This window comes from Notechis scutatus, chromosome 1 (assembly GCF_049901735.1).
Source record: "Notechis scutatus isolate UNSWTSFEM ecotype Mainland chromosome 1, rNotScu1.2, whole genome shotgun sequence".
Lineage (NCBI taxonomy): Eukaryota > Metazoa > Chordata > Lepidosauria > Squamata > Elapidae > Notechis > Notechis scutatus.
This window is the reverse complement of record NC_142009.1, coordinates 311,552,406-311,696,584: the sequence shown is the minus strand read 5'-3', so window position 1 is coordinate 311,696,584 and position 144,179 is coordinate 311,552,406. Positions and strand designations below refer to the sequence as shown.

Below are 144,179 nucleotides of genomic sequence, written 5' to 3'. Positions count from 1 at the left end.
TTCCGGCTTCCAGAGAGCCTACAGAGCCTGGGGAGGACGTTTTTGCCCTCCTGGAGGCTCAAGGAAAGCCCCCGAAGCCCAGGGAGGGCAAAAACATTCCCCACCCACCATGGTGCAGGAGACTGACTAGGCCAGAGGTCTCCAAACCTGGCCCCTTTAAGACTTGTGGACTTCAACTCCCAGAATTCTCCAGCCAGCAAATTCCATAATAGAAGGACCTATAATAACATAATAGAAGACTAGGCCACACCCACCATGGTCATGCCCACCCAGCAACCAGGCAGAGAACCCTTTGCTATAATTTTTGAAGGCTACCCCTGCGAGTTCCCCCTAACTGTTTGCTATATGGTTTAGCCTCCAGGTCCCTTATCATCTTTCTTGCTCTTCTCTGTACTCTTTCTAGGGTCTTGGCATCTCTTTTTTTTGTACCATGGTGCCCAGAATGGGATTCAGTCTTCCAAACGTGGCCTCACTAATGCAATATAAAGCATTTTATACCACTAGGAGGATCCAAGGTCCCACAATATAAGAGGAACTCTAAATAAATGTTAAGCAATGAGAAGCAAGTGCAGTTTACAGTGAATCTTTCTGCCAATAATATTGCAAACAGAAGAGGGCACTAGAGATAACAGAACTGGGGGGGAATCACTAAATACAGTAGGTCCTTCTATTATGGAATTTGTTCTATAGGGAAGCTAGGCAAATCCTTTAAAAGAACTGCTTGGAAATAGATAACAGTCCATAAGGGACATCTCCTCTCAGATTTCTAAAGCAGGCACACCGTTATCCGCATGAACGCAGCTGCTTCAGGAGCTCTCCCCATTGTCTCTGCATATGTGCACATGCCACGATTCTTGGAAAAGAAAAGAAAAAAACAAAGTGGCTTTGCATGCACAGAAGCAACAACTGAAGTTGCCTTGCAAAACATGTGGCTGTTCTAGCCACTCAAAAAGAGGTGCTTATAAAGGGCTCCTGCTACTTTTGAAACACCTATTTTGAAGGATTTTCACTGATTCCGTGATGTCTACCAAGCAGCCCTTTCACATTTGTAATGGCCTCATTGTGCACCAAGGAGAAGCAGATGGGAAATTAACATGGATTTCTGACTGGGATTATGTTATAGTACAACACACTTATATTAGGTCAGACTATTTAGTTGAAAATAATCTCCAATTGTGATTGGTAGTAATATTTCTCTCCAATTCAGCACAATTCCTGCAATGCAGTTATTACCTCTCTAATGAACAGGGTTGGATGTCCCCACCCACCTAAATCTTTTTATTTATATGTTTCCCCCCCCCCCTTCAAAATGCCATTACTCTGGAGGTGCTCAGCACTGCAACAATGCACAGGGGAAGAAAGATTGTAACATTATCAAACTTGCTGTAGAGAATCTGATCACCGCCTGTTTGTTGAATGACAACTGCTATTTGTGTCTTCTTACAGAGTTCTGCCATTTTTGCTGAAGAAAAGAAGGGAAACGTGAAAAAATAGACTGCACTCCGACTCACTGAAAAGAAGAGAACAGGAAGTAATCAAACAATCTTTCTTTTGTTTCTGTTTTAGATGCATAGGATAACTAAGTATTCAATTAGTAACTGGATTGGGAAATCTTGTGCACAATTGTAACTTTCAGGATGTCACCAGTTTATTGATTGCTTATCTTGAGATATATTTCCTTGCATTTCCTAAATATGCAAGAGTCACAATACTGTAGTAATATTGATAAATTAATGATAGGATGGTAAATATCCAATGCAAACCAAATTAGAAATTGCATCTCTTTGGGGCTTCATTCCATATGGTCAGGTATTCCGTTTTCCAAAACTGCTTGCCAGATTCTTTCATTCTCTAAAGGTGTGTGGGATGGAGATGGTAAGGAAGAAAATTAGGAGCTTGAGACCATTTTGTAATCACAAGCAATACAACCAATGGACCAACCTGAAAATGGTTTACAAACAATCTGTTACAAAAGAGAGGTAAAGAAAGCTCAGGCTTTAGCTCAATTTCTTTGAAGAAGTCACTGTTTCTCATTACTAACTTTGCTTGTATTTGCAGTAAAGTTTCATATCTACTTGAGTTCCTGTCTTCCCAAGAAAGAGCCAAGTTCCAGAGAAACAGTACCATAATTCCAGAGGGTGTCAGAAAAGGGAAGTAAGAGCAACATCTATCTTGTGTTTGGAGATGTAAAATGCTTTTAAATATGGAGATTCTATTCTGCTATTTTGGCTGGCATATGCAGTTTCCAAGCATGGAATTACAATGGAACTAGTAGGAAGAAGCAGCTGGGTAGAAACAGCCTAGAAACTCTGGTGGGAAGATTCAGTCAAATGCCAGGTCTTGCAGATCCACTTTAATGGGTATCTCCTGCCATTTGTTTCTTAAGACAAAAATCACACAACTTTTCCCATACTGAGTTGCTAGGCAAAAAGTAATCCAATGAACAACAATAGTAATAAATGGAGGGTGTGCTGTGCCTTATACTCATGACCATGTTTGAATATGGATATGCACTTGCTCATGTACAGCTGCAAAAATCCTCTGCTCTTTCCCACATTTGATCAGCCGGCTAAAATGAATGACATGGACTGCTGTGAGAAACTTCAACTCTTCACATTGTTTGCGTGCCTATAGCTCAGACAGATCTATCAGCCCGCAGATTCCAAGCCAGCTACAAGACCCATTTTTCTTTCCTGTATGTGCACAAAATACATGTAATGTTTATTACTACAGAGGCTTTGTCTTGTGGATCACCCTACAAGCTTTCATAAACTCTGCAACCAGAATACTGTCAGCTTAATCTGGGTAGGTGCCAAACAGTGTAGAAGACTATTGAAGAAACAGATGCTTAAGATACAGGAATGGACACATTCTGTACATTCATTTGTGTGCCATTCAGTATTGGAATTTTTCTATTTCACTGTGATGTGTTGGAGGTTTTTTTTAATGCAACTGTAATATAATGACCTTGAGGCTGGGTTGCTGGTATCCATTTCAGATGATGGGAGAGAATGGATCTGTCTACCAAAGCATTTTATACTTATTACTTATTGTTATTATGTCTCTGTAATATTTTTCTTCCAGTTTTATTGGAATAACATCCAGTAAAAATGCATAGCACAAGTGTTAAAAATAGGTGGATTTTTTTAAACCAAGTAGCTTATCCTTTGGGCTAGACAACACTAAAATAGTGTTGTGTATCAAGAGGAGAAAAATATTTCAGAGATGAGATTTAATATCAGGTAAACTTTATTCAGCTTCCTTAGTTCCTTGTTAGTGTGACTGAATTATGGGGAATGCAATCCACTAAATATGTAGGAAATCAAATTGTAGAAATCTGTTTTTCCTGTCCTAACTTGCTTCCTCAATTAGCTCCACAGATTAACCATACCCCACCTTATAAAAATAGAATAGCACCAGTCCTATTCATATTTAATCAGAAAAAACATGGGTTCTTCTCTAATAGGAGGGAATCTGAAACTGCAGTTTCCTCTTAATTTTTTTTAACAAAACCTGCTTGAATAAGAAATAATCTAAAGTGATATTTTAAAAACTAATACATTGTAAGTTGCTTTTCTGTTTGAAATGGGGAAATAAAAGCTTGTAACTCCAGAACCTGATATGATTCTGCCTAGGGATCCTCCAGAAACTGCCATGTTAGAAAATTGAATATAGCATAAGGTGGAAAGGTGAATAAATATGTGGCAATTATTAACTGCATTTTAATTTAATTAAATCAGTGCTCCCCATGTCACTCAAAGGCTAAAAGTGCCCTGTTTTAAGAACACAGCCTAGATGTGATTGAAAAGGATATAAACGATGAATCATTACTAAAATTTACAAGAGGAAAAATTGTAATTGCTGCTAGGGTGATATTTCTAACAAATAACTCAGATAACAGATAATCAGAGTTGGAAGGGACCTTATAGGTCATCTAGTCCAACCCCCTGCCCAAGCAGGAGATCCTACACCATTTCTGATAAATGGCAGTCCAATCTCTTCTTGAAGATTTCAAGTGATGGTGCTCCCACAACTTCTGAGGACAAAGTGTTCCATTGGTTGATTGTTCTCACTGTCAGAAAGTTTCTCCTTATTTCCAGATTAAATCTCTCCTTGTTCAGTTTCCATCCATTATTCCTTGTCTGGCCTACAGATGCTTTGGAAAATAGCTTGACCCCTTCCTCTCTGGGGCAGCCCCTCAAATATTGGAAGACTGCTATCATGTCTCCCCTGATCCTTCTCTTCACTAGACTAGCCATGCCCAGTTCCTGTAACCATTCTTCGTATGTTTTAGTCTCCAGTCCCCTAATCATCCTGGTTGCTTTTCTCTGTACTTTTTCTAGAATCTCAACATCTTTTTTATAATGTGGTAACCAAAACTGAATGCAGTACTCTAGGTGTGGTCTTACTAAGGCTTTATAGAGTGGTATTAGTACCTCACTTGATCTTTATTGTATCCCTCTGTTAATGCAACTTAGGATTGCATTAGCTTTTTCGGCTGCTGCTGCACACTGCTGGCTCGTATTTAGCTGGTTGTCCACTAAGACTCCCAGATCCCTCTCACAGTTACTACTATTGAGCCTGGTTTCACCCAGTCTATATGTGTACTTTTGCTTTTTAAACTAAAACATGCCTTAAATGAAGTAATGTTTTATGAAAAGCAAAGGATTACCGTATTAAAAACAGCAAAAATCCTACTGATTTTTTTTTTTAAAAAAAACATGTATGTCACTGATATAATGCCAAAGGAAAAGCTAAGCTAAGCTAAACTGAGGCTCCTGGTAGTGTCTGTATTGCAACAGAAATAAGTCATGCAGATAAAAATGCAGATAATGGGTTTCCAATATGGGAAACATTCTTGGAGTGAAACATTGTTTAGAACCCAAGTATGGTTTAGAATGCCAGCAGCCAAGACCTAAAATTCTTTGTGTAGGAATTATAACAACAGGAAACTCAAACAATGGTTCTGAAACAAGAACATTTCCTAGCACTTTGGGGATGGTCGCTCCTGCTTCTTAAAGTGGAATCACGCTATGGGACAACTAAAAGAGTTTTTCAGAACTTTGACAATTGGGCTGCTTTACTCTTGAGAAAACGCTCCAAGTAATTTCTATATTGTTAGGAGATTGACCGCGTCCATATTTTCTGAGCATGTACATTCTCTTGGAAATCAAGATTGGCTTGAGCTGCTTTGATCACCTTCTGACCTCTTCTCCTGATGCTTCTGCCATCAGAGCTGAGGACATATGGCATGTCCCTGCTGGAAAGCTGTCTATACTTCCTTTGTAAACTTTAAGCACTGGGCAATGTTTTTCTTCTACTTCTATTCTAGTCAGAAATTTCTAGAGAGTTTGTTGGCATTTTTTGAGAATTTTGCTACATTTTGTGATTTGCCTGCTTCTGTTTAGGGTTTGAGAAATATATTTTCTATTATTACTACTTTTGCATGTTTGCATTGTGAATTATTTTGTAATTACGATAAAGGATTGTATAGGAATATTTTGAATAACCAACTAACCATCTAACATACATACATACATACATACATACATACATACATACATACGGAAGGAAGGAATTGAGGCTAATTTTAATATCCAGTGCAACATCTTAAACAACATAGCTTGTTCGAAAGTTAAATTAATTTGCTCCCAGAATGGATTGAAGACAAGATATTTCTGTGCTTCCGGATGTATAATCTCTAGATCTTTCCCTAGAACAAATATCTTTGAGTCCCCAGAAAATAATATCTGCATAAAGTTTGTCTTAGTTTTCTCTGCCCGATGTCTGACTTATCTCCAAAATATTCAATGACTGATTTTATATATATTTTGAGGCCATTCTTGGATAGTCTCTGAATAAAGGAGGGAATGGTACTTCAGTATAGGTACAGTTGAAAATGTCTTGTGCATGCTTGACTCATAGGTACGGGACAACAGGAAGGCAATGCTACAGTGGATAAAAGATGTTTCAAGCCAAGCTTTTGGCATGGTTAAGGCAAGTGAAGGAAATACATTGTGACTGCTTTTCACAGGGATGGAGAGCAATGGGCTGAAACTGATCCCTGTCTTTGTACAACTGCAGCTTGTGTGCCAGAATGGCTTTGGGTTTGGGATTCTTTGGTCTATGGAGAATTACATATTTGGTCTTAGATGTCTTAGGTGACACTGCCCTAGCCAGGCACAGTATGTAATGTGTAGTGTGTAATGTGTGGGTTCTCCTGTACTAATGACTTCTGCTCAAGGAACAGATGGCAGTCATGGCCAGGAGGGTCTTTGTACAACTGCAGCTTGTGTGCCAGTTATGCCCTTTCTTGGACCACCAATCCTTGCTCAAAGTTAGTCATGCCCTAATTGCCTCCTGTCTTGGCTATTGCAACATGCTCTATATGAAGCTGCCCTTGAAAAGCATCTGGAAGCTTCAATTGGTTCAAAACATAGCTGCCCACATGGTTTTGTGCAGGCCTAGGTGTGCACATGTGTCATCTACCCCGCAAGAGCTTTGTTCACTGCTGATTTGCTTTTGGGTCTTAATTCAAAGTGTCATCTTTAAAGCCCTTTAAAGACCAGGTTACTTAAGGACTTTTTTCTCCTGGTCACATCTACCTGACCAGTGGTGGGATTCAAATAATTAACAACCGGCTCTCTGCCCTAATGATTTCTTCCAACAACCAGTTCACCAAACTGCTCAGAAAGTTAACAACCAGTTATCCCAAACTGGTGTGAACTGGCTGAATCCCACCACTGTACCTGACCTAGCAGAGTGGGAAGGCAAAGAATGTGGTGAATCCCCTCTCCTAAGGCGGTACATCTAGTGAAAAACCAAGAAGAAGGGCCTTCTTTGAGGTAGCTCCCTCCCTGCAGAATATCCTCTTCACAAAAATAATATTGACCTCCATTTTGACACTCTTTTGCAAGGCCCTGGAGATCTGTTTTTTGCCAATGGGCCTGGGGAACCTAGAGCGGGATGGGTTTGACTGATGATTGACTGATGGTTGTCACCAGGTGTGTATTGATTTTTATTGTTTTCCTATTTTCATAAGCCACCCAAAATCACTGAGAATGAGAACGAGATGGACAGATATATAAATTTTCTTAAATAAATAAATAAAAATAAATAAATAAAATCATGCTCAAACTAAATAGAATTGTTTTTCAAACTGAGGAAAAAAATAAGCCATGACTTCTTCCAGTCATTGCTTGGTGAATAAGTCCGATTCTGGATCCTTCATTCATAAGAAGCCAGAATGAAACAAATCACATTACCGTATGCTTGGTTTGATGAATTAACTCAGCTTAAAGTACCGTTAACAAAATAAAACTGAAGAACAGAGAGGAAAACAAACATCACTGCTTAAAGTTGCAAAATTCATATTTAGAGTAGCACAGGACATGGTGAATGGAGTGGAAATGGAATCCTCTTTCAAGCCATCATGTTGTAATAAGTGACATTTGAACATGGTTTGCTAAATCTTGTCGAGGTCTGTCTGGTCCACATGGCACTAGTGCTGTGACTTTCCTTCTCTGTACATAACGCAATTTGTGTAACTAGCTTCAGAACAGCGTGCAGATGTATTAGGCATGATTTGAACTTCCTGAAAACCTTGACACTAAGTAGTGTTAAGAAGTATGTGTTTACTGAGAAGAGTCTATCAGACTGATATGGACATCAAAAATAATAACTTCTTCTGCACAATCAGGAAAACAATTTAACCCCAAAAAGCAGTCAGAAAGAACATCTCATTCTGAACTGGATGCTCCTGATCAAGTCAGGTGACAAAATGATGGAAATAATGTAATGTGCAGGTCTGAACTACCAGGAAGTTGTCGCCACGTTACTGTGAGTCTATGGTTGCTGGCATATTTCTGAAGGAAGGCTGAATGGAGAAAAAGGCAGTACAACGTGGTATGTAAAAAGAATTTTTTCTTTGGAATTTTATTCTTCCTGCAGGTAGCATTGGCATTGTGTGAGATAAGCTAAGAAGGAGAAGCTGTTCTTTGCAGGGAGATCAGAAATCCACTTGAGTCTTCTCAGGACCCCATCTGATGATCTGTAATATCTCTCCCATCCATCACTCTGAATAAAATATGGCCCTGGCATGAGCAAAAAAGGGGTAGTGCGATGGCTTAGTGGTTAAGATGCTGGGTTTGTCAGCTTGAAAGCCAACAGCCCAGGTTAGATACCTGACATCATGCAACAGGGTGAGCATTTATCTTTGCCTACCTCCTGCCCACCTATCAGTTCAAACACATGCAAATGTGAGTAGATAAATAGGTAGCGCTTCTGCCGGCCATATTACCACTGAAATGTCTTCGGACAGTGCTGGCCCAATGGCCTTGAAATGGAAATGAGCCCCGCCTCTATTGTCAGCCATGACTACCGGAGAAAAATCTGCAGGGACTCCTTTCTTTTCCTGGCATGACCAAAGAGAGGAGCAGCCTTCTTAAAGCCAGAGCACTCTGGTTGCTTTGAATTCCAACTTCCATTATATGAACTGCAGGGTTACGTTGAATTCCCAGTTGTGTGAACCAGCCCTCGTTCTCTCTTTGCTAGCTTGAGAAAGCTCCACTTTCTACACTCTCTCCCAGAGCCATATCAATTCAATCACAAATAGGAGCAAGGCTGAGGATGCTATTCATGAAATCATAATAGGTGGGCATTAACCTGATAAGTGGTATCAGCTTTCCCAGAAACCCAGCCTAACCTCATGAAACTGAAAAACAATAGATTTATTGAAGGCTTTTCTAAAATAGGAGGAAATTATTACTCATTTGAGTTCTGTTCGTGTTAAGGTCAATGGGCTTCCCTCCACCCCACAACTCTAATTGTTAATATTAGATGAAAGAACATTTCCTTTTACATTGTATTTGGCCCAGTAATAGCTCTAAGAAACAGAACGGACACATATATTACACCCCAAAAACATTTTTTGGACTTCACATTGTTTTCTGTTTAGGCTGTTAGTCATTTTCCTTTGACCTTTAAACTAATAATGCCAGACTCATGTAAATGCAAGCAACAAATGGAGGAACTGAGGCACAAGGCAATTGGGAATTGCTTCAAAATAATCACGTAGGAAACCATAAATGGAGTAAGGAAATATGGCACTAGCCAACAAAGTTACTGGTTTGATTAATTTAGCCCTTTCAAATTAATTTTGAGCATAGTGAAGAATATTTGATTTTAAAATGATGCTAGGTATAATATTGGGAGAGTAATACATCTACCTTTGAAAGATAATTTGAATATATGAACTCAACTCCGAACACCAATTGATTACCTTCAGAGGTAGTATTCAGCAGGTTCTGACCAGTTCTGGAGAACTGGTAGCGGACCTTTTGAGTAGTTCAGAGAACTGGCAAATACCACCTCTGACTGGCCCCACCCCCATCTATTCTCTGCCTCCCGAGTCCCAGCTGATTGGCTGGATCTTCTTCTGTTGCCCTGCACAGAAGAACAGAGCTGGAAAGCAGGTTAGTGGGGTGGGGAGGGAATGGGATTTTGCAGTAACCTTCCCCCTAGAGTGGGGAGGGAATGGAGATTTTACAGTATCCTTCCCCTGCCATGCCCACCAAGCCACACCCATCAAGACATGCCCAGGGAACTGGTAGTAAAAAAAATTGAATCCCACCACTGGTTACCTTCCTCAATCATGTGGGACAATGAATTACAACCTTTCTCCACATGAGTGTTTAAAATAATTGAGAGGTGGGTTGGGGGAGAATCAGATATAGAGACCTGCTAACACCTAGGTAAATAGTTACATATGTATCAGCCTTCCCAAATAGATCAGATAGGAAATATAATCAGATGAGCTAATTCTCCTTTATTGTAAGAATCTTATAAATCTGAAAGTGCACATTTCCACTGTCTCCTTTACAGTCTGAGAAGCTAGGGAGTGTCCCTTCTGAGCCTTTTTCTCCACCCATTATGCAACTGTGGGCAATGCCCTCTCTTATCTGACCATTCCCCAGGCAGCATTTCTTTGCCCCATTTCTCTAGGCATTTCTCACATAGTGTTGGAGTGTGTTAATGCTTTTAAATGGATGGATAGCCTATCCAAAGTCTGCAGGAAAGTTGAAAGAAAACCCAGCATTTATTTACAAACACTGGATATCCATTACTATCTTGAGCTTCTGGTTCAAGCCTTCCATCAGTTTTGGAAACTCAACAAGATGACTTTATGCCAGCAACTATTTCTGGTCCAACCTACCTCATAGGATTGTTGCATTGAAAAATGGGAGGAGCGTCTATTTTCTTTGCATGTTGCCTTAGCTCCTGAAAGAAAACTGGAATCTTTGGTTGGTTGGTTGGTTGGTTGGTTGATTGGTTGGTTGGTTGATTATGTGACATCAAATCGTTGTCAACTTTGACCACACAGATAGATTTTGCTCCATGACAATCTGTCCCTAACTTTGGTCCTTTAGATCTTTCAACACCCAAACCACCACCATTTAATTGAGTCCTTTTGCATTGCTGCTGCTAATCCTCTTCTTCACCGTTGTTCCACCTTTCCCTAAATCAATGCCTTAAACTAAGTTTTTTAAAAAGTAAGATACAAAATCAATGTTGCAGTTTAGAAAACAAAATTAGCCAGTTGGGGGAATTTATGTGGAAAAAATAGAATAAAATAGTAGAAAGCCTGAAAAACTATCATAAAAGAAAAAAGTATGTATAACCTTCTTAAACTACATAATGATTGCACTCATTTTCTTTATTTCAGTAACAATTATTTAAGCCTCCTTTAAAGTTCAGAAACACATTCAAGAACTGATAAAATCACCTCTGATAACTTCCAAGGATTTGCATTAACATGTTTTAATGTCTGCCTGAGGGACGTGTTCATCTGAATTAGCTATACTTTTATTTCCTTGACTCGTTTTCTGTAATGAAGAACTGCTCTGTCTTGTGTGCTTGCTCTAACAAAGGTGTCCACTAATCCTTTTATGAGAGCAGAGGGCCTTTTTAATTTTTATAAAAAAGAAAATCCTGGTACCTCTTTTGCATGCAGTCAATTTTGATTCTAATGTATTATATATTCTTAAATTTCCAGGAAGTATTTGGCTTGCGAGAGTCACTTTATCATTCTTTACCTTTCATGTTTTATTGATTTTATTATGACTTTTTTTGGTAGTGGTAAGCTGCCCAGGGTGACATACAAGTTTAATAAATAATTTAATAAATTATTATTAGTAATCTCCAGTAAATTCACAGTCTAAGACTGTTGAAAACTTAATAATTCAAGTCCTAGCCAAGTGCCTGAGGACACAGGCAATTCCAAGCAAGGTAGTTATTATTTTTATTATTGTTATAGTTCATCACATAGTCAGTCAGATGTTTAGATTGGATTTGTCATCAATAAAATCTACCCTGTGACCTACATTTTTGCTTTGTTTCATTTTCTTTGTTTTACGGTTCTGAATTTTATTCTCTAGGATATAACAATAAATTTAAATTTTTTAAAAATCTATTCTATGACCTACATTTTTGCTTTGTTTCATTTTCTTTGTTTTACGGTTCTGAATTTTATTCTCTAGGATAAAACGATAAATTTAAATTTTAAAAAAATCTGCTCTATGTCAGTGGATTTCTCTTCTAAACAGTGTAGTAGATTTTAAAAATGTAGCTGTAATACTGTATATTGGTAGTATCAAGGCTGAACCCAAAGGTGAAAGACTGGAGATTTCAAAACCATTCAGTGGTTATATACACAACATTGCTCGTTTGGAATTTGCTTCTGCCACTATTTTCTAAGGAGATGCCTCTACTTGGCATCTTTCCTACAACTCCAGTGTTTGACAAACAGAAATCCTAACCTTAACGTTCTCCCTTACTCATTGAGAAAAAATGATATAAAGAAATTCTATAACATATTGCTCGAAGCAGGGGAGTCTATAATAACAATACAATGAACTAATAATAATGCCCTGCCAATGGAACTCTTCTCACCTAGCAAAATCAAGCAACATATTTGTCAACAATTACTGTGTTATTCTGTACTGATGTTTTTTATTATACATTACTTAGGCATGGCTAAGAGTAGCATTACATAAATACCTGAGGAGCACCAAGTACTCCACAGTTCAACCCTGCTCTCTCTCGCTCTCTCTTCTTCCCTCCCTCTCTCACACACACACCTATCTGTCATCTTTTCCTCTATTGAAATATTAGCTTTCTTGCTCAATCAAATTAACACTAATATTTGTAACAGACCAAAGCTCAAAAAAGGCAACTTAAAGTAACATGGAATAATCATCTACTGTACAATTGAGCTCCAGCTTCTGTATAGCAAAGTATGTTTAAAAAAAACAACACAGAAGGAACTTCTAAAATAGGCATGTTGCTGCAAGTAGGCTTGTCTGGCTGGCCATATGTTTAACGTCTGCTTTCTTCTCAGCACATCACTCCCACTTCATCCTATCCAGTTCAAGTGGCAGGCACACGATGGTCTTAGCTACTGTATTGGCTAGGCTGTAAAAACTTGGGAGGGGAGGGGAGAGGGAAACGAGCGTCTCCATCACAAGCCACAAGAGAAGTTAGCCAATATTTTGGATCTAGAAACTTGAAACTAGACATTCTTGTTTCTAGCCTAGTTCACAGGTAGGCTGCTGTGGGTTTGCAGGGGTCGGGAGACCCCCTATCTAAGATTCTGTGCAGTTTGGAGAACCCCCAAATCCCACTCCTGGATGGCCCTGCCCATCGGTCCCCTCCCCTCCCAGGAGTCCCCACAAGGGCCATTTTGGATTCAGGTAATGTGCAGGGCACATGCAAAGGCTCAGGGAGGGTGAAAAATGCCCCCCCCCTGAAGTTTGGGAAGGATGGAAATGGGCCCATTTTCACCCTCCCAGAGGCTCAAGGAAAGCATCCAGAGCCCAAAGAAGGCAAAAATGCCCCTCCGCGGTAGTGCAGGAGGCCGACTAGGCCACACCCACCATGGCCACGCCCACCTAGCAACCAGGCAGAGAACCCTTTGCTAAAATTTTTGAAGTCCATCCCTGGCCTAGTTATATTGGCCATGCATCTTAGGGAACCTAAAATGGCTCTATGGAAATTCAATTGGACCCATTGATAGATTGTAAAATGAGAGCGGGGTTGGTGGTAGCTATTTGAATCCCATACATCCGTTGTGCAATTGGTTTGGTCCAAAACTGCTCAATTGCAGCCAGGCAAAATTGACCTCATTGCATCATTGTAGAATCTTAAGAAGGCCTTGGTTCTTCTTTTGTACTTTCGAAACAACATGGCTAGTTTACATAGCTGTAGTTTTCCATTTATTTATTTATTTATCAAATTTATACATCACCCATCTCACTATTTAAGTAACTCTGGGCAGTTTTCAGATAAAAATGACAAAACTGTGTAAAAAAAAAAGAGATTGTCTGTTTAGGTTGAGTTACAAACAGAGGTAAAAGCAAAGTTAGAAAAGCAGAGGGAACACCTAAGTGATGGGATTCAAATTTTTTTACTACCGGTTCTGTGGGCGTGGCTTGGTGGGCGTGGCAGGGGAAGGATACTGTAAAATCTCCAGTCAGAGGTGGTATTCACCGGTTCTCCGAAGTACTCAAAATTTTTGTAACCGGTTCTCCAGATCTGATCAGAACCTGCTGAATACCACCTCTGGAACACTTTCAAGCCACAACTACCCCCTGGGTTTCATGCCACTGATAGATCCCCATGCTTCACATTCTTCTGAAAGACCAGCCTCACCTCTGGAGGCAAGATGTCCCCTCGGCTTTTCTTAGACCTTTATTTTGAAAGACAACTCTTAGACATTTATGGCCAATTCGTTCAATTGTGTTATTTTTAATCCATGATTTGTATTTCTCCTCACTATTTGAAAAGGTAAGATTTGGCTTTTACCATAATAGACATACTTGTCTTTACAATAGCTTGCCAGAATTTTCAGTGCATGCCTCATGCCAGCTTGCATTTGGGGAGAGTTTTATTGCATCATCAGCATAAATCAAAATTGGGATTTTTCTATCAGAGAGTTTAGGAGCAAGAATACCTATTGAATGAAGGAATATTTAAACTGAATTTTTGAAAATTTGAAAACTTGAATAGCCAAATTTTATTTGGTGCTGGGAACAAAGCCCTCGGGAAGGCAACATTCACTGAGAACATTTAAAAACTACTATTTTCAACTTGAAATATTTGCCTGTCATTATCACACACCCACAAATTATTATTTTGATTTTGCACCCGGCCCAAGTAGATTTCATATTTCATTAGAGCTTGAAGATTCCTTTTTGAAACTTGTTTAAAATATCCTGCCCTTTAGCCCCTCTGCCCTTCCTCTTGTATGGTGACAGGCATAAAGAATTCATCAGAGTGATTTTTGCCTGGATCCAGTGAAGAGAATTGAAGGAGGGACAGCTGGATAAGTAGAGGGGAACATGGGGTCAGGTTGCATGCGTCTCATCAAAAAGAGCCACAGGTCTGACCTACTGGAATGAAAGAGACAGCTGAATGGGGAGGGGGAGAGTTATTTAAAGGGTAGAGAAACCATCAACTTCTCCAAAACGTTAAAACTAGGTTGGTATAGTGAACACAAGAAGACAAGAAGATTTATTTTTAATCTCTCAGACTTGGTTTTGATTTAGGTGATGGCCTAAAAAAGAAAGAAGGATCATAAAAAGAGCCATGTTGGATCAAAACGAGGGCCTCCCTAATCCAGTCTTCTTTTTTCATTGTCCCCCTTGAAGCACCACAGGCACCCAGGAGGGTTGGTTGTCTCTGTCCCTGGAAACAATGGAGCCATCTACCAATCATAAACTGTGGTGACTGAGACCTTTAGCCTCTGCAAGTTTTCCTATTTGTCTTGCACGTTCTTCTAAAATAGTATTCCCACATTACATGGCATGCTATTACAAGGGAAGAATGCCCAATCCTTCCGCTTGCACTGTGATGCCTTTTGGCTGATCCCATCTTCCCCTTTACGGGGTGGGGCTAGCATCTCTGCAACTACCTGGCATGCTGAATGCTGATAGAGTCTCCCTACGTTCCAGAAACTTACATGAGTACATTACAGAGTACACAGTTCAGGGAATATAATAATCTCTTCCTTCCTTCCTTCCTCCTTCCTTCCTTCCTTCCTTCCTTCCTTCCTTCCTTCCTTCCTTCTTTTTTCTTTCTTTCTTTTTCTTTCTTTTTCCTCTTTCTTTCTTTCCTTCCTTCTTTCTTTCTTTCTTAACATATAAAGCTTCTGAACTCAGAAATTTGCATATTTCTGATGCTCATTGAACTAAACTGCAGATACACTGGATAGGCAAGATGTTGTTGTTGTTTCTGTTCTTCAGAGAATCACTAATTCATTATTCATTTACTGCAATCCTTGTTTCTGATTACTTAATTTTCCTCAATCCAGTTCTCTCCACAGACATTGGAGTAACATGCATTTGGAGGAAGGAAGTAACATGCATTGGAGTAACATGCATTTGGAGGAAACCAAGTTGGGAAAGACTGATCTATAGGCTGACCCTACAATTTAGGAGAGGCTGAGTCAGTTCCTGCTTTTGCCACTGCCATTGTCATTTTTGTAAACACCCCCCCCCCCACCGCATACTGGTGTATACTGTGACTTTTTGCTCAAATTAAAGTGTTTTAAGTGCATTTTCATGGGATTCCTTTTAGCCAAAATCTGTATCAGAACTTTCAGAAGGAGTAAGCCTGGGAGAATCTGGGCCAATAAAATCAATATCAGGACAACCCGTGAAGATCAGCTTGTGTTACTCTACCAAGTCTTCCATGATAAGAGGAGTTCCCAAAGCTCTTTTCCACACACGAAAAAAATACTAGTAGGGGTTTTGAAAGGCATTGACTGTTGACCTCAGATAACATTTTACCTGGCCCACCATGGAGAACAGCTTCAAACCTCTCATTTCTTTAATAATGATTATACAAAAAGAAAGACAAGCGAAGACAAGCTTTGGAGATAGCTACGGGCAGGTTTCTTTCCATGCTGCCTTGAGATTCATCTTCCTGTTTCAAAGACATGTCATTAGAGTCTGTATTGCTGCAGGGTAGAACAAAGAATATAAGTTGTGGATAAATTCATGGTAAATTGCTCTACTCATGCAAAATAAATCCAAGATAGGGAATAGTTTGTGAGATCTGTGCCAGTGTTGTATAAGCAGCTGCAGGCAAGACTGAAGTTTGATCCACCTCTGATAAAAATCGGCTCCAATCGGGCATCACAGACTAAGATCCACTCCCTCTACTCCTTTTTAATCCTGCCCTTCTCTTGGTTTAGCACAGAGTCTAAAGCCTGGAAGTCAAGCTGTGGACTCTCCTAGCCCTGAATTGTTCTATCTGAATCCCAGCTTCAATGTACAAGCTCTCCCAATGCACAAGACAAACATACCTAGGCTACCACAGATAAGCTACTTCAATAATAATGTCTCCTTTCTAAGGAACTTCAAAAATATAGCACTGTGAGGAGAGACAGGGCTACAAAAGACCCAATAAAGAATGCTTAGCAATTTCAATGAACTATCAATCCCAAGTTCCTTTGTAGGAAGCCATAAGCATGTGGGGATACACACTGATGTTGATTATATGGTAGAAGAGTGGAATACAAGCACAATAAATCAACTTTTTAGTTTTGCCCTAGGCCTTGAAAAACCTCTGGGTGGTTCTGACAAAAGGATGTTTACAAAGGATTTCACTCCTTCATTCAGTCAGTGTGAGTCACCTTGTCCCAACTCATGAGTAATAAATTTCTTCCATATATCAACTCAGAAGAAAGGAAGAAAACATAAAAAGATCAGCCAGATGTCCAGCTCTCATTTTATGTAACTAAAGCAGCATGTAACTCCCTCAGTGTAACTGAAACTTCCTAATCAAATATACAAAACACCTCTCATGTCCCATTCAGCAGCTGTGCTTTAGTGGTGTTTGCAGGCTATAAAATTCCAACTGGGTGGACAATGCCAGATAACCTCAACCCTAGTTTCCATATTATAAGACAAGGTTTGAACCTAAGAACTTTCAAAGGTGCTGTTGACCTAAAAAGTTGCTTCTGGAAGCCCTGCCTCCTACTTTTTTTTTCTTTTTCTTTTTTCTTTTGCCAGCAGCTGGCATTCAGCTCTATACTGATCTGAAGATGGAGTTTTATATAATCATGCAATGAATTCATTGATAGTCCAGCCCTCAAGAATTTGTCTAGTCCTCCCACAAGCCATCTGAACTAAACTTGTGGCAGTGGCACTGAGTTATACAAGTTAATTATGCTTTGTATCAATAAATGCATTGTTTTGTTACTTGTTACACTTTTTATGGGAGCAAACATGTCTTTTTGTTGAAATTAGTTGACAACCAAGCTTCAATTGCAGCATTGAAAGAATTTAGTGGCACCAAATTTTTGTGGATATTAAACTGTACTTGGTACAAAATATGTTTTGAGATAATGTCCATAGCAAATGACATCCACTATTATTGGGGTGGGCGATATACAAAAATGGACAGTTATACTGAGTAAAAAGGGAGGGAGGGAGGGAAGGAAGGAAGGAGGGAAGGAAGGGAGGGAGGGAGGAAGGGAGGAAGGAAGGAAGGAAGGAAGGAAGGATACTTTATTTTGTATGTCCATCCAGTCATGTGCTTAATGTAGTTTAAACTTATAGTTTAACACAACTTGTTATTCAGGTACAGTAGCATCTAAATAGGTTTCAGCTCTTTTCCTTTTTTCTTTTCAGTTGCATTGTTAATATAAATTATGATTTACAAACTCATTTCAAACCATGTTTTCATATTTTAAGGCAGCAACTGGTCAAATCTCAGTTTGACCACGAGACAAGATACTGTTATGTTTCCACAATGAGATATGGTGGCTGACCAGCCTTAGCAACTGCCCTATATTTCAGAATAAGCTTTCTTCCCAGCAAGTAATGACAATTTTCAAAACAGGATCTTCCACAAAATTTTTAAAAAATGTATATTCTATCACTATTATCCAGATGATATTTTGTCCCATTTTAATTGTATTCTCTTAAGCATTATGGCAATGTTTTTCAAACTTGGCAACTTGAAGGAGGCATGGACTTCAATTCCCAGAATTCCCTAGCCACAGGGTGGGAAATTCTGGGAGCCAATATAGGTACAGAGCAATTTTCTCCACTTCCAGTTCTGAGGATATACAATTTAAAAGTATAGACCCTCTAATAACGGAGTAATATTTACATATTATTTAGTAATAGAAGTAACAGCCTTCACTCGTCTTTGCTCAACAAAATCAAAGTCCAGGAAAATCAATAGGAACTCAGCAATATGAGTTGGGAATTTTAAAAGCTAGCAGTAAAAAGTCTTTGACATGTAAATTGTAAAAGTTCTTTGGCTTGTAAAAGTTACCAATGAATAGATAAACCAAAAGGATATAAACTTCCACACCTATTTTTTTAATGCAGAATTTATATTTGCTGTGAAACTTTTTAAAATCAGGGCATATCTGTTTCCATTATGTGCTGTAGAATTGTGTGTATTTAATTAGAAAATAAATGAGTCAGGACATTAGTATCTTCTGTACAATATAAGTACATCCAAAGATGCAGAAATGTAGAAGTAGTTTAACATTTAACTCAGCACAATCTAACAGTGGGGGCTACCATGATTTTATCTATCATTGTTTCCTTGAACTTCCGCCATTAACTTATTACGCTATTAATTCATTCTATCCCCCCATCTCAGATTTAACACATAATCAGAGTTGGAAGGGACCTTGTAGGTCATCCAGGCCCACCCCCGCCCAAGCAGGAGACCCAACACTAATTCTGACAAATGGCAGTCCAATCTCTTCTTGAAAGTCTCAAGTGATGGCGCTCCCACAACTTCCAAGGGCAAGCTGTTCCATTGGTTGATTGTTCTCACTGTCAGACCACTTTCTCCTTATTTCCAAGTTAAATCTCTCCTTGTTCAGTTTCCATCCATTATTCCTTGTCTAGCCTACAGGCGCTTTAGAAAATAGCTTGACCCCTTCCTCTCTGTGGCAGCCCCTCAAATATTGGAAGACTGCTATCATGTCTCCCCTGGTCCTTCTCTTTACTAGACTAGCCAAACCCAGTTCCTGCAACTGTTCGTTGTATGCTTTAGCCTCCAGACCCCTAATCACCCTGGTTGCTCTTCTCTGTACTTTTTCTAGAGTCTCAACATCTTTTTTATAATGTGGTGAACAAAACTGGGTGCAGTACTCTAGGTGTGGTCTTACTAAGCCTTTATAGAGTGGTATTAGTACTTCCCTTGATCTTGATTGTATCCCTCTGTTAATACAATTTAGGATTGCATTAGCTTTTTTGGCAGCTGCTGTACACTGCTGGGTCATATTTAGCTGGTTGTCCACTAGGACTCCAAGATCCCTTTCAAAGTTACTGCTATTGAGCCTGGTTTCATCCAGTTAATAAGTGTACTTTTGGTTTTTCTTGCCTAAGTGTAGGATTTTTCTCTACAATGAATTTCATTTGTTAGATATGGCCTAGTGTTCTAGTCTGTCAAGATCCATCTGGATCTTGAGCCTATCTTCTTGGGTGTTAGCTATTCCTGCCAGCTTAGTATCATCTGCAAATTTGGTAAGTTCCCCTTCTATTCCCTCATCTAAGTCATTAATGAAGATATTGAAGAGTACGGGGCCTAAGACGGAACCTTGTGGCACCCCACTGCTTACTTCCCTCCATGTAGACTTAGACCCATTAAGGACTACTCATTGAGTACGGTTTGCCAGCCAGTTGCAAGTCCATCTAGTGGTGGTGCTATCTGTTCCACTTTTTTCTAGCTTACTAAAAAATAGGTTGTGGTCTACTTTGTCAAATGCCTTGCTGAAATCTAAATATATTATGTCCACAGTATTTTGCTGGTCTACTAATTTAGTCACTGTGTTGAACAATGAAATAAGATTGGTTTGGCATGATCTATTTTTAACAAACCCGTGCTGACTGCTAGTTATTACTTTACTTGTTTCTAGATGTTGGCAGATATGGTTTTTTATTATCTTTTCCAGTATCTTCCTGGGTATTGATGTTAGGCTGATTGGTCTATAGTTTCCCGGGTCTGTTTTTCCCCCTTTTTTGAAGATGGGAATCACACCAGCTCTTTTATAGTCCTCTGGTAGTTCCCCAGTGCTCCAGGATTTTTGAAAGATATGGTGCAGTGATTCTGAGATGACCTCTGCCAGCTCCTTTAAAACTCTGGGATGCAATCCATCAGGTCTGTCTTTTACAATTATGTTTTTGGTGGGTTGAGCTATAGTTTCTTTTTACATGAAGACGGATGCAAAGAATGAGTTAAGCAGTTCTGCGTTCTCCCTGTTACCTGTTACTTCCTTGCCATCTTCTCTCTTTAGTGAACCGACTGTTTCCTTGATTTTTTTCTTGTTATTTATATGTTGGAAGAAACTTTTTTTATTATCTTTGACTTTTGTTGCAAGTCTTTATTCGTTCTGAGCCTTTGCTATCCTGACTTTGTCTTTGCAGATTCTGGCTATCTGCTGATATTCTGCCTTAGTTGTATGTCCTTCTTTCCATTTTTTGTACTTTTTCTTTTTGGATTTCTTGTTTTTCTTTCTCAGTAGTATTGTGCTGGTCTGGACTTCTATGATCATACTTTTTACAGTTTCCCAAGATGCTTGAGTTGTTTTCCCCTTTAGGATTTTCATCCATGGAATCTTTCCCAAGTTCTCTCTGAGTTTATTGAAATCAGCTCTTTTAAAATCCAAGACTCTGGTGTCATTATGTTCTGTTGCTTGTGTTTGTGTTATGTTGAATTCTGGTATGACATGGTCACTCTCACCCAAGGTTCCTGCAGTTTCAACTCCCTCTATCACTTCTTCTCTGTTTGTAAGAATTAAGTCCAGTATGGCTGTCGCTCTAGTTTCACCCTCTACCTTTTGGACAATAAATTGGTGCAGAATTAGTTTTCCAATTGATATCAGGATGATTAAAGTCTCCCATTACTATTGTTGTGTGTTTCCTGCATATGTTTGTTAGTTGGTTGACAAAAAGGACATCTATATTTTCTGCTTGATTGGGTGGCCTATAATATACACCTATGGCCATGTCATTCTTTTTTTTTTCTTTTATATTGACCCATATGCATTCTAGGAGGTTTTCATCTTTGGTTTCATGCATTTCTGAAGCAATATAGTGGTCCTTTACATACAGTGCAACTCCACCTCCTCTTTTATGGGGTCTGGGTTTTTTTTTTGGTTTTTTTTTGAATAGTTTGTATCCTTCTACCAGTATGTTCCAGTCATGGGTTTCATCCCACCAAGTTTCTGTTATTCCAACTACCGTATTTGCCGGCGTATAAGACGACTGGGCGTATAAGACGAGCCCCCAACATTTCCACTCAAAATATAGTTTTGTTATATACTCGCCGTATAAGACGACCCCCCACTTGGAGGCATGCTTTTCAAGGCAAAAAGTCGTCTCATACGCCGGCAAATACGGTAAGTTGTAACACTTGGGGTATTCTGGATATAATTCTTGATTGACACCCCCAACCCCTTTCCCCCAAACTTACAAAGCCACCAAAATGCTTTAGAGAGGCAGCTTCGCCTTTCTCAGGCTGGCACTCAATTCCTCTCCCTTCTTTGTGACAGCCCCGCGTGCGTGCCATCGGGACTCCAAGGGTGGGGGATGGACAGCTGCCAACTCACTCACTCACTCTCTCTCTCTCTCTCTCTCTTGTGTGTGTGTGTGTGTGTGTGTGTGTGTGGTGTGGAGGGTAATTCCGGCTATCTCTGGCCTCCGCTCGGTTTTAAAGTCGCTTGGCCGGTTCCCAAGTCGCAAGCGCGCGCTGGCCGGGAGACGCGGCGCCCGGGTGGAAGCTCGGTGCAGGGGAGGCAGATCTTTCTCTCTTAAGCGGGGAGGGGAGGAGGGGACAAGAGGAGGGACGGGACGGGACAGGGGCGGGAGGAGGCGCTCGCCTTCTTCCACCGCCCACCGGACCCTTTTCTTCCCAAGGGGACCCTGGAAAGCAGCTCGGGAGCCGGGTGGCCCTGCCCAGCGGGGTCCCATCAGGAACTTCCTGAGGACATCCCCCCGCCCCAAGCACAGCCCTCCCGGTCTTTCAAAGAGGGAGGGAGAAGCGGGAGGAGCAAATTGCCGCCCCCGCCCCGCTGCCCAGAAGGAGGGGCACCACAGTCCACCCCACCACCTTCTCCCCCCACTCCCTGGGCCATTACGCGGCTCGGGGCTGGCTGGGCGAAGCGGCCCCGCCAGAGACCCTCCGCTCCACCCCCACCCCACCTCCAGATTGGCCTCCGCAAGCGCCCGAGCCGGGCGGAGGGTGGGTGGGTGGGTGGGAGGAGGAGGAAGAGAGACTCCGGCTGGGCTTGAAGGGGCTTCGCAAGTTGCGGAGCTCCGCCCCGTCGCTCTTGCACTGAGTGACAATGTATTTACCGGCGTATAAGACGACCCCCCACTTGGAGGCATGTTTTTAGGGCAAAAAGTCGTCTTATACGCGGGCAAATACGGTATATCATATTTACCTTCATGTATTCTTAGTTCGAGTTCACCCTGTTTGTTCCCCAAACTTTGTGCATTTGTATATAGGCACTTGAGATCTTTATGTCTGACACTGTGTTTACTCTCTACATAACTTGTGTTGTGCCTGCCTGCCCCTACTTTCTTGCCACCTGTTTGATTAGTGCACATGATATGGCACTCACTATTAAATGCTTGGTTTTGGTTGGCATCAAGGTTGATAATCTTACCTGCACAAGCATCTATTTTGCATGCACTGGTATCCTTATTAGTTTTAGGTTGTCTCTAACCTGTCTGAATCACTTTATTTTTACTCTCTAATTTGACTGATAAGATTTTTTTTCATAATGTTACAGAAGTTCTCAAATGTCTCATCCTGAAACCATTTAATTTGTTTTGTCTTGAATTTATCTAGAATGAAGCTTTTTAGAATGATGTAACCCTAGACATGTTGCAATCTTATGCAGAATGGAAAAACCGCATGCAATGAATAGGTTTAATTGATTAGATTTGAATTGACATAAGAACTTTAGCCTGAAATTTGTGACATTGTTAAAGAAGAAACAAACCAAAATATCCCTAAGTTTAAAAAAAAAATGAAATGGTTCTCATGAGGCACTAAAATAACTGACCGCTAACTCAATGAAGTAAAATCAGACAGAAGTACTAAAAATGAATCTAAACATTAAATATTGTGAATACACGATACAAAAGCAAGAATCACCTGATTCTTAGAAAAATGAAAGCAATTGAAGAAAAGGAATTGGAAAACAACATGGCAAGATAGTTTATTGATGATGCAAATGAGAGCTTAAAAGAACTCAAAGAATCAGTTAGCAATAGACATTCCGGGATATGAGGAGTCTGAAGCGATAGAATGATTTAAATAAGGACTTTTGAATATGATGGACAAAAATATCCCAGAACAAAGTAAATAACAAATCATTTATGTAATGCTAATAAGAAGAAAACTTCATGGATCCAGTCATGAATAGAGCTTCTTTATCTTTAACCCAACATAGATCTTCTTGTTTTCACCTGATATTTGGCTCTTAGTTGGTCAACAGTAATTTCTGAGCCTGTGTTCGCACACAGAGAAATTCCAAAATTATTCCTTTTTACAATTATTCTTTTATACATTTTTATTTTTCTCCTTGTCTCCACTCATCATGATCCTAAAGACATGGTCACTCAGGGAAAGGCCTCTATAAATATTGTCAGAAAACATTTAGTTTTCTATTAAGGCAATCATCTTTAGATACATCGTGCATTTAGTTCTGCCCAGTTGAATTGTATCAAGTCAGAACATAACCAACATTCTCAGTATGCTTACATTCCGTAACCACTGCAGATCTGGGAAGGGGAAGAGTTGATATGGAGATCATTTCTGAAAGACAGAAAGTTCATGTCCTAGATGCAAGCCCTGCCTGATGCTATCAATCAACAAGACTGCATCCAGGTAAATACTTTTTATTTGGCTCAGCATGTCTTCCCTTCTATTCTTATCCATTCTGCAAGTATTTTTTTTTCTCGTCAGGCAGATCATTTTCTCGTTCTTTTTTTTGTCAGAGTACAAATTTACAAAGCTTGTTTGCATGCTCCGTGCTGGATTTTAATCAAGTTCACAATGAAAGGAGATAATTGTTGAAGTGGGAGGGGGGACCCTCACAATTACTTTGCTGCTGACTTCATCACAAAAAAGAACTTTCCCCAATGGCAGATGATTGGTAGCACTTCTCAGTCCACAGCCCTCAGTGAGGCTGAATTAATCACAAGGAAGTGTATATACACTACTATCTTTGATTTGGGACATATCTTGTCAACGGTTATGTTTTATTCATCAAAGAAACCGGACCCAGCATTATTTTTTATTCAGTAGAAAGGTAGGAGAAAGGTACACTTCAATATGGACATTTTCTAGATGCTCTTCCAAGTTTACAGCCTAAGAAAGTAAAAGCAAAAATGGTTTGAGAAATAGTATTTGACAGTTGAAAGTTACAGATTAATTTTTAAGAGAGGTCTGACTCAGAAGAGGTTTACCAACCAAACTGATCAGAACAGCTGAATTTTTGTATAGCTGCAGCCACAGCTAACTGTAGCAGAATGATCAAGACAGCCTTGGATGGGGGCTATTTATAACTTGGAAAAATTCAGAAAAGATTTTTCTTGTAATTAGATATAGGCAAATCTATCCAGTTTCATCCAGTTCTTAAAATTAAGTTCGCTTCATCCTGTTTTTGCATCTGTTTGCAACTGTTTTTAAGACTGTGTGAAAATTTATATAAATTCTCATGCATATTTTTGAATGCACATTTCCAAATATACATGCTTATTACAACTTTATATACACTTTTTCTTCATATACATTAAAGCACAGTTGCTGAGTTACTCCATTACATCGTAGAACATGATTTTTAACTGTTCTGGCTTGCTATGCTCATGGTTTTAACAGTATGGATTAGGAATAGCACTTAGACTTATATACCATTTTACAGTGCTTTACAGCCCTTTCTAAGTAGTTTACAGAGTCAGCATATTATCCCCAACAATCTGAGACTTCATTTTACCAACCTCGGATTAATATCTTTCTCTCTTTTAATTGTAATATTATTTGAAGGTCTTTCACCAAAAGATGGCCAGAATTGTCAAGCTAAGTAGGAATTGCTGATTGCCTTTTCTGTTGGCTTTTGAATGAGGAAGTTGTTAGGTAAGTCTAGAGTAGTATTCATCCAATCTTAGTACTTAGTACAGGTAGTCTTCGACTTACGACCACAACTGAGCCCAAAATTTCTGTTGCTAAATGAAGCATTTGTTAAGTGAATTTTGCCCTATGTTATGACCTTTCTTGCCATAGTTAAGTGAATCACTGTATTTGTTAAGTTAGTAACATGGTTGTTAAATGGATCTGGTTTCCCCATTGACATTGCTTGTCAGAAAGTTGCCGAAGTTGATCATATGACCCCCAAGGCACTGCAACCGTCATAAATATGAGACAGTTGCCAAGCATTTGCATTGTGATCATGTGACCATGGGGGATGCTGCAATGGTTCATAAGTATGAAAAACGGTCATAGGTCACTTTTTTCAGTGCTGTTGTAACTTTGAACGGTCACTAAGTGAACTGCTGTAAGTTGAGGACTACCTGTACTCACACAACCACCACCAACAGTTCCAGCAGATGATTTGATTGTGCATTCAGATACAGGCAACCAGTAGAGCTTTCAAACTGCCTCCTCTAAGCCTTTGGGAAGATGCAACTACTCCAGTGCTTCAAGGAGTGTATTGTTAATGCCTCTTTTGCACAGTCTGATTTTATAGCAGATGAAGTTTCTGAGTTGCCCATTAAGACAGTCTCAAGCACCTCTCATTGCCTTACTCTAGTATATATGCAATATGTTCTTACTGGACAAAAGGGAGAATGTCTATGACATACAGCTCTTGGTTTGTTTAATGTATATCCCGCCTTTATTATTTTTTTATAAAGAACTCAAGGCAGAGAACATGCCTAATACTTCTTCCTTCTATTTTCCTCACAGCTACGACAATCCTGTGAGGTGGAGGGTCTGAGAGAGTGATTAGCCCAAGGTTATCCAGCTGGCTTTCATGCCTAAGGCAGAACTAGAACTCAGAGTCTCCTCGTTTCTAGTGTGGTGCATTAACCACTAGACCAAACTGACTCTCTTTCCTAGTACATGCTGATATATACCTTATATCATACTAGCTTGATACCCATGCTTCGTTACAAAGCTATGTGGTCAGGCTTAGTTTTTTGGGAGGACAATAAGGAAAAGAAAATTCTGCCTCGGCCTAACTGCATCCATCGGTATTCATCTGGCTAGCGTCCTGTCAGTGTATGAGAGAGTTGAGGGCTGTTTGGAAACTGTGAGCAAGAAGGAGACAGCAAGGAGCCTGGGCATGGCTTAGCTCAACTGTTTTGAACTAAAGCTGGTTGGTGCTGTGAAACTGAAACTGAAACTCCTCTCCTCTGCCTCTGTTTTGCATTTGGGACAGATTTCTTTTCAGGTAGGGAGTGGGAGTAGAACTCCTTAGCATCAGAGCATGTTAATAATAATATACAAAATAGTAATGCTCTAATGGTCATTTCAAAAAATCCTTTCTTAGTGAGCACCTGGAAGCCAAGAGGAATGTAAGTGCCAAATTTCAAGTTTGTAGGCTTTACGATTCTAGAGATTTTGTGATGATGCGTGAGTGGTATTTTGCTTTTATATATATAGTTAATAAGGTATATATTTATTTTCTGGTATATGCTGATGCAATGGTGTACCTATTTAAGTTAATCATATTGACCAAGGTCACCATTTCCACTCCTACTGAAAGCTTGGGCATTTAAGGTAAATATTTATTTGTTAAAAAAAATATTTCTCACTCTTCCTACCTTTCTTTTACAGCCTATCTTCTGTTGTAGGATATTTGCAGTGAGGAAGTACCGTGTTTCTCAGAAAATAAGGCCGGGCCTTATTTTCTTTTGACCCCTGAAAAAACGGCTAGGGCAAAGGTTTGGGCGGCTGGAGGAAGAGGATAGCGCCCGACCGTACAGGAGACGAGACCATGACCCGAAGCTCTGGGGCGGGAAGCAAAGTGAGGTGGGGGGGAGAGAAACGATGGCATCACCCTCCCGCTACCACTTCCACCCATCGAAGCCCGAAAGACTCACCGACTTGCAGGATGTTGTCAATGCAGCCGCCGTCAACCAAAGCAATGCCCCTGTGGGAAGGAAGGCGGTTCTCGTCGGCAGCAGGGTCTGTCCCGCTGCTACAGCCGCTGTTGTTGGAGATGGCAATGGCGAGAGAGGCACCAGCACCGGCGGGAACTGTGGAAGCTATGGAGGTGGCTCCCCCTCCCAAGAAGCGGCTGAAATGCTGCCGGTGGAGGAATGCGCAGCACTCCAAATGCAGCAGCGGCACGGGCAGAAGGGAAAGCAATGGTGGCGGAGGAAGCAGCAGCGACAGGTGCCGAAGTTCTTGCAATGTAAAATGCCCCACCGAGGCTGACATCCACACCACTGCTGTCCGCCTGCTGACCTGGCCTGCAGCTAGCACCATACCCAGGTCTGCAGCAAAGGCGCTTGGCGGGGGTAGGGAGCTCTTGGCGCTCCTCCATGATCGGCCATTAGGAGCGGCTGGTGGCGAGGCATGGCTGCCTGCGGGTCAGTCCTAATGGCAAGTTCCCCCCACCCTGCCCCACATTTTGTATGTTTTACAATAGGCCTAAATTTGGGTTTTTTTAACAAGAGACTGGACAGCTATTTGTCTGAAATGGTATAGAGTCTCCTGCTTGAGCAGGAAGTTGGACTAGAAGACCTCCAAGGTCCCTTCCAGCTCTATTCTTGTTGGTTGGTTGGTTGAAAAACAATGATTCATATTTGCTGCTAAAGTTAGTTCTTCCCATTTATAAACGGGGGGATATGCCCACGCCATAAAGCATTCAAGAAATTGGGCACTTGAAAAGTCTTTATTTATTTGAAGTGACAAATGTTCTCTAGTGCATAATTGATGTCCAACCAGGTACCTGCAAGATCATCAAGCACAAAAAAATGTGTGCTGTCACTGAAAACACAAAACAAACTGTTTCCCACACAACACAACAGCTTTGCTATTTGCCATTCATTAAATAAATGAAAAGAGTCAAACAGGTTCAGCAACCGTAGCTAGGAAATATATAGCTTTACTTTCCACTTACTTACATTTTGTAACCTCTTTTATTAAAATGTAAAGTTTAAAAGCAGCATTTATCCAGACTCTTCCAAGGGTTTCACACCTGCTCTTGTAGTCAAATAAGCATGGTTTCATTGCTTAGAAGTATATTATTTCTAGAAATGTGATCGCCTTCTTTCTTCTGCATTGTTGATCTAATTGTTGTTATGTTTTTGTTTTCTGCTTCACATAAAGCTGTATTTTGGAAAGCTATAAAGCTACAGGAAACATGCAAGGTATCCATTGAAGCAGGCTGCAGTAAAATTAAATTTGTCAGGTTTTTTAATTGTTCATTTAAAATGTTCTATAAAGCAAGCTTGTTTTGGAGATCACAGAGTTGGTTGCCAGGACAACTACTTGCATGGCAGGACAGATATTTTAGGACAATCTTGTCCAAATGGTGCCCTGCCGATGTATTAAGCTGCAATTTCAAAAATTACCAAACAATATGATTTGGTGAAATTGTAGAATAAAGGAAATGAATTGAGAGATATGGAGAAGTAAAATTTGATTCACAATGATAATTCTATAAAATCAGCAGGGTTGGGTTTCAAAAGGATTTTGCCATGCTGGAGTTTTAAAATAACAGAAACTCTAATCATTTTGAATGTGCATATTAATTTCTCAGAATTGAATTAAATGTAGAATCAACTTCTGTAAAATGTAAATCTTTTCATTTTAAGAATAATATGATCAATATGGATATATAAGGAATCAGAGCCTGTATATAGATATAGAAAAATAGGAAACTCTTCCATTTAACAGACTAATTGGGTATAAGGTTTTATAAAGCAGAAATGTCCGTTAAATCCAAATGAGCTTTACACATTATACATAAGCACAAAATAGCAAATGGGATTTTGTATCTGCACAGGAATATACAGTATAAGGACAATTTTGACTATTGCATCCAAATACTGCTAAACCAAAGTAAGTTTGTGTAGGATTGGTTGTACAATAATTATTCAAATTTAGGACTATAAGAGAAGATAACATAGAGCTAAAACTAATGGTCAGTAATTAATTTTACAAATAATTGTACAGATATTTATATAAGTGCAAAATTAAATAACACCCCCTCGCTCATTATAGATATTTTATTCAGGATACTGTAGTTGATAATGACATGAAAAGTGTTTTCTTTTGTTTCTTTTTCCACAAAGAACACCTCACATAGTGAAGCTATTTCTATCTTTAGGCCTTGTGCATTGTATTTCAACAAATGGTTTACCTTTCTTAGAACTGAATATTTAGAGAGCATTGCTCACTCCTAATTCCAGAAGCCATTTTCAGCTGCAGAATACAGATAATTCATATAGAAAGTAGAATCAGATTGAGTTAATTAGGACACAGATTTCTGTCTCATGCTCATAATATCCCTGTTGTTTCCTGTTTTTTACATTCTTTCAAAGATTCTTGATTCTGAACCTTATGCTCAAGTTCTTGGATCTCTGAACATGTGTGTGTTTCATTATATATAATGCCACTCCTGTCCTCTTTATGCCAGTGTTTTCTAGTTTTAAGTTTCATCCCATCAGTATCAATAATGCCTATTGAATCTAAATCTATACTCCATATCCTGAGCATTTGTAGAGTCACTGGAACCCTTCCTGCATCTATATATACTCATTATTCAATGCCCCCACATACTGGGTATCATCCATGGTCCTATATCCACTCACTCTAGCCGGGGGGGGGGGGTTTCTCCTCCATAGGATTCAGCACAGAGCCTTTGGATTGCCTTTTCAGGGTATCTTGCAAACAAATTCTTCCCAACTCTTTGAGGTACAATCTATCCAGAAGACCCTCATCAGAGATTGGCAGTATCAGCATATTCAGTTGTTCGCTTTAGTTTTTTTCTTTTCTTTTCCTGTGTCACATCCTTGACTGGAAGCAGTGAGAAAAAAACTCTTTGTGTCCCCCTCCTCCAGTTTCTTCATCCTTCTACCCAGTGCTTATAGTCCCAAGAATATGCTGTATTATTTGGCTTCATTTGTTCTTTAATTCCTCTTTTTCCCATCAAAGCTGGATAGCAATTCCTAGTTGCTTCAAGTAACCAGTTCACTATGGTAATATTTCTTAAATGTTTCAAATAATCAATGGGAGCCTGAGTGTTGATTAATACAGAATAAGTGACTGCAAGCATGGATAGAATTGTTAGCACTCATTTCTCTGAACCAAGAGGAAGCCTTTTGTGCTTTAAGAGCACAGCCCATCTACAGGCAAGGCACAAGTAAACAAGCCTTTGTAATACATAGACAAGGCCAGCCATAAAGCAAAATGGAAGTGATTTATGGAGATCAAAAAAGAAAAGAAAACTCAGTATAAAGGCAAGTTCCAACAGCTAAGGTTTCTGCTGGGAATTTGAATAGGCACCACTACTCTCTTAATGGTAATAAACTAGTCTGGATTGTAAATTCTTGGCCAGATTTTCAACTGATATAAATTGGCATCATACCTTTCTTTTAAATGAAGGTGTCCTCTTAGGCAATTATAGTTCTTGTTTTTTACATTCAGGAATATCATGTGGTAGATCCTTCTGGAGAGCAGAGAATTTCAGAATGAGGAAAGTGGGGTTGTATTAAGAATTAGAAAATCAGATAGTCAGGCCTATGTCTACAGCTATTTGTCTAGCTTTCCTCATGATGGGCAGCAAATGAATATAGCCTGCCATTTCCAATTGTCCATACAGTATTCCTCTTCCTCCTACTGAAAAGTGTCATTTGACAGCATTAATGGAATTCAAAATTGTTGTTGCTAAACAGCTTTCAGAAGCGCCCAGTAAGTCTACACCTGTGAGAGAAGAGAGACTATTGATACGGAAGGAAGCATTTTGATGTTCCCACCTCTTAACCTTGAATTATATTGAGAGGCTCCTGCTTGGGCAATACTTCTAAAAAAATTTCTGAGGCTCTTGATATGAAGAGTATAACATTTCTTGAAGTTATTTTCTCAATTACATTGCAGTTGTTTGCACAATGGCTATGATAAGCATGTATATAAGAAGATGAAATTCCAGTTAATTATTTCTTGTATGGTTCCATGGGAATGGTCATTCTTTCTTCTATTCCTGAAGTCCTTGGAAGTCTGCAAGAAAACAAATCCCTGGCCTATAACATTTGAACAATCTTGCATATTATGGTTGTGTTTGCAAATTCCATGACATTGGAAAAATCACCAGTCTGAGCATTTGGGATCACATATACCACCTATTTCAAGGCTTAAATGTTAGCTGTAAAGTATCATCTTTCATTTCGATACCTCAGCTTAATACCTAACAACTTCATGTATGTTTGCTCAAAAGTACATTTTACTGCATTTAATGGAACTAACTCAATTTAATTACAAGAATACACACACACACACACAGAGAGAGAGAGAGAGAGAGAGAGAGATCTACTGTATTGAAAATATTATTGGATTGCTTTGCTGAAAATTGATGGCAAATTTTATTTTTAATAAAAGTTAGAGTAGAAAGGGTTATATTAAGACTGTACAGTCCAAAGCTCATTCATTTCTAACTTAAAGTTCTCTGAAACAGCACCAAAATTTCATATGCGCATACTTACACATAGAAACAGCCTACAAGTAGGTGCAACTCCCACATTTTTCTAAACATCTAAACATTCCAGGTACATTCCTGGTGGTTGGCAGCAGAACTGATAAGAAATTCTACCAAGGTTTCTTTAACGCCACAATGCCTGTAATGCTACCTTCCTCTATCACCCAGTAGAGGTCACTACAGAATGAGCAATGAAAGTGAAATTCCTTGAATGAAACATTTAGGATGCAGGTCTTGTGGTTTTGTTGTAGCCTCGTTCAGAAGCTCATTAATTAAACATCAGTTCCAATGATGCTGGTAACACAGTGACTATTACAACCAATGAATCATTTGATCTTGTGTGATTAAAAATAAAATAGATTAAATTTGTGTTAATCACTGTACACTTTTTCCCAGAAGTTATATATTTTGTGGACTGCGTAATAGGTATTAACTGTTACCAAAGAAATTATTCAGTGTATATGATATATATTGTGTGAGCTCATATCAGGTTAGGAATCAAGACACAGTGAGATTTAGCCCTGCGTTAGGCATAAAGCCAACTAGGTAATTTTGGGCAGGCTCTCTCTTTCAGCTCTAAGAAAAAGAAGGCAATGACAAACCACTTCTGAAAAATGTTACCAAGGAGCTGCATCAACTTGTCCATGTAGTTGCCAGAAGTCAAGGCTGACTTGAAGGCACAAAGTATGCTACATATAACATAATGTAATGTAATAACGTATGTATTATAATATAAATAACAATATAAAACTATCTCCAGTGTCTCTTCTGTTTCGAATAATAAATATGAGCCAAGTCCAGCACAATCTGAGCCAAGAATAGTTTAGAGACAGGAAGGTGTGTGTGTGGAAGGATAGAGTACCTGGCAAATGAAACAAGATAATATCTATTTTCAGCAGGAACTACCCAGCAAATCTGGTGGGTCACCCAATGTCTTTTCTCCCCAGCATCAGCACCGTGTATGTCCTTCATTTAACATCCTTCATGAAACTCCAACATAGGACTGCTCATGGACGTTGTAGGAAAATAAAAGCTGGTGGAGAGCTTGCAGCCATGTGCCCCAAGAAGAACAAAAGCACTGAAGATGTCCAAGAATGCCAGAAACTGTGTCAGCCATGGCCTATAATTAGTTATACCTAGTGATTAGAATTAGAATTCTTTATTGGCCAAGTGTGATTGGACACACAAGGAATTTGTCTTGGTGCATATGCTCTCAGTGTACATAAAAGAAAAGATACATTCACCAAGAGTCAAGAATCATAAGATACAACACTTAATAATAGTCATAAGGTACAATAAGCAATCAAATCATACTCGGAAACAGTTAATAAAAATCGTTAGGATACAAGCAACAAGGTTAAAGTCATACAGTCATAAGTGGGAGGAGATGGGTGATAAGGAACGATGAGAGGATTGATAGTAATAGTAATGCAGACTTAATAAATAGTTGGACAGTGTTGAGGGAATTATTTGTTCAGCAGAGTGATGGCATTCGGGGGAAAACTGTCCTTGTGTCTAGTTGTTCTGGTTTCATTCTTCTCTTCACCTAAGGTAACTTCAACTGAGTCAACTTAGAACTCAACTTTCATTTTAATTCTTAAAATATAGGCTGTGATTTTTTTTCTTAATGTTTTGATTACTGTTTAATTGAATCCAAGGGACTTAATCTCAAGGCCACACTCGAGCTTACCTGCAAATATTAGTATTTAAGTACCAACCACGACTATTTCTTGGCAGAAACAACCCTGTTCAGACAATATTCTCGCTATTGCCTTTTTGGGGAAGGGAGAGTCCCTATGCTTTTGGAGTCTATTGCGTACTTGGAAAGAATTATCTTGATTCCATGCTTGCCCTTTGATTAAAAAAAAAAAAAAAAGCTTACAAGCTACAAAGCAAAGGAATTTTTTTTTAATATTACATTTGTTTGGAAGCATGCTTACCTGGCCAGAAAAAAGAAAAGGAAAACATCCTGCAGGGGAGTAAATGAAAAAAATTGGCAGCTGCTGTTCAATTGTCATGTTCACCTGTGACAGCCATATTGTAAAGAGATAACTCCCTTGGCAACCATTTTCAAATGTGCCTTCATCATGTTTTCAAAATTACCAGGTTACCTGCAAGATCCAAAAGGTTAAGATTCATACTACAGAGGGTGAGGAAGAAGTACTGATAGGTTGCAATAGAAACATCTGCTCATCATGTCAACTTCACTTCTGCTTTTGATGCAGTATATATTAAGCTACAGTATATGCTTGGGATGCCTGGTATGAGTGGTTTAGAAATAAAAAGAAAATAAAATGGCAATTAGGAAAAGAATGAGGGAATATGTAAATATAAATATACCATAGAGAAGATTGATGTGTAAGGATAAAAGATATTGATTTGTAGCAAGAGTAAGATGCAATGGTAAAGGAATAAGTAAATACATATACTGAAAAATTTAAGGTGTTACAAAAGATGTCTTGATGTTGATAACAATGTATAAAGTTTTATTTTATGTTTTTTACCATTTGAAAACTTAATAAAATTTATTAAAAAAAATAAACTACAGTATATACTATATGCCATTTCGTCTAAACGTTTGCTCTCATTTACAGGTTTTGGGATCTAAGAAATGGACAGATTATTGTAGCTGTTTGGTCTATCACATACTTTAACTTAGATTTAACATGGAATAACAGGGTTAGAAGAGACCTTGGAGGTCTTCTAGTCCAAACCCCTGCTGGAGTAGGAGACCTTATATCATGCCAGACAAAGGTTGTTCAAGCCAGGTTCGAGGTTTGCATTTAATGTATACCACCCGAAACAACTTGAGATCAGTTATGTTACAGCCTATATTCCTTATTTCACATCACTATGCTTATCTAGAGGGATCTAGTTTTTCCTGAGAGACTTTGCATTTAGAAGTTGTTCCAATGCTACAACAAAACAGTCATGAATATCTAGTTTTCCCATCACCTCTTTTCAGAATCTGTTCTATGCTTTAATCCCTCTTATCTGAATCATATTTGCTGTATAGAAATGTTGAACGCAGAACACTCCTCTGAGGGAATATTCATTGTATTATAGTAGAAAGAAACAATGCAGCTTTTAAAATAAGGCTTCTCTCACTCTATACATATTCTGTTTGTGGTTACAAAATATTTTCAGGACTATGAAATTGGGTCGTTTTACCTGTGTAACAAATAATGAGATAAAGATGAGGGAAAGGTTCTTCCTATGATGTTCCTGTCCATGTTTAGCACTTGGCTTGCAGTTGGTTAAAGTAACCTCTGTATTTAAGAGACAAACACATTTTTTCTTCATCAGAGTCTTTTCCTCTTTTCAAGAGATAACTTAGAAGTGACCCTTTTCTAGCTGTATTTTTAAATAAATTGAGTTATTTCAAATACAATGAATGCCTATTACCATTTACTGGCAGATGAACTAAGACCGTATTCTATATTTAAGACTATTAAATATTTTTGTTCTGAGCATTTTATTTTTAAATAGATGTCTTGCCATTTAATTATTCACTATTCTTTTAGCACTTTGCATAGGTCAAGAGCATACCCTTCAATAAGGACTACTATTAATTCAAATCTCCAACAATACCCGAAGAAGCCTAGGGCTGACTTTGGCCCCACTTACTGCTGTTGGTATTCCCTGCCATTTTCAATAGAGCTGTTTCAGGCAACTTAACCTGCATGACCAAGACTTGATAGTTCAAAATTATCCACCGCAGAGAAACCCTTACCAAATCTATTACAAAACCCCAAGGTATGTGTCTTAATCCAGTTTACCATCTTCCATTTTGAACCAACAAATAATGATCAACCTTTCTCAATCTGCTTCATAGAGATTTCTACAAGGTTGTATTCTTGGTTTTGCTGCAATTAGGTTTCTAATACTAACTGCGAAGAAAATACAAGGCAGCCTCCTTGCTCTCAAGCCACTTAGTTAAAATGAATATTGCCTTGGTGACAAAACAATGAACTAATTCTGTGTCTATGTAGACTGATTCTAAGCACTTGCCATTCCTTCCTTCCTTCCTCCTTTTTGAGGTATTTGGTGTTAAAATAGCTGATTGGTACTGAAATAAAATTTCTTGAGACATATGCTTTGAAAATATTTAAGTAATGTTAAATAACATTAACAGATAGAGATAAAACAAAACAAAAAAAAGCATGCTATCACTATTAGCCACATTAATAAACCACAAAATTAGAATGCCATTTTGGTGACAGTAGTCAGTGGGAGAAAAAAGAGAAAAGTTCAGGAGTCTAAATAGAGCATAATGCATTTTTAAAAAAAATCATCACCTGTCTACTGCAAATAGTTAAATTGTGCTCCTCCCAATACAGTAAAATCCCAGGCACATTGTGGAGTAAAAAGTGATCAGTGAAAATAATCAATCTTTTTTTCTAAACAGTGCCATTGGAATGATGCCATACCACGTGGGCACTGTGGGAAAACAAATGGCAGTCAACTACACTGACTCTATTTCTCTGACATTCTCCCCTCTCCTTCACCTATATCTATTGATGTTTTGAAATCAGTCCTGACTCCTGACAACTTCATGGACAACTTGGCATCTTTTTCAGAAGTGGCTGACCATTGCCTTTTTCCTAGGGGATGAAATTAGGGACAGATCATTGTGGAGAAAAACTGTCTCTGTGGTCACTAAGAATTGGCAGAGATTTGACAGCACATAATCAATCTATCATTGAATCTTCCTAGGGAAGAGATAAAATGATCAGCTTAAAGTTACACAGCTAGCTTCATGTCTAAGACAGTTCTCAAACACATAGTCTCTCTGCTTCTAGCCCAGCACCTTTAATCACAACACCAAATAGGCTTTCTATTGCTATCTCGAAACCTAAGTGCGTGTCTATATGCCTGCAATTTTATCCTTTCAAAATAAAATTAAAAAACCACCCACAATTATTTAGTTATAACTGGAATAGCAGTCTACTTAGTTCAAGCTCTCTCTCTTCTATTTAAACTCATTAAATCAAATTTGTTAAGGAGACATCTGCTAGATACCATTTATGTTAAGTTTGACTGGAGATTTCTGATGAAATTCAAATCAACTTTATAATCACTATATACTTATAACATGATTGACTGGTTGATTTTACAGAACTTATAGGCCACTTCAATCAGAACCAACTCTGAGTGGCAAGCAATTGTTCCTGAGTAAGTCCAGATAAAAATAACACAAAGGACAATATACAGCTACAACATAATAATTAATAAAATCATCTATAGAAGATCCAGGGATGAAATACAATTGGCACATTCCAGTTTCTCAACAGACAAAATTAACACCTTGCAAATGCTCAAGGGAAAACCAAACCATTCAGTCCCCAGGGCCTGTTTAAATAACCAGATCTTAATGGCCTTCCTAAAAGCCAGAAAGGGAAGGAGTGCATGAAATGTCTTGGGGAACAGGGAATTTCCATGAAGTAATATAATATTCTCAAAGGCCTGTTTCCTATGTGACAAGGACATTGTTGTGACCTTAGTAGAGTTTCAAATTCATGCACTTTAGAATTCAGTTCGCAAATCACAATGAAGCTATTGGAATTTCCAGGCTGGCATTTCATCTCAATGATACTACTGACGTGTAACTATATTTTCAGCACCCCAATCACAATATTTGGCTTTTGAGGCTTTCTGTGCTATAGACGTATACAAGCTTTTCTGGCTTATACTGCAGATTACATCCAAGTTGCAAGTTGATTTGCAGTATCTTAAAGATATTCTGTAGACATTATTCAGGTAAATGGTACTTTTTCTACTTGAATTGCTATGATAACAAGCTCTGCTAAGAGGCAGGTTAATTATTGATTAAATTAACAACTATGGAAACATGTAGTCCATGAGAACAAGTAACTGCCTTTTCCAAATGCATGTGTATGTCACTAACTACTTAGAGCTTTCGATTCAACTTCTACCCCACACAAAGAGGTTGCTAACAACATCTTATTTCCAATACCAGTGTATTCCAACGGCTTGTCTGCTGACTGCAAGCAAGTTATTTAGGAAGCCAAGTCTGGTTCATTAACCTTTAAAAAACATGGTTTTATGGCTGGATTGAGAGGGAGCTACATGTGGTAAAGATGTAGATGTAAATTTACTACACTGTTTAGTGGAAGAGATATTCTGAAAGTATGGAAGGCTGAAACAATTGTGTTTTCTTTTTCCCCCCAATAAAATGTCTCAAATATTTCCAAATGTGCCAGGATCTCCTCAGATGCAAACTTTACTTTGCTGAACCTGCTGAATTACTTGTGTAACCGGGCATGGCCCCATGGTCATTCCAATAATTGTGGTCAAGGAGCATCTTTCTGTGAAGAGCTCCACACTGCTGTTACACAAAGGAGTTTGCTTTGAAAAGAATAAAGGGGGGGGGGAACCTCTTGAGCTGGATTTTTGTGTGTGTGAGGGATGGGAATGGATGAACATTAACCAGACTTAATTCTTACAAGTGTTTGTCTTGCCATGGATCTGCTGGGAATGAAAATCCCAAATGTGTTTTAGTGATATATATTGCCAACATTCTTTTATATATAAAGTGAAGCAGTTGTCTCATGATTTCATGATTAAAATTCTAGATTAAAATTTTTAAAATCTATTAATTAATGAAAGAAAAGATATCTAATGTACTTCAAAACAAAACATATTTAGGACAAACAAATCTGAGGGTTTTTTTTTCCTTCCCAGGAATAAAATTAGAATAATAAGAACATTGAAATGTGAACCAAGTTGCAAATAAACTTGTTCTAAAAATGCTTGCCAAGTTTGCATTTTTTAAAATCTTATTCATACCACAGGTTGTTGTGAATATATTTGTATTGTGATCAATTCTGAATTTTTTTGAAAAATGACCTTATTTAGGAGAAAGAAAACTGATGACAGCACTGTTAACTTTCATGTAATAAAAGAGCTCCATAAAAATCGAGGCTTCCTGTTACAAAAAACTACTATGGATGAAAAGGGGAAATGGTGTAACTCAGAAAACAAAGCCTCTGACATCCGGTTGCCTTTATTTCAAGATTTAATGTGAATTCTGAGATGATTCAGACTCCGTGTAATAGACATTTACCCAATTGGTATTTTTAACATGTGTAAGTTTGTTTAAGTAATTAGTATTCTTTCAGTTAAAATCCTATTAAAGCTTGGAACAGATACTTAGAGGGTTAGATTTGATTCTGATATTCCATTCAGGACCGTCATTAATATTTGGGTACAATGAAGCAGATACCTCAAATAATGGATTAATTGAAATTGTTCCTCTGTCAGGAACAATTGCTTAAGTGTGTCTATTCCACTTTTCTTTCCTAGATGAGTCACTGTCTCAGTGTCCACTATATAAAAGCTCTCAGAATCACTGCTCAGGTAAGCTCTGCTCTACTAAGGCAGGTGAGTCCAGGAAGGACCATGCAAGAGGAGAGAGTAAGTAGCAAGAGGCAGCAGTGGCAGGAAGGGCAAAGGGGAGTTGGCAGATCCTTCTCCTATCTCAGGGGCTGCTCACACTCAAACTAAGTTCATCACTATAAAAAGGGGAAAGTGTGAGGGAAGGAGGGAAGGAAGGAGGAGGCTGAAATGGAAGACATGAAGGAAGATGAGGTATACTACATGGTACACTACAAACAGTGGTGGGCTGCAACCGGTTTAAAAACTGGTTCAGTGAGCGTGCGCTTCAACACACCTCTTCTTCCTCAGCCTGGCTCTTAACCATGGGGAATCAAATGTCTTCTACAATATTTCATGGTATGGCTTGTTCAGTTGGCTGTGAGGAAAATCCTCTGATTTTATTGACACTGAGTGATTCCCAATCTTTTTCCTTTGGGTCGCATGCTATCCATGTAATTAGCCCTCTGCCAAAAGTTTTTCTTGTTCTTTGGTGTTTTCTTATTTCTCTGCCTCTCCTGGAGAGCCTCAGCTATTCTGTATAGGAACCTCTATCTGTTTCCCTGGTCAGGCGAACATGCTTCCAAACAATGGTGATAATCTTTTCTTTTGAAGTCTTCTCACTTCTCCTCTAATAAGGAAACAAGCTTTCCCTTGAAGCAGGTGTAGTTTTGGCCTTGTTCAGGAAGGAAGATAAACATTGCACATAATTAGCAGATCATAATGATGCTTTCTTTCCTGTCCATGTTACTGGATTCTTGCCTGACATCTCCTCTATCTCATTCATTCTGTTTGCTCCCTGGATGATTGTTCTGCTTACAAATTCCCAGAAGATTTCTCTCAGGATGAGGATTAGCCTGCACTAAAAGAAGAAGGTGGAAAAAATGAAAAAGAAAGGAAAAACACTCCTCTCCCACAGAACTCCCTTGCCAAATTGTTTCCCCCCCCCTTCCATATTGACAATCAGTAGCAGTTATCAATCAGTCAACAAATCCAATCAGCAAAAAAGGAACCCTGGTGGCACAGTGGTTAGAGTACAGTACTGTAGGCACAGTGGTTAGAGTACAGTATTGTAGGCAAAGTCTACCACAGCCTGGAGTTCAATCCTGATGGGGCTCAAGGTTGATTCAATCTTCTTCATTTGGAGGGTAGTAAAACGAAGACCCAGATTGTTAGAGGCAATATGATGACATTGTAAACTGCACAGAGAGCATTGTAAAGCACTATGGGATGGTATATAAGTCTAAGTGCTGATGCCGTCTCTTCCTTATTGGGTCTTACTCTCTCATTGGTTTTCTCTTCTGTCCCATTTTTGCCAACCCCCTTGCCAAATTCGCTTTGCTCTCTCTGATCATTCAATCATATACAGTAGTAGCATGGTTTTGATAAGACTTTTGTCTTTGCCCTTGGATTTTCCCTGAACCTTTTCTGTAAGGCCAGCATTCCATGTAAAAATATTCAAGGTTCAGCTGGTACAAAATGCAGTACCATAGGCAGTTATGGATACTTGTTGTTCAGGACATGTAAAACTATTGCTGCACAAGCTGCACTGGTTACCAGTATTCTTCTGGATTCAAATCAAAGTGCTGGTGGCTACTTTCAATGCCCTTTGTGGCCTGGGACCAGGTTACTTATAGAACCACCTCTCCCTAGTGGTATCTATCCATCTGGTTAGATCCAGCAGGAAAGGCATGTTCCAGGTTCAGTTTGTCAGGAAGTGTTATCTGGCAGGACTCAGGAAGAGAGCCTTTTCTTTCATGGCACTGGTTTCCTCGAACATCATTCTCTCAAATACAAGTGGCCAGTTTTAAGTTTCTGGGTATTACCATAAAAAGGACCTGAGCTCCCATTGTAGCACTGGTCAAAAGGGCCCAGCAGAGATTATACTACCTGAGACTTCTCAGAAAACAACAACTGAATGAAAAACTGCTGGTGACCTTCTACCGCTGCACCATAGAGAGTATCTTAACTTACTGCACCTCTGTATGGTTTGCCCATTGCATAGTGGTAGATAGGGCAACACTCCAGAGGGTTAATGTCACTACCCAGAAGATCACTGGTTGCCTTCTCCCCTCTTTGGAAGAGTTTTATAGCTCCCGCTGCCTTAAGAAAGTTCAAAACATTCTCAAAGATCCATCTCATCCTGGACACTCTTTTTTTGAATTATTACCATCTGGCAAACGGTACAGAATAATAAAAACAAGGACAAATAGGCTGAAAAACAGCTTCTATCCCAGGGCAGTAGCTCTGTTGAATTCTACTGTATAGTGCAGTGTTGGTAGTTTTCAATTCAATGTGTGGAGTTTGAAGGATGTGTGTTTGTGTTTATTTTCATGGTCATGATGTGCACTGAAGATGGTGTTTGATTTCATTGTACAAGGTGCAATGACAATAAAGTAAAGTAAAGTAAACAACAAATAAATAAATTCCCATGTCAAGAAAATATATTTACCTAATCTGACAAGACAGTGGAGCGTAAGCAGGACACAGGATGAATTGGGAAAGGACTCTATCAATGTGCCCCCAAGCACCATGAAGACCAATACTGAATTAAATTTTAAATGTCTAAAAATATCCCAGTTGAAAGGTCAATGGGATGGAGAATCCAGCAAACACTGTCCTGTCCTACATTAAAGCAGTAAGTATAGCCCTATTTGCATGCCTTCTTGGTGTTGCAGTTTAGGTTGATATACCTTTCTGCCCACCAAAGAAGTACAGTAATGGTTCTCAATCTTGGCAACTTTAGGATGTGTGGACTTCAATTCCCAGCGGATCCAGGTGCTCATGAGATTGCAACAAAGCATTTGTTTTATTGTATCTTCTTTTATCTCTACTCACCTGAACTTTTGCAGCCCGGATCTGATGACCCTACATTTTATCACTCTCATTAAATTGTTTGAAATTGTAAACAATGATAGAATTATCAGAGGATAATTTGGATTTAATTTACAGTTATAAACATTGCATAGCTATACTTTATGATTGTTATAAGGAGAAGCTGATCAGAAATTCAGTAAAATATAGGAAAATTCAAGATTTTTAAAATAAACAGTTCAATAATTTCACAGCTTCCAACTACCCACAAACGAACATTTTTAAGAGGAGAGCATTTTAATAACAATAAGATTTCAATCTTATGGATTATTTTACTGTTTGGAGGGGAGCGATATTATGCTGTTTGAACTTTTACAAGGAGTAGAGATAAATACACAGCATATTTCTTCAAGTCAGCTTTCTCTACTGAGGCTGTTTGGGGGCAAACGACTGCTGGACACTCTTTTTTTGAATTATTACCATCTGGCAAACGGTACAGAATAATAAAAACAAGGACAAATAGGCTGAAAAACAGCTTCTATCCCAGGGCAGTAGCTCTGTTGAATTCTACTGTATAGTGCAGTGTTGGTAGTTTTCAATTCAATGTGTGGAGTTTGAAGGATGTGTGTTTGTGTTTATTTTCATGGTCATGCAATTTTGCAATTTTTGCAATTCACAAGGGGTTCTTGTGCCATCTGATAACAGATTTCAATAGCCATTTAGCTGCCACAGCTGGCCCTTATTTTTAAAGTTCAAAACTCTCAAATACCAAGTCTACAAGTTGAGGGCAGAATTACCTCTGATTATTCTTTATCTTGTATCTTTCTCTGCTGCTCTTAAATAGCATTGTTCTTTGTGCAAACTAGTTTAGACTTGGTGGGGAAGGGAAGGTCTACACACCAGGCTCCCTGGTGCCTGCTTCTCCCACCCTAGCCCTCAATGAAACTACATTTCAAAAGGAAATCTTGATATAACCTCCACAAAAACTGTGGCCAATAAAGTTCCCACCCAATGAACTAACACTGCAACTAGGAAAATATATTGTTTTAAAGAGGTCAATATATAAAACTCCATAGGGCTTTCTTTTATTTCACCCTCCCTCATCTACAAGATGCAACTAGATTTTATTGAAACAATCGGCAAACAATTCAGTCAACAATATTCTTATCCTAAACGGTAGTTATCAGCCGAGGCAGCTGTTACAATCTTTCATTAGAATACTTTAAAAAGCTCACAGTCCAATTCAATAACGTATTGTTTGGGTAGCCGTGTTTGTTTAGAAGTAAATCACTCATAAATGTGTAATTTCCTGCTGATACCTAATAGCGTTTGGTGACAGGAAGCCATTTAGAGCAGGCTGAAATGCCAAGATACGCCATTCTCAAAATTCACTCCAAAGTTTGACTTCAGCCTGAGTAGGACAGCCACACTTTCTTCAACCTAAAATTGATGTATAAAGGTAGCCCTTATTATAATGATTGTTTCTGATTTTCAGCACAGTATGAAATTAGAAATGTATCACATTCACCGTTTTTTTTGGTTGCATACAGTCTTCTTATCAATAACAAACTTATTTTTATTCAAGGTGCAAGCAGTAATAGGCTCATTCATATCCTGTCTGTCCATCTTCCTGGATATGCTGCAGATTAAAATGTTGGTTAAAATTTGAGCCATGTTGCTGGTGTGGCAGAGTCGCTGCTATGGAGAAGGTTGACAAAGACAGGAAAGCAACAACAGATTTGTCTTTGTAAAATCTGTGACCAAGAAGATCGCCTAATAAATTCCCTATGGCCTTAACAGGTAAGATGGGGGAATGTTCTTTGCATGGAGTTATGAGCCATCGTGGCATCAACAGCTGGCAGGCCAGACTTTGGCATCTTATCTGCATACAGTTTTTGAAGATTATTTTGTGAGCTCCAAAGAAGCCAAAATATAAGAAAGGGAATGGAGAAGAAAGCAGTGGAAGCAGAATTTTGCACACTTAAATTAAAAAGACTAGTCTTGTTATGAACTTTGTTCTCAAGTCCTGCACTGTTTTTTCCAAAACATCTGCCAGTAACTTCCAAAAATAAATATAGCCAAACACACAAATAACCTTCTGAGCATTCAGCTAAGCATCCTGAGTATTCAATTGAATAGAAAAGCAGGACATGGTCTGACTAAATTCATAAACTATTTCATCATGATCTATTTCATATGTTATTTATTTATGCATTACGCTGCCATCCTGCCTGTTTCCCCAGAAGCTCAAGGTGCAAGCATAGTATTTCCTTCCCCTGTCTCCATAATAACAATATGAGAGATGGGCGAAGAGGTATCACAAGAGCCAAAGCCTCACAGAGACTTCCCATCATTAAATACAGACCTGAATCCAAGTCCTTCAATCTTGATCCAACTATTACATTACAGTGGTTATAGCAGATTCTATAAACTGAATTGCTTTCTGCTGGTAACTATGAGGGCCACATGTAGTAGTTGGCAGAGAACAAGACTGACCACTCAGTCTGGTTTCGAGAAAAGGAACATAATAGAAGGAGCAGGAGCAGGTTCAAAGTTCTCATTAAAAGCGAGCACACTTTACATGGAGAAGGTGTCACATGGTCCAGAATCAGATAAATCATCTTAACTAGGATAAAAGGTCCTGCATTTCTTTGGAAATTAACGCAATAATTTCATTTTTTTTATTTTATATATACAAATATATCAGTTGGCATGTGCACATTTATGCAAATCTGTATCTTTTTTAAGGGGGTGTTATGATGCCTCAATGACCCCCTACTGATAACCTGACCAATACGATAAAAAGAAATAATCACTGTATGTATGCTTTTAGTTGTCTTTCTTCTCTTCAACAATCATGACATGAAATCCAAGGAAATGTGCAACGTGAATACCTGCTTTTTCCATGCCAGCTTTTAGAACTGTTTCCTTTTCATATTTCCTGAGTGGTTTAAATAAAAGACAGCCTGGCTATGGCTGTTTTTCAGATTTTTTTTTTCCAGGAAACTCCTGACAGTTAAAAGAAGAATAAAACATTCAAGGAATGTGCTTTAGAGCTACTTTAAGATCTTTAAAAACAAAGATGTAGCTATTTAAAATGTGCTATTTGACTAAACAATATCCAGATTTTTCGTAAAATTTGGAAAATATCCTTCCCTACGAGTCCTCTTAGTTGCTGGCTCAAACCAAGTTTCACAGTCTGCCTTTTGCACAACTTGGTGTCAAGTTGTGTTGCATTTCAACTTATAGAATCCCTAACCAGTTAATATAAACAAAGACTATTGGGGCCTTAAGGAAAGCAAAGCACAATGTGTGTGAAGATATTAGAGAAGTCTAAGGGTGAGTACCCTGTTTCTCCAACAATACGGCCTCCCCCAATAGGAAGTCCCAGCATGTTTTAGAGGCATGAAATGAAATTAAGCCCCTCCCCCCAAATTAAGGCCTATATTAAAACATGCGAAATGGGGGGAATGGGGGGGGCTTGCCGTTAGGAAGTACTTTTGTTGCACACCCGGATATGGTGCTGCCTGCATTGACCCCGATACAAAGTGCCAACGCCGAGGTCAACATCCAAGCTGTTGCCGCCCGCCCACCTGAAGATGCAAGGGAGGGGAAATTAAGTCACCTCCGAAAAAGACGGCCTAGCCATTTTTTCGGGGCTCAAAAAAAAAATAAGACCCGGCCTTATTATATGAGAAACACAGTAGTTATTGAAGTCCAAACATAAGAAATACAGCAGATGCCCTATTGCTGATACCCAAATTTGGGGAATGAGGGGTTTGTGATAGTGCCCTGTAACTGACTTGCATTTTTTAATTAACCCCTGACAGGGACAGCCAACTAAGATAGGCTCCTATTTACTTTCAAGAGCTACTGTATGAAGTAACAAACTTTCAGTTCTAATCCCAAGTACAGAATTATTTTCCTCTTTTGTCTTAGCAAGCACCTAAGACCTGCTAGAGACTTAATCTTCACTGTGTAACCCATCTTTGCTGGTGCCTACGCCAGGGTTCTGCAACCTTAAACACTCAAAGAGCCATTTGAACCCATTTCCCACAGAAAAGAAAACACTGGGAGCCACAAAATCCTGGCATGGGCGTGGCCAACTCAACGTCACTCCCACCCATGTCTACCCAAGTTAAGTGGCTCCTGGTGTTTTCTGTGAGAAATGAGTCTCTCTCTCTCTCTCTCCCCCCCTTCCCCGCTTTCTCTCATTTCTGTTTTTCCCTCTTTTTCCTCTCCCTTTCCCTTCTTTCTTTCTTTCTTTCTTTCTTTCTTTCTTTCTTTCTTTCTTTCTTTCTTTCTTTCTTTCTTTCTTTCTTTCTTTCTTTCTTTCTTTCTTTCTTTCTTTCTTTCTTTCTTTCCCTTCCTTTCCTTCCTTCCATTTCCCTCTTTCTTTTTTTTTCTCTCTCATTGAATATGATAGCAAATCAAAAATAAAGTTATTAATTGTGGGAAATTGTGGGACTTTTGAGTTTGACAATACACTATCCAAAATTATAAATAATCTTATTTTCAGATGCATTTTTTGCCACCTCTGTTATTTCCTTTTTAAAAAATCAGACTTGCTTCCAATTTGTGCCTTCTGGCAAACTGCAGTTTTCTTGGCAAGAGAGCTAGCTTGCCATTGCTTTCGTCATAGGTCTGAGAGAGTTCTTTCTTTCTTTTTCTTTGTCTTTCTTCCTTTCTCTCCCCCTTCTCTCTCATGTGTTTCCCTCTCTTTTCCAGCTCTCTCATTCTCTCCCTCCAGCTCTTTCTCATTTCTCTCTCCCTCTCCCTCTCTTCTGTCTGGCCATAGAAGTTACCCACCCAATGTTTACATTCTTTCAAGGTCTACTGGTGCCTTCCCCATGCGCAAGAGGTAAGAGGATTGGAAAGGCATTGTTTATCTGTTGAATCTCCCAGACTATGGATGGCCTTCCTGTCAAGGTTAGGCCAGCATGCTCACTGCTGGACTGGTAGAAATTCCTTAAATACTGAGATGCCCCAAAGGTGCTTTTCAAGAGGCAATTGGACTGTCTTTGTTTTTGTTTTTGAAGAATTGACTGCAAGGAATATAAATCCTTCCATTCCCCACCATTCCCTTCTCTCTCTATTTGTTTCTCTGTTTCCTCTCTCTCATTCTCTCCCTCTATCATTTGCTCATTTCTCTCTTTCACTCTTTTTCTCCCCTTTTCTCTCTCGCACTTCTCTCTCATGTGCATGCTCGTGTGCACAAACGGGATACCCTCTTGGGCCGGGATCATGGTAGCGGCGGCGGTGGCTCCTCTCACTGCTGCCACTGCGCACTCAAGTGGATAGTCAGCCGTGCTGCGCAGGAGAGCCGGAGCTCTTCCCTCCCTGCATCCAGTGTTGGTGGCAGCTGCTCCTCCCCATTCTCCTCTTTCCTGAACTGATATGAAGGGGACTGTGGCTGGCACTGACCTGCCCTTGAAGAATGTGGAATTGCAAAAAGCAGTCACAGGCAGGGTGGAGAAAACACTAGGGGCACTTCAACTGCGCTGCTGTGCAAAGAGGCTCACACCTTCTTGGGGTGGAGAGCAGGTCATGCGACTGGGTCGGGCCAGTGTCTCAGAATGGAGAGCAGGTCACATGACTGGGTCAGCAGGGACCCACAGGAGAGGGGTCAAAGAGCTGCAAGCAGCTCTGGAGCCACGCATTGCCAATACCCAGCTTAAGCCAAGCAACTGCAGGGGTAAATGAGGAGAGAGGCTACAACAGTTGCCTAATGAAAGCAAACCCTTGGTGAGTCATATCTATAGATTACCCCATCAATGTAACCCAGACTCATTGTGGTGCACCAAGGGGAGTAAATCTCTGATGCTGTAAGTATACAGACCATTTTAATAAGTCTTTATTAATTGTAAACATCCTGGAGCTAATGCTCATAATTTTTTTGTATCTGACTTTCAATTATTTCAACCAAAAACAGATAGTGACTCAAAGTCTGCTCTCCAGCTTCAAAAACACATATAGTTCATACAGAAACATAATATACTAGGAAGATCAATCTCCACTTGGCAGAAATAACAGAGGACAAGGTGAACATAATTCACTATCCTCCTGTGGAATCTCGCCCAGGAGATCACAGGTCCTAGGGAGTGCCGAGGAGTTGTTAGGAGACAATGTGTGTCAAAGGATTTGCCCTGCATCCTAACCACTAGTGTTGAAGAAACAGAAGTGAAAATCAGCTTGGTTCCTAAGATATATGATATTTCACCACAAATAGCAAAATCTCCTGGGATAGCTTTGGCAAATGGCAAGACACCAAATTAACTAAAAGAGAGCAATATATTTAAAATAATATATTAAGAGAGAGTGGACTTTTAAAGGGATGACATGTAACAGAAACTAATGGAAAGTTCTTCAGGGCACAAGTCTAACATGACAGACATCTGCCTTATTAATGTTATTTCTGAAAAAGACATTGAAAATCAACTGAATGCAAAATGAGTAAGAGTCAGCAGTGATGTGGCTGCAAAAAAAAAAAAAAAAAAGCAAATATATTATTAGTTTGTATTGACTGAAATATAGTTCCAAGTCACAGGAACTAATTTTTCTACATTTTTCTGCATTGGTAGGAATGCACCATATGAATTGCATCCAACCTGTGGTAGCACACACCAGAAGGATTCAGAAAAACTGGAACAAATTCAAAGTAAGGCAACCAGGATGAAAAATGGACTAGAAACTGTGTTCCATGAAGAGATGTTGAAGGAACACACTAGGTTTAGATTTCAGGAAAGATGCTAAGAGGAGAATACTATCACATTTTTCAAATGCCTCAAGGGATATCACACAGGAGGTCAAGACCTCTCATGTCTTTTTCCAGAGGACATGGGTGGAAGGATTTAAGTTACATGAAGGCAGATTCCAGGTGGAAAATCCTTCACAACACTGACCACATCATTCCCCAAATGCCTTCCCATTGTTTCTCAGTCTTAAGTGTCTATGGATCTTTGCGCCACTGGACTTCTTTTATTTTTTTCCTTGAAGATGTTTCATTTCTCATTCAAGGAACGTCTTCAGTTCTGACTGAATGGTGGGGAATGGAAGGATTTATATTCCTTGCAGTCAATTCTTCAAAAACAAAAACAAAGACAGTCCAATTGCCTCTTGAAAAGCACCTTTGGGGCATCTCAGTATTTAAGGAATTTCTACCAGTCCAGCAGTGAGCATGCTGGCCTAACCTTGACAGGGAGGCCATCCATAGTCTGGGAGATTCAACAGAAAAACAGTGCCTTTCCAATCCTCTTACCTCTTGCACATGGGGAAGGCACCAATAGACTTTGAGAGAATGTAAACATTGGGTGGGTTACTTCTATGGCCAGACAGAAGGCCTTCTGAGTTAGGTTTAGACATATTCAGCACCATCTTCAGTGGTAGTAATAGCACTTAGATTTAGTGCTTTACAGCCCTCTCTAAGCAGTTTACAGTTAGCATATTGCTGCCAAGAAACACAGCAGCAGTCAATTCATACATTCAACTGCCAATCTTTAAATTACAGGAAAACAAAATTATGCATATTTATGTAAGAATTGGCCAGTTAAATGAATGGATCTATGAATTCAAGAACCTTCTCTTTAAAAACAACATATCAATCATAATAATCTATGACAATGAATTTTGTATGCAAATAAGAGATGTGAAGTTGTTGCTTTGTTTTCCCTGTCAATCAAATATTTAGCTTTATGTTAAAATGGGTAAACAAAGGATGAAGCCAGTGACAGAATGAAAAAAGCCAAGGGTGTCTACGGAGGGGACTTTTTAAAAAATCAAGATGGCTGTCACAACCTTGAAATTGTGACTGCCATCATCACTTTTTGGATCCCTCGTCAGATGCCCCTTGAAGATAAATGACACACACAGTATGCAAAAGACTCTACACCACCCTGCATGCTGAGTTTGCTGGTCAAAACAAGTTAGCAGTTGGCAGTTGAATAAGTGCTAAGAAAAGTGCTAAAGCAGAGCTAGTCTCTACCAAGACAGGCTTGGAAAGATGAGAGCTTGGACGTAGACATCTGTTGCTAGTGTAAAATGGAGGTCATAAATTGCTAGATCAACACTAATAACTAGATCTGCTTTCCCAGCAGGCCCATTAAAGCAGCAGATCCACTATGTGCTCACTCCATCTAGGAAGGGAAGTTGATTGTTAGCTTCTGTTTCCATGGTGAATTGTATTTTGGGGTGTAGGCTGTTGAGGTGTGTGAGGTGTGTACAAAAAATTCAATGGCTCCCTAGGACACCTAGGACACAATATCTACCAGAAGAAAACACATACAAACCGCTATCTACACGCACTCTCACACCACCACCCAGCACAGATCAATTCCGTAGCTGAGACACTCATCTCCAGAACAAAATGCTTAGCCGACGAACAACACCTAAAAACCGAACTACACACTCTCAGCAATGTACTAACAGCCAATGGATTCCAAAGAAAGAAGTTTACCCACCTAATCCAAAAAGAAACCCCAACCAAAATCCAAGACAGAGAACAAGAGAACGGCAAAGCCCTCCTCCCATATATAAAAGGCACTACAGACAAAATCAGCAAGATCCTCCAAAAACACAACATTAAAACAGCATTCTGCACAAACAGAAAAATATCCACCATCCTAAGAAACCCTAAAGACAAAATCGAGTTAGAAAACCAAGGAGTATACGAAATCCCTTGCACTGCCTGTCCCACCACATACATCGGACAAACTAACAGAAGAATAAGTGCACGCATTGAAGAACATAAGAATTCAATCAAAAAAGAAGAACCGACCTCTTCCCTGGTCCAACACCTCAAAGCCACAGGACATGAGATTGACTTTAAAAATACCAGAACTATCGCCAAAACCGAACACTTCAACAACAGAATAATCAGAGAAGCCATAGAGATAGAAGAACGCCCACACAGCATGAATAAAAGAGATGACACCTCCCGCCTACCAGCCATTTGGAAACCCGCCCTCATGAACAGACGAGTACCTAACATGAAGAATGACACCAGACCCACACCCACGAGGGCCACACAAGATGCCACCACCACACTTCCACGTAAAAAGCAGACTCACACCCACACAGAAGATGAGACACGACCACGGACCAGAAGCTGCACTGCAGCTGCATCACTACCCACTTCAAACCCTTCCGAGCCATACATGAAGTGAACTGACCCCCACCATGAAGATGCAGCACGACCACGAACTCGAAGCCAAACAGCAAGATCACAGCTCACCAGCTCAAATCCCCCAGCAACTAAGACTAACCTGAGCACAACCAAGCCCCCACCTGAACAGAACACACCTCCAGCCAATCAGGACATGGCCAACCCCCCGACCAATGAGAACACACCCCCACCCAATCAGAACACAGCCAAGCCCCCACCCAATCAAGTCACACCCCCACTAGCAGTTAAAAGGAAGAAGCAGCTGCAAGCTCACATCACTCTGAGAAGCACAGAGCTGAAGACACAAGCCTGAAGATGATCAATGAGACTTCATCGAAATGTTGCCTAGATACTTCCAATCTTACGCGGGAGAAAACCCAAATAACCAAAGATAGATAGATAGATAGATAGATAGATAGATAGATAGATAGATAGATATAGATATAGATATAGATATAGATATAGATATAGATATAGATATAGATATAGATATAGATATAGATATAGATATAGATATAGATATAGATATAGATATAGATATAGATATAGATATAGATATGCTTCAATGTAACTTTTCACTGCTGTGTAATTTTGCCCTGCAGTATTTGTTTCCCCCTGATCAAGACAGTGGCACCCATAAGATGGAAGTTCAAACAGGCAGGAAGGTTGTAGCATTACAATCCAAGCCTCACTTCTGCATATGACATTGATGGACATATAACAAGGACAGGACTTGGATTATGATTCCCAAATCACATTACACCAATTTTGACTTCGATCAGCCTACCAAATTATGTTGAATCCTGTTAATATTATTGACTGCAAATCAGCTACGAATGTTCAGGCAAGGATGTTTCTACTAAATTTTCAGTTTGGAGCTGTACTGTCTGCTCCCAGTCCAATGTGCCACTTCGATGGGCAATCAGTACCATCCCATACATCTTGCTAGGGACATATTGGTCAAATATCTCCAGAATTATGTCAGCTGCTTCTCAACTAGCTCTGTCACATGAGAACTGGATGTTTGAGGTGCATGTTATTCTGTACTTTTACATCTTGCTGAATTTTCCTCCAGGTAACAGCTTATCAGTGTTCCTTATGTCTTGCTTCATTCTTCCCTCCCCTTTCATGTCCATTTTCTGGCTTATTTATCAAATTTAATTTATATAGTTGCCCAAGTTACCAAAAATGGCAATTTTCCCACCAAATAGGCTCCAACCTTTAAGTGCAACATTTCCCCCCATATGTTACCAATAGACTCTCCTAGTAAAATTTCTATTTGCAGAAAACCTCACACAAATTATATAAATAGGTGCAAATTTTATTCACAGAATTTAATAGGGAATTGTGTCACTGGCGGAGGAAATAACACCTCCTCCACTCCCTGCCAGAAAATCCAGATCCTTCCCTGTTATATTGCATATGGCATAATCATCCAATCTTTTTGATGACCTAATTTTTTAAAGTTGCCCAATATATCTATTCATCTATTCAGTTGGAGGAAGAGGAGACAGTTTATAGGTTCCTGTTTTAATTATGCTACTGCTAAAATTAAAAGAACAAAATTGTTTCATTATCCAGTGCTTTCAGTTGCACTCAGGTGCAACTCCTGTTCAAACAAAAGAATAATAATAAAAAAGGACATGACTAGTAGTCAACCTTGTCACTCAGGAGCAAATGAATAACTACAAAGCAATCTCTATTTCCTCAAGGACAAAAAGAAACATATGTCGTTCTGAAGGTAGCAAGAACTTTATTATGTTTTTTAAAAATCTTTTTCTTTTTAAAGAGAAGATAAGATGTAGAAGATACATAAAAACTAAAATGATGAATTCACATAAATGTTACAGTAACTGGGACACAATATTTATGTATTTATTTTGTGTGCATCTGCTATCAAAAAACCTCTCAGCAGTATGAAAACGTGTTTAATAAATACATAAACAAAAGTTATGGTTCAGTAAATTGCAGACAGAAAAAAAATATCAAAGATGTACTATAGAGTTCAAGATCTAACTTTCTAAAGATATCAGAAGGATCTTAATCAGGATTTGGGGACAAGAAGATCTAACAAGGGTGGGCAGCTGAATTCCCAAGGCTACTAATGACCTCTGAATCCCTTTGGAAGAGATTGCATAAAATGAGTAGTGTTTTTTGTTTTTGTTATTCAGAGGTTTGGGAAAATTTAATGCCAGGCCTAAAAGAGGATGTCTTAACACACACCCCCTCACCAAAACAAGAAAAAGCAAAAAAAAAAAAAAAAAAAGCAAAAAAACACTGTACTAAATAAGGGAGTGAGGTGGAGAAAAACTGACATTCAGATTCCATTTTAACTGTCAGTGTTAACTGAAGCAACATTTAAAGATTCACACGGAGGTTTCTCTTTTTAAGACTCAGTCAATGCTGTTTTTGGTCCCATGAGAGACATTCAACCAAAGTGTACAGCTCTTGCTTGCTGTTCCCAGGAAATATAAATGTATTTAAATTTTCATACACTGCATATAGCCCACAGCAGAGAAATAATTGAGGTAGGATCAAACAAGCATATAATGAAAATGCTTTAACTAATCTTAATTAGAAATGGAAATTTAATAAAACCCTTAAAATACTTTTTAAACAATAAATGCCTTAAAAGTCTATAAAGAGCTGTCAATACTAATAATTCCCTGATAAAAGGTTTTCCTTTTGCAAAGCCTCAACTTTGCTTCCAAGCTTCGGCACCAGAAGTGGCCTAGACACTGTCCAAGGTGATAACTCTGTTTTGATGTGCCAGACTGGCATCAGCTCTGAGGTTTGGGACAAAATATCCTATTGTGAGTCATTTAAGTCTTCTAGCAATATCTAGAGATAATGATAAGGAGGAGCAGAATTCCTGGGTGAGGGTACCACTCTTTTTTTTTTTTTTACTACGCCTGCCTATATTGGGGCATTGTAGGGAAATGGAAATGATGAGTCCCAAGTCCAACATGTTAAAAAAAAAATGGGAATAAAATAACATGATAGATACAAGAAAAATAGCCTTTTTTAACCCTTTGAAGTAACATTATCACCCCTCAATTTCATTACAAAACCTTCTGTGACCTCTTTTGTTTAGGTTGGCAATGCATCCTATCTTGCAGAGAGTAGTCCTGTTTGAAGTGCTGTCTGCTTGAAGATCAATCCAAACCAAATTAAATTCAAAAATAAAAAAAAATCAGAAAGGAGAACATAGCCTTGAAGTCATTCACTTGTGACAGGCATATATGTCACAAGGTCACAGCGACTATGGTGACTCTTGGTGACCAGGCTGGTCTTTTGGCAGGGTTCCCAGTTTGCCATTGCCTTCCTTTCAGATTTGTTCAACTTCCCAGTCAAGCAAATAGCTTGCTGGGAATTCAATAATCAACTGAGTAATCAATAATCTTAACTTTCAAGATTCAGGAAGTGCTAGAATGCTAAGTGTTTCCATCTGCCGAGTCTCAATCTTCTCGTTTAAATTGTAATAATTCCATATCTGTATCTGTACATATCTATAAGCCTTTATAAATTATATGCAGAATCATACTTTCTTTTTCCATTTTTTAGCATAAAGTTTCTTTGGGGAATGATGCACTATTGTTCAAGATGGTTCAAAAAGAATGATGGATTTGTTGAAATTTGTCAAAAGTATTCACTCATTCATTTATTCAAAAGTTTTACATCCCGATGGTTCTCAAGGTGGGGAATATAGAATTCCCTTTGCAGATTTTTAGTGCTTAATCTGATGGCTAACCAATCCGGCAGCCTTTTGAAAATCTGTACATGTGCCAATGACTGAAGTCTAACATGTAATTCAATACCTTAATTATTTTGTAAGTACAAGATCAAAGCAAATTTTATTACTGATATTCCAATGTATAAGTAAACTATTTAACATCATTTCTTGATAAACTATTTAATATCATTACTCTAAGCACTGAAGAGTACATTTCATTTCTGGAAATGTAAGTTAAAAGATATAATGTTGTGTCTGGTTAGATTGATGTTGTTTGCAATGATATTTATAATGGATACAATTAAAAAAAGCTAGTTCAACACCATTTCTTTCAAAGCCTGATAATTTTGGAGGAAGCATTGACAAAATCACTTTTGAAGAAATCCATACAGAACAATAACTTTGAAAAAGTACACCTAGCCTCTCTTTGGCCATTCTTGGGGCAAGTTTTACAGGCAATATTGTCTTCATGGATGCATTACTTTAAAAAATAAATTGAAGGAGGAAGTAATATAATCAGGGTAAAATTTATTATGCCCTGGATCATCTTTCTTGAATGCATAGTAGTGGGGGCCTGGCACCGCATTGGCAAGGCATTGAGATGGTTGTGTTCACCTTTTTTTAATCTCACTTGGTATGCTGCTCAATAGCCACATGAAAAGCTGGACTTACTCATCAAGCAGATGGCACAGAGTTCTACCTTTCTTTTCCATCTTCTAATCTTGAAAAACTTGAAAAATGTAACAAGCTATCTGTAGATAATTATAGGCTGAATAAATCAAAATTCTCCAGACAATGCAATTTGTATTTATGTGTAGAATTGGTGTGTGATTCAGCTGGACCTCTCCTACAGATCAAGGCATGAGTTTGGGAATTACTCCTTGACTGACTTTTATCTATGGAGATGAAGGTGTTACTAATAGCCAGACAAAGTATGCTTTTTGCCATATTTCCTTTGACAAATGAACCTTAAATTGATTTTGCCCCAGTGAAACATGGTTTAGTCATATTATGATTAAATTCTTGCAATATGTGCTATGCTGAGTTCCCCATAAGGTCTGGAAACATCAACTGCTGGAAAAAATATTATTTATAAAGTTTATAGAGGATAAGCCAGAAAACCTGTAAATATTAATATGTTACTCATATCTCCAAATAATCTGGCTATGTAGCTTAATGGTAGGACTCTGCCTTTGATGTAAGAGACCTGGGTTCAAATCTTGCTAGTTTCCCCTTACCAATAGGGGTCCTTAGATAAAGACTACCTAATTCTTTACCTGCCTATCTCAAAAATATGAGAATGACATGAACTAAGAGAATCATGCCAGTTCAGATATTGACTGAGTTAACCAGGTCCACATCAGATGTTGAGGAATCAGGACAATCTGATAAGTGGGCTCAATAGAGAAGTATCATCAGTTGGTATGCTAGAAGATGCCAGTAGAGCCCTCATAACAGTCCCTACTACCATGATAACTCAAACCAATGAATTGGTACACATTACAGCCACTATAATCTGGGATATGCTTGGATACATGGTCAAGAAGAGCAGCAGGACATAAACCACACTGGCAGGAAAATGAGATTAGAGGCTAAGATCAAGGCAACTCAAAGGGAGATTAGTCAACCTGTGGAATTACAGAAAGATGTGATGCTTAGGAATAAGACTTGGCTACTAAAAAAAAATACAAGTATCTGAGTTCACCTGTAGCTCTTGAAACTGCTGAACAAAGGGTCATGGCACTGGTTAACAGGCTAAGGAGACACACTAGAGAAGCAGAGGCCAAGAGTATAAATTTCCTGTCCTCCAAAGAACCATCCAAGATATATTCCCAGCAGTAACAACATAGCCACCACAGTAGAAAGTGAATAGTATTGGAAGAAAATATGGGAGAAAGAGAAGATGCAGAACACCAGTGCAAAATGGCGGCAGGGCCTAAGAGCAGACCACAGCAATCTCCCAGAACAGGAATCAGTCACTATCACAGCAGCAGACATCTAGCATCAAGAACAGGAAGAGCTGGACAACTGGCCTGGACATGACTCACACGTACTGACTAAAGAAACTAACGGTAATGCGTGAAATCTAGCAGCGCAGATGAATCATCTGCTAGCAGCAAGTTTCTGCCTAGACTGCCTAACACAAGGAAGGACAATGTTATTCATGAAAGACCCCCCACCAAGGGAATAGCATCATCCAACTACTAGTCAATAATTTTCCTCCAGAACATGAAAAGTCCTATCAGGCATTGTAGCCACCAAATTCCAGGACCATAGGGACCAGTATATAATCACAGCTCAGAAGGGCATTGGGAACAGCATCAGAGGCTCAAAGCACCAGTTGGTTATAGATAGAACAGTTGCCCAAGATCCAAGGTCTAAAGAGATCTGAGCACAGCCTGGATTGGCTAAAGGAAAACCATGGCACTGTGAATGCCTGGAGCTATACAAAGTCAACAGGACACTAAGAATCTTCCTCAAAAACTCAGTGGGACGGTGGAAATCAATAGGGGGAGTCAACTCAAGATAGCTCACACAAGTGGCTATCAAGTGTAGTCAAAGTAGTTAAGGCTGATAAGGTGGAATCACCAGCAGGCCACATAGCAGACATGGCGACCAGTTAAAAGTACCTTGGTATCCTACAGTCACATGGGAACTACAATGAAGAGGCAAGTAAGATAACAACATCCAAGTATCACTAAAGGATCAGACAAGTTCTAAAGAGCCAGCTCAATGGGAAGAACAAGATCCATATTATTAACACCCTGCCAGTAATACATATATAGTGGTATAGTGAGCTGGCCAAAGAAGGACATGGAAGTTGCTGATGTGAAGACCCAGAAGCTCCTCAAAATGTATAGAGGTTTCCACCCCAAGTCCAACACTTACTGTACAGCTGGAAGGCAGTCCGTACAGCTGGAAGGTGTTCAAGACCTGGTGAATGTCAAAGCAGCTATCCTGGATGAAAACCAGAGCATGAATACATCAGTAAGATGGCACCCAAAGATGAACTGCTGAGAGAATGCCTGAGGCAGCAGCAAACATGGAAGGAAGATCAAGTAGAGGAAGTGCCATGGCAAGACAAGACCCTGCATGGAATGTACCACTGACAGACAGCTGAGGTGGCAAACATTGGGAAATGCTATCAGTGGTTGGGAAGAGCAGGACAAAAGACAGCACTGAGGTACTGATGAGGCATTGAGGTCCAGTCTTCCCCATCCCAATATTTTCCAGATATATGGGATTATAACTGTTTTGATTCTCAGTCATGTTATAGTCCAGCCCATCTGGAAAATGTTAAGGTATAGATAATAAGTTAAAAATAGCCTGCATAAATGATAAGTAGATATTCCTAGAGCTACCTGAACCTGCTTAATTAATTACCTTTGACAGCTGGAACAATTGCCCTGCCAACATCTGTTGGACAGAAAAAGCAAGACAGTTGTTTCAGTTTTCCAGAATGTTTAGCATTTTTTAAAGAAATATTTCGAGTGTCCTACAGATGTTATCTATATTGAGGTGGCTGAGTTGACACCAGTGATTTGCCAATTGCCAATCTCTCTAATGGACAATAGCTGTCATTTTCAACCTGATACATGCGAAATTGGGAAGTAACCAGAATGATAGTTTGGAAATAATATGCAAGCCAGTCTTTCATAAATAATTAGCTTGTAGTCTTTTGATAAAATGAAATAGAACCCACAAAGAATCTCTTATTATAGGTTTTTTTAATAGTTATGCAAGTGGGATTATTTGTAACCAACGAGTTTACATGTAAGAATTTTATTAAAACTATAATCTAAGCAAGCAGTGGCAGCTTCACTTATTCATAGTACTTCTTTTTCCTGAAACTACTTCCCTATAAACTGTACAAACATGTTTCCTATTTATTTGCTCAGTCATCTTTCTCTCAATTATCGGATTTCACAGACATCTAACAAAGGTGCCAATTTTTTTCACAGAGTTTGTGTCTCAAACCATAGGACTGTTACTACTATTATTACTACTGAAGTTGACTGAAAAGAGTTGACTGAAAATTCTGTATGAATTTGGCTACGAGCAGGATTCCTATATCCCGACTGCTGATCTATAGCACAGCTATAGTTTATGCTGACCCTCTGTGACTTCTGGTTAAACAATAAGTAATAAGAACTTCTTTTTTTAAAAAAAAAGCAACTTAACTATTAACTAGGAATGAATCAGCCAACTCAGATGCTCCAGTTAAAAGCTGCAGCAAGAAGGGAGCCGCACTGCAAGGGACATTCCTCTATGTCCAAGGTAAACACTAGTCTGCTGCCTGAGCAGTTAGGCGGGGCTGGGCCGGAACAGGCAGCAAAGGATGATCTGACTCACTTGCTATACATGCTCACACAGGTGCTGGTCAGGTGGGTGTGCTCAGCTTTCAGCAGCTGCCAGAGGCAAGAACAGGGCACAGGAATGCAGCATCAGGCATGCGCAGGAAAAGCCCCATCAAACAGCAACCCACAAAATCAACAGAAACTAATATGGCAACAGAACAACAGCAATAATAATAATGCAAGCTGATTTTGTTTGAACAGGAAACAGCAACACACAGCAAAAAAAAAAAAAAAAAAAAACAGGAGGAACACATAGGAAGGAAAAGGGAGTCCCCAATGTATTTTCTTGTTTTTCATGCAGCTCTTGAAGATTCAAGAAGTCATTTTCAAGGAAGAATGGTGCACTATATAGCATCAGTAGAAACGAGGAAATGACCCCATAAGGGGAACTAGTATTCCATATAGTGGCAATAATATCCTTCAAGTTCAGATACAAAAAAAGAGTGTCTTCTTTTAAGGCAGATCTGCAGCCCAGCATTCCAAATGCAACCTCACCTACTGATCCATCTTGGGTGCTAATATTTCCATTTCTTGCAACTGCAAAAGTAGAATTTTCAGTCTGAAATGGCTGATTAGTTAGTTTAGTGAAGAGAAGATATACAGATCTACAAACCTTAAGGGGGTTTATGTATTTGTGAGATTGCCTTTCTCTAATTGTTTCTGGCTGCCCTATAAAATCGAACAGGGCTGCCATGCCAAGATCCTATCAATAAAGCAATGTCATTCTATGGGACCAGGAGGTGTGTCTCCTTTGTATCTGCAGCTGACAATTGGAACAGCATCTCCTCTGAAATCTATATAGCTCTGAACACGCTGACCTTAGGGAGCTTATTAAACAGTTGGCTCTTCCTACTGGAATTGAGTTAGTGATGTTGTAGGAACCTTTGTGACATTGTGAAATTTGCTGATCCTTTTTGGTGTGATTGCTTTTTACTGTAAGAGACCAGGTAACTGTGAGATATTGAGGCCTATTTTATACACCACTAGAACTTCAGAAGTGGGCATACAGCATGGTATATTGTATCCTTAGCCAACAGCGAGTAAAATATTAACCCCTCGTTCAACTTTGCTGGAAGAAGTTTGCCATTTGCATTAGATTTAAAATCTGTTGTAACATTGCCTAACGTTGTATGACCAAGCAAAGACACTTGATGTGTGAAGCCAGCCATTACAATTTATAAGCTATTTTTTTCTTAAATTATTTATTTATGGCTGCAAATATATATGACTTCCCATCTTAATCAAATAACTTTGGGTGATCTGGTGGGTGACAATACATAAAAAGATAAACATGCATATAAAAAGTCATGAGGTAAAAATAACTCTTCCATCGACATGAAACAAAACATACAAACAAGGTTCCAATAAATCCTGCCTGAGGTAATTATCCATGAATCAAACCACTATGCTTATTCTAAGTGTGATAAAAACAAACCATGAATGAATCCAGCTTTCCTTTAAATAAGTTATCATCAGGTTTATTTATTGTATATGCCAACTATCTCACTGTGCGAAACTATTTGAAAAGATTTAAGTTACTCTGCAGTAAGTAGAAGTATTGTTTCTTAGAAATTGTATTTGAAGCATAGTTTATAATGTTGGTTTTAGGGATAAGCTAGGGATCATCCTTATCCAAGCTTCTTGAACATGTTACTGGATTAGTCTAGTGTTGGAATTCAGGTCTAGTGTTGGAATTCTGGGGATCGCTTTCTGTTTACTACGAAATAATTGGCATCATCAACCTCTGAGGAAAGGAGGAACCTATTTGATACCACAAACATTGAATGGGTCTTATTGGTTTCCAAAAAGCAGATGGAGAATTTTCTGAAACTCTGACAGGCAATTGTGCTAAATGTTTGACTGACCTGTGCTGTATCTAGAACATCATCAGAAGTGAAAGTGACCACATATGGGAAAGGAATCCATACTATGGTGGCAAAAATGATGAAATGTGCTTACTTTTCCACTCATATTGCATCTGTGGATAACCTCCCAGAGGCATTAAATTGACTCAACCAAGATGGAAGATTATTTGCTGGTCTGTTGTGACCAGCATCTTGCAACATCTGGAAGATAAAATTGCTCACAGCTGCTCAGACTTTGATGCCAGCTGGTCAAAGTCCAAATGCAATTACAGAACAGAAGCCTTATTTGAGATGGGTTCAAGCCTGAAGACAATTCCTACTTGAACAGCAGGTAGAAACTGTGGCCACAAGGGCATTTGCACAACTACATCTTATGCACAGCCATTGTCTTTTCTGGATCAGTCATTCATGCTCTTGGCATCTTACAGCTACCCTTGAAGACTATGCAGAGGCTTCAGCTGATCCAACAATCTGTGTAATGTTGGGTACACTTAAGTTAACCTATTTAACATTACAATTACAGGAGCTATACTGTCTACCAGTAGTTTTTAGGTGCTGATTATAAAACCTTGTCTGGTTCAGGGCCTGCTATCTCTGAAATTTCCTTCTCTGTCTCCTCTGATGATTTCTTATTGGGGAGACTTGCTAAGGATATTAAATTTTGGAGGATCCCATCCTCAAGTTTTCTCACTTATGACTTTTGAAATAAACTACCTCCAGATAACTCATCAGCTACCTCTTGATTACTGAACTATGGAAACCTAACTTTTCCAAAAGGTATTTTGGAGCATTGGAATGTTCTGCTGTCTGATTGCCAAAACATCAGAAGCTTAAGTTATTGGTTCCTTACATTATTCCTGATTGTAGTCTGACAAGAGGCTCTCAATACCAAGATGCAAAAAATTTCAAATAAATAATTAAATAATTTGATTCCTTTGTCATTCCTTGTGACTTGCTTGGCCTATTCAGAAGTAGAGTGGCATATAAGGGATAAAGGTGAAATTCTATTTCAAGTCTTAAATGTGCTATTCTAGAATTGGACTATTGCTGATTTTTGTATTGTTGAACATGTGGCCCTCAAAGCTACTTCAAGAATTGTTATTTTAAATTTGAACAATTTAATCACTGTGAAGGGTCAATCAGACCCTTTGGCAAAATAATGTAAATGCTACAGTGAGCCTCCATGAATTAGGAGCAATGGTGGCACAGTGGTTAGAATGCAATATTGCAAGCAAACTATGCCCACAGTCTGGAGTTTGATCCTGATGGATTTGAGATAGCCTCAGCCTTCCAAGGTCAGTAAAATGAGGACCAGAGTGTTGGGGGCAGCATACTAACTTTGTCAATCGCCCAGAGACTGCTGTAAAGCATCTTTTTTTTTTTTAAATAAAAATTTTATTTGGGTTTTCACAAAACATAATACAAGTAAAATTTCTTTTTTTGAGAATAGTATGGTCCTGGGTTATCACTTCTCCATACAGACACAAATTCAATTTCATATTCATCTTTGTGTTCTATTCCATATCTTATTGCTATTTTAACATTTTCTCAATAATTTTCCCTTCCCTTAGTTTTCTCAATTAAACTTCAATTTGTTCACTTAAATTTTTATAACACATTTATAATAATTAAAATGTTCCCCTCCTTTCCTAATTTCATTCTCTCATTCTCTTTATTTCATTTATTTATTAAACATTCCATTACATTACAATGAGTATTTTATCTATCATTTTAATCACACTTGTTTCATATTTTCAAAGTTCATTTCTATTTCTAATATAACAATACTATCTTATGTACCCTTGCAGAATCCCCCTTTCAATTAAGTTTTCACCCATTATCTCTGTGTCTTGTACGTTTTCCCTGTTTCCCCATGTCCTGATTCTGTCCTTTATAATTTCTTTTCCTTTCCCTCTTCTCCCTCTTCTTCTCCCTTCCCTTTTTGACCCCTTCTCTCTCTAATTCTGATTCTCTCTTCTGTAATCCTCTCTTCTGTTTCTTCCTAATATTATAATTACTTTACAAACTATTCTTTTTTTGAGTTGTTTTTTCAGATCTTAAATTTTTCACTCTCTTTCCCCCTTCCCTTTCTTTTCCCCATATAGAAATACTTGGTCATTGAAAATGGCTTCTTCTTTGTCCCGCCCTTCTTGTTCTACAGGCATTTCTTGTTGTTTCTCATAGTTCAGGATCTCCATTTCTAAAAATTGAAATACGAAGCCAAAAGAACCTCTTCCTTCTTCTGCATCTTCTTTCTGTTTTTTAAGCTCCATTCTCAATTCTTCCAAGAGTGATACCATTTTAAAAACTTTTAAACAACCACCCGATTGATTTTAGTCCTTTAGATCCAATAGCCAAAAATTCAAAAATCACCAAGTAATCCAAATAATCCAAAGCTGTTTCTTCTTGCTTCTTTTTTCCACTTTCTCTTCCTGGGGTTCTCTTATCTTGTTACAAAGTTTCAGTTAAAATGTATCTTTTAGGAATCTTGTTAAAGTTTCACTGTTAATTCCTTTCACTTCCAGGTGGTCTCCTCCCTTTTTCCAGATCCCACCCTTTTGTTTTTTTCCTTCTTTTAAAAGTTTTTGAGAATCCAGAAATCTTTATTATCCCTTTGACATTTTATTTTCAGCTTAAATACTTGTTAACGTCAAAGTGGATTTTTGCCGATTTCTTGCTTAAATCTCTTAGTTGTCAATATAGGGGGGGGGGGAACCCTTTCCCTTCCCTCTCTCATTCGCAGCTTCAAAGTCCTCTTTGGGAACAATGTTGTTCTTTATAATTCAAATTCCAGGGTACCTTGTATTGTTGTTTTTCCAGTTTGACCCGGTCAGCCAAAACTATTTCTTCTTATCTTCCTCCTGCACATTCTTTTCCGGTGGAGTTCTTCTTTGAGGTGGCCATTTCTGACCACCGCTGCAACCGCCTTCGGGAAAGGGAGTAATGGCCAGCTGGGGAGGAGAGATGCGGCTCTCCTCGACCCTGCTGACAGTCTCCCCCCTCTTCACCACCTCTATGGGGTGGCTTAGCCCTGAAACCAGCCGGCTTGGGGCACTCCAGCAGCAAGCACAGGTTGAAACTGCACACGATCACAGATTTCGGTCTGTTGCTGAAGAAGCTCAAACCGGATCTCCTGTAAAGCATCATTGAGTGGTATGTAAATCTATTGCTCAGTGCTAATAAACTATGATTTCCGTATCCCAATTAGTCTTCTTTTTTTACTAACTAGAATAACAGAGAGGAATTTGGAAATTTTGGCTTGTTTTTCTTGAACCAAAACTTGTTAAATACCTTTTTCAATTATTTTTATCTATAGTTTGTTGGAAGCAATTCACCTTCAGAGCTATACCCTGAAGCATAAAACTATGTCCCAGTAATGTGCCACCAGGTGCCAGCATCCATTAACACTTCCCTTGACACCTCCTCATTTAACTTCCTTTTAATTTACAACTAAAATAAAAAGCTCACCTGCTGTACCCAACCAGCCTCAGCACCTAATAATACATCCTTCTTAAAGAAAGAACAACAAAAAGATTGGATGCTGAAACTTAGAAGTGGGCTGTAAGGTAAATTATTGGATGTTTTAGAAGAGCAGCAATTTCTAGATTTGCTGGAACCACTGCTCTGGAGTCAAAAGGCCATACCTCTATAAATCTAATAAAAGATTCAGGATCCTGATAAGTGAGCTAATTAAGAGAGGTTTGAGTAAATAAAGTGTATGTTTGCTTTATTATATACTAGAACATTTACAACTTTGATTTCAGAATCACACTGAATTATGCCAAACGTATGCTGGTTGATTTGAAATAGAGAAAAGAACATGGTCATGCTATGGAGGCTTCAAAGCATTTGTATCTACACTAGCAGGGTACCTGTGCTTCACTACGAAACTATGTGATCAGGCAAGTTTTTGGGGAGGAAAATAAGGGGGGAAAATTGTGCCTCTGCCTACCAGCATCCATCGGTATTCATCTGGCTAGTATCCTGTCAGTGTGTGAGAGAGTTCAGGGCTGTTTGGAAACTGAAACAGTATTTGCTGTGTGAGCACGGAGACAGCAAGGAACCTGGGTGTGACTTAGCTGAATTGCAATTGGAAGAGATTTATTTTCAGGTGGGGAGGGGGAGTAGAACTCCTTAGCATCAGAGCATGTTAATAATCATATAGGAGATACTAATGCTCTGATGGTCATTTCAAAAAATCCTTTCTTAGTGAGCATCTAGAAGCCAAGAAGAATAGTGCATTTTGAATGTTGGCATAAAATTTCCCCCTTTCACCACTCTGGCTCCAAAAGACATCATTTGGAAGCATCTGTTATACTTCTGGACAGCACAAAGAAAATGCTTTGCCATTGGATGCTGGTGGGTGAGAAGGCTGTATAAGGGTTCAGGGGAGGGCTGAGGGGAGGGAGCTGGACTTTACCGCCACCGCAGCAGATCCCGGGACTCTCATCCTGCCACTTCAGAGCATGGCAGCAGGCACAAGTTAACCCAGGTCTGAGATCAACAACCCTTTCCCTGGAATAATGAATCTGAGGTTCATATTGAAAACTAGACAAGTACTTATTAGTCCAAGACATTGATCTCATTTGTGACTGATTAACCTAGGGATTATTAGATGTATACTTTTTTACAGCCTGTGTACTGACTTGGAGATGAGTTTGACAATACTTGTGTACAGCTTCCCTTACTTGTGCTTTCCTAATCGCATATGTAAATCTTTTCCTGAATTTTTTGCCTCTTTTCCCTTTAACTGGTGTTACAGTAGAAGGAACAGATTAGTTTGAACAGAGGAGGAAAATAAGGGGAGGGGGGAATTCTGTCTCTGCCTACCAGCATCCATGGGTATTCATGTGGCCAGCATCCTATCAGTGTGTGAGAGTTGAGGGATGTTAGGAAATGCACACAGTATTTGATGTGTGAGCAAGGAGACAGCAAGCCTGGGCATGGCTTAGCTCAAGTGTTCTGTAGTAAATCTGCTCGCTGCTATGAAACTAAAACTGAAACTGAAACTCCTCTGCTTGTGTTTTGCATTTGGAATAATTTCTTTTCAGGTGGGGAGGGGGAGTAGAACTCCTTAGCATCAGAGCGTGTTAATAACAATATACGAAATACTAATGCTCTGATGGTCATTTCAAAAAAATCCTTTCTTAGTGAGCACCTAGAAACCAAGAGCAACATACGTGCCAAATTTCAAGTTTGTAGGCTTTACAGTTCTGGAGATTTTGTGATGATGCATGAGTGCTTTTTCACTTTTATATATATAGATTGAGGGGGCTATTTCTGACTCTACTGTTCTGGATTCTCCACTAAATATTGTATATTGTATGAGGATCATCTTATCCTTGTGTATACTAACTGTGCATACTCAGTGCTTAGTGCTAGATTTAATAGCCAAATTGTCTTTTCCAGAGGCTAATTATCAAAATGTAGAGAGTTTTTTTTTAAATACTAGCACAAATGATCAAAATTGTTGCATCCATTCTGTTACTAGGGGCACAATCTTGAAACAATTTTTAAATCATTGTACACAAATATTTTTCTTCTTTAATACTATTTGCTGAGTTGACTTTAATCTAATGGTACAACTCTCTCTAATAGGTATTTCAAATCTTAGTTATAAGATTTGTGATTACAAGGAAATACACTAACATATTTTTTTTCACATAGTAGTTACCACTTACAAAAAAGCCATATTTGTTGTTACATTTTTCTACTATCCTGTGATTTATTCTTGGTGAAGGATGCTCTGAGATTCTTCAGTTTATTCATGCTACTCATAGGATTGGAAGAATACCAAAATCATTATCAATGTTGAGAAAAGCCCATCCAATCCCTGAATATAAAACTCTCCATACATCCCTGTATACAGATAGTCCTCGACTTACAATAATTCATTTAGTGACCAAAGTTACAATGGAATTGAAAAATGTGACTTATGACTGTTTTTCATACTTATGACCATGATAGCCATATGATCAAAATTCAGACAGATGGCAACTGATTCATATTTATGACAGTTGCTGGATCCTAGGGTCATGTGAACACTTTTTGCAACCTTCTGACAAGCAAAGTCAACGGGGAAGACAGATTTACTTAATAACCATGCTACTGTCTTAACTTCAGAGATTCACTTAACATCTATGACAGGAAAGGTCGTAAAATGGGGCAAAAGATGCTGAAATTTTGGAAGCTAAAGGTTTGGCTGGTGAAGGATGTTAATACCTAGGAGAGCTCCTTGCTATTACTAGCTTAACTAAAACAAGCAGAAATACAGCAAATGTTAAAAATAAAAGGAATAATGCAGGGTTGTTCAATTTGATTAATTTGTAACAACTTAAAAAACAAGTCATTTTGGGTGCATTATTTTTAGAAGTTGATTATATATGCAACATTATTTCATCTGAAGCCTCAAATAGAATAAAAGGAACTGGACAAGTATCCTTATCAATATCCAGTAAAGAATTCACCAGGCAGCTTTATGGTAACTTCTCTGACTGTCTCCTTCTAGCCCTTTCTTCATAATCTGGAAATAATACTTGTCAATTTTGCAAGGATGAAGTAAAGATGATGTAGAATTATCATGGCCTAATAAGACATAATTTCTTAAGGATAATGTACTGAACAAATCACAACTGGCACATATCAAATCATAAAACACAGTGTATAAATAATAATGGCCATGCTTGCTGTGCCAAAAGTAAAGAAATTTAGCTTAATGTAATTGGTGTAGATTTGGAACAGCTTGCCTTCAGAAATTGTGGGTGCTCCACCACTGGAGATTTCAAAGAAGAGATTGGACAACCACCTGTCTGAAATAGTATAGGGTCTCCTGCTTGAGCAGGGGGTTAGACTAGAAGACCTCCAAGGTCCTTTCCAACTCTGTTATTCTGTTATCTAGTCCAAAAAAGGCACCCAGAACCTCTCTTTAGCTATAATCACCTAATCATTAGCAGTCTCTGAATACTCTGAAACTACTACTATGTTTGATTAATGAAACGTTTGCAAGAAACAGCCAAGCTCAGAGAGTACCAAGGACCCCCCCGCCCAGAAATTATTGATACTTTGCCATCAAGTTGTTATTGACTTCTAGGGATCACATAGATAAACCTGCTAAGAACTGCTATTTGTGCCATTTCCAGTCCCATCTCTCTTGCAATGCAAAGTGGGGGTGAAGAGTGTAGTGCAAAGTATTTCATAAGGTCTCCCTCAAGCTTTTATCTCTTAAAGGACTTTAATAACATCCTTGTCCTCCACTTTGAATTCAAAGTATTTTTCCATAGGAAGATAGCGTTGTCCTGCATCCATTGCCCTCCAACTCCACTCATCCACACAGGGAAAAAGATGAGGGGAAAGGTAAACACCCGGAAAAGCCCTCGCGCATCGCGCGCTCTTCTCTAGTTTCCGCATGCATTTCCTCGCCGACTGCCTCTCTTGCCCGCGCTCCCCTTCTTTCTTTCCATTCCTTACTTCTCGGCTTCCCTGCAAGTTTAACCCCGCGCCGTCAACCGAGGCTGAAATAGCGGCACCCGGCATGGAATCGATCGAGGAACTGGCGCTCGGACCTTGCATCGCCTCCCAATATTTGCGGCCTTTTCGCCTCCGATACTGCCAGGTAAGCAGGCTAGGTGAGAAGGCCGCGGGAGGAACCGCTGTCTTCTCTTCAGGAATTAGCCCACTTTCACCGAAGCGCTTAGGGGTACGCTCTCTACGCAAAGCCGCTGCTGTGAAAGGCCTACTCCCGGCTCTCCCGCAGGCGCAGCTAGGGAGGCGGCGGGAGGGTTAGGCTTTCCTATCCTCGTAAGAGTCGCTACTACTGGATGGGGGGAAAGGATCGGTGGGGATTTAGGGCCCAGGAATGGACTCGGGGAGCTGGCAGAGTAGCCTGTAGATACCGAGTTGGAAGCAGCTTCATGGGGTTGCCCTCTTTTCCCCTTAGGGAAACTCCTGACATCTAGGATTGAGCATTTTCGAATGCAGGCAGAATTTTTAGTCCCTCCCGCAAGAAGAAAAGTGTATTATTACATTTATTTAGTTAAATGGGTTTTGCAATGATTGCCCTTGAACACAGGCAATCCCCCCTCCCCCATTTTCTGAGATTAGCTAGTATGCTTGTGTGTCCTTTTCGTTTCAGGTTTTATGTTTAGAATGGGCAAATTCGGGAATAAGGGAATAACTTCTGGTCCTATAGATGTTTGAGGGATGGCTTGAGATCAGAAAGTGAAAGTGGGGGATTTTTTCTGCACCACTCTACAAAATTTATCTGTTTCTGCACTTTATTTCCTGCAGAATTTATACCCACATGCTCCTAGTCTCTGCATTGGGCAACACAACTAGAATATATGTAGTATATGAAGTATCAACCAGAATTTATTTCCCTATCTTCTGATATACTTTTCCAACAATTGTTCCAAAAAATACAATGCTGATTGGGACAATAGAATTATGACTGGAATTCTCTGCATTAGTGAAGATTAATTTCAAAGTCATATTAAAATTGTTAAAACTCACCCCCTTTCATACTGTCCTGAATAATCCTGCAAGGTTAGTTATACGGTGCATATAAAACAGCTTGGTATGGTTATAATGAGAGCAGAGTTGCAAAATGGCTACCATTTTAAGACCTGAGTTGACAGAATCATATTGAATGAATGAAAGATTATCTCTGCTTCATCCAATAGTAAGCCAGTTGGGGGCAAAGTTCTCAGTGAATGAAGGGTGATGTCCATCGGTACATTATTTTCAGTGAGTGCTAGTAGCTGTCTTAGCATGAGGCTTTAATAGCTTTTAATAATAGGGTAGTAGATATGCAATTTACTAGAATCACACAGTATATTAAGTTATGAATCACAGTTTATAAAACAGTGGATTTCATGCAACATATTGAATTAGGTCTTTGTGAGTTTTCTGAACCTAACCAATTGTAGTTAACTCAGCAAACCATGTATAACACAGCCAGTTTTTGACTCACTAGATCATGCTGTCAGTTTAAATACACTGCTCAAAAAAATAAAGGGAACACAAAAATAAGACATCCTAGATCTGAATGAATGAAATATTCTTATTAAATACTTTGTTCATTACATAGTTGAATGTGCTGACAACAAAATCACACAAAATTTATCAATGGAAATCAAATTTAGCAACCCATGGAGGTCTGGATTTGGAGTTACACTCAAAATTCAAAGTGGAAAAAAACACTACAGGCTGATCCAACTTTGATGTAATGTCCTTAAAACAAGTCAAAATGAGGCTCAGTAGTGTGTGTGGCCTCCACATGCCTGTATGACCTCCCTACAACGCCTGGGCATTCTCCTGATGAGGTTGCGGATGGTCTCCTGAGGGATCTCCTCCCACACCTGGACTAAAGCATCCCCCAACTCCTGGACAGTCTGTGGTGAAATGTGGCATTGGTGGATGGAGCGAGACATGATGTCCCAGATGTGCTCAATTGGATTCAGGTCTGGGGAACGGGCGGGCCAGTCCATAGCATCAATGTCTTCATCTTGCAGGAACTGCTGACACACTCCAGCCACATGAGGTCTAGCATTGTCTTGCATTAGGAGGAACCCAGGACCAACCGCACCAGCATATGGTCTCATAAGGGGTCTGAGGATCTCATCTCAATACCTAATGGCAGTCAGGCTACCTTTGGCGAGCACATAGAGGGCTGTGCGGCTCCCTAAAAAAATGCCACCCCACACTATTACTGACCCACTGCCAAACCGGTCGTGCTGGAGGATGTGGCAGGCAGCAGAACGTTCTCCATGGCATCTCCAGACCCTGTCATGTCTGTCACATGTGCTCAGTGTGAACCTGCTTTCATCTGTGAAGAGCACAGGACGCCAGTGGCAAATTTGCCAATCTTGGTGTTCTCTGGCAAATGCCAAACATCCTGCACTGTTGGGCTGTAAGCACAACCCCCACCTGCGGACGTCAGGCCCTCATACCACCCTCATGGAGTCTGTTTCTGACCATTTGAGCAGCCACATGCACATATGTGGCCTGCTGGAGGTAATTTTGCAGGGTTCTGGCAGTGCTCCTCCTGTCTCTCCTTGCACAAAGGCGGAGGTAGCGGTCCTGATGCTGGGTTGTTGCCCTCCTACGGCCTCCTCCACATCTCCTGATGTACTGGCCTGTCTCCTGGTAGCGCCTCCATGCTCTGCACACAGCAAACCTTCTTGCCACAGCTCGCATTGATGTGCCATCCTGGATGAACTGCACTACCTGTGCCACTTGTGTGGGTTGTAGACTCCGTCTCATGCTACCACTAGAGTGAAAGCACCGCCAGCATTCAAAAGTGACCAAACCATCAGCCAGAAAGCATAGGAACTGAGAAGTGGTCTGTGGTCACCACCTGCAGAACCACTGCTTTATTGGGGATGTCTTGCTAACTGCCTATGCTTTCCACCTGTTGTCTATTCCATTTGCACAACAGCATGTGAAATTGATTGTCAATCAGTGTTGCTACCGTGTTTCTCACATAATAAGGCCAGGCCTTATTTTTTTTTGACCCCCGAAAAAGCAGCTAGGCCATCTTTTCGGGGGTGACTTAATTCCCCCCCCTTGCATCCTCGGGTGGGTGGGCGGGTGGCGACAGCTTGGATGTTCGGGAGATCTTCGGGTTCGGGCCACCGTTGCTTTCCTTCTCCCTTGCTGCTGCCGCGGCGTTTGGCGCAGCCACGTGCGGCCAGTCAGGGCTCCTCCCTGCAACCAGAGCCCTGAGGAGACACTTGGCTTCAGGCGCTCCCGTCGCCGCCTTCCCTTTGCTTTCGAAGGTAAAGCGAATTATTTTAAAAACGACACCCTACTACAACAAAGCCTCCCCTGCCCGAGAGGGCAGCCCAACCCCACGTGGGGAGGCGAATCTCCCGGGGCCTCTTCGGTTCCTCCCTGACCTCCCTACACTACTCACCTCTGATGCGCCGGTCCCTTCAGCCCAGAGAGCTCTTCCACCTCAAAGAAAGGCCAGGCGGGTGGCTGCGGAGCAGCAGGGGCGTGTCCAAGCCACTCGCAGCGGAAACAGCCACCACCCTTAGCCCGACGCGGGGAGAACGACCGAGGTTAGCGCCCGCCAGCCCATCCTTCCCGCCTTTGGAGGCACCTGCACTGAGCACCTCCGCGGCCAGCCTAGCCACACCGCTTCCGACCGACTCCTTCGGGAGCGTCCGCCAAGGGAGTCTTCGTGGCTCGGTTTCCCCTACCGGTGGGTCCTTTCGTGCGGAGGGCTGCGGGGGATGGCGCTCGCCCAAGAGGATCTCTCCCTCTCTCTCCCCGCAAGGTCAACGTCTGCGCTGCAGCTGAGGAGGAGGAGGCTTCAGCTGGCTCTTTTTTTTAAGGGAGGCGCTCACTGCCCGCTAGGGCCGCGCCAGAGCCTTGCGGGCTGGGCAGAGCCGGGAAAGCGAGCTGCGCGTGCGTGCGTGCCTCCTCCTGCCCCTCGCTCCCAAATCTCGCCCGGGCGAGCAGCACTTCGCTTGCTCTGCAAAGCCGCGGCTTCCTCACCTCTCAGCAAGCAGGAGGAACTGGCTGCAGCCTCCTCCTCGGTTGTTCTCCCCGCGTCGGGCTAAGGGTGGTGGCTGTTTCCGCTGTGAGCGGCTCGGACCCGCTGCTCTGCAGCCGCCCGCCTGGCCTTTCTTTGAGGTGGATGAGCTCTCTGGGCTGAAGGGACCGGCGCGTCAGAGGCGCGCAGTGTAGGGAGGTCGGGGAGGAACCGAAGAGGCCCCGGGAGATTCGCCTCCCCACGTGGGGTTGGGCTAAGTGTCTCCTCAGGGCTCCAGTTGCAGGGAGGAGCCCTGACTGGCCGTACGTGGCTGCGCCAAACGCCGCGGTGGCAGCAAGGGAGAAGGGAAAGCAACGGTGGAAGGTCTCCCGATATGAAATCTCCCGATATACCAACGCAGGCAGCACCATATCCAGGCATGCAACAAAAGTACTTCCTAACAGCAAGCCCCCCCCCACCATTCCCCCCCCATTTTGCATGTTTAATATGGGCCTTAATTTGGGGGGGGAGGGGCTTAATTTGATTTTATGCCAATAAAACATGGTGGGGCTTTCTATTGGTGGAGGCCGTACTGTTGGAGAAACACGGTACCTAAGTACCGTGATTGATTTCACGGAAGTGTGATTGACTTGGAGTTACATTGTGTTTAAGTGTTCCCTTTATTTTTTTTGAGCAGTGTATAATCAACGTTGCTTTATGAACAGTGAGATGGTTCAAGCCTCATATTAACATTTGGTTTTGGTTTACTATGCTTTGTTAAATTAGCTGATTCTAGTTAACTTAATGTTACTATTAAACCAAGCATGAATTATTGAAATGTACAAACCTTATCCACATGTTCAACTTCTAAATCATAAGATTAATTCTTAGTCTCCCTTTATATAGCAAGGCTAAGAAAGATTCTGTCCGTCAAACTACCAGAAAACAGTTTGAGTTGATTGATGAATGGTTTAAAGCTGCTTTACAGATAATGATACTCTGAATTAATAATCTGAATCTTTAAAAAATATAAAATTCAGTATTGTGCTTTTTAATATCAAATATTTATTACTTTTATTAGCTTATTGATTCTATTATAAATACAATGTATATGAATATCCCAGTTGAAAGATTTCTTGACAAAGGAAGTAAACAATTCTGGTATCTACCAGAGCTCTAAATGGAATCATTTACCTTTTAGAAGCATATAACTTCTTTTTTTGATGTGAATAGTTGCACCTGGATAAATTCTGACTAACCAAAGTTTGGATTTACTGTTGTATATTGCAATATCTTTAATTCTGTAAGGTCTTCTAGGTACTTTTAATATTTCTTGATAGATTCTTATAACATCTTTGCTTATTACTGAAATCAGATCTTGAGAATGAAATGGCATGTGTGTACTTTTATTTTGATTCAGCTTTCCAAATGGTTACAGCTAGGAGTATTGCTAAATATCTTAGATGAACAATTATAAATGCAGACTTCAGTAGTTTCTTGCATAAATATGTTATTAAGAATATAAAAAGAGCAGAACAGTTCTTTTGAGGAAATGATTTCAATTTCAAAATCTTATACAGAGAATCATAAGATTCATAATAGTTGGAATTCTGTTTAATTTTACATCAGGAATCAAAGATGATGCCATCCTAATTGCACTTTAGTTCTGTATAAGAGAGAAAACTCTTATTCAGCAATAAAGATGGAAAAAAAACAAGGTGCGGAAGAATCGGGAATACACAGCTACTCAATTTTCATTTTAAGTTTACTTTTCCCTGACCAGACATACCTGGGAAATGATCTTGAGAGCATCACTTTCTTGACCCGGAGTTGAGGTAGCAAATAAGAATGTATATGTGTATACATTCTGCCTTCAAGTCAATTTTAATTCCCTACGATTGTCTGGACTAGTTCCTGTAATTTTGGCAAGATTGTTGGAGATGGTTTCCCATTGTTGTCTTATGTCTGAGAGAAGATGATTGATCTGAAGTCACCTAGTTGGCTCCATGCCTAATCATGCCTGGAACTCACAGTTTCTTAGTTTCTAGCCTATTGCCTAACCATGACACCAAATTGGCTCTTAAATGGATCTCATCAGCATATTGATAATACTTGATCAACAGATTACCTCACCCAGCAGCTTCATGTAAATGTCGATTAGGAAGGCTGGGACAGTTGAGCCTTGAGGCATCATGTAAGTCAGGAGCCTTTGGCTTCACACACAAACCAACCTGAACCAGTCATAGAGAAAAGAGGAGAACCACTGTAACATTGTGTCTCCAATCCTAATCCCTGTAGACTGGCTAGAAGGTTACCATGATTGATGATAAAGTTCCCGAAAAATGAACGAGAATAGTTGAACCATCCAGGTGTAGCAATACCATTTCAACTCCACCAGAGTTAATTGGTAATCCTGATCAATGATGTTGCCAATGTTGGGTCCAGAGATGGCTGTTTGGGGAAGAGGTGTACCACTGTCTTCTTCAAGAGAGGCAAAAATGTTCCCTCACTCAAAGATCCACTTATCACCTCATGGCCCAAACCACACTTCATTTTCCAGGAAGTCTTAACTAACCAAGAGGGGGATGGATCTAATAAGCAGGTAACTAAGTCAATAATCCCAAGGATCCTATCCACTTCCTTGGGAGCTGTAGGGTCAACCATTTGGCAGATATAGGACAAAATTCATATAAATGTATCCTGTCTGAATTTAATTTTGAGTGGATCTGAAGAACTTTATCCAGTAAATGTCTAATGACAGTCCTCACAGCAGGCCTGAATATGTGAACCCTCCCACTAAATACCAGGTTACCTTGAACACAGGCATTGGCCACTATCTGGGGACCATCTGTTTGTCATAATGCTGCTAAGATACAGAAGATCAATAAATGTTACCTCTAAATTACAGGACAAAGATCCACTCTGCCCTCCTGTCTTTCTGATATATAGTTATAGTAAAATAATTTAGCTGCTTATTTATGTTTATTATTCTCACCTTATGCTTTCTTGAAGAAGCTTGCTGATAAACTTCATTTTAAAACTGCATATGAGAAAGAACATTCTATGTATAAGCAGGTTTGCATGGGAACATAGTTTTCTTTGCCCTTTTTTAGTTAAAAAAGCTTCCTCTTTCTTTCCTCATGCATTTACTTTCTTTAATCATGTCCCTTTACACATTGACCAGAATTTCATTAATGTATTAACAGCCAAGTTTAAACTTTAAAAAGTTAGTTTTTCTTCAGTCCTCTACTTAATAGCACACTAAAGTCATGAGCTTTGATCGAATCAACATTAATTATTTGCTTCAAGTTTTTCTTGCTGGATCAGAATCCTCTGAACATTTTGTATGAAGCCTGGGAGAGAGCAGCTGGCCTGGACATGGGTTGATGCCCTAGTTGACAGATTGTTGGATTAGAAAGAATATCAAAGGCAGCAGGCAAGATTAGGGATAAGTGAACTTCTAACAGCAGTTTCCAGGAGAAGAGAACAGATGATAAACAATGGGAATGGGGTACTTAAGGGTGAGATGAGAGGTGAGAAGGCCATGGGAAAAGTGTGGCGGTAATCACTAAAGCTCCAGGTTGCTGCATCTAATGAATAGAATAGGAAATGGGATTTACAGGGACAGATGTGATGAGCGATGATGAATACATTAAAGGCAAAACTTTTCAAGGTGAGTGTTCTTTCATTAATTTGCTCAATATAATTATGGGAATGTCTTTGCCTTACAGAAGGTACTGTTTGTGATACACATATTAAAGCAAGAAATACACACTGAGTTGAGGAATTATATTCTTAAAGAGTATTTTACTGAATAAGAGAATAAAAAATAGGGACAATTTATTTTTTATTGTAAACAGTATTGTAAGCAGTACTTACATAAATATTTCTTATCAAATGCCATGCCTTCAGTTCTATTCTCATTGCTCATTTTTCTGAAAGTTAGCTCTGAAACCAAAATTGCAAAAGTGCCACCTTTACATGGTTTTTTTTGTCAGATTGGGTATATGGATTGTTTTTGATTTACAAAATAAACATGGAATGGGCTTTGCAAGAATACAAAAGTTATGTCAAAAGGAAAAGTGAGTGGAAGCAACTTACCTCAACTCATAATAAGCTGTCTTGTCAATCCTCTGCTTGTAGCTACTACATGTATTATACAACCTATTTAATTCATTAAGTCACAAAATATAGCTGTGCAAGCAAAATGCTTATGGATAAGTAATGAGAGAGAGCCAGTTTGATTGAGTGGTTAAGAGAGCTGCAGACCATGCTAGAGAGCAGCAGACCATGAGGTCAAGTACCACCTTAACCATGAAAGACTTTGGACCAGTCACTCTCTCTCAACCCAACTCACTTCACAAGGTTGTTGTTATAGGGAAAAAGAAGGAATAAGATATGTTGGATATGTTCACTATCTTGAGTTATAATAAAATTATAAAGGTGAGATACAAACAAACAAATAATAAACCCTCTGGATTATCCAGCTTTTGCTTAAATTCAAACAAGCAGATTTTGTCATATTCATGTTGGAAGCAATTTTAAAAATATGCCAGGAGGATTTTTTATTCTTAAAAAAATTCTGAGTTAAAATGCTTTTGTTGCTATTTTATTAATATATTTCCTATTATAAACATTTGGAAAGTATGGTCATGTAATAAATTAAATAAATACCAGTCTCCTGAATGTTAGTGAAATTGGCACTGTTTACTGCAAACAGGTGGCCTTTGCCCATTTTCTGAAATGGGCATTTTCTGAAATGGGTATTTTAAATGTATGGTATTGCCATTCATAATATCGGACTTTAGAATAGCATAAAGCATAAGGCAATTTCAGAAATTGTATCATTGAAATACAATTGTCAAGCCTGCAAAAATGGGTTTGTCAATTAAAATTCCCCTGATTTTCTTAAAAATACACATTAGATTTGTGAGCTCTTGGGAGTTCACAAACCTAATATCAGTATCTATAAATGCTTCTATAAATTATCAATTCCCATAGTACTCACCTCAATTACTTAAATTACTTTTTTAAAAAAGAGAGAACACCAGGTTTCCTCATTAGAGTTCACTTCTAACTCCATTAAGTACAATCTAGGTATTTTAAAAATATATGATTATTCATAGTCAGATTCTTAGACAGTCTCTGAAGTTAAAAAGTTTATGATGCTGAAGCTAGGCAGAATAGTGCAAAAAGGAGAAACTGAATTTTTATATGCTGGATTGTGTTCGATAAAATGAACAAGCATAGCATCTAAATAACTTCTCAATTTAGGTTGTTGTTTTATGTACTCAGAATTTATAAGGACTGCAGAATTTATAAGGGCATTACTTTTGAGATCATCATTTCCATCCCATAAGAGTTTTTTGCTCTCCAACTAGGTTATTCATCAGGTCCTTTGCTTTATTTGCCATCATTGTGGGAGGTAATGACAGTCTCAGTTCTCTGCCATTGCCCTAAGGTTATGGAATAACCTACCAGGGAAGTCTGCCACAGCACACTCTTGGCCTGCACGCAGGAAGATTTGCAAAGCTCAGCTTTAGAGGAAGTTGTTGAATAATATTACTAAATAATGTTTCCATCATTTTGTGTTTTGCTCTGTTTGTTTGTTTTAAAAGGCAGTTTTAGGAATGTGCTTATCCTATGACATCTGCAACACAGAATTATTTGCAATTCTCCCTGAGAATTATCTCCTCAATTAAATATTTTGAAGTACTTTATCTCTCCCAGTAGCAGCATTCATTTACTGTATATACAGTCATCTGAAAAAGTAGATACACCCCACTGAATTATTTAACTTCATCATATTCCAACATACAACCTTTGTTTGATCTTCTTTTCAACAATATTGATAGATAAATGAGATATAATACAACAAATATCATATACCATTTACATGTCATATACCATTTACATTGTGCAATTTTAATATTGTAAGCCACTCAGAGTTACCATGTGGTAAGATGGATAGCTAATACATTTTACAAATAAATAAAATTTAAATAAACACAAATGGCACTTTCAGATGTGGAAAATTTTATATCTCTCCATTTAGCAATGCTTCAAATATCTGCAATTAGAATCAGGTGTACTAGATCGGATAAAAATGAATAGAACATTTTAGAAGGGAAGAACCTGTCCTATTTAAATCTCAGACATTTAGTTTGATTTATTCTAGTGTGTGCTATCACCATGCCTAGTCAAAAGATCTCTTAGAGGCCTTATTAAAAAGGTTATAGTTGCTACGAGTCTGAAAAGGGATTTTAAAACTTCACCAAAAAATTGGGCATCAAGCATTCCACTGCCTGAAAGATCATCTATAAATTTAATTTGTAAAGTACATATTTACTTTCCCAAGTAAAGCCTAGAAGCAGAACAGAAGATACTGAAAGAAGCTTCTAAAAATCCCAGAATTTCAGCACATGACCTAGAGGTAGCTCTCACTACCATTGACATCACAATACATCAGTCTACCATTAGAAAGAAGCTGCACAAAGTAGAATATGGGAGGTGTGCCAAGAGAAATCCTTTGGTCTCCAAAAGGAATGTCAGAATAAGAGTAAAGTTTATTCATAAACACCTAGGCAAGACCAAGACTTCTCAAACAATTGTTCTTGTCCGCCTTCCCAGACAGGAAATACAACTGGATGAACTAATTATATTCTATTGTAAGACAATATTAACAATCTTGCAAGTTTGAAAGTACAAATCTCCTAGTGTTACTTTTAACAGCCTGATCACTCAGGGCAGGCTCTTCCTGAGTTTCTTTCTCTGATTGTTATACCACTTGGAGCTCCTCCCTCTCTTGTCATATTCCTGAGACAGCATCCCTTTCCCTTGCCTCTCAAGGTCATTCCCACATACCATTACAGTTCTAAACAGGCAAGTTATTTGGCACAGTTTGGTGTAAACCAAAGACTGCATTGAACCAGAAGAACCAACTATAAAGCATGGTGGTGGAAATGATATGGTTTGGGGCTTCTTTACTGCCTCGGGGCTTGGAAGCTCATCGTCATAGAATCCACTATGAATTCTTCATTGTACCAAAGAATACTAGAGGACAATGTGAGAGTACCTCCTGAAGACTGAAGCCCAACCAAATGTGGACCTTGCAACTTGACAATAAGTATTCCAGTAAATCCACCAAGGAATAGCTGAAAAAAGATGAAGAGTTCTGGAATAGCAAAGTTAAAGCCTAGGTCTAAGCCTAGGTCTGGAGTAATTTGAAATTGGCTATATATGTAAGAAACTCCTCAAACATCACAGAGCTGGAAAACTTCTGTAGGGAGGACTGGTAAAAGATTTTCCCCAAGTCAATGTCGAGACTGGTAGATAAGAAATCCCTATTTGAGGTTGTTTTTGACAATGCGGGCAATTCCATTATTCGAAATACTAGAGCCAAGGCACTGTACTTACTTTTTCCACAGAAGTAAGTAGAAGTACTCAAAGTTGGAAGAAAGAAAACTTAAAATCTGAAAGTTTCAAATGATCTACTTTGCAGAGTCTGATTTTATAAAAGTATTGCAAACCTCAAATAGTACAGATCGTTAACTGGTATTTTAGGTACACAATCATAAAAAATGAAATAGGCACTGGTAGCTTTGTTGGACTAAAATCCTTAATATTAAACAGTTCAAAATTTTAAAACAAGTTTTGACCAGTGATTAATTTCCTTCCCTTTTTTAATTAATTGAAATAAAATGTGCAGTTTTAATCCTTTGTCGAAGATCATTACAACTGGGATGATATCCTTATGGCTCAGAGATATTTTATGGAATTTTTTAAAGAATGTATTTATCTTCTCTTATATGTAATTTATTGCTTCGTCAAGAAACTAGACACATTCTGCTGGATATATTTTAAAATTAAACTGAAATAATGGAGAAAACAGGGATGCATATGATATAGATATTTTCTTTTTATATCTTCTATATTTCTTCAACGAGCATATTTTTTTAAAATCTGAAGATGCTAGTATTTATTCTGTTTTCCATTGATTTTGGTAGATGGGTAAGAATTGTGAAGATCTTTGTCATTTTTGTTGGAAGGACCTGTGAGAAACTCTTTAGAAAAAGAATCTAAAGATTGTTTCTAAGCCTTGCCTTCCATTAACTCCCTACAGCTGTCCTTCAACAAGTTGTTTTAATGGCTTTTGAAGTAAGTGAGCGGAAAAAGGCTTCTGTGGTACTTTGGAGGCTGAGATGCAAACTGTCTTTGCTTTTTATCAGTGGGAGGATGGCTTGTTAAAAGGCTTTTGTGATTCTAATTTTAAAGATGGAAAGGACATTAGATGAAACTACCAAAGTTAAAATAATTATTTCACTTCTTCTCCAATATTTTTTCCCATATACCCCTTTTAAAAAAAGAAAGGTAAAAGGCGTACAGTACTTAGACTGAATAACATTCTCTTCTCCTGTTATGGAACACTTTTACATAGTTACTGCTGTCCAGTGTCATATATCTGATTTCCCTTGGGCACTATTTGTTTTTCAACACTTTTCAAGTGTTTTACAGTGAAAACAGAGGACTAGGAAAATAATAGAAAAAAGGAGTATTAGATAAGTTCACCACCTTGAGTTATTTATAAAAAATAATTTAAAAAATCTAATAAAGTACCATTCTTCTAGGGTCTTTCAAAAGCCACTTAAAAGTAATACTAAGTTGCTTTTATATAGAGTTCAACATCTTGTGACTTTTATAAACATACACATTTTCTTCTCATAATATAGGTGTGAATTGGCACTGTCTTCTTGCATAATGTTTTTTCCCCAAGCTAGCCTGCACTCCTGAACTTGCCAAATAGTGCCAACCATGTACTAATCAGGACAAACCTTACTTAGCAACGTAAGAGTCAGAGTTAATTAGGCATCACAATTTAGCTGGCTGAAAACATTTGCTTGTTTACCTGATATCTTCTTGGGGAAAGCAAAGATGGCAAAAATCCCTCGGTCAACTGGTCCTGTTTGGCTTTTTGCCTCTAAGAAATGTGGCTTATATTCTATTAGGTGCCTTCATTAGGGCACTTAAACCTTATTTAGTTCTTCTAAATGGCCATTATCTTAGCCATTATCCCCCATGTAAACAATATGGAATGCTTTGGCAGAAAGCATTGCAAAAATATTTTTTCATGATTATATTTTGTATAACGTTTACTGAGTAAATGCAATATCCGCCATTGTTGTATGAATGTAAATGAATTTATTTTAATCTGGCCTACATCAGACACCAGACTGGTGTCAAACTAAGTATGAGTAATTCTAAACATTATTTAGAAATTGCTCATCATGCTAAGTGGTATAATGTCTACCTTTAGTATTTTCATATTTAAATCCAAACATTAAAATTTTACTTTCTTTTTCTGGAATCACTTTGCACCGCTGTCAGTTATTACATCCCAGTTATAACCATAATTTAACTGCTGGCCTCATAATAAACTAGTTAGCAAGGAAAACATAGTAATGTTAATCTCCTATTTGTATAGTGGTACTTAAATGTTTATAAAGTTTTAAATTTTCAATATATTTTCGTATATATGATTGAAAACATGATCTCTTCTCCACTCAGGTTCTAACAATAGATAAAAAATTATTAAATGAGTCAAGAAAATTATATTTGCTCATTTGTTACATATTTTTGTGTGGCAAAAGTATGTGAACTGCTAGGATTGTCAATTCATTTGAAGGGGAAATTAGTCATGTGTTTTAATCAACGGGATGATAATTAGATGTGAGTGTGGAAGTTCTTGCCCTATTTAAAGAATTATTCATTATAAAATTCTGATCTTCACAACATAGGTATATGAAATGTATCATGGCGTGGAAAAAATTACTGAGGACCTCTGAAAATAGTTGTTTATACTCACCAGGCTGGAACATGTTACAAAACTATTTCCAAAGAGCTTGGATTTCACTGGTCCACTGTCACACAAAATACATACAAATTGAGACAATTCAGCACCATTGTTACCCTTCATAGGAATGGTCGACCAATTAAAATCACACCAGGAACAAGGTATGTAATGTTCACAGAGATTCCCAAGATAAATATAAGGAAATAAAGGTCTCTCTTGCATTGGCAACTGTCAGCATTCATGTGACCACCATTCAGGAAACACTGGTGTGCATGGCAAGGTTGCAAGGAGAAAGCTGCTACTCTTCAAAAAGAACATTGATGCCCCTCTAAAGGCTGCATGGACAAGTCAGAAGACTATCAGAAGAATGTTCAGTAGATGGAGTAGACCAAGGTACAACTTTTTAGCTTGAATGAAAAGTGTTATGTTTGGTGAAGGGCAAACATTGCTTTCTAAATAAGAACCTTATCCTATCTGTGAAACATAGTGGGAGCAGTATCATGGTTGGGTGTGCTTTGCTTCTTCTGGATCAGTACATATATAATTAATGGAACTATGAATTCTGATTTGTACTAGTAAATTCAGAAAATATCAGGGTATTTGTCTATGAAGTGAAACTCAAAAGTGGAATGTGCAGCAAGACAGTGACCCAAAAAATCCCAACAACAATTGTATGAGCAAAGAATGGTTTAAGCATATGAAAGTTAATGTTTTGGAATGACCAAAACATTAAGCCTATATAAATGGCGTGGTAGGACCCTAAGTGGGCAGTTGAATTGAGGCCTGTGTGAAAGCTGTTCTATAAGGAGGAATATGCTCAAATTCCTCCAAGCTGATGTGCAGTTATCAACAGTTATCGGAAACATTTAGTTGCAATTATTGATACCCAAGGGGGGCACAGCAGTTACTGAAAGTGAAAGTTTACTTTTGCCACACAAATACGTAGCTTTGGATCATATTCCCCAATAAATATATAAATCACCTTTTAGTTAATTTTTATGCAGAAATACTGGCAATTCAAAATAATTCACTATGTTTTCTTATGTCAGCTACATGTCTCTTTCGTTCAGATAACAGTACTTGCTGGAAGATAAAATATGTTTTAGGAAGTCAATTTTCAGTTGCCTTAGAACTGATTGCATAACACCCTGAACTACATTTGGGGTTGGAGAAGCTTGTCATGTTACAGTAGGGTGTGCGTGAGAGAGTTTTTGTCATTTTTCTTGCTGTCTGTGGTATTTATTGGTTTCAGTTTTGGGATAGCGCATGGGATCTGTGTGCTAAGGACTGGGTGCATTTGGAGCATTCTCCTGGAGACACTACATGATATGCAAAAGACCAATTTTTGAAGCTATGGGGTTCCCGCTTCTAAGAGGAGCTACAAACAGCATAAGGACAACACTGAGAATAACCAGCTGGATGTTTCAGCAGAGGCAGAAATTGGAGTCTCAGGGGCCTTGCTTTCCACCACAATGCTTGTTTACAGTAATATGTTTATTAAAATACAGTACTTCCTTTTTATGTCCCTCATTTCCCTGCTCAGTGCATTCTTGATGGAGCTATTCTTTTTGCATACTGAATACCATAAGAGGGAGTTAGACTAAGAGATACTGATTGGTCCAAAGCCATTTAGTAAGTTTCATAGCTGAATGAACACAGTGGCCTTAACTATGGTATTTGTGGCATCACATTAATAGATGAATGAGCAAAGAAAACATGTTCAGAAATGTTTGTTTTACCTCCTAATGGTGGGTGGGGGGGATACATTTGCAGAATAAGCTATATAACCATAACCTTATGGATGTGTTTTCCTTATAGTCACTTGTCAAAATATAAAAGTTAGTTTAAAGAGTCAATGGATATTGTCAGTTAAAATTAAATGGCTTGGAAGTGTATACCTTTCAGATGATTGCATGAGAAGAAATTGTTGTTCTCAAATTTATGGCTTATTATATTTTGTTTAGATTGGTCTTAATAAAATATAATTTTGGATGCAGATTAAAGTCTGAGTCCATTGTTTTTGTTTTGTTTTTTTGTTTTTTGTTTTTTATAAATTTTTATTAGTTTTTAAAACAAACATAAACAAACAAAACATAAAAACATCAAGTCATCTTCCATATATGTACATACAGTGTGCCGGTTGGTTTACAAATTGTTTTGTGCTTCCATTTCATAGTCTTCAATTATAATTACATTGTATATAATCTCGTATTTTCAATCAAATATTAAATACATTAATATCATTATTAATCAAACATTTGACTATACTTTTATTCATTCATGTTTTACGAAATAATCATATTTTACTTAATTTGTTTTATGACAATTCATATTATCATCCCAGATCTATCCTAGAATCATTTTGTAGATATAATAAGAAAATAATACATCTTTATATATTTATTATTTTCTAAAAGTCTATATATTTCATTACTATATTTTATTGTCTAACCATTGATAGAATAGATCCCAAATTTTATAAAATTGTTTATCATCTTGTTCTCTAATTTCAAATGTCAATCTACTCATTTCAGCACATTCCAATACTTTCTTAACGATTTCCTCCTGTGATGGTATTTTCTCATTTTTCCAGTTTTTAGCAAATAGAATCCTAGCCGCTGTTAATACATTTACAATCAGGTATTTCAAGTCTTTACTATATATTTCAGGTAAAATTCCCAATAAAAATATCTCTGGTTTCAAATCTATATTCTTGTCAGGGGAAAATGCCACCTGTAAAACATCTTATACAAAATTTCTTTATATGCTGTTGACATTGTCATTTTATAATTTTGAGACCACAATTTTTGCCATTTCTCTAGATCAATCCCATATCCAAAATTCTTCCCCCAAGCAATCATTGTTTCTTTAACTTGTTCTTCTTCTAGTTTAATTTCTAATAAATATCCATACAATTATAAAAATAGGGTTTTAGTTCCATTTCTGACATGGGGCCTGAGTCAGAAATTAGAGTAGTAAAATGATACTAAATCATTAATAGAAACTCTAAAAAACTAAATAACTAAATGGAAATCAAAATGTGCTGCTTTACGTTGCCTAATGGGTAAAACAAGGTTAGAGTGCAGTTAGTGTGTAATTCAAAGATTAAAACCATCAGAGAGATTTTGAATTTGCAACAATGAGAACTGGATCTCAGCCTGAACGATGGGATCATAAATAATTTAGTCACTATGATGAGATTTATTACTAGTATAATAATTATTTTCAATTTTTTTTTAATTCAGATTATTAATTATATTTGTCATATAGATACAAACATTAACATATGTTCAAGCTGTTTTGCAAATATGCACGCCTTGTTCATTTATTTTTGTTATAAGTGGCCACTGTAGGTGTTTAACCTTGCTACACTACTTATTAATCTTTATTTTGTACAACTCATGTTTCTATCTTCTATACTCCTCATGAGAACAGTCCTGTAATGTGGGTTGGGTTGAGACAGAATCAGTGGCCCAAAGTCACCTAGCTAACTTTCATGCCTAAAGGAGAATTAGAACTCATGCTTTCTGATTTCTAGTCCATCAAACTGGCTTTGTTTCAAAAAGAGAGAAGAGAACCTATCATAGGAATGGGGTCAGGGAATCAAGTTCACTTGAAAGATTTTACTTAGTGTTATTAATTGTTTGTTATATTTGGAAACATGAAAAGATGTCTGGGTTTATATAGTGCACTAAATTAAGTTTGCTGAATAAACAAAAACCGTTGGGCTCATAAAACACACGAACCCCAAACAAGCTCTTTATAACTATTGCTATTATATACCCTATTCTTAATCCATTTAGTTCAGTGTCTATGCTAAATAATCAAGGTCAGGGCCCTCCAACCCTTAATCCATGGCCAGCAACGGATCCGCTCAAACAAGTAAAGCCCCATCTGCGGGATGCAGGCAGCACATGAAACCACACCCCCTCTGGTCTGCTGAAAAATCTCTCTCCATGGAACCGGTCCCTGGTGCCCAAAATGTTGGGAGCCACTGCTCCAGATAACATTATCTTCTGTCTGAAAATAGCTGTATCTGGAACCTTCTGCATGAAAAGTATCTGCTTTGCTACTGGGGTGTACCAACCTTCCTCCAAGAAATTCAAGGTGTTTGCATGCACGCTATCCTATTTTACATGTGGATTAATTTTGTTGTTTGTGTGAGAAGTCTGTAGTAGATGGCTGAGAAAAATCAACATTTTGGCAGGCATATTATTTGCAATTCAAATATAAATTTAGATCCATTCCATCTCCAGTATTATATTCGCTGTAGTACTTTGACTGTCCATATTAAGGGTACGGAAAAATAACTTTTGAATTGTCAATGATTTTGTATACCACATCAGGAAGCATTGGAAGATTATGCTTTTTGCATGCTATGTAGAAAAGAGCTCTTTTCACAATTTATATTGATAATTCTGATATCACAATACTATATGGAGATTTGGCTTTATATTACTCTTTAAATAATGATGTTTTAAGTGGTAGCAGTGAAGGTGAAATCTTGGAGGGTTTTTTTTTTCTTATTTTATTTACAAGACAGCTGAAAGATCTGTAAATTCCTCCCAGGCTTATGTAATTAACAATACAGAGGGGAAAGCATGCAGGGGCAAATGTGCACAAATGAACTCCATTAAGTTCACATTGACCTAGAGGTACAAAGCGTTCAGGGGCATTGCCATAGTCACTCGTTGTGTTAGCTATTGATGGTACATGACGGAAACTGGCATCAATAGTGCAGCTGGCAAAAAAAGAAAAAGCCTCAATCAAATTAGATCATCCATGTTAGTCCTGCTTTGCAAATTACATTGGATCTGAAATTAGTTTTCATTAGCTGAAATAGAAAACAGTTAAACAAAATAATGTTTTAGCTAATAAACCGGGATAGTGCAAGGTTTAAGAAAGTATTAAGCATTTTATTCTGCCCTTAGGCACATAATCTATTCCTCAATGTGTTTTTGTTGTTTCTGCTCAACAATTCAATTATTATGTGGGACAGTATATATATAGAGAGGATATTTTCATTATAACATTTGAATCTGCCTTGCATGGAGTCATATTGTTAGTCTATTTGGCTAACTAAAGGCAACTCTTCAACATATCAGTTCCTTTTCCCAGCTATATTACCTGAGATGTAAATGTTGTCCATAACTAGTAGGAAAATGATTTCCCCATTCTGTCCCAAATAATTGCATTATATTAGGAATAGGGGATTCTTTCATATTGCTGGTAAAAATAGGACCCATCAAAAAAGAAATTAGTAAGACCTCAAATACTTGTACCTCCCTGATGAAAAGCATACTTATCTTTTAAGATTAGCTTGAAAATTAGGTCTTGCTTAAAAACATTTATCTATGGTATTTAATCCTTTTATGTAAATTTTCCTAAGGTTTTTCTCCCTCTTTCTTTACTCAATTTTCCTTTGATTGCCTCATCTCCATTAAGTATTGTTCTTTCTTTCTCTTTTCTTCCTAGGTTTATGTTTATACCTGTTGTCCCATCACCATCCTTTTTTTTTCTTTTCTTTTTTTTCTGTGTACCCTCAAAATGTTTTTTCTTGCATCTAGAAATCTAGATATATAACATACCTGCATTATAGGGTGCTTGCCTGAAAAATAAGGCAATATTTCTGCAGCAGGCATAAGAGAGGCTTAATACTAGATTCACACATTACGGCTGAAAAGAGATTGAACAGTTTGTGATGTGGTAGGAACCCAATTTACTATAATTACACAAGCTGCAATCTATAATAAGATGTATTTGCTTGGCCATGGTATGCTATGTTATGATATGCTATAAATTGTTTTTTTAATCCATATTAAAGATTTAGTGCCTTGCACGAACCCAGCAATTTTAGTTTCAAGTACAAAGCCTGAATGGCATAAAGGGGGTAGTTTGTCTCATATAGGCATCTTATTTTTAAGAATCCAATCAATGGCTAGTCTTTTCTTCCTACAATGGGAGTAGAGATTCCTTATTCACTTGCAGAACATCCTCCATAAGATCCACCACCACCAATCTACATATGTTCAGCTTTTAAATGCAGGTAACCTTATATTTATTCAAATAGAGCCATGAAGACATAGGATTGAAAAGATATTTATTTTGCTGTTTTGGTTAGTTGGCAGGCGGTTAATATGCAATAAGCTTGCTTATTTATTTTGCTTGTATGCTGTCTATTCCCACAGAGTATAGGTAGCTAGCAACATAAATGTATAAAAATAGATCCAGAATATCCTAATAGCTGTAAAGGTAAAAAAGAAAATCAAAGAATTTTTTTTTTCACCAATACAAATGCCATGCACTGGCAGTCCCACTTTTAAATCATAGGACACTTCCCATGCAAAGCAGAGCAGATGGGTCTTCAAAATAATCCTAAAGACTAGAGGGAAGAGGTGAATGAATTTTAACTAGAAGGGAGTTCCAAAGCATGGGGGTGACTACAGATAGTCCTCAACTTACAAACACAAAATTTTTGTTGCTGCATAGTGTTATTAAGTGAGTTTCCCCCCATTTTACGACCTTTCTTGCCATAAATAGTTGTTGAGTCAGTAACACAGTTAAGTGAATTTGGCCTCCGTTGACTTTGCTTGTCAGAGGTTTGCAAAGAGTATTCACATAATCCCGGGATATTGCTACTGTAAATACATACCAGTTGCCAAGCATCCAAGTTTTGATCACATAACCATGGCAACGCTGCAAGGGTCAAGCAAAAAATGGCCAAACGTCACTTTTTTCAGTGCCGTTGTAGCTTCGAATGGTCACTAAATGAATGTTTGTAAATGGAGGATTACCTGTATTGAGAACACAGACTTCCATGTCCTTGTCAGGAATGCCTGGAATGGATCTGTTTAGTGGCCGAATACATAAATAGGTTTCTCTGTGAGAATTCTCTCTTTTACTTGACAAATGCCAGCATTCAAGCAGTTTCTAACACGGGGGCATTTTTGTGTAGAGCTAGCACTGCAGGGTTAATAGTGTTTACTTTTGCTACTAACTTTCTCTATATACATGAGACACTAGAAAAACATTCCTCAGTCTATTGAGAAGAATAGCAATAGGAGTGGTAGCGCAGCCCCCACCTTACTATTGCGAATGTCTGCATGGTAAACATTTTGATGGTTACTTATCTGGGGCAATGAAGAGAATCCTTGAAAGACCAAGTTGATTCCCCATTTGTTATGTCTTCATTATTTTATAAACATATGAGTTTGTTGAATAGAAGATAAATCATTGTCATTTTGTGTATTACCTGATAAAATCACCATAAGTACGTTAGATTTAATGTGCTGTAAAGTACACAGAGACATATAACCATTGGTAACTGTTTGCTTGCTATTAATAATTAGCAGCCTTCATACTGGACTGTCAGCGTGAAGTCGGTATTCAGCACAATAGAAACTTTACACAAAGCTGATCTGAATTGCATTACGCTAGTAGCAAAGACAAAAAGAATACTTTCATTTCAATCCACAACAACATAATGTAAAATAGAGAAAGCTATTAAACTGGACAACATTATACCAATTAATCATTTTTTTAAAAAGAAGCACTTTTATTCCTCAACAACTGTTTACTAATATAAAAAAAATCCTTGAAAAATGGGCAATTATAGGTCATTTTCGAATTTGGAGATTATCTGTACTCTTTTCAGTCGAGTGTCATGTCTACAAATGAGACTGAGATAGTAATTGATCATTCTTGTGGATAATATATGGCAGGAATAGGATGGGTGCTATGCATCCATCCTTGCTGTTCTTGATCTGTTGGTGGCTTTCAGTATGATTGATTGTGATATTTTTCTGGATCAGTTCAAAAAGTTATAAGTGGGGGAGCCAAAGTAACTCAACCGTTTTCTTCGTTCTCCCAGGGTCAGTTCCACTTGGTGTTGATGGGGGCCAGTGTAGAGTTTCTCAGCACTCAGTGCTCTCCCCTTCCTGTTTCACACCCACATGAAACCAATGGGTGAGGTCATCTGTCAGTAAGGGCTGAAGCATTCTTAATACTGTATGCTGATATTAGTTATAGATCTCTGTCCAAACCAAGTGATATTGTTGAGATTTTTTTCTTGGTGTCTGGAAGCAGTATGGGGCTGGATGAAGAGGAACAGATTTGAACTCAACATTAGCACAAGTGGTTGGAAAGAGTTGGTTTTGACCTTTAAGCTCTTCCTTATCAACATGTTATTGTCTTGAATCCTACCTGTGTAATTGTTTTCTTGTTTCAAGCCTAATAACAGTGTTAAGATGAACTGCCAAAGATCCAATCTGTCCACTAGCATGGAAAGAACAATAAATTATCTTAACCAATGTGAATTATTTGACTATTAGAAGATCAGATTCAGTTGTATGTCAAAGCATACGTCCTGTGCCAACTTTCTAGACTTTCTACAATCATATAACAACAATTGCTACCATATTTAGACTTAACTCAGTAGCAGTGCATAGTTGGTCATGGCTAAACTAGATCAAGGTTTGATGTATTATAATGATGGGAAGTTGTCAGGAAATCTCAGGACTGCATTTCAGATTGAACTGTTGGAAAAAAATATTCCAAGAAGACAATGGGAAAACAACTTCCACATTATTGCCAAGAAAAATACATAGATACACCCATAAAACCTAGCTTTTTCACACCAGCTAGTTAGCATATATGCAACTTTTTCATCAGAAGTAGGAAATTTAGAGAGGCTTCCAAAATAATTGTGGCTTTTATAACTAAAAATGAACTTGAAAGTTGACTGCTTGATTTGCATGGAAACAGATTGAATGTTAATATAACATATTATTTATTTGCCTTTTTTTTCAGAATGGTGTTTCAAAACTTTGGGATTTCATGAGGGCACATGACAGGTAAATTTCAAAGAATGCGACTGGTAGGCAACATGCTACTGTATTTTTTTTTAAATAATTCATTCTCTCATTCTCATTTTCTGTTTCACATAATAATGTTTTTCATTTTGAGACTTCATACATATTTGTGTTGCCCAACTCTACAAGTAAACCTATATTATTGTATGTACCATATGTAAAATGATTAAACAAAGGAGCAGATTATGAATTTGTTTCTACTTGTGGGTATAATCACTTGAGAGTATGATTTGGTGGCCATGTTTTTTACACCCTGGCAATAAATTGTGGAATGCTATAAGGCACTTCAATAGCCCCAATGTTACTTACATCTGTATAAAATCATTGGGGAAGGTCCTCAGGAATTTTAAAGTTAAGTGTACTTTTCCATATCATTTAATCATAATATGCATATTTTGGACCAGTGAATGAATACTGTAGGGATGTCAAACTTGATTTCATTGAGGCCCGCATCAGGGTTGTGTTTGTCCTCAGGGGCCCAGGATGGGCGTGGCCAGGGTGGGTGTGGCCAGCTCAATGTCACTCATGTTGGGAGCGCCTGTAGTGGCCCAAGTGCTCTGCCAGCGAAAGCAGGCTGCTGAGCTCTGTTTTTGGCTGCGACAGCCTCCTACAACCCTCTGCCAGCAAAAACTGAACTCAGGAGGGCCACCCGCATCCCTCGCATGCTCTATTTTTGGCTGCAATTGCCTCCTGCAACCCTCTGCCAGTGAAAATGTAGCTCAGGAGAGCCCTCCCGAGCTCCGTTTCCTCTGGTAGAGGCACTGTGGGCCAATCCTTTGCTGTTTCCAGGGTGGCCCCATGGCCAGATCTAAGCACCAGAGGTGGTATTCAGCAGGTTCTGACCAGTTTTAGAGAACCAATAATGGAAATTTTGAATAGTTCGGAGAACCAGCAAATACAACCTCTGACTGGAGATTTTACAGTATCCTTCCCTTGCAATGCCCACCAAGCCAATAATGGAAATTTTGAATAGTTCGGAGAACCAGCAAATACAACCTCTGACTGGAGATTTTACAGTATCCTTCCCTTGCAATGCCCACCAAGCCACCCCCACAGAACCGGTAGTAAAAAAATTTGAATCCCACCACTGCTAAGTACCCCGTGGGCTGGATCCAGCCACTGGAGCTTGAGTTTGACCCCCTGCTGTACAGTGATGTGGTGGATAAGGTCCCACAAATTGCAACTGAATCTTGAGAAACAAAGCTGATAGATGGAATTACATGCACTAAATGGGATTATACCTCCTCAATGACTTCCATGAATAGTCCCTACAGTATTACCAGCTTCAGATGGATTATTATGCTTTCATGGATGGGAACAAACTAGAGAGATTCATGTACTCATAATCTCAAATTTAAATAACTGCAGTACTACCTGCGAGAGACTGCTTATGAGGGACTATCTTTATGTTTGGTCCTGAAACTGCATCTTGTGCAAAATTTTTATGTTTGTTTTAAGTATATGCTAATTAATATAACAGCAGGGATGTTCATGTTGCTATTGTTTTAGATCCGATGGAGTGATTATATAATATCATTTATTGAGACTCCAGAAGTGTTCTCTGGAGCAGCACCTGTCCTCTGGAATGAGGTTCGCCCTGAGATTGATTGATTAAATGATTGATATATTTATTTATAAAATAAATTATTTATTGGCCACCCATCTTACCTCAGAGTAACTCTGGTCATCTTACAATCATACAAAAATAAAAACTATACAAAAATAAAAACATAAGCTCTCATGTTGCTGGCATTTCACAGGGCTTTGAAGACCTGGCTTTTGACCAGGATGGGGATAGCTCCTAAGACACGCTGCTGATAGGTTGCAAATGCTAAGAAGAGTACATTTTTACTGATTTATGTTGATTTGTTTTTATAGCATGGGCCTTTTAGTCTATAGGTTCTTGTCATTTTATAATTTTTTATAATATACTGTTTTAATTTCTATTTTTATGGTAACTATACTTTGCTCAGTTATATATGTACATATGATGAATGTATTTGCTACTGCAGCTGAAAATATATATTTTATTTTATTTAGGTTTCATAATGTTGCTGTTGTTATTGATACAAGAATTAAGAAGGAGTTTCGTTTTTGCAAAAACAAATAGGAATACACATCTAGCAAAGAACTTTTTGTTCAGCTTATTTCTATAAGGCGGATGGATTGGAAAACTTCTTGTTTGAATGAGATAGGGTGATAGTCTATATTAACTGCTATTTGGGAAATAATTTATGTGAAAAATTGGTATATTTTTTAAAAATTAAGAAGTTAAAATCCCTATTGGAAACAACAGAAGCAATGTCTTTTAATTATTCATTTAGCCATGGGATTGGGGGGGAAAGTGAGCATATTTGTCCCAAGCTCCCAAATTTTTTTATGCCTAGTATATTCAAAACCAATTTTCCAATTTTCTCCTATCAGAACACAGAAAACATGAGGCATTCAAATTTTATTGGAACATAGATAATTTAGAATGTTCTGGCAGAATGTTTAGAGCAGAGCTAAAAACAGAAAAATACTCCTTAGGGTACATAGAGCAAAAGCTAGATTCAGACTTAAATAGTCGCTTAGCCTATTCATTTGCTTAATTCTTCTGTCCAGCCATTCAGAAAAATAAAGAATCAGAATAGCAGCCTAGGAACTCTCTACTAAACCAGCTTGTCAAAGGCATTATGTCAAGATAAATGTAATTGGCTCTTAATTATGCTATCCTCATTGCCTCCACAGGAAGAGAGTTCTGAAGCAAGGAAAACCAGTTCAAAAACATCACTTAAGAAAGAAAAAGGCATTTTCTAGGGGTTATCTCTGGAGGATTATAACAAATCATTTAGTTGCTGAAAATGCAGTACCTCACAATATTTTACTATTTTGGGATATAACCATTTTGTAGATTTGTCTCTTCAGTAAATAACATTATTTCTGTGCTGCTATAATGTTTTGTGGGCTAGATTGATGGTTTTGGTACCATTATAATTTTTAAAAAGACTTTTCCACAGAATATTTTTAGGATAGTTGTGAACATGATTGCATAAGATGCACATGTCATGCCAGTCATCTCTGGTCACATAGCATTTGTTGCCTTCCCATGTACAGCAGCTGTCATACTGAAACTTTTTTACAGAACACAGTATTTCAATGAACCATTTTACTCCATGCTGCAGAATTCCTATTATTCTAGAAATGCCTACTCCAAAATATGTTATCAGCAATTGTTCCTGCTAGATTATAATTTTATTTCAGGACAAAACCCACTATAATATTTCCTGCTTTGTAAGCCTCTTATATTATTTTCTTTCCTTATACTGGACTTTTTCCCCCCTCTGAGATTCAGCTAATTGGGCTCATTCATCTTAGCCTTAAAATACAAAGCTAAGAAATTAAGCCCAGAATCACCCAATTATACATAAACAAACTGAATATAGGGACAGTGGAACTCTCTTTTCGGGAATCTCTCCTCTTTATCCTGCTAGCATTCAGTTAATGTTTTATTATAATATAATGGCTGTTTAGTTAAAAGGCTTGCTTCATCCATATAGGCCATCTCTTGAAAGTGTTTCTCTTTTCTCTGCTATTGTAATAATGTGATATGCAGTCAATTTCTCTGTTCTTGCTGCAGCAGAACATTCATTTTGTAGACACTCTCCCAAATTCAAGATTAAAGATTCAGTATATCCTTTGTTCCTATGTTCAGCAAGGTATAGTACCACATCCATGAAGTTGGAGAAGAAGCATTTTTGAATGCTACAGTAGGTGGTGGAACATAACCTCCATTAAAATAATGCTCCATTAAAAGAAGGCATGGCTAGGTATTGAAGCAGCTTGCTAGGGAAAGGGTGTATATTATTATGGCATATAGGATAACTTTCCTATATTCTGTGGAACTATGACTCAGATCTCTTAGCAAGTGAAAGTTACATAGTATTGGCAACTCTGGTTCATTCAAAAAATTATAGATCAGGGATGTCAAACTGATCCGGCCCGCAATGTGGTCAGATTTTGCCTGCGAGGCTGCCTTGGAAACCGCAAAGGACCGGTGCCTCAGCCCTGGCCCAAGTCAGCCAGGCATTGATATAAAACTTGGTTTCAGCCATCTGGGCCGGAACGCAGTCAGCCTTAGATCTGTGGGACTGCCCTGGAATCAGCGAGGAGCCGCTGCCACCCCTGGGCGCGGGCTGGAAACAATGGATCCCCCTAGCCCCACCCAGACCACCCCCCCCCCCATGCAAGCAACATCAAGCTGGCCACAACAACCCAGCCACCACCATCCAGTCAGCTGCGATCATCCAGCCATGCCCACTCGGCCCCCAAGGTCAGCCGCAACCCTAATGTGGCCCTCAATATAATCGAATTTGACATCCCTGTTATAGATTGTTGAAAAGGATTTATTTAGTGGCTGTTTCTGTTTTTGTGGTCTCAATTGTGACGTGTATGTTAAATTCTGGATATATGTTAAAAGAAAGCTTCCTATGATACATTATGATTACATTATTTTGAATAAAACCATACCATTCTAAATTTCAATAACCGATAACAGCATTGAAATTGTACTTACAGTCAACTGCAGATCCATATATCTGTACAAGCTACTAAACATTATTTAGAATAAGGCGCAGGGCAACATTATGTAGCTAATTTTGCATAAATACAATTGTACCTTAAAGAGGACTAAAGAAGTCTATTAGAGTTTTATAAGTATTCTGTTCAAGGCGTGATTGAAAGTTGTAGTGTTTGATTAGCTACATGTGCTGGTCATATCACTCCATGATATTCTCAAGGCTCTTCTTTAATACCAAAGGCAAAAGTGTCAGTACTCTTTGTTATCCTGCTTTCACTTTCATAGAGTATCATGGGGAAAAATCATTGCCTATGTGATTGTAAAATTTGTAGGAATAGACATGTCACAAAATCTGAGTATCTTTTTCAAAACTGCTATACCAAGTCCTAGTTTGCAATCCTGAAAGGCAGAAGCCATCCATCACTTCAGTATCTTCACTGTGAATTCCAAGATTGATTGCTGTTGGCACTTGGTCTTCTTAATATTTAGTTGCATTCCCATTTCCTACCATGGTCTTTGACTTTCATTATTAGAACTTTGCCATCCCTTCAAGGTAGGAAATTCAGGAAATAGACAATGCATGAATTACAGGTGTGGCACTTTATTTCTGCAGGGTATAATAACAGAATCTTGAAAGATTGCTAGAATGTCTCGCTGCCCCCCATACAAAGAGAATCAAGGAACGATTATTTGAGTTTCCTTCTGATGCCTTTTTCTTTCCCAGGACTGTCATTATTATGAGTTTGCATTTTAATATGAGTTATATTTCACTGTGTTCAGCAGAAATTAGATTTGAAATTATATTGTAGAATATGCTTATTTAGAAAAAATACACATTGATATGCAACCAGGGATGGGATTCAAAAATTTTAACAACCGGTTCTGTGGGTGTGGCTTAGGTGGTGGGCGTGGCTTGGTGGTCATGTGACTGGGTGGACATGGCTTGGTGGTCATGTTATTGGCTGGGTGTGGCCAATATCACTCACATCAAGGCACGCATCTCCTCACCTGGCCTCTCATGACTGTGAGGATGCTGCAACAGTCGTAAGTGTGAAAAATGGTCATAAGTCACTTTTTTCAGTGCCATTGTAACTTTGAATGGTCATTCCACACAAGCAAAGTACCAGCAAAGGAGGGCGAAAAAAGTCCAGAGATGTTCCTGAGACAGGAAGTCTAGTCCTGCCAAGAATGTAATAAGGGTTAACAGAGAGGCAGTTTCTGTAAGCAACACCAGAATGTTTCCTTCCTGCCTTCCTTCCAGGATTAGGCCAGTAATTTCTTCTAACAACTGGTTCTTCAAACTGCTTAGAATGTTAACAACCGGTTCTAGCGAATAGGTGAGAACTGGTAGAATCCCACCCCGTATGCAACCTTCTTTAGTATATTTTCTTTTTGTCTGTTTATTTAAATTAGTAGGTTGGTTAAATATGTGATATTATATTGCAAATTGTGTCTCTATGTGTTTTAAATCATGAAGCACATTGCTCCATACTAAGTTTGCTTTTAATTTGCTTAATTTGCTTAATTTAAATTCTTCCATAGCTTATCATGAATGATCCACCAGTCCTAATCTACTGCATGCTAGCCCTGTACCAACGGAATGGAAGAAAGCAGAATTTTTATTTACTTGTTTAACTGGGTAAGCCAGTTAACGAATATGAGATCTTCTGCATGCAAAAGATGCTTTGTGCCATTAAACCATGGTTCCCTTTCATTATGTATTCAATTTACAGTGTAAAAGATCAAAGGTCTGCTTATTGGAATGATCCTTTTTTTTTTGTCTGACATGTTGAATGCTTTCTGTAATTCCAGTCAGAATCTAAAACAGGACTCCATAAATAAACAATTTGATCTAGTGCAAGAAAGTTTAGAACTTCTTTCATTTTCATTGTATACAAAGTACACTGTAATTTAGAATGTTCTAACTAATGCAGTCTCTATGAGGAAAGTTAGTAATACAGACAATTTCCTATTCTTGATGATTTTTTACAATCTATATTTTATCCTTTAATATAAGTTTTGGAAAACTCTTTCTTTTAATTTTTTTCCAGTATCTCATTTTTATATGTTGATTAAATAACTCTGCAAGCAATATAAGTTATTGTGATAATATATAGTTGTAACTTATATCCACATATAATGGATGTGTATGCAATGGTTAATGGTAATATTTCTTATTATTTTATGAGCTGGATTACAAAAACAGCAAGTCTTATTGCTGGTAGCATTTCCCCCCAATTTTTTTTTTGCTGCAGGCTCTTGTGTTAAAAAGAGGATTGATTTAAAAAAAATCTTGCATAGTTGGAGTTTTAACTGACCCTAAAGGAGTATAAATATTCAACATTTTTTCTCTAACCAATGTTCATATGTATCCTCCTCTGGAAAAGGACATTGCTTTATCATGCTTTAGAAAAAGCACACAGTGGCACGCACACACAGACACATATGCACAAACATCAAAGAGTGTTGAAGTATATTTAGGCTTCAGTTCAAACAAACAGAGGCAAGAAAATATGGTATGTTCAAGGTATAGGTAGTTTAAATTAAAAATAGTGATAATGAATTGTGAGCAAAAGATAACCGTCAAGTTCTTGAATTTACATTAAATCAAAATAATAGGAAATTGGTGTGCAACAACACTGTAACCTACAACAATAACATGTTTTAATCACACACACACACACAAACACACGAGTTAAAATATATTCATCTTTGTATTTTCAATGCCAAGTTTTAAATACTGAATCACACTTTTGAATTTTCTTTTTACTGGGTTCAGTGGAAAGAAGCAGTCATAACATCAGTGTAATTACTTCCCTGTTTTTTGTCCCCCCTCCCTTTCTTTTCTTTTCTTTTTTTAAAAAAAATATAGTGGTTTTATTAGTGTGAAAGGCTTAATGTTTTTGTGTGGGTTTTCTTTTGTAATGCACAGCAGCTAAAATAGCCCCTTAGAAAGGTGTTGCCTGTTGGTAGGAAATGTATGATGCTGAGAATCAGCTAGTAAATATTATGCAAGTATGCACACATTTAACCTTCAGTGTTCCTTTATTACTATATGGTCAAAATTAGGAGAAAGTAAAATAAGTGCTAATTAAAAGATGTCGAGAATTGAGCAGGTACGTTCTCTCCAGCAGAAATTTTTCTGTGGACCTATCTGGTAATACTACTGCCTTTATCTAATTGCATAATTTTATTTTATTTGATTTTGGTATCATATGATTCCAGAGCAATTACAGTATAAAACAAACTTTAAATATAATAACACATATAAAAAGAAATACAAAAAGATAAATGAAAGAATGGCAGTCTGGAGAAAATTTCTACCCAAAGCAAAAAATATCAGTCATCTCTAACAAGGGAAGATCCATCCATCCTACTTCAAGGCTTGGATGAACAGCCAAGTTTAGGTCATGTTTAAAGCCTTCCTGAATGTTATCAGGATGGGAACCATTCATAGTTTGACACTAACCTCATTCCAGATGCATGCATCATAACAAAGAAGGTGTCGTTCCTGGCTCCCAAAAGGTGACATTGTTTTACCAAGGGGACCCAGAGCATGTCCTCTCTGTCATCTGTTGCTGCCCAGGCAAAAACATCAAAAGTTAGATGATCTCTCAAATAGGTGATCCCTCTATCATGTGGAAGTTCATAGTAATAACCAACACCTTAAATTATACCGGGAAGCATAATGAGTGCAGCTCGCAAAGCAGTGGTGTCACAAGGGCATTCTGAGGCATTCTGGATAACATGTATAGCTTCATCAATACATCAAGATGTAGCAGTCTTAGTAACTGACCTCAAAAATTCAACATTGATTTGAGGAAGGGAATGTGCTGCCTTTCCTGATCCCATTAAAGTGCCTGTTATTCTATTGCTATTAGTTTTAATATTCAAAAAATATTTATAGGATTGAACTTTTAAAAAAGAAATTACAGCCACTTGAAATAAGAATATGTGTGATTCTTTTCCAGCAGTTGGATAATTTCTCAATTTTTCTTAATAACATCCTATAAATGAGATAAATATCTAAGGAATATATCAAAAATATATTTGAATTGGGACCCAAATCAGACTAGGAAATAATTATGGCTTGTTGGAGTCTTGGATCACATAAGCATTGCTTAAACAATTGTGCTGGGGGGGAAATGAAAAATTCTAGTTCCATTAAAAAAAAACTATATAAGAAGTAATAGCAAAGATTTGTTGAAATTAGGCATCAAGGAATTATATTTTATTAAATTAGCAAAGTGCACATTGAGCAAAGAAATTAACCTTGAGCAGCATTGCTGGGAAACAAGTACACCAAATAAAAAAATAACATGCTTGAGAAGGCTTTGTATTTTGTTGATTAGGAGAAATGCAAACTGCATGCTAATTCAGAAGCATAAATTGTTAACATTTACCAGTAGAACGATAGATATATAGTGACAGTTCTATCATATGAATTTTCTTGCTGAATAAAGTAGAACCTGAAATTGGTACAGACGAATAGCATCCCTGATGTAACTTAAGCATTAAACACCTCTGGGGATGGTTCAGTGCATACACAGATCTCCTGAGTTTACAGGGTTCAGTGGGGCAACTCTAAGCTAACATGATGAGTTTTAAAATATCCCTTTAATTTGAGGAATATATGGAAATGAGAACAGCCATCCCAAGATTTTTCTGATACCCTTGTCTACCCAGGACACCATACAATAATAATTCATGCATCTCTCATCATCCCACTGCACCTGAAACAAAGTTTTGTTGACTGTATTCTCCAGGGAGGGAGTAAGAATAAAAACAAATTGTATGCATTTCTGGCATGTTTGCACATGAGACGTATTGTTCAAGAGCTTTTGATGTCAATTTCAGATTAAATTCTTGTATAGGTCTCATGACTTTTCAAGGAAAGCCTACTCTTTTCCTGTTCTTGTGTTCTGTTTTGGCATTCTGATAACATAATACTCGATCAGATATGATCTTTTGTGTATTATGTTGCCAGATTCATTCGGTACAATATGGAGAAAGCAGCAAATTTGGTCTTTCTCTCTGAACAAAAAAGAAAGAGAACAAGAAAAATGTGATGATGGAATCTCTTCCCCACCTTTTTTTTTAAGAACTCCCTCTCGCACCCCAAAATTGGTTATCCTGATTTAAATAAGGATTATGAAAAAAATGATATATAAGATTGTTTGAAATTCCAAAAATTCTTCTCACTCAATTGTTGTATGTGTGTGTGGGGGGGAGAGTTACAGCTTACAAATTTGTGGGAGACATAATCACACTCATACTGTCTTTCATCAACATCAACAGAGCTATGTAACTTTGTGGCTCTTGCTTTTGGGGGATCCTCTTCAATTGTTGGAATTTATTGGGTAAGCTTTCCACCACAATACAATGACATCATGGCATGCACAGTATTATTTTGAACCATTATAGCTTCATATAGACATCTATGAATCTTCCGTTAAAAAGTCTGACACTAGCTCCAATGAGGTATAGTATAACTTTCTTTGAGTTGATTGTACATAATATCCAAGAAGGGAGATATAGCCAATTAAATCTGAAGCTCCCTCTAACAGCTAGTAATTTCCTTCCCCTGAACAGGAATTCTCCCAATCCCTCTTCTTGTCCATTCTAGAAACCAAACCAGAACAGCAATAATGACAAAAAACAGAATACTGCAAACAAACTGAGAAAAAATGCCTTATAGATCAAAGGAACCACCCAGACCTTGTACCTGTACTCCCCAGTGATGTGGAGGCATTGGAGGTTCTGTTTTATGTGATGAAAACTCACCCTTGCCCAATGTGTTCTCCCAAAATACAACTACTTTTTCATTAGAAAAAAAATGGATTAGAATTTTCCTGGTGACTGGTTTCCTTGAATTGTATTTGTTACTGGAAATACTTGAGAAATTTCTTATGATTGTTCAAATGGTTAAAAGAAATATCAACAACTGAAAAAACTTTCAGGGCAATCAGATGGAGATATATGTGTGCCTGTTTTGAGATTCAACTTTTCATTTAAGATGTCTTCCCTGATCTTTACATCTGCATTGATATTAGCTTCTAGACACTTCAAGTCTAATGAAATTTAATGTATATAATGGAAAATAATTATTTGCATACTATTCTCATTAAATCAAAGCTAAAGGGGCTATTTAAGCCATCCAATTTGTTTAAAAAAGTAAAAATATTTGAAGAACAATTACTTTTATTCTGTTTAATATTAATGTAACATTATTTCTGTTAAAATATTGTTTAATAATGTTATTAAATAATATTGAATATAAAGTAAGTAAATATCTATTTCTCAACCACATGAAAAAATCATTTTCACAAAGATTTAATTATTACTAAAATTAAGAAATAATTCTTTTGTTAAAAATATATTTATAAATCTTTAATGCTTGAATATTCCCTGTTGTCTCAAGATGGCAAAGAAACAAGACAGTTGTGATGAAAGCACAATTTCATTCAAGTTTAATTTGATCTTGTTCTTTAACTTTGACAGCTTGGTTCTGATTGTTCCATCTGTTATGTACATGTCTTTAAGTGACTAAATCTCAAGGGGAAAAATAACCCATTCTTCAGTGAGTTGGCACATGTTACCTCATTTTCAAGAAATCATTATCCTGTCTCCCTCTGTTTCTTTGTTGAAATATGAACTCTAATTTCATGAGGCTTTTAAAAATTAAGCAAAATTTTCCTTTTCTTCATTAAAGAAAATGAAGAAAAGAATAATTTTACAAAATTCTCAAATGTCTATAAAAGTTGAACAGACATAACCTGATTAAAAGGAAAGAACACCAAGCTTTGAAAGCTTAGTTTTATAAAATCTGCCTTTGAGTTCTTAGAAATTCAAGCCTATCTATATATGCTGAATTAGAGTTGCTGTCTTTTTCTTCTAACCATTTTTACTAATTATTTTTTAAAAATTAACTAATGTTTAATAATTACATGGTAGAAATATATAGAATATTCTTTTCATTTTAAGAATAGGTTTTCTATTCAATTTGACTGATGCAATTGGATGAGAGTTGGATGAAAATTTATTTCAACTCAATTTCTGGAAACATGTTTCCTTCCATAATATTGACAGAACCCCTCCTAGATGAAAATATTCTTAATTTTGCAATAGTTTGAAGAAGAAATTACAGTAACAAATCCTGTAGCTTATGTTGTTTATCTTCAAAAGTAGGGGCAGGGAACAGAAGTAATATTGAATCATTAAAACGTTGAACCAATATCTTTTAAAACATTTAGTTAAATGCACCTGATTCTGTTGAACTCAGATCATCAGCAAAAAAATTGGAGCAGATCTTCATTTCCCCATAATGAAATAGATAAGACTGGATTCATTTCACTTTGATTCTGGATGTCTACATATCTTAGATCTACGTTTATTTCTTCTTATTGCTTGTCTATTGTAAAGGGTAGCAACAGATAAAGCAAATTATTAAAAAATGTTTAAATAAACATTACAGAGTAGATTAGGTGGAATTTTCAGACTAACATAACTCTTCTCGAATAATTAATCCTGCCAAATTTTATATTAATAGGCTTTGGGCAGGCTTATACAGTACAGGTTTGAGAATTCAAAACAGAATGAGCCAATATTGCTTTTTTGGACAGAGGCATGGAGGAGACAAGGAGGTTAAATAACAAAAGCATTTGCAACACAAGATCTGCCCTTTTTTGTATGTGCGCTAACTCGACATAGACATAAGAAAGGGGTGGAATATGTGTTGCAATGATGCAACGTTGCTTTTTCATTTTTTTCAAACGTGCAAGATCCTGAAGATGCATCTTGAGCTTTCTAGTTTAGAGTGCAGGAGAAAATGAATAAAATGATTTTTTTCTGATAATTGCCATTTACATTTTTTAATGAAAATGGATACATCAATAAAAGTGAATAGGCAAAAAGTCTTCAGTTTTGTAAGGATAAGTATGGATGCTGTAGAGTTAAAGCATCATAATGAATGAAAATAGTTTTTTGTTTGTGTTTGTGTGTTCTGTTCAACTGACAGCATATTCATCAAAAATACAGATGTGGGAAATTATGTATGTATGTATGTATGTATGTATGTATGTATGTATGTATGTAAACTACAGTGTAGTAGAATCAAATGGGTAAACTTTTTCCAGGCTAACATCCAATATAATATTTAACACTGTCTCAGCTCTACTGCTAGGAGAGAAATCCACCAAAGATCACTGAATAGTAGAACAGTCCTTCAAACATTCCTCCCTCAAAATTTTAGATTTTAGTAGGTAGACGGTCCCAGTAAATCCATTAAGTATATTTACTAGTTATAGATTTTGCAACTAGTTGTGTTAGAATATGCAGCAAATCAGTGATTAAATGTCATTTTCCATTTTTATGTTTTCTATCCACACTGATTTTCAAATATACCTCTTCAGCCATCTGTACAGATTCCAGAACTTTTGGAATAGGGCAAGTTATCAATCAAAATTAATATTAGATAATTAACAAGCTATCATGGAAACCTAGCATGTACATCAATTAAAAATGTTTTTGTTTTTGTCAAGAATTTGGCAATAAAGCTGCCTGTAAAGTACTACAAAAATTATTTTTCTATAAAATTTCCAGAATCAATAATTTTGTTCCATCTGTGTTCTGGCTTCAGTTGTTGGTCATTGGTCATTAATATAGTATTTTTAGAAAAAGAAGTAGCATTTGTCCCCCTTTTCCACTTCTGTATTATTAAGCTGTTTTTATCTATAAGAGGGATATGCAGCATTGGAGAGATTAGAATGTAAATTCAGATTTCCAACTTATACTATGCTGTTGAAAGCCATCCAGTGATGTGATAATATTCCTGGATGTCTATTTTTAAACAATATTTTAATGGTGAAAATGGGAGTGAGAGGTTTCTGAAAGCCAAGCTACTTTAGTTCACCATTAAAATATCATCAATACTTGAAAATAGCCCCAAATCACAATCCTTAGGCATGATCTTTAACTAGATGTAAGGATGGGGATGAGGAAAACCTGCCTAGTAGAGGCAACTACCCCATTCCTTCTCTTTATCCCTCCCTCCCCCAGTAAAACAGAGTCCAAATCACTATTGCTATCCTTAATTTCTATTTAAAATTATAATCCAATTAGATTTGGTTATTTAACTATTTTGATTATTTAAGATTACAATTTCAATACACTATTTATTTATTTAGCAAATATGTAGCCTCCCGTCTCACATGATATAACTCTAAGGTGGAATACAACCACAGCAACAAAACAATATAACCAATCTTAAAACACTGACCATTAATCAAAATGAAAACATGAAGAAGCCAAAATAACAGAAGAATAACATAAAATATTATAAAATATACTAATGATACTAATATCATAAAATCATCATGGGATTTCCAAGGTTGCTGGAAAAAATACACATTTTAAATGCTTTCTGGAAAGCTAACAGGGATATAGGCAATCTCATTTCAAGGAGAATAATGTTCCAGACTCATAACAGAAGCCACAACAGAAAAGGCACATCTGTGTCCTACGAGATGGTTAGGGAATTCTGGGAGTTGAAGTCCACCCCTCTTAAAGTTGATCAGGTTGAGAAATACTGCCCAAGCAGACAGGGCCTGCAGCACACCCTTACTGCAAGATGTGATGGAATTGGCAGATGTAATCATGATGAGGCAGTCGTTAATATGATCCCATGCCATGTAGAGGTTTAAAGTCAAAACTAGCACCTTGCATTGTATACAGAAGTAGACTGGAAGCCAGTGCAACTCATGAAGCACATCCTAGGGGCACACATAAATGTCTGCACAACTGCATTCTCTATCAATTGTAGCTGCCAGATGCTCTTGAAGGGCAGCCCACATAGAGTATGTTGCAGTAATCTACTTTGAAAGTGACCAAGACATGAGTTACTGAGGAAGTCTCATGGTCCAGGAAAAGGATTTGGTGCACAACACAGAGCTGTGCAAAGGTCCTCCTGGATGATTGGAAAAGATCCAGATAATCCACTTCATCTAGGGCTTGCTAATAAAACAAAACAATATAACCAATCTTAAAACACTGACCTTTAATCAAAAAGAAAACATGAAGAAGCCAAAATAACAGGAGAATAACAGTCACCTAAAATGATCATTTCAAAACAGCATCAGTTAGCCAACCAGGAAGGTATCTATATTCTTGACGAAACCCCAAATTTTGGCAAGTGTGGATGAAATCTTAAGGACATCCAATTTAGTATATTTAAGAGGTACAGCAACAGAGGGAATGAAGTATCTTAATAACCTGAAAAACATCCTGGCTTGATGGCTCCAAAATGCTCTATCCTGCTTGTTGCTTAAACTGAGCAGTGCCTCTTTAAGACCCTGGATGTATAATCATCCAGAAAAGATTTTTCATTGCACAAGGGACAAGGATTCCAATGGAGCTGACTCCTTATACTATCCCAGAGATATTGTTTCCAAAATCAGGTGCTCTTAGACATCTCCCTTAATTGAAAATACTGCAGTTTCTTCACTTTTGCAACTATCATTTAAAAGTGATGCCTGTTAACTCATATGCTTACCTTTTAATATCTAGCCTTTAACTAATGAAATTTCATGAGTTCCAGTATGGTACATTATTTCATTAACTTGTGATCTTGTGGTTTTTTTCTTTCCTATTGTTAGCGTGGCCATTCTTATCTTCAATATTTCTCAGCAATGCTTTGTTGTGGTGAAGCAGTTCCGTCCAGGTAATTCTCTTCCTTACTTTAGCTTTTATTTTCTAGCAAAGCAAAGCTCTTATGGATTTAATGGTAAAAAGCAGGTGGGCCTCTATAGTTGCAGCATAATAATTTGTTTTGTAGCAAGAGGAAACTGCAATCGACCTTCTGGTAAATTACTGTACTCTGAGCTTCCTGATAGGATGTTCCCATCCTGAGATCTTTCAGTTTCACTGTAAGTTTATACCTCTCAATTAAGGTGAAAGATGTTTTCCGCTAAAGGGAAAATCTATCACTTTTATCTCCTGCTGTTTCTCCAAGCCAAGGGAGACAGAGTCATGTCAACTCACTAACCCAGCATCATTTAATGGATAGCCGATTGTTATTACAAGTATCTATCTGAAGGATTGTCCGTGCAAACCTAGTTTAAAGATTTCTAAAACAGGTGAGCCACAGATTAAATTTCACATCAAGAATGAACAGCTGCCCATTTGTGAGACTTCTGATCACAGCCTTCTCCATTATAATGAGATAATTTCTATTACTATTGGAGAAATTATTTATAAATCAATACAGAGGTGGTATTCAGCAGGTTCTGACCAGTTCTGGAAAACCAGTAGCAGAGATGTTTTTTTTTTAAATAAAGTTTTATTTGGGTTTTCACACATACAAAATACAAGTAAAACATCTGTTTTGAAAATAGCATGGTCCCGGGTTGAACTTCTTTATACAGACACAAAACTCAATTTCATGCTCCTTTTTGTATTCTATTCCATATCTTATACTATTTTACATTTTCTATATAGTTTTTCCCCTCTTTTGATTTTCTCGATTTTAATTTGATTATCTCATCTCAATTCAAATCCTTATATTTATACTTTTGTCTGTTCTGTTTCAATTTCATATTAACTTTTCTCATTAAACAAGTTTTCTCCTGTAGTTACTAATTGGAGTATGACACCTTTATATCTTTTAATTACATCCATTCAACTCTTATTTAAACTTCAATATATACCTTAAGATTATGACCTTCAATATAATACATAATACATAACTTCCAATCGAATTCTGCTTGGTACATTCTGAAAATACACACTATATTCTTTTTTTAAAAAAAGATTGTAAATATATGTAATTATAAACCCTCATTCCGTTCCAGTTCAGTTCTATCATTAATAATCATTAAAATCTTAACATCTTTAACACTTCTTTTCAATTAAATATCATACTTCCTTAAAAACACATATAATCTCCATAATTAATTTTTCCCTTATTTCTTTTCACATATGTTTTATAAATAATTAAATATACCTTTTATTACATTTATTTATTGACAAGCATTCCACTGAATTACGATAGCTATTTTATCATACATTTTAATCATACATTGTTTCATATTTTCTAAAATTATTTCTGTTTCTAATATAACCACACTATCTTATGTACCTTTGCAGAATCCCTTTTTCCATTAAATTTTCACCCATTATCTCTAAATAGGCCCTGTTTCTCTGTATTTTGTTTCTGTCCTTTATGACTTCTTTTCCTTTCTTTCTTCCCTCTCATCTTCTCCCTCCCCTTTTTACCCCCTTGTCTCTCTATTTCTAATTCTCTCTTCTGCATTTCCCTCTTCTGTTGCTTTCTGATTTTATACTTATTTTTCACTCTATTTTGGAGGGGGAGTTCTTTTTCCCAATCTTAAACTTTCCATTCTCTTTCTCCCCTTTTCTTTTTTTCCCCCATCTAAGAATACTTGTTCATTAAAGATGGCTTCTTCTTTGTCGCAATCTTCTTGTTCTGCAGGCATTTCTTGTTGTTTCTCATAATTCCAAATCTCCATTTCTAAAAACTGAAATACGAAGCCAAAAGAACCTCTCCCTTTTTGTGCATCTTCTTTGTACTTTTTAAGTTCCATTTTCAGTTCTTCTAAAAGTGGAGCCATTTTAAACAGTTTTAAACAACCACCCGATTGATTTTAGTCATTCAAAACAATAACCAAGAATCCAGAAATCATCAAGTAATCCAGATAGTCCCGAGTTATATCTTCTTATTTCTTTTTCGACTTTCTCTTCCTGGGGTTTTTGTTGTGATATTTCACTTAGAATGTATCTTTTGGAAGTCTTTTTTTTTTTTGTAAATTTTATTTGAGTTTTCACAAAGAGACAAATAAAACATAGCGTAATCCCGGGTTACGTTTCTTCGTACAGACACAAATTCAGGTTCATGCTCATTTTTATATTCTATTCCATATCTTATTACTATTTTACATTTTCTGCATAGCTTCTCATTTATTTTATTTCACTTATTTTATTCACAAACATATCACTAAATTACACTAACTATTTTATCCCTCATTTTAATCATACGTTGTTTCCAATTTTCTAAAGTTATTTCTATTACTAATATGACAATACAATCTTATGTACCTTTACAGAATCCCTTTTTCAGTTAGATTTTCACCCATTATCTCTAAATAGGTCCTGTTTCTCTATATCTTGCTCCAGTCCTTTGTAACTTCTTTTCCTTTCCTTCTTCCCTCTCTTCTTCTCTCTCCCCTTTTTACCCCCTTGCCTCTCTACCTTTATTTCTCTCTTCTGCATTCCCCTTTTCTGTTGCTTTCCAGTATTATACTTATTTTTCGAATTATTTTTCTTTTCTTTGGTTGTTTTTTTAAGTCTTAAATTCTCCATTCTCTTTCCCCCCTTTCCTTTTTCTTCGCCACATAAAATTGCTTGTTCATTAAAGATGGCTTCTTCTTTGTCCCTTGTTTTGCAGTCGTTTCTTGTTGTTTCTCATAGTTCCAAATCTCCATTTCTAAGAATTGAAAAACGAAGCCAAAAGAGCCCTTCCCTTCTTGTGCATCTTCTTTGTACTTTTTAAGTTCCATTTTCAATTCATCCAGAAGTGGTGCCATTGTATAAATTTTTAAACAACCACCCGATTGATTTTAGTCATTCAAATATAATAACCAAGAATCCAAAGATCACTAAATAATCCAAATACACGCAAGCTGTTTCTTTTTTGCTCTTTTTTTCACTTTCTCTTCCTGGGGTTATTATTTAGTTGCAAAGTTTCAGTTAAAATGTATCTTTTAGAAGTCTTGTTGAAGTTTTACTGTAGATTCTTTTTAATTCCAGGCAGTCTCCTCCCTCTTCCAGATCCTGCCCTTATTCTTTTTCTCTCCCTTCCTGCTTATGACAAAGAAAAATTTTAATGTCCAGAAATCTTTATTATCCCTTTGGCATTTTGTTTTATTTTCAGCTTAATTGCCTATTGATGTCAAAGCGGATTTTTCTGGTTTCTTATTTAAGTCTCTTAGTTGTCAGTATAGGGAAGGAGAGAGAAGGGGAAAAAAGCCAAACCTTTCCCTTTTCACTTTCCTTCACTGCTTCCGACTCTTCTTTGGGAGCAATGTTATTTTTTGTAAGTTTAAATTCCAGGGTACCTTAGTTCTTGCTTTTACAATTTAACCCGGTCAGCCAAAACTTTCACTTCTTATCTTCCTCCTGCACATTCTTTTCCGGTCGAGTTCTCCTTTGTGGTGGCCATTTCTGACCACCGCTACAACCGCCTTCAGGAAAGTAATGGCCAGCTGAGGAGGAGAGATGCGGCTCTCCTCGACCCTGCTGGCTGTCTCCCCCCTCTTCACCACCTCTACGGGGTGGCTTAGCCCCGAAACCAGTCAGCTCGGGGTGCTCCAGCGGCGAGCCCCGACAGAAACCGCGCACGATCACGGATTTCTGTCTGTCACCGAAGCCCTTCAAACCGGAAATCCGTACCTTTTGGAAGTCTTGTTGAGATTTTGCTATAAGTTCTTTTTTAATTCCAGGCAGTCTCCTCCCTTCCAGATCCTGCCCTTTTATTCTTCCTCTCTCCTTTCCTGTTTTCAAAAGCTTTTAATTATCCAGAAATCTTTATTATCCCTTTGACTTTTTATTTTCAGCATTAAATGCCTATTGATGTCAAAGTGGATTTTTTTCCAATTTCTGACTTAAGTCTCTTAGCTGTCAGTATAGGAAAAGGAGAAAAAAAACCAATTCTTTTCCCCTTTCTCTCTCCTTCGCAGCTTAAAAATCTTCTTAGGGAACAATGTTATTGTTTTTTAATAGTTTCAATTCCAGGGTACCTTATTTGTTGCTTTTGCTGTTTGACCCGGTCAACCAAAACTTTCTCCTCTTATCTTCCTCCTGCACATTCTTTTCTGGTCGAGTTCTTCTTTGTGGTGGCCATTTCTGACCACCGCTGCAACCACCTTCGGGAAAGGGAGTAATGGCCAGCTGGGGAGGAGAGATGCGGCTCTCCTCAACCCTGCAGGCAGTCTCCCCCCTCTTCACCACCTCTACGGGGTGGCTTAGCCCGGAAGCCAGCCGGCTCGGGGCGCTCCAGCGGCGAGCACGGATCGAAGCCTTGCAGAGACGAGGTTTCGGGCTGTCGCAGAAGAAGCTCAAACCGGAAGCCGCCCCAGTAGCAGAAATGTTGAGTAGTTCGGAGATCTGGCAAATACCACCTCTGACTGGAGATTTTACAGTATCCTTCCCCTGCCACGCCCATCATGCCATGCCCACAGAACCGGTAGTAAAAAAAATTGAATCCCGCCACTGAATCAATAGCTATATATAAAAAACTGAATCAATAGCTATATATAAAAAAGAATAAGGATATCTTGTATTCTTTTTCTGACAATAGAAGCGTGGTCACCTTATCATCCTTCCTAATATCTATAAATACCTATAAGTTTAATAAAAAAAATTAACTTAGGTAGTTGTAGAAGAGGTAAACAAAAATAAACAAAATAATGCAAAATAATGAGATTTTTATTCTTTTCATTGGAAATTAATTTGAAACTACTGTAAATCCTGGTTTTTTTTAATGTAATGTTTTTTAAACAAAACAATGCAAAATGAACTTATTTTTTAAAAAAACCATGACATTTCAGAAAAATAGACCTATATACCTGTACTCGTGAAAATCTATGAAAACACACACCACACACACACACATATATATATTTGTTTTCTTAACATATATATATATATGTTTTTGTCTCCCATCAGTGAAGAGATCCAGCAGAGAATCATCCCCAGAGAAAAATAATCCAGATGCCCTAAGCTCTATGGCCTCCCCAAGATATACAAAGACGGAATACCACTCAGACCCATAGTCAGCTCCATAGGCTCACCTCTACAGAATCTTGCCAAATTTCTCGCCAAACAACTCCAGCCCTACACAGAATCCATCACCTCACATGTACAAAACTCCTTCCACTTCATAGAAACAATAACGAAACAAAACCTACAACCCAGCGACCTACTTGTGAGCTTCGATGTCATATCCCTCTTCACCCAAGTACCCATCAAAGAAGCCTTGACAGCCATCCAAAACCAATACAACCCCCCCAAACACATCCTAGATCTGACCAACCACTGCCTAACCAACACATACTTCATCCACAATGGACAAAGATACAAACAGATAGAAGGAGCACCCATGGGATCACCCCTCTCACCCGTCATCACTAACTTATACATGGAACACTTTGAAACCAATGCTCTAGACAAATCCGAACACAACCCAAACTCTAGCTCAGATATGTAGATGACACTTTCGTAATTTGGCCACACAGGAAAGAAAAACTGGACAACTTCCTCACACATCTTAACAACCTACACCCCAAAATACAATTCACCATGGAAACAGAAACCAACAAGCAACTTCCCTTCCTGGATGTCCTAATTTACAAAAAACCCAATGGCTCCCTAGGACACACCATCTACCGGAAAAAAACACACACCAACCGCTACCTAAATGCACAATCCCATCATCCACCCTGCACAGATCAACTCCATAGCCAAGACCCTCATCTCCAGAACCAAAAGCCTAGCTGACAAAGACCACCTGAGAACAGAATTATACACCCTCACTAACGTATTAATTTCCAACGGATTCCAAAGAAACACAATCACCAACCTAATCCGAAAAGAGATACCCCCAAAAAACCAAGACACAGAACAAGACAACGGTATCGCACTCCTCCCCTACATCAAAGGCACCACAACAAAATCAGCAAAATTCTCCACAAACACAATATCAGGACAGCCTTCGGCACTGACCAAAAAATAGCCAACATCCTAAGAAACCCTAAAGACAAGATCCAGCTAGAAAACCAAGGAGTTTATGAAATACCATGCAACAATTGCCCAGCCACATACATCGGACAAACCAACAGGAGAATAAATGCACGTATCGCAGAACACAAAAATGCAGTCAGAAGAGAAGAAAATACTTCCTCCCCCTTCCAGCACCTTAAAGCCACAGGACATGAAATTAATTTTGAAGGAACCAAATTAATATCCAACACTGAACACTCCAGCAAGAGAATAATCAGGGAAGCCATCGAGATAGAGAAACACCCACATAACATGAATAGACAGGATGACACCTCCTGCCTACCAGACATCTGGAAGCTAGCCCTCACCAACAAACGAGTCCCAGCCACGAAAACCAACACCAGACCCGAAACAACACGGGACACCACCGCCAATCCCCCTCATCAGACCCAGGCCCAAGCCCATCCTATAAACGAAGGACAACCACCATCCAGAAACCAGACCACGGCTGCTTCGCCAGCTGTCATACACCCCAACCCCAAAACCAAACAAGCTTGACACATGTCAAGAACACAGACCCAGACCTCAAACTCGAAGCCAGACTAAAACCCAGAATGCTACATCATGGCCACCCGCTCAGGATATCACATCAGAAAACTCAGGAAATTACACCACAAGAACTCAAGAAGTTGCAACACAGCAAATGACCCAGGATATCACAGCACAAGACCAAGTATAGCACAGCAACAAATCTCACAAGGTCATCACACAACCCATTACCCAAGCCGTTACAACACAGGAGGCTAATGGAAAAGAGATCAAAACACAAACGACTTAGGAGATTACAACGCAGGACCCAGGATACCACAACAAAAGAACTCGCAAGCCCATCACACAACCCATTACCCTATAATGACGTGGGAAAATACCCGAACAAAGCTGAATACCATACATACATACATACATACATACATACATACATACATACATACATACATACAAGAGATTAATTGCTATTAAAGCAGATTTGTTTTAATTCTGCTCTTCATTTTCTGCTGTGGCAATCCAGAAAAGGGATGTGAGAAATGTTTTAGTTAATATGGTATTATTAACATAATAATCATATTTTCCATTTTCTATCTTCTCCCTAATTTGAAAGAAATGAGCCAAAGCCACATAACCTGGATACAACCTAATTATGTAATTAAAAGAATTGCTCTTCCTATATTTGTTTTATATGGATAATAAAGAAAGCCATGAAATTGAGCTCACAGTATCTATATTACTGGCAACATTTTGAGGAAAATGGCTGTTTTCAAAGTAGTACTAAGGCTACCTCTCCCATGATGAGAATTTGGATGCCCTTCCATTTTTTTTAATGCATTGAAAGATGGGTTGGCATCTACTTGAGTCATCCTATTTCTCTTTTCAGAGAAATGCAACCTGATCATCCATGCTCAAAAAAGTGACAAGTGATTGATTTTCCTTTTTCCATTTTCTTTCAGCTGTCTATATGTGTGAAATGGAAGAACAATGTCCTCAGTACTTTGAGAATAAAACTGAAGAGAGCTGGTGCCCTCTGTCTGATGTTTTGCCTGCTTCAAAAGGAATAACATATGAACTCTGTGCTGGTATTGTAGACCAGCCTGAGCTCTCTTTGGAAGAAATTGCTTGCAAGGAAGTTTTAGAAGAATGTGGCTATGAAGTTCCTGTAACCAGCCTAAAAAGAATCACTTCATGCAGGTTGGTAGATCAATGATTGAAAGACTAATCAAGATTTTGTAACATATGTTTCAATCTGCTAGATATTTTGACAGATTTTTTTTTCTATTGGGTTTGTGCGTTTCCTTGGTTTGTGTTTTTTTTCCCAGTCCCCAGTAAAAGTAACAGATTCTTCAGGCCTTAGTAGATCATTGCAACTAGGCTGCAGTCACAAATAGTTAGAATGACTGGCCTTTATCTTTGAGCATCTGGGAATTGGTGGTAGTGACATCTGTTATAAGATCTCGGAAGATGAAGGCAAGAAGAAAGAGAATTGTTCCTCTTTGAACTTCATACCTAAGGCTTTAGGGTAATAAATCCCTTATAAAGCCCTTATCAATTAATTATAATATTACTATATTGCCATATTTGAGAATGATTTGTGATATAAAAACAAAAGACACAGTGACCCCCCAAAAAGTTCAAATAATATCAATTAAACTGTCATAATACTGAAATATATTATTCTGATCCCATTCTGGCAATCCCAAATAAAAAGCTCTCTGCAACACCATCATTTTTACAATCTTTCTAAGAACATCAAGGTGAAACAACAGCACTTACCTCTAAGGACCACCTTTTCAAAAGTAGGACAGGGAGCCCTTAAGTACCCTACCTTTTCATTGAATGAGCATAAGGGACAGGAGGGATCTATTTACAGAAGGTGGTCCTGAAGATATATGGGAACTAAATCATTTAAGATTTAAAGAATAAAATCAGTATGTCGAATTATAAGTGGTAACTAGTACAAAACTTTCAGATATGATGTATTGCTGTAACAATTCTGATCCATTAACCATCGGGCCATATATCGGTACGTTACATTATAATAATTTAAAGTTTAACATAGAGAAGGACATGATTTACCATTGCCAAGAGTTTTATGGAGTGAGTGGCTAGAATAAATCAAACAAATAAGTAAATAAATAAATGTTCTCCTGCTACTAATAGAACTAAGTAAAGACTGAGTGACCACAGTCGAGCAGTAGCTTTGAGTAATGGACCTGCTTCTTATAGGAGGAATGTGCAACCCTTCCAGACTAAAAGACTGTCAGCTGGTTTTTGGACAAAAATTGCAAGAAGACAGAATGCAATAAAGGCATAAATAGAAGCCAATATCTTGTTTTCCGCTTGGTTTTATGTAATATAGAGATAGATAATTCCTTAAAAATACAATACTTATATAATCTAAGGACACATTGTTACTATGCTGTATGCATACATACACAGTTTTAAGGTATTTTTAATATATAGTAATTCATTTTTTCAGTCACATATAGTAACAGTATCAGAATCCGGTATATATGAATCTATGCTAATTTGCATATAATAGTCATCTACTCAAAGGTTTCAGAAGTTTCCCAGTTGTGCTATTTAATTAAAACAAACGAGAGAGAGAGAGAGAGAGAGAGAGAGAGAGAGAGAGAGAGAGAGAGAGAAGAGAGAGAAAGAAAGAAAGAAAGAAAGAAAGAAAGAAAGAAAGAAAGAAAGAAAGAAAGAAAGAAAGAAAGAAAGAAAGAAAGAAAGAAAGAAAAAAGAAAGAAAGAAAGAAAGAAAGAAAGAAAGAAAGAGAAAGAAAGAAAGAAAGAAAGAAAGAAAGAAAGAAAGGAAAGAAAGAAAGAAAGAAAGAAAGAAAGAAAGAAAGAAAATTCAAGGACTGAGCTCAAATGTTCTACATGCTAGATTTTGTTTTATTAGTAATCTACTGACTGTCTCTGGTCAGTAAATATCACCATAAATCTAATCCAATCTGCATTATAAACATGAACAAAAAGGCAAGGGAAACAATGATATTTTTATCACAGTCTGCACAGGAGCTCCAAAAGAAAAATTTACCTGTTGTGTTATATAATTGATAAGCAGTTTACTTCATTTTCTTCTTTGCACAGAGTTGATAATATATTTGCTACATTTAATTTTCATAGAACTCCATCAATGTCCTCTTACATTCCAGGCCTGCCATCAAGGGAGTTTAACATGACTTTATCACCCAAAATGGTAGCTCTATGTGCCTCGCCTCCTTACTTTTTTACCCAAGTTGGGATCTCATCACATTGCACATTTTTCTTGCCATTAAGCAACCTTTGAATTTAGCCAAAGGTAGGGAAACACATAACTGGATTAAATTGTATAACAAGCAGCTAGTGAAACTTGAGTTGGGGCTGCTGTTATCACCAGCATCACCTTGAAAAAGTCCCTTTCTGTTTACTTTTGTTTGCTGATTCTTAAAATTAAAAGCCCAAGACCACGCCAGTCACAGTCAGTCTAGACACATGGCTAAATCACCTATTTACTGCCAAAAGTGATTAAAGAAGGCAGTGCCAGAACAGTAAACAGTATTAGCCCTTGACTTCCTGCAGATGCAGGTATTTAGAGCTCTCAGATGTTCTGCCTTTTTAAATGCATTTGTTGCCTACAGCAAACACTTGTATCCAAACACACTGTTTTTAAGATTGTTGGGGTGGGCCATTTTCTGGCCCTGGGGTAATTGAAGGATTATTTCAGTTATTAATTATATTATGGGATCTGTTTTTTTTTATTCCAAAGTTACTGTTGTAAGGACAACACCATTTTTATAAGGGATTTTAATATTATTGTTGTTTCATTGAAATTCTATCAGAAATAAGAAGAGAAGCCAACTCTGTGTGTGTGCGTGTGTGTGTGTGTAGAGTATTTGGAATTAAAGAAATGTCAGGAATTAAATACTCTGAAATGAAAATGTGCTCATAGCCTTCTGCCTCCCCAGATTGCAGTGAAAAAAAAGCATCTGTTCTTATACTTGGAAATGCATTTCAAAATGTATGGAGAAAGTGGTGACTTTAAAAGGAAGCAAAACTTTGCTTTTCCTCTTGACAACTGTGTTAAAGTGGACAGTAACATTTAAAAAAAATGAAGGTAGAGGAAGGGGAGAAAAGGGGGAATTAAGTATAAATCCTCAGCTGCCAATCCTGGCAAATGTTGTTTCCTGTTGGATTAACAAGCTATTTGCTTAAAGAGAGAGGACACTGAACAGAGGAGAAGACTTTTGCTACTCCTCGAAGCCACATTAGAGGACTTATTTTATAGATAAAAAGGTGCTTTCTTTGGTATGGAATAAAGCCTGCAGTCTAGCCATGCTTTGTTGGGAATCAACCTCATTATTTTCAGTACAGTACTTTTGAGAAAAAAATGGATAATCACACCTTAAACGTTGCATCTTGGAATTCTGTTGTACACAATATATCATTACCATTTTTTAAATCTGTAATTTAGAAGTCAACCCTCAAAAAAAGTTTTGATGAAGTAAATTCTTCCTTACCACCATTCTAATCCACCATGTGGTATTTGTATGTGGCAAACTAGTGTTAGCCAAGTAATTGGAAAAAAAGGTAACACTGACATAAGAGTTATTGGAAAGCTTATATACTTGGGATGCTTTGTGTTCTGTATGTATTTTAAGTGGAGAGCCATGATAATAGAATGGCTTCAAAGCCCTCTTGTAATATATTTTCTCTTTTATAGTTCTTATGTTCCAGTTTCCCTACAAATGAATTTGCATCTAGTTGGAAAGATGTATGTATTGTTCTGAGCTGAGAATAATTTGAGGTCACAAAAGAAGGCCAGAAAAAGCAAAAATATCCATTGTAAAATTATTCTGGGCTAAACATTGGTTGATCTAACACCAGTTTTGTCTGCTCTAGGGATAAGTCTAGAATGCCAGGTTCTTTCAGCCTTTTGGAACTTTGTAATGAGAAATGTCAGGTTGATTCATGTCTGTCACTTTCTCAAGTATGTGAGCATTCATCTACAAACCATCCTTTTCACCTGTATGCCAGTGAGTCACCTAGTCTGTTTGACCTTTGCTGTATTGTAATATCTGCTAATTAATTGAGCACTGTTAGTTAGGCAACATGTAAGAACTACACATACATTACATGTTTGCATTGTCAACCTATCTGGGAATGACTACCTCCTTCTATGACCTTCTGTCATAGAAGAAACAGAATTGGTAAGAAAAAGGGGATCTGCAGATGAAACGAGTAGGACACCCTGCTAAGACTGAGATGAGGGAAGGGGGAGAATTACATAATGTGATTTGATATTGACTTGGGGAATTTATTTTTATCATAAATTGATTAGAATACAGAGAGTAAATGGCATAAAAATAAATTGCAATCATCCGTTCAGGATGTTGCTAGATCTCAACAGTTCAGAAATGGTTGCAGCTAGTACTTTAGATGTTACTATGCAAACAGATTCCTTATTACCTCATGCCACCTAGAAATCTGCAGAAGCTGTATTTAAAGTTCCCTTTCAGTCTTATAGACTTGCTTTCTCAGAGGGAACGCAACCCCAAGAGCCTTTTTTTTTTTTTTACAGACAAACAGCACTTTTTATTTTCTGGATTTAATTTGTTTCCCCTCATATAGTCTCATATTATTGAAGTTAGGCAACTTTTTCAGTTAGATGGTAAGGAAAAGTTGATGTCCCCCATCTTCAAACTGTAGTTGCATTTCAAAAGTATATTGGATACCATACGAGAGCCACATTTCATTTTTAGCTTTCTAAATTAATTTTCTTTTATGTTTTACAAGGGTCTTTAAACTTGGCAAGTTTAAGACTTGTGGACTTCAGCTCCCAGAATTCCTGAGCTAATATGACTGGAGGAGGAATTCTGGGAGTTGAAGTCCACAAGTCTTAAGGCTGTCAAGTTTGAAGATCCCTGTTTTACAAAAATAAAATACAGTAAATGGAGCATAATCATATATAATGTAGTTATTTTCGTGCAGTGCTACATGCTGTATTGTAATCTATATGTGAATGCAATTTTAACCTCACTATACTATGGTGAATGACCATAGTATAATTTAGTGGAATCACCTGCTAGTACACCTGCCTCTACAGATTATTAGAGTATATCATTTTGTGTCAATTGCTGCTATTCTGTGGGTACTGTTTTCCTGCACCTGCTACTTTAGCCTCAGAATTGTGTGAAGGTCTAAGAAATTACCTAGGGAAATTACCTTTATTGCTCACTGATTGTCTGTTCCTGGATTTGAAATGTAATACAAAGAACATTATGAGTCTACATAAATGTTGTATAAAATGTTTTTTTTATAATCTAGATTGTAGATTCTCCTAAATTACATTCTGTTAATGAATGAAAGTTAAATTTTTACTTAAGCATGGCACTTTATAGTACAATTAATGAGAATCCATTTTTAAGCATGAATATGAACATTTAGTAGAAAATTACCTGCCTTGTTCTGTTGTTATGCTTGGGGCTGCTGGTTGGAGGAAAAAAGAAAAGGTCTTACATGAAAAAGTGTTACAACATCGATTCTCCCAATAGAAGTAATAAGAAAGCATAAGGAAAAAGGATAAGGAAGTTACTTAAGATGGAATAAACTAAATTATGTTACAAAATGTCACACATAAATTTGTGGACATCGATTCTCCCAATAGGAGAATGAAAAGTATGAAAAAAGATGTTTTGTAAAATGATCACGAGAAAGAAGCTGGGATTGAGAAAAATTAGTGAAATTAATTAAAAGTATATGAGAAACATTTGCTGCAAAAAATGAAGGCAAGAAAAAGATAGTTTTGTTTAAAGAAATGAAAAAGAAATGGTAAAGAATATAATTAAAGACCAAAGAATGATTCATATTAAAAAGGCAGAGTTCAGAGTAATTTTGGGGAGTTGTTAAAACTGATTTGAAAGTGGGTAAAATAACAAACTTTCGATGTAGTCAGTAGAATTAAGAAAGTGATTATTTGGGTTTGTAGTTAATGCTGGAAAGAGGATTTGTATGGGAATGATTGAAGAATGGAATTAAAATAAATGATAATGCTAGTGTGCAAAGAAAAATGATAAAAAGGGAATAATACATTTTGAAATGTATTTTAATACCCCAATAAGGTTGCAGGTGTAACCACAATATAACTGAAGATATATTACATGCAGATGAGTTACCATGTGTTAAGATTGTATCTGTGACTGATGTTTGGAAGAATAGCATTTTTCCTTTTATGAAAAGTGAAGTGAAAGGTTTTGCACATCTTGGAAAGGAATGATGTGCAGCCTTTCCCTTTGTTTATCATTTTTACATAGCTCCATTTATCTATACTGATGGCTCTGAAAAAAATAACAGTAGAAATTTACAATGGATGAGATGAAATCTGGTTGAAAACACTGAATCTTATCAAGAAAGCTGGAAGGTTTTTTTCTTTAAGCTATAGAGCTGGAAGCTGGGCATCCAAAATGCCAGAAAAAAAATAGCAACCAGTTAAATATGCCTAAAGCCCCAGCAACTGAAGCAGATAAAAATAATGCAAGGGCAGGGCCAGGAAAGGGTCCAGTGGTCACTGACCTTTGTAGTTGGACTTGAAATAGAAAACTAAAACATACCCTAGTGAGACAGGCCCAGGAAGGGGTCAAGCATGTGAAATAGTCCTGAAGCAGATTGGTGTGGTGATATGTGGCCTAACAAAGGAGGGGGAGCAGTGGGAGAAGCCTATTGAAGAAGCCTCCATAGCAGGTATCTATTAGAGAGACCCAACAGCAGAAAGCAGGTTCCAAGTGAGAAGATGCACTAATGCGGTTCTCATTATATCATGTAGGCATCTTTAAGCAAGCTTTTCACCAGCCTAGTAGTCCACAAAGGGGCTTGAGGAAGCACTGCAGGTAACCAGGACAAATAATGAAAATAACATTGAGTCATTCCTTGAAAGACAATCTATCCTCTAACCAAACTCCCAAGGGGCCAACTAATTAGGGTCAGTTATCACCTGTGCCTGTAACCATCCTGAGTGAAGTGAATTATAAAAGTTAATGCAACAAGTACAGGGAGATTAATTTGTTAAATTAATGAGGTTAATGTGTTTATTGGTGTATTTATGAAACCCATTATATTTATATGATTTATTGTTCTGGGGTTTGTTTTTAAGTTCAGGTTGCCTGTTTATGTATGTTTAATTGTTTTATTGTTTTCTGGATTTTATAAGCTGCCCAGAATCTAATGGTGTGAGCAGCTATAACAAATTTAATAAATTAAATATCCTGGCAATTATTTCTGGATTCTGATTGAAAAAGTGTAAGGTAAACATAAGTAATTAAAAACTTCAAAAATGTAGTCTGGTTTTATACCAAACAAAGGATGTGTAGGCAGGTGTTTGTTCTTCAAAAAGCCCTTGAAATATGGTTTAATATGAGAAGTGATAAATTGTACTGCTTTAGAAAAAGCATATAATCAAGTGAATATGTTTGACTTAGAGAATATTTTGTACAAACTTGAACTTTTAAGACTAGTTGCTGAATGTAATACGAGCACACCATGAAGTATACTGCTCAAAAAAATAAAGGGAACACTTAAACAACACAATGTAACTCCAAGTCAATCACACTTCTGTGAAATCAAACTGTCCACTTAGATAGCAACACTGATTGACAATCAATTTCACATGCTGTTGTGCAAATGGAATAGACAACAGATGGAAAGCATAGTCAGTTAGCAAGACATCCCCAATAAAGGAGTGGTTCTGCAGGTGGTAACCACAGACCACTTCTCAGTTCCTATGCTTTCTGGCTGATGGTTTGGTCACTTTTGAATGCTGGCGGTGCTTTCACTCTAGTGGTAGCATGAGACGGAGTCTACAACCCACACAAGTGGCTCAGGTAGTGCAGTTCATCCAGGATGGCACACCAATGCGAGCTGTGGCAAGAAGGTTTGCTGTGTCCAGAGCATGGAGGCACTACCAGGAGACAGGCCAGTACATCAGGAGATGTGGAGGAGGCCGTAGGAGGGCAACAACCCAGCATCAGGACCTCTACCTCCGCCTTTGTGCAAGGAGGGACAGGAGGAGCACTGCCAGAGCCCTGCAAAATGACCTCCAGCGGGCCACAAATGTGCATGTGGCTGCTCAAACGGTTAGAAACAGATTCCATGAAGGTGGTATGAGGGCCCGACGTGCACAGGTGGGGGTTATGCTTACAGCCCAACACCATGCAGGATGTTTGGCATTTGCCAGAGAACACCAAGATTGGCAAATTCGCCACTGGCACCCTGTTCTCTTCACAGATGAAAGCAGGTTCACACTGAGCACATGTGACAGACGTGACAGGGTCTGGGGACGCCGTGGAGAACATTCTGCTGCCTGCAACATCCTCCAGCATGACCGGTTTGGCAGTGGGTCAGTAATGGTGTGGGGTGGCATTTCTTTAGGGGGCCACACAGCCCTCCATGTGCTCGCCAGAGGTAGTCTGACTGCCATTAGGTACCAAGATGAGATCCTCAGACCCCTTGTGAGACTATATGTTGGTGTGGTTGACCCTGGGTTCCTCCTAATGCACGACAATGCTAGACCTCATGTGGCTGGAGTGTGTCAGCAGTTCCTGCAAGACGAAGGCATTGATGCTATGGACTGGCCCGCCCGTTCCCCAGACCTGAATCCAGTTGAGCACATCTGGGACATCATGTCTCGCTCCATCCACCAACGCCATTGCACCACAGGCTGTCCAGGAGTTGGGGGATGCTTTAGTCCAGGTGTGGGAGGAGATCCCTCAGGAGACCATCCGCCACCTCATCAGGAGCATGCCCAGGCATTGTAGGGAGGTCATACAGGCACGTGGAGGCCACACACACTACTGAGCCTCATTTTGGCTTGTTTTAAGAACATTACATCAAAGTTGGATCAGCCTGTAGTGTTTTTTTCCACTTTAATTTTGAGTGTAACTCCAAATCCAGACCTCCAGGGGTTGCTAAATTTGATTTCCATTGATAATTTTTGTGTGATTTTGTTGTCAGCACATTCAACTATGTCATCAACAAAGTATTTAATAAGAATATTAAATAAATGTGTTCATTCAGATCTAGGATGTCTTATTTTTGTGTTCCCTTTATTTTTTTGAGCAGTGTACATAGAAGTATGTGTCAGAATAAAGGGGTTGTTTACCAAGTGGTTTATAACTGAGCAGGGAGTAAGGCAAAAAGATACGTGATATCCTCTTGTTTGTTTAGCATGTTTATTAATAAATGTATAAAGGATACGTGTAGTGACAACAGAAGTATTGGTTGAGAACATTAATGTAGATGTACTTTTGTATGGAAACAAAACAATGTTGCTGGCTGAGACCTCAAGTTGTTCGTAGTGAAATTAGATAGATATTATGGTATAATGGGTTAAGAATCTAAAAATAAATGTATCACAGATCAGGATAGTTGTATGTGAGAAAATGAAATGTAGGATTGCAAAGATGAATTTGTGTACCTGGGAAGAATACTTACTAAGCATGGAAGATGAATGGGAAAAATTAAAACGTGCACATGCTGGTAGAAAAATAGGAGATAGTAATGTATGTGATCTATTCAAGGAATGAATACTTGCCAAAAGAAGTGAAAGTGCCTATGTAATATATATCTACCCACTTCCTTAAACAGAAGTGAAATTTGCAATGTCAAAGTAATTTGAATGCAGGAAAAATGGGGTAAAGTGTGTTAGTAGTAAAACAAGCATGAATGCTTGATGAATGAATGTAGATAGAATACAAAAGTGAGTGGCAGTATGTTGCAAAAGTAATATGTTAAAGTGGTTTGTTCATATAGGAGGATGAAGAAGGATCAAATTGCAAAACAAATATATGAAAGAAGAGTTACTACATCAAGAGGATTTGTGATTGCATGCTGTTTATCAAATCTTCCAAACTGAGAGTTAAGAAGTTTAAAGAACAAAAGGCAACATATGAAGCAGAGTATGGACTTCTATTCTGCCACAGTCAAGATAATCTTGGTGGTACATAACACAATTCTGGACAGAATATTTACAATAAAAGTATTTAAAAATCCATGTTGTAAAATATGTACGTGTGTGTATAGACATAATATACGTGTGTTAGTGAGGCAAGTAAGAAAGATTTCCAATAATAGAAATTTATGAATAGACTGAATTGATAATGAAATGGATATAGTTACAATGTTTTCCTTTGTTTTTAATTTCTTGTTCTAACTTATTCATCACAATTTCTGGAAAGCAAATAATGTGTACCTATGTAAAACTAAGGTTTACTTAATCTTATATTATTTGTTATTTCTTTTCCATCCCACAAGATCTGGAGTTGGTTTGACAGGATCAAAGCAGACATTATTTTACGCACAGGTAACTGATGACATGAAATCTAGCGAAGGAGGTGGCCAGCCGGAGGAAGGCGAACTGATTGAAGTTGTGGAAATACCTCTGCAAGATTCCATGAAATTTGCATATGATGAGACTTTCCCTAAAACTATGGGACTTATCTTCAGTTTCATGTGGTTCCAGTCCAACATAGCACCAAAACTGCAAGAAAAATAATGCACTAAGAGATTCTGGAGACATGAAGCAAAAAGATGGGACCATATTGGAATCAATCTTTCAGGACTGTCTAATTCTTAAGTTTGTTATAGCAAAGGTTCATAAAATTCATATGCTAACAGTGGCAGATAAGTAACTCAAGTTTAAACATGTTTTTCAGCCCATATTTTATTTCTCATAGAAAGAATTTGAGGGAAAGAAGTTTGCAATACATAAAAGTTGCCCAGTTTTATGATGAGAACTAGTAGACAAACATAAATGGATAATTTATCATGAAATAATTGAATGTTGTCATGGAAAATGTAAAATCAAGAGAAGAATTGGCAAAGGATTACAATTGTTAGTGGTTACTTTATTTTCAGTTATTAAAAAGATTTAAAGTAGACAAAAGAATTTGTGGTTCTGAACATTGTAAGAATGAGTTTGAAATAGAATTGTAAACAATGATGAGCACGCAATTGCTAAAATGTATAATAGAATATCTGTAGCTCAGGGTTGACCTGTGGAGTTTTTGGTGCTCTCTAAGATTGGTGATTTGCTTGCAGATGTTTTATTACTCAACTGCCCAACATCAATTACCCAACTTCATCAATGTTTGTGAGTGAGGTTTGCTCTGTTTACATGCAGTAGCTTACTCTGCCAGTGTACATATAAAATGTATAAACATTTACTAAAATTTGAAGAAAAAAAAGAAAAATGTGAAAAATGTATAAGCGAACTAAAATTTTTGAAAAGAGTTGGCATTATCCACATGGATAAGAATAGTTGATGGAAGAATAGTTGATGGAACTTAATGAGATGGCTAAATTGACATTTTCATCAGAGAAAAGATAATGTCTATGTTTATTGCTGACTGGAAACCCTTTATGGACTTTTTGCATGAAACAGAGCTGCAATGGACCAAGAAGCCCTGAGCTGCAGCATATTTTTTCCTGATCTTCCTTCACTTGTGCTGAACTTTAGCATTCCTTTAACTCACATATGGTCTACACTGGGCCCATCCTTCTATGGCACGACACCCCCTTTAACCTGATTAACAACACACATACCTGGAGTTACAACAGTAAACAGGAACGCTGAGATGTTGCTTAGCAATAGAAATTCTATCTCAATTGTGGTCACAAGTTGAGGACTACTAGTATAGAAAGAAGAGATTATGCTGTAACCATAAAATAAAATAGTAAATTTATGTTTGTAAAGATTTGAAGCTGCTGCTTTGTATCTTCTTTCTTTTCTAGTTTTATTTTTTCCTTTCTTGCACTTTTAGCTTTCTCTTTGATTTTTTTTTTCTTATTTTTTCTTACTTTGTATTAGTTATTATCTTTTTAAAATATTTAAGAAAGTTATGTTAATTTTTAAATACTTTTAAAATAAAACCAAACTTGTGCGTGTGTGTACAAAAACCTCAAAAATCATAGCTTAGGGAATTTAGAATGGACAAATGAGAAAGAGGGGAGGATGCTTAATCTTTCCCTTTCCTGCATTTTGTTTGCTTCAAAGGCACTTTGGGACAACCACTGGACTCAGTGCATTATTCACTGCAGCAGCTTCACTCTAGTGGGTACTGACCTCCCTTGACAACCAGTGCTCCTTTCAGCTGGCCAGTGGGAGAGCGCAAAACTAGGGCAGCTCCATTTGCCAACCTCACTCTTACTTTACAAGTGTTTACAGTGTGGCACCCAGAATCCAACTGGCCAATATATATCATATATATAGTCCCTTTGTCAGACTATATCGAGGATTAGGGAAGGTTACAACAGACACGTTCTTTGTAGGAGGAACAGGAGAATCTCAGGAGTTGGGGAAAGATGAGAATTCCCATCAGATGGCAAATGCTGCCCAGCTCCAGAGAAAACTCTGCAGAAGTAGTTTGTCAAATGTCCCAGGCTCGGGTTCCTTAAACCCCACAAATGGCACACAACATCATGAAGCGATCCTTATATCAAAGAGAAAAGGATATGGGCCTGGTACCAGTACCTGAGATCTGCTCATGCTTTTTTTCTGGAAGAAAATCAGTTATTGTAATTATCTAGGGTTCTTGTTGATCCTAGACTCAGCATAGCTTAGGAGGAAAAGTCCAGGCTGCTGGGGTGATTGCCTTCAGAGCACTGAGCTTATTCCAATGGCTTATTCATTGAGGACACTAGTTGAGAAAGTAATAGGTACCCTTGTCAGTGGTGTATGACCCCCTACATGCTCTATCCTAAATTATACTGCTGACCCTGTATGTTAGTTTAAACTCCACTGGATTTTCTTCCTCTGTTGTTTCACAGAAGGCCCCCCTTAATATATAACCTCATTCACTAACCAGGATTGACATTGCTTAGCATTTTTGAGATTAAACAAGGTTCACTACGGGCTGCTTGGATGACTATTATAAGAGAGGAAAGTGATAGAAGTGGTTTCTCAAGGTAAATGAGGGAGATGGGCAGTCTAGAAATGTGGAAAAAAGTTAAAATAATATCTTATCAGCTAGTTTTATTCTGTTCAGAGCTTAACAACTGCACAATAGTGATAATAATCTAGCATAGCTCTATTCCATGTCAGAAATTTCACAAGAAATTCAGTACCAGAAGCAAGGGCAACCTTTCTGTTTAACGTGTACATTAATGGTCTCAAGTATTGCCGCCTTCTGAATGTATGACATCTTCTAATAGTTTCTCTTGGCCTTTCAATTTTGAAAAGATTGGGGAGTGGGTATTATAGACAGTATTTTCTATTATTTTGACATTTGTCCGATGTTCTAGACCAGGGGTAGTCAACCTTTTTATACATACTGCCCACTTTTGTATCTCTGTTAGTAGTAAAATTTTCTGTAATCGCCCACCGGTTCCACAGTAATGGTGATTTATAAAGTAGGGGAAAAAACCCCTACCGCCCACCATGAAAGCTGGAATGCCCACTAGTGGGCGGTAGGGACCAGGTTGACTACCACTGTTCTAGACACTAAAGTTTATTTTATTTTTAGAATTAATGTTTACCATTTTAAGCTTGATCGTGTTTATTTATTTTAATGTCTTGATTTGATGTTTTAGTCATTCCACTATTTTAATTTTAAATCACATTAAAAACTTGATCAAATTGAAACATAGGATATTATAAGCATTCAAAATAAAAACAAATGGTATGGCATGTTCGTTATTCTCATAAATAAAATGGTTTTTTTTTCTCTTCATTTCCAAATTAAGACACAGGGATCATTCATCTGACAGCTAAAATTATGCTTTAACTTTAGAACTGCAACTTTCAGTAATGCTGTGAAATGTGCCATGACTGTAGGCCCTGAATAGAACAGCCATCCTTCAAAGCAGAAGAAATCTAAATTATCTTCAAATGAAAGCAAAGCAAAGCTTCTCCTGATCTCAAATGTGCTGTTCACTCACTGCATTAGCATTAATTACCATAGCAATGCTATCTGTGTCAGGAGGATGATTTAAAATGCATGTTCCAAAGCAACTTATCTCCAGAGATGTGCTGTACAAGAGACAGACATTCTTCAGTAATGCTGTCAGCTGAGGCCGTCCCTGCTCCACTGGTATTCTGTGGCTGATAGCAATAGTTGATTGGCTTTACTCAGCACTGAATTAAAGCCCACAGTAATGTGCAGGATCATATTCCTATCACCAAATATAGTCAGCATCTACAGGATCTATATTGTGTGTGTGGAGGGGGGGATATTTCTGAGGCATCAACATGTAGGTTTCTTGGGCATACATTGAGCATACATTGAGATATTTCTTGGGCATCCACTGAGTTTATAATAGAATCAGGTATTCAGTGTGGTACTTGCAGGAATTGTAATTTCTGAATTTAAAAGTAAATGTGATTTACCACATGCTTTAAAATGAACACATGCCATAGTCACATTATAATGCCCTGGACTACATGACACATGGCTGTTTTGCTTCACAATGCCTTGGAGGCGAGCAAAAAGCCATTTCAACATGGGGTGTTGCTCTAATTCCTCCCAGAAAGTGAGAAGTTGCTTTCCAGAGCTTTACCAACAAGCCACTTTGTCAAAATCTTGAAAAAAAGGTTCCCCTCATAGTGCTTTGCTTGTTATATGTTTTTCAATGACAATAACGGTCCATGCATTGGCAGAGTTTGCAAAAAGTTTTGCCCTATTTATATGGTTCAGTCAGGAGTGAAACATAACCCTCTTCCCAATAAAGCATGCCCAATTATAAATTTCTTCTTCCCACTTGAAGTCAAAGAAGATTTTAAAAATATTCCCAAATAGATTCTATAATTTAAAAGAAACTCCACAATAAAGACTGCAACAGCTCTAGTCTAGGTACAAAAATTTCAGTCACTGGGGGAAAGTCATCAAAATTGAATGGGAACAATTGAAATATTGAGAGATGCATAATATCAAGAGAATGGATAAGAGAATGCATTTTATGCCAATCAGCAAAGGTCCATGCAAACAGGATTTTATACATATCCATTGCTGCTGATATCCCATCTCTGGAACCAATACAAATAATATCCTGTTATGCAGACTGATTAAGTTTACATAACTCTAGTGTTATTATTGGCCTTCCATTAATTTTGGCCCTATTCCAAATAAACACATTCATTATTAGAAAAGGGCCTAACAGCACATAGGTAGCTAATTTTAAGAATATTGGAGACCAATTCTTAGTCCTGTTTTCTGAATGCTATTTAGTAAGTTAACCTCTGGGGAATGGGTGTGGGAATAGACAAATACAATTTAATTGGCTTAAGGTGATAAAATCCTTGTCTCATGCCTGGACAAGACCAGACCATAGTTTTGTTCTTATGCTTGACTGAGGGGCATTGAATTAGATATATCAGAGTGAGCATACACAACTTTGCACTATGATTTCCCATTTCTGCAACCCAAAATCCATGTGTCATCAGCTGTCCAGAGTTGTTCCCAAAGTTTGTTATCATGGGCTAAGAGAGAGAGAGAGAGGGAGACTGGCCTAAAGTTACCCTTCCATACCTACGGTGGGACTAGAATCAGGTGGGCTGCTGGGGGTTCCCAGGGGCTCAGGTGATCCCCTAGCTAAGACTCTGCAGGGCTCAGCAAGCCCCCAAACCCACTTCTGGCTGGCCCCGCCCCACCCCACTCCAGTCGCCGGAGCCTTCGCACAGGAAGGAAGCAGCCCTGTATCTGCCTTTACGCCACGTTTGCGTGTAAAGCAGCCTTCGCTTCCCACTGATTCGGGCTGGAACTCGTGCCCATCGCACTCAGTCAAAGAGCTGCTGGGGGAGGGGGGAAACAAGACAAGGCAATGGCCAGAGCCTTAGTGCAGAAGCGAAGTGGCCCTATGCTGTTTTCCATCATGAAAAAGGGAATTCCGTGAACTATAGTAATGGTGGGATACCAGAAACCCTAATTTGCTAATGACATGGCTAACTAATGAAAATTGATGGAGTATTTATATATACTTTACCACAAAACATAAGCAGCATCACCAGGTCACAGTCACACACATTGCAGAACTCATAAAAGAATTATGGTTCCTGGCTGCCAAAGGATTACAACTTATAGCAGGTCCAGCCAAGTGATTGTCCAATGCCTGGACTCTTTGCAGGCCTGGGTTAACAAAATAGGACTTAATACTACCAAGATCAAGTGGCTATGGATATTAGGGCCTCCTGGACCCAAGGATTGTCCAGCTCGTCTCAATGGAGTAGCACTTGCCAGTAAAGACTGGTATACAAGCTGAGGTCCTCTTGGATTCACAGCTGGTGTTTTGAAAAACAGCAACTTTGACAGAGGGAATCTTTCTGGAGCTCCATCTGGAGCACCATTTGTACTCCTTCCTGGATCTGGAGGTCCTTCATTCAGTCACTCATGCCCTAATCACTACTGCAATGTGCTGTGCATGGGCTTCCCTTGAAATCCAGTCAGAAGCTTCAAATAGCCCAGAATGCCATGGCAATGGTAGCAATAAGCATGCTTCAGGATGCCCATGTGACACTGCTGCTTCATGAATTGGTTGCCAGTGTACTTTGGGTTGTGATTCAAGATGCTGGTAATTATCTGTAAAGCCCCACTTGGCACAGCATTGGGATATTTGAGGGACTGTCTGTCTCCCATAGTTTCTGTGTAGCCAGTACATGCCAGCAGTTCTGACATACTCTGGATTCCTTTGATCAAACACTGGTCTATCAGGACCCAGGAAATGTTCCTTCTCTGTTCCTGAAACCCATGTAATCCATTTTGTTGTCATTCTGTAAGGTCTTGAAGATACAGTTGTTGTCCCAAGCCTTGCCTTAAGATGGATGAAGCCCCAGTTGAATGCTCCCTAAATTGCATTAAATTAATTAATTAATAAACCTGCAAGTACCTGCCAACGAAACTAACAGTAGAAATACAGTAATAAAGTCAAGGAAAGAGGCAAATAAATCCTTATCACACTTTAATTAACTGGTGTGAAGATAAGCAGGAACAGGAACAGATAAACATGAACAATCACAGAAGAAACAGTAACTGACCCAAAAGTAATCAGAAAAGAACAATACCCCAATAAAGGCTGGTAGAACAAACTGTCAAATAGAAACATTCAGCAACCAACTCCCTTACGTACCAATGATGTTACCTAACCTGTGATGAAGCATCTGCAGGAAGACTCAGTGGAACATCATGAACCCAACAGAGCATGGCCCAAATTATTTCAAACGAATTAGTTATCCTCAGGGAAAGGCACCTGAGCTAAGAATCATGGTAAATAATTAAATCTGATGGCATCACTATCCACAAGTAGCCAATGGGTTCTTGGATTCAAGGACAGTAGGTTCACACTAGGGTGAAAGCCAAAGAGATTTTTATTGAGTTCACTCACTCACTCACTCACTCACTCATATGGCCACCCACCTTGTACATCATAATTCTGAATGGATCACAACAAGATTAAGAGAGTAACAGAGGGAAAATAAAGTATATCAGATGATATCCCTTCAACTTGTCAGGAACCCCCCAAAAAGGCAGAAAACAGTATCCTTGGAGCACATTGGCTGCTATGTAGCACTTCCTTTGATCTTTGGGTCCACACAAGAGTCAAAACATTCAGCCTCTTATGACCTTTATCTATTGGTTCAAAGGACAGGAAATATAAGCTGTACCACACCTGGAGATGACCTGATATTATCTTCCACTTGGTCAGACAGTTGATTTTCTGTCAAAACTATTTCATCTATGACATGCCCCTGCTCATTTTCTCCACAGTGACTGGACTAGGGAGGGTGGACTGTTCTTTTTATTTATTTATTTATTTATTTATTTATTTGTCAAGCAAGTATTCAATAACAGGTATAAGTATGGTTATGAATACATGAAATGGATACAATTTTTTTTTAAAAAAAGAATAGGACAGGGATGGTAGGCACGTTGGTGCGCTTATGCACGCCCCCTACAGACCTCTTAGGAAAGGGGTGAGGTCAATAGTAGAAAGGTTAAAGTTTTTGGGGTTTGGGGAAGAAACCACAGAGTCAGGCAGAGTATTCCAGACATTGACCACTCTGTTGCTGAAGTCGTATTTCCTGCAATCAAGTTTGGTGCGGTTAACCTTGAGTTTGTATCTATTGTGTGCTCTTGTATTGTTGTGGTTGAAGCTGAAGTATTCATTGACAGGTAGGACATTGCAGTAGATAAATTTTATGTACTATACTTAGATCAGACCAAAGGCAGCGTAGTTCTAGGTTGTCTAGGTCTAAAATTTCAAGTCTGGTGGCATAAGATATTCTGCAATGAGTAGAGGAGTGGAGCATTCTTCTCATGAAATATTTCTGGACTTTCTCGACTGTATTAATATCCAATATGTAATGCTGGTTCCAGACTGATGAGCTGTTTTCAAGTATTGATCTAAGCAAATGTTCTGTATGCTCTAGTTAGTAGTGTGATATTACCAGAGAAAAAGTTACGCAGGATTAGGTTAACAACTCTTAATGCCTTTTTGGCTATGTAGTTACAGTGGGCTCTAGCACCATTATCTTCATTGTTACAAGTTTTAATACAGATAAACTGCTTGATTTGTCTCTTTATTACAAAATAATGAGAGCCAATTTGGTGTAGTGGCATCAGACTAGAAACTGGGAGGCAGTGAGTTCTAGTCCTGCCTTGGGCACCAAGCCAGCTGAGTGACTCAGAAAGTGGGACAGTCCACTTTCTCTCAGCCCTAGGAAGGAGGCAGTGGCAAACCACTTTGAAAAATCTTGTCAAGAAAACTGCAGGGATATGTCCAGTTAGTTCCAATAATTAGACATGATTGAAAAGAAGAAAGAAAATCCACAATAATAAGATACAGTTTGTAAAGCTTTTTAAGTAACTCTGTCTAAGCAATAGGAAAATTATATATACGAAGAAAAAGTAGACACACTACTACACCCTTCTCTATTTCTTCTACACTCACACTATGCTGAGTTCACCTACCACATCAGCATATTTCTCCATACCCAATGGAACCAACATTTACTCACTTAGCTTAATTTTCTGGGATTACATGGCATCTGAAACAAATTAACTGCAGATGCCATGTTATGATGTGGTAAGCTAGTATGTCATGCAAACATAACCATGAGGACATTCATTGGTAAATGGAGATAAAGATAAACAAAACCTTGAAGTACTTTATTAAATTGAGTTGGCTTAAAAACACATATTAAAGGATTTTTAAAAGATTATGCAATTGAAATTTATTGCATAAAATACACTTGGAAATCTTTGTGCCTAGAATCTTGAATTAGCATTCCTTTTGGAAAGAGTAATTAATTTTAATTTGATTTGCATTTGCAGAAGACAGACAGAGAATCAAGAGTACAGATTGCTGCTAATGCTTCTTCCTAATTGTATCTGTAAATAAGGCTGCCACATGTATAAGTTAAACTCTGTAGTATAAAAAATTAAACCTGACTGACCTTTGGTTTTAAAAAAAATCCTTTGGGAAGCTGCTGTTCCATTAATTAAGTCTTCAAAATCTTCATATTTGATTTAATTTTCCATGACTAATCTCATTAGCTGATGATATTCCCGCCAGCCACAATTTTTAATAAAAGTGATTTTATTCTCAATTGAATCAGTAAATTAATTTGGTTCATCTCAAGGTATTTTAAATATTTATGGAATAGTATTTTACTGGGCTGAATCAAATTTAGTTTGATCTTTGGAGCCCTGCTCCGAATTGGACTGGAGACTCACTGGAGAATGCTGGGAACGGTTGAGGGCAAAAGAAGAAGCGGATGGCAGAGAATGAGGTGGCTGGATGGAGTCACTGAAGCAGTCGGCATGAGCTTAAATGGACTCTGGGGGAGGAGAGAAAGGCCTGGAGGAACATTGTCCATGGGGTTGCGATTGGTCGGACACAACTGAGCAACTAACAACAACAAACAAACTGGTACCTATAATATTCCCTCCCCCATAAAAGAAAAAATATATGGTACATATCAGTGGTGGGATTAAAATTGTTTTACCACCAGTTTGGTGGGTGCGGCTTGGGGGGCGTGCTTTGCCTAACGCCGACGAGCAGCTTTCCCCACACCAGCTGAGACCTGCAGCGCCAATCAGCTAAGAGGATAAAGAAGAGAAAAGTGCAGGGACGGGTGGGAGAGCCGATCCTACGCTTTTCTTTTTCCTCTCAGCTGAGGATATTTTTCCTCCTCTCAGCTGATCCTCAGCTTTTTTTAATTACCAGTTTGGCTAAACTGGTCCAAACTGGTAGCATACCACCAGTGGTACATATGCTAAAGATTTGTCCAGCTGCTGGAAATTCCAGAGGAGATTCCAAAAAGAACTTCATCCCATTCTCTAGAGATGCGTGTTTGTATCACACTGCTTCACAAAGCCACCTTGAAAAGATACTTCACATGAAGCATTCTCAAAAGCAAAGCACATACACACACACACACCACACACCCTTCAGAGCTTTGCACCACTTTACATACTAAGGTTGCTTCCATAATCTGTCATTCTTTCCCAGAGGTAAGCAACATGTGACCCCAAATCTTTGGTCCAGTTTCAAATGCTCTTCCTGAAAAGCCATTGATTTTGAAACTCTGGCAAGACTGTGAGTCCTAGGCAGGGAAGAGAAAGGCGAGCATCTTATGAAGAGAGCAAAATAATTCTCACCAAGAAAGACAGGCTGTTAGAAATAGGGTGGGCAACCTGGCCCACTATGCATTCTCTCTCCACTGATTCCTTGCTTAAACCTCACCCAATGTAGGTGTGAATATACTCTAAAGCAGGGGTGTCCAACCTTGGCAACTTTAAGACTTGTGGACTTCAACTCCCAGAATTCCTCAGCCAGCAAAGCTGGCTGAGGAATTCTGGGAGTTGAAGTCCACAAGTCTTAAAGTTGCCAAGGTTGGACACCCCTGCTCTAAAGATTTCCTGCAAGAGAATGTGGCTCTTGACAGGAATATAAGCTCCACATCTTTAATCCACACCATCCACATTTCTTTCTGAATGTGATTTAACTCTCAATGGAATTATTGTTTTAAAAAAAAGTGAATGTGATTAAATTCAGAAAGAAGCACAAGTTATTTTGAGTTTCCATATTCCAGATAACCCTGCCTTCTCTAGCGTGGGAAAAACATATATAAATGGGTTTTACTCAGGGCTATCAAACTCGAGGCCTGCAGGCCGGATGCATCACATGCTGACCCCGCCCCTGCCCGGTTTAGCAGAGGGGGGGGAGGGGAAGTCCCGATATGTCACGTGAGTTTGACACCCTTGGTTTTACTTTTTTTGTGGAACCATTTAAAGAGAAGATTGCCAAATGTCATAGGGCTTTGTAACATTGCAATCTCTTTGATTATAGCTAATATTTAATTGACTTTTCGGCTTTGTTCCTTCACTCCCTAGAGATTCTTCTGAATGGCCTTTGTTCATATGCCTGCAGATCCACAGCTCTCAAACAGCGCCTTCATCCAGTCATCGCTCAGCTCAAATTAGCTAATTGCTGAGTGCAGAGAACATCTGCCCAACATCCTTTTGAAGATCAACCAATCAGTGCTCAGACTTCCCTCTCCCCAGTGGGTTGCCTCATCATCTTACTTCCAGGCTCTATGAATGATCAGTATGCTGATGATACCCATTTGCTTATCTTGATCCCTGGTCAATCAAATGATGTTAAAGAAGTGCTCCTCCAGTGTCTGGAAGCCTGTTAAGTCTGTCCTAATGTTCCCTTTTACTCGTATCCATTTCATGCATTAATCATCATGATTATACTTATATCTGTTATCTAATACATGCTCGACAAAAATAAAATAAAAATTAAAGATCTTGATGAGGGAGAATAGGCTCTGGCTGACTTTTAGCAAAACTGTGTGTGGCTTTTGGTTCCTGGAGTTATCTGTGACAAGAGGTGAAAGATGGCTGAAATTGGTTCTTTAATACTCTCCCATAACATCATTTTATTGTTATTTCTTCTGCATTCCGATGGTATAATTAATTATTAAGAGATCAGGCAGTTTTCTGTGTAAGTTCAATGTAACATGTTTTTCCTTGTCATTCTTGCAGCCTCTCATTTTAAGTCCATTTTCAAAACAGTCTCAATCTTTTTTGAGAATTGGTAAAACTTGTTCCTCTTCCTTTTTAAACAGAGTCTATCCATACAGATAGATGCTATTAAAGTCTAGGTCCATTGTTCAAAAATATTCAATATGCCCAATAGTAAACTGTTTTGTTTCATTCTGTATTCGTAAGTCCAAGCTTGAGTGTTCTCCTTTAACAGTCATCTTTAATTCTTTCTACTTCCCTGTAGGGTCCAATTTTTTAAAGTCTTAATAAAAAAACAAAAAACAAAACAAAAGCATTTTCCTAAAAGAAGGGAAAATTAATTCCCAAATTTTATTTCAAATTTATCTGCACCCTTAGCCTGTTTGTAACTTTCTAAAATCAAATGTTTAATCATGTTTTTTGCTATTTATTTATTTTTTTAAATTAAGCCCTCGGAATTGTATTTGGAACTCTCTTTTTTTTTTTTTTAGCTAAGGACTGAAAGCAGCATTTAGCTAAGCACTAAATGCTGTAAAACTTGTTGATCCGAAGAATCATTATAGCTGAAAAGCAGTTAACAACAGTGGTGGGATTCAACCGGTGTTACTATGGTTTGGTGACCATGTTTTGCTGCGCGCGCATGTAAATTTTTTTTTAGCTTTGCCGCCCGGACAGCTGAAAAGCGCTGCGCGCAGGTGCGCAGCCTTTGGAAAGCCTCTTTTTTCCTGCTTTTTCAACCTCAGCAGCTGAGGTTGAAAAAGCAGGAAATAAAGGACAGGTAAGAGCCCAGGTGGGTGGGTGGGTAGGCCAAACAGCAGCAAACACCGAACCAGTTTGGTGTCTGCTGCTCTTCAGAGCTACCGGTTCTTTAGAACCGGGCAGAACCGGTAGCATCCCATCCCTGGTTAACAAGCAATTTCTGAAAATGATTAGAAAAGGAAGCATGTGAACCCAGTGCCCTTTTTTCAGGCACTGTTTCAGGAAGATGGTAATTTTCTCATTGCCCAGAGCTTTAAACCCACCAGAGACTGCTGTCTTTCAATCTCCTTACAAGAAGCGACTGTCCAGAGCACTTGTGAGTGAACTCAAGTTCTCTCCTTATCTAGAGAGGAATTATCAGAGAGCTGGTCTATGCCAATGCTTCAGTCTGCTGCAATTATTTGCTTTGCTTTTTGTTGAGCCACTATTTCTTTCCCCTGGACTATGACTTCCTAATGTGGATATGTTTTGCATGAAGGCAATCAGATGTTCTGGGGTTCCCATTTTCCAAGGACATTCTATCACTTGACATGGTTGAGAAAATTAAAAGCTCTTCTAGAACCACTGGATCAGATATTGTGTTCTTTTTTTGTATACATTGCCTAATTAATTATCCAGCATACACCAATGTCTCTTGTTTCTCAGCCCTTTCTAAAACCAAATTGAACATCTGGCATCTGTCAACTCGCATTCCATTGGGGGCTCTAATCTGTATTAGATGATCTTCAGCATTAGTTTATTAGCATTTGAAATTAAGGAGATTATGTGATAATTTGCAGTCTCTTAAATCGCTTCTTTGTTATTGGTACATGGTTAACATTCACTCATAATGGAAATGAGAGGAGACTGTAAGAAACACATTTTCAACCAGTGCTGAGAAATTGGAATATTTAAGAATTTACAGTGTATTATAGCCCTCCTGCAGTCAGAGATATGCCATTGGCAGGAGGGTGTCAAATTGCAGACAGAATTTCCCTATGTATGGTAACTCATGTAGAAACTGGGGGGGAGAGGAGGGGGAGTTCAGCTAAAACTTACTGTATTTTCAAAGTTCCTTGTTTTCACACAGAATAAAATAACATTGGTAGAAAAATTGATCATATAGTGAGAATAATGATCTGTGACAAAATTAAAGCAAATAGATTGAGTGGAGTGTTTGGAAAGGAAGGAGACAGCAGCAAGGAAGAGCAACGTTTTATCAAGAACAGATTGCAGACAACTGATGGGGACAAAGGGCAGGGAGAAGTCTGAGATTGGCTCATTCAGACTTAAAAAAAAATACAATCTGTAAACCAGTCTAGTGAATAAAATAACAAAAAATATTCAAACTTCTAAGGATGGAGATAGAAAAGCTATCTGGAAGAACTGCTTTCCTACTAGCTGACTGGTTGTATGACTGTGCAGGAGGAAATTGGTAGCTGATAGCTGAATAAATGGTAGCATAAGGATGCCTGGACTGGTACATACCTGAATTTCAATTAGTTCAGGCTATGTTCCTGGAGAGCAGAGAACAGAACATGCCAGCTGGAGGCATCTTGCAGAGTACAAGGAGAAGGGGATATCTTTCCCTTCCCTTGGCACTTTGCACCAGCTTCTGGAAGTGTCCCCACCCCATTTGTGAGACATCTTGGTGGAAGTTCTCTGAAGGCCAGATGGGTCAAACATTCTGCCAAAGGTTTGATGGAGGACTTTGTCTGGCTTAGATGGAGATACAGTGTTTTTAACTCTCGCAGCATCAGGACACTGGGTGTCACACAGGTTTGTGAGAAAGGACTTTTGTTTGCTGCTAAGGTTGTGACCCTATCAGCTGTTGCTTGGATGTCCTCTTTTGGCAATCCTGTGACTGAGGGTTGTTGGCAGGGGCTGGGCAGGGAGTGGGATACCAATAGAGACAGGCTACTGTGAAATGCACCTCCCTTCCATGGAAGCCTTTTTGCCTTCTCTTGATACAGGCTTGAGGAACAGGACAAAGTTCTGTATTGGAAAAGGAAGAGGCACTTGGATTTCCCATTGAGAAACTGATTCTCCCCTCTGGGAGAGACCTAGAGTTGGGAATTAGTTGGGTTGGAGGTGAACGGAGAAGGACCCTGACAGGCAGTAACAGAAGCTGATGCTGGGTGCCTGTGTCTTTGGGATTGGAGTTGGAGTTGGAAGTGATCACAGACTATCCTCATGGTACTGACAGGGGAACTGGAAAGCCTCAAGGAACTTGGCTTCCCTTCCCTGGGATGGTTTGAGCCAGGACCAAAGAGAGACCTCCAGCCTTGGAGATTAAGGAATGATGATACCTTGGAGCAGAATATTATGGTGGTGATGGGCATGCGAATGGGATAGGGAGGAGGCCATTCTCAGGGAAAGTAAGCCCAGTGCCTTCTACCAACCTTCTACCAGTGTTCCAGTTTCCTGACCTCAATTCCTGTGCCTGGACAGCAGACTTTCAGAAGCCCTGGCTTGCGGCTGCTACTACTAAATGTCAGATCAGCTTGTAAGAAGTTCTCCCTTAAATCACAGATGTTGTGATTAGAGCAGCAGTAGTTTGATTGCAATGATTTAAGGGTAGACTTGTCAAGCATTGGATTTGACCGCCCACCCAGGCTTTTAAGAACATTAGGAAGCACTAAAATCTGTCAGACTTTTGAAAAAACCTTCCCATCCTCGTGATTGCAAGGTGCTTCCCGTTTCTTCCAACATTTATTTATTTATTTATTTATTTGATTTGCCAATTGTTTACAAGATAGTAAGTATAAGTGTATACATAGTTGTGGATACATGAAATGGGTACATATAAGAAAAATAAAAGAATAAGAGAAACAATAGGACAGGGACGGTAGGCACGTTGGTGCGCTTTATGCACGCCCCTACAGACCTCTTAGGAAAGGGGTGAGGTCAATAGTAGACAGTCTAAGGTTAAAGTTTTGGGGTTTGGGGAAGAGACTACAGAGTCGGGTAGAGTATTCTAGACATTGACCACTCTATTGCTGAAGTCGTATTTCCTGCAATCAAGTTTGGTGCGGTTTACTTTGAGTTTGTATCTATTGTGTGCTCTTGTGTTGTTATGGTTGAAGCTGAAGTATTCATTGACGGGTAGGACATTGCAATGTATGATTTTATATACCATGCTTAAGTCAGACCGAAGACGGCGTAATTCAAGGTTTTCTAGTTCAAGAATTTCAAGTCTGGTGGTATAAGGTATTCTATAACGAGTAGAAGAGTGGAGAACTCTTCTTGTGAAATATTTCTGGACTTTCTCAATTGTGCTAATATCAGATACGTAATGAGGGTTCCAGACTGATGAACTGTATTCGAGTATTGGTCTAGCAAATGTTTTGTATGCTCTGGTTAGTAGTGTGATATTACCAGAGAAAAAGCTACGTAGGATTAGGTTAACAACTCTTAATGCCTTTTTGGCTATGTAGTTTCAGTGGGCTCTAGCACTTAGATCATTAGAGGTGAGTATTCCAAGGTCCTTTACAGAGCTTGAGTCATCAACAAGTTCTTGACTATTCAGCTTGTATTTTATTTTCTGATTTTTTTTGCCAATATGTAAGACAGAGCATTTATTTGTTTAGATCCTAAACCTAAACAGTATATTAGAAGTGGAATTTAGTAGAAATCTTTGAATCAGCACTTGGGCAAGCAAGAGGCATGTGTTTTACTCTGATGGAGTTTTAGAAAAGCCTCTCCAAATTACTCTTTGCCATTTTGGATTTGAGATTTGCTCTTAGACAATACACAAACTAGACGCCATTTACTTGGCATAAGAGCAAGTGTTAATAGATAATAATATGCTAGGCTCCCCCTGTGCTCAGTTGTCCCTAGCAGTGAGATTGGTTAACACAGTCATTTATATATGATTGAAAAAAATTAACCCAGGAGAACCTGATATTACCATTTGCTGAGTTATATAGTTATATTTAATTTTACAAAAAAATACTGAAATATAGGTAGTCCTTGATTTACAACCACAATAGAGCCCCAAATTTCTGTTGCTAAATGAAACATTTGTTAAGTAAATTTTACCTTTCTTGCCACAGTTGCTAAGCGAATCACTTCAGTTGTTACATTAGTAATATAGTTATAGTTATTATGTGAATGTGTCTTCCCCATTGACTTTGCTTGTCAGAAGGTTGCAAAAGGTGATCATTTGACCCAGGACATTGCAAATGTCATAAATATGAATCAGTTGCTAAGCATCCAAATTTAGATCACATGACCATGGAGGTGTTGCAATGGTGGTAAGTGTGAAAAATGGTCATAAGTCATTTTTCACTACCATTGTAACTGTAAACGGTCACTAAATGAACTGTTGTAAGTCAAGGACTACCTGTATATGGTATATCTGATCAAACCTGTATGCTTGCTCTATTTCTTATCAAAACGTTATTTGATAAAACTGTCCTCTGCAATCTTTTATAAGTCTTTATCTTTAAAAAATTATATTTGAAGATTGAATCCTATACAGAGAGGACATTGTCACAGAAAAGGCTGCCCTCTGCCAAGCCTTCTGCCTATTCTGTATATTCTATTCTGTATATTCTGTATATTGTAAAACAGGAGAGCCACCCTAAGTGTGAATCAGTCTGCATAACTTTCTTACTTCCTTCATTTTTCCTGGGAAGTCTTCCTTGGTCCCACTCTACTGTGACATAGTTTTCGTGGGAAAGGAATTGAGTGTTAGACATGACTTTTGCACATAGATATTAGGGCTACGCAGGATTTTGGAGTTCAGGGGAAAAGAGTATGTGGGGACTTAAAACATGGCAGCTATCAGTAATTTGCTAAAGCAACCACATCTTTTCTTAGGATCGTGCAGCTGCCCTCTGGACCTGCAATATGATCATAGAAAAATACACATTTGGTTAAGGAGTTGCTCACAGGTATCCTATGCGTGTCTCCACATGTTCTGAAGCACCTTTTCCCCTTCAGATCCAGACAATCATATTAGATATCAGAGGTAGTATTCAGCAGGTTCTGACCAGTTCTGGGGAACCGGTAGCAGAAATTTTGAGTAGTTTGGAGAACCAGTAAATACCACCTCTGACTGGGCCCACTCCCATCTATTCTCTACCTCCCAAGTCCCAGCTGATCGGCTGGGTCTCCTTTTGTTGCCCTGCATAGGAGAATGGAGCTGGAAAGCAGGTTAGTGGGGTGGGAAGGGAATGGGGATTTTGCAGTATCCTTTCCCTGCCACACCCACCAAGCCATACCATGCCCACCAAGCCACAGAACTGGTAGTAAAAAAAAATGGAATCCCACCACTGCTAGTTATTTTGAATCCCATCACTCTTGGGAGCTACTAGGGGAAAGCGAGCATAAGTGACATGAACTCCTCAATTTTACGGAAACAAAAACTAAGCCTAGACCAATGGCTAACTCAAGACAGGAAATTTGAGCAATGATAAATAAGGTCCTAAAGCAGGTGACATTAAATGGAAGAGATGCTCAAGGTCAGCAGGAGGAAAGAGGTACTAAAGGCATAATTGTGAGATGAGAGGACACAGAAGAAGCCAGTGTGACCTCAACTTACAAGCATTCATTTAGTGATCATTGGAAGTGACAACGGCACTAACAAAAATGACTTACAGCCATTCCTCGCAGTTACAGTCATGGCAGCATCCCCACAGTTGTGTGATCAAAATTCAGGCCCTTGACAACCAGCATATATTTATGCAGCATCCTGGGGTCATGTGGCCACCATTTGCAACCTTCCCAGCTGGCTTCCAACAGGCAAAGTCAATGGGGAAAGCCAGATTCATTTAACAACTGCAGTGTTTCACTTAATAACTATGGGGGGGAGGTCATAAAATTGGGAGTGACTCACGTAACAGCCATCTTGTTTAGCAGCAGAAATGCTGTTACCCCAGTTCAGTGGTGGGATTCAAAAAAATTTAGTACTGGCTTGGTAGGTGTGGCTTGGCTTGGCAGGCATGGCAGGGGAAGGATACTGCAAAATCCCCATTCCCTCCCCACCCCACTAACCTGCTTTCCAGCTCCGTTCTCCTGTGCAGGGCAATAAAAGGAGACCCAGCCAATCAGCTGAGACTCGGGAGGCAGAGAATAGATGGGGGCAGGGCCAATCAGAGGTGGTATTTGCCAATTCTCCGATTTTGAAGGCTTGAAAATAAAATAGTACACATATAGGAGAGACAGCCATATCACAAGAGGAAAAGTACAATCATAGCTGGGAACTGTAAAGCTCATTTCAGGAAAGCAAAAGCTCCGAATGAATCAAAACTGCTGGAGGATACTAACTGAGAGGCCTTCTTTAGATATGTTCAAAATAAAAGGAAATAGATGCAATATGCCAGCTGGTCAGTGAAGACAGAAAAATGCTAACAAATAATAAAGAAAAAGCAGAACTCTTGAACTGCTATTTTGGTTCAATCTTCTCCAGCAACAAAAAAAAATAAAAAATCAGGAAACTGTGAACCAGTAAGATGAAGGGCAGAACTTAAGCTTGAGATTGACAGAAACAGGATACGGGTATATGCCTCTTTACTTCGAAGAAGTTTAAATCTTCACTCCCCTTCAGAATATTTTTTTTCCACCAACTTGCCTGAGAAAAGATTTGGATATCTTGAAGGTCTGCACATTTTATGTCTTGGAAGTTGTTTATTAACAGCAGTTGCCTAATACGGTTTTCCAAATTGCACCTGCATTGCTAATACACTTTTCCTGTTATCATATTTAATGTTCAAAATTCCCTGTGGTTTTCTTGGCAAGATTTCAGAAGTGGTTTGCCATAAAGAGTGGACTAAAGGTCATCCAGTTGGCTTTGTGTCTGCAATGGCACTCGAACTCATAGTCTCCTAGTTTTTAGCCTGGTGCCTTAACCACTAAACCAAAGTGGCTCCTTTTTGAACGATAAGAGCATATACCGTATCTAGGACAAACCTGAATATTTTACATCCCCCAGCTCTTTGGCTGTCCTTGCCACATGAGGTCAATCAGAAAGTAGAAATCAAATGTAAAAATAAGTGCACTGCAGAGGGCAGGAGATGACACTGACTTGGGTCTGGGTCTATGCAGTTGCCATCATTACTTCAGTCAGCTGGTGGCTGTGGAAGGAGGAGGAGGTGAGAAAACACTTTTCTATACCTGCGCAGTGCTCACCCCTCACTTAGAGAAGCCTGAGGACATGACTTAGAGAAGCCTGAGGTCATCGCTTGAAGGGACATGGTCTCGGCCACCCAATACCACCTTGGTTAAAGCAAGGCCTTGCAAGTAATGCAGGCGGAAAGTAGTTGGGAAAGTA

The 144,179-nt window shown here is 38.3% G+C and overlaps 1 protein-coding gene across 2 annotated transcripts; it reads left to right on the top strand.

Moving 5' to 3' along the window:
* Positions 1–68,397: 68,397 nt before the first annotated feature.
* NUDT14 (nudix hydrolase 14) lies at positions 68,398–125,395 on the top strand. 2 transcript variants are annotated; one of them, XM_026670127.2, is made up of 5 exons: positions 68,398–68,681; positions 91,204–91,247; positions 106,476–106,540; positions 114,120–114,357; positions 124,458–125,395. In XM_026670127.2, exons 1-5 carry the CDS (start codon positions 68,475–68,477, stop codon positions 124,696–124,698), a joined length of 795 nt encoding a protein of 264 aa, XP_026525912.2. In that variant the 5' UTR covers positions 68,398–68,474; the 3' UTR covers positions 124,699–125,395. The 2 variants fall into 2 exon arrangements, with proteins under 2 accessions (XP_026525912.2, XP_087808400.1); XM_087952274.1 differs by having other exon boundaries at positions 68,423–68,681; positions 123,957–125,395.
* Positions 125,396–144,179: the final 18,784 nt, after the last annotated feature.

Excerpts from the sequence above, each read along its gene's own strand:
- NUDT14 (XM_026670127.2), top strand. The coding sequence starts at position 68,475 with ATGCATTTCCTCGCCGACTGCCTCTCTTGCCCGCGCTCCCCTTCTTTC. Across the intron at positions 68,682-91,203 it reads TTCGCCTCCGATACTGCCAG|AATGGTGTTTCAAAACTTTG; the intron begins GTAAGCAGGCTA and ends CTTTTTTTTCAG. Across the intron at positions 106,541-114,119 it reads GGTGAAGCAGTTCCGTCCAG|CTGTCTATATGTGTGAAATG; the intron begins GTAATTCTCTTC and ends ATTTTCTTTCAG.